General features: G+C 42.1%; 5 protein-coding genes across 6 annotated transcripts; 3 read left to right on the plus strand and 2 right to left on the minus strand.

The window, feature by feature from the left end:
- Positions 1-436: 436 nt before the first annotated feature.
- On the minus strand, positions 437-9,394 carry IFT27 (intraflagellar transport 27). 2 transcript variants are annotated; one of them, XM_050898380.1, is made up of 7 exons: positions 9,342-9,394; positions 5,850-5,929; positions 4,729-4,788; positions 3,995-4,054; positions 2,930-3,047; positions 2,508-2,617; positions 437-2,296 (listed from the first exon to the last, which is right to left on the minus strand). In XM_050898380.1, exons 1-7 carry the CDS (start codon positions 9,373-9,375, stop codon positions 2,198-2,200), a joined length of 561 nt encoding a protein of 186 aa, XP_050754337.1. In that variant the 5' UTR covers positions 9,376-9,394; the 3' UTR covers positions 437-2,197. The 2 variants fall into 2 exon arrangements, with proteins under 2 accessions (XP_050754337.1, XP_050754344.1); XM_050898387.1 differs by having other exon boundaries at positions 5,850-5,926; positions 9,342-9,375.
- A 12,022-nt stretch (positions 9,395-21,416) lies between these two features.
- On the minus strand, positions 21,417-29,817 carry PVALB (parvalbumin). The gene is made up of 4 exons (XM_050905911.1): positions 29,742-29,817; positions 27,668-27,800; positions 27,148-27,257; positions 21,417-21,716 (listed from the first exon to the last, which is right to left on the minus strand). Exons 1-4 carry the CDS (start codon positions 29,800-29,802, stop codon positions 21,688-21,690), a joined length of 333 nt encoding a protein of 110 aa, XP_050761868.1. The 5' UTR covers positions 29,803-29,817; the 3' UTR covers positions 21,417-21,687.
- A 26,268-nt stretch (positions 29,818-56,085) lies between these two features.
- NCF4 (neutrophil cytosolic factor 4) lies at positions 56,086-66,302 on the plus strand. The gene is made up of 10 exons (XM_050907203.1): positions 56,086-56,164; positions 57,940-58,024; positions 59,236-59,389; positions 59,689-59,759; positions 60,562-60,689; positions 61,693-61,750; positions 63,377-63,475; positions 64,215-64,345; positions 64,439-64,504; positions 65,294-66,302. The coding sequence occupies exons 1-10, from the start codon at positions 56,133-56,135 to the stop codon at positions 65,535-65,537; spliced, it is 1,068 nt and encodes a 355-aa protein (XP_050763160.1). The 5' UTR covers positions 56,086-56,132; the 3' UTR covers positions 65,538-66,302.
- A 3,709-nt stretch (positions 66,303-70,011) lies between these two features.
- Positions 70,012-85,227, plus strand: LOC127019034 (cytokine receptor common subunit beta-like). The gene is given in 15 exon segments (XM_050900918.1): positions 70,012-70,075; positions 72,223-72,356; positions 72,650-72,664; positions 74,327-74,531; positions 74,853-75,001; positions 76,395-76,566; positions 76,663-76,795; positions 76,898-77,058; positions 77,947-78,092; positions 78,196-78,370; positions 80,003-80,093; positions 80,384-80,453; positions 82,413-82,516; positions 82,802-82,856; positions 82,858-85,227. Coding segments are annotated over 15 exon segments (2,817 nt in total). The 3' UTR covers positions 84,001-85,227.
- Positions 85,228-96,189: 10,962 nt separating this feature from the next.
- On the plus strand, positions 96,190-110,104 carry LOC127018480 (cytokine receptor common subunit beta-like). The gene is made up of 13 exons (XM_050900192.1): positions 96,190-96,253; positions 98,878-99,007; positions 100,762-100,928; positions 102,437-102,585; positions 103,058-103,229; positions 103,326-103,458; positions 103,561-103,721; positions 104,611-104,756; positions 104,860-105,034; positions 106,670-106,760; positions 107,050-107,119; positions 108,857-108,960; positions 109,246-110,104. Exons 1-13 carry the CDS (start codon positions 96,190-96,192, stop codon positions 110,102-110,104), a joined length of 2,421 nt encoding a protein of 806 aa, XP_050756149.1.
- Positions 110,105-114,727: the final 4,623 nt, after the last annotated feature.

Raw genomic sequence — 114,727 nt, forward strand, 5'->3', positions numbered from 1 at the left:
GGTCCTTCTGGTGCAGAGAGCTTGAACTCCCTGGTTAAAGATTGCATAGGATTCATTTTATCACCCATTCCCAAGGCGTTCATCCCCCCTATATACCATGTCACAGGTGGCATACACACCTGGCATGCTATTTTCAATATGAAAAAATATCTGTCTTGCGTTATAATCACATCATCAGTAGAACCAGGGGGAAATGAGCTACCAAATCAAAACAAACCTTCTTTAGTTCTTTAACTAGATCAGCACAGCATCCAAAATAACTTTTATTCTTAATAGTCAGAGGTACTAGCACCTGCAGGCAAGACTCAGCCTATGTAAATCAACAGACACCCCCCAGGATTAACAAGACAACCCATGTAAGATACAAATGTCAGTAACGCTAATCCAATTTAAAAAAGAGTGAGTCTTCTAGTTACCCTAAGCCCATGGAGGCGTCCTTCCTTCTTTGGAGGAAGCAAGAGCTTTCCCAGCTGGTTCTGTCATTTTTTTGAGGTGGCTTCTAGCAAAAGAACCTATTCATTTTCTTTTCTTGTGGGCTGAGCTCCTACTTAACCTCTTTAGCTGGTATTCATGCTCCTTAGCTAATTGCCAGCATCAACACACTGTTGCCAGTGAAATGAGCCCAGCTGCTTCCCCAGATTCTTGAAGTGCTTCATAAACTCTGCTACAACATCTGCAGCCATATTTCTTATGTTCAATCCAATGTACTTTTCCTAGCACTAGGCATAAAAATGGTTATAAAATGCACATATAAAAGTCTTGAAACACAGATTCCTGAAAAGCCTGCCTGAAATATCACTCAGTGCTTACTCTCTACAAAATTCAGCTTCCCTTGTCCAAGGGAGGCTAACATAATCTGGGAGAAGAGAAAGGTTAGTTTTGAACTTCTCAGTGTTAGGCTCAGTTACAAGGCAGTACCTTACCACAGATGCTTTCACATACTGCATTAGCAAATAGACTCTTACACATGCAACATCAGTACTCCACACAAAAGAGCAGTTCTCTCTAGGCTTTTACCTTTTCTGATACGAAACTTCTAGCCAGACACAGCTGAGTCAGAGTAACTTAGCCAGGCTGCCTTTCATTTCCTTAGTCCTGTTTCCACTAGCAACATCAGAATCGTGGCCTTTAATCTAAAATTCAAGGACAAGCAGGGAAAGTTTAACAACAAAGAGGTCTCTGATTCTAGTAAGGGATTGAGAACTGAACCTAATGAGAACATGGCATTGCCAAGTTCAACTGGCAAAAAAGAAAAATGACACAAAAACATAAGATGACAAAGACATGAAGAAGAAAAGATAATTTGTTTTAAAGTTTGGACTCATCTTTAGAATAAAAGAGGTATTCTTGCTATCTGACCCCATTTTGCAGATAAGCCAATTTGGATGTGCCTGTAGGAAGTCCTGCTTGCTTCAAGAGAGGTAGCTTCTTGAGAAATCTTGTGACCTGGGACCAGCAGAGGGCACTGCGTTACCAAGTGAAAGCAGTACAGATGCAAGACAGTTCCTACCAGGCAGTGAAAGTGAGCTACGTTGAAGAAAAGAACCAGATTCCAGAAGTCAGAAACACATATTAGTCATCAGCATATCAGTCCTACAACTGATAAGTGTAACATTGTTAAAACAAGCCTCAAACTCTGGGCACTCCTAGAAACACACCTAAATCCATGCTCGGTCCCCACACATCTCAGTCTCCATGTGTTGATTTTAGGGCATAGGCCTCCTACTGAAAATGCTTTTCAAGCAGCAGGGCCAAACCAGTCCTGCCCTGCAACCTGTGTATCAAGGTTGGGTTGCTTAAGTTGAAAAACATCCTGTCAGCTTCCTCGCTCCTTCTCCAAACCTGTAAATCATTGCTTGTAGCAGCGGGAAGTCTGTTCAGACAAGAGACAAGACAATATCAAAGCAAAGAGCTGGCAATTTCCATTCTGCCCTCCGCTTTTACTCCCCGCCTCCTCCCACCTAGCAGATTTTCAGTGAGCGGAGAACCAAGTTAGAGGACATGAAAGGAATGCTGAGGTAGCAACTTCAGAAGAGTGTCTTTCCACTTGCTTATTTCTAGTTTATTTTGAATTACCAGAAGATGACCATGAAGAAGCAAATAGCTCATCTTTTTTCTTCTCTCTGTATTCCATCCTGCAGGATTCTGGGCACTAGAAGAAGCTTAGAGGATAAATAAGTCATGTCAGTCATGGCCCTCAAGCTAACGAGTGAAAAGTTTCCACTTTCTCTTTGTACAGTTGGTGGAATGACTTTGCCAGGATGTAGAAAGGGGTCTCAAAATTTTTCATCTCCTTCTGTAAAGAAATAAGAAAGTTGTGAATGACAGATGGAATAAGCATTTGACTATTTCTGCACTAACTGCTTCACAGAAGACAGATTAAAACTGAAGGTGAGTTAGATGACAAATAAGTGGAAGAGAGCCCCCAATTATCTTTCTTTACCTGAACGAGAAGATAACTTTACAAACACCCACTTCCACAGACGGTGAAAGGAGCAGATACTCACCACTGACATCTCACAGTATTCCAGGCCATGTTTCTCAGCCCACTCCTGTGCTTGTTTCTGCTCCACAACTCGACGACCAACCAAGTCTGTTTTATTCCCCACTAAGACACCTACAGAAAAAAGACATGAAATAAAGAAAAAACAACAACCCAGAAATGCTGACTTGTTAGCAATAAATGCTGGAACATTTGTAGAAGTAGCTGAAAAAGTTGGAGGCGTGGAGAACAGTCTACAACTACCTAGGAAAGGTTCCACAAAGGAAACATATTCATGCCCTATCAGCTTTGTGATAAAAGCAAATGATTTGGAGGAAGCCATGCCTGCCCCTGGCTTAAAATAAATGCTCTATGCTACATCTCAACAGGAACAACTGCTATCATACAAGAGGGGAGCAGATAACAAGAATCTCACCCATTTCTTACCTGGGATGTGCACTCCAACTGCTTGAGCCCTCAGCTTCTCCAACCACTTGGCACAGTTGTTGAAAGATTGCTCATTAGTGACATCATACACAAGGCACAGGACGTTGGGTTGCTCCCACTGCACAGCAAGAAAGGAACATTGTCAGCTCTAATGAAACTGATGTGGTCAACAGCCAGTCTGTAAACACGGCAAACACCGATGCTAAGACAAAAATAGAAAGCCTAACATACAGGAATCCTATGCCCTGGCTGAGGTTTGACATTTCAGTTGAGCTGACTAAATGGATAGCTGGTACTGGGAGAGGTGGTCTTGCTCTCTTTCCCCATTCCTGTCTGCACAGTCCTGCTCTTTTACTTGTATCAGCTCTGGCACTCACCTGATCCCTGGGGAAGCTGATTCTTCATGCTGAATAAGCGCAAAATTAATCCTAGAGAAAAACTAGAAAGGTTTTCTTCCAGTTTGAGAAGCTGAGCCAGCTTCTAGAGGGATCCCTTGCAAACTAGACCTAGTGCAAGGGCAAAAGTGGAATTGCCTCTTGTAGAGCAATGAACCATTAAGTTGACTTAGCCACCTTATGAAACCTCACATCAATTAATTGATCCTACGTCTCAAAATGAGATAACACAATGGAGAACAGTACAGGTAAGGACACAAATACGTGAAGGAAAAAATCAAGGGCAATATTATTCTCAAGGACAAGAATGAGTCCTGTTGGATCAAACACATCACTATACACAAAAAACCCCACTGTTGAGTAGCAGCAAAATAAATGTTTTTCTAAGAAAGAAAAATAACTTTAACCAACAGCACAGCAACTCTCAGTCAAACATCCCTATTTCTTTTGTAAGAAAACTGAATAACTGTCTGCTTTCCTTCCTCTGGAAAGTATTTCTTCTAGTACTTCTACAGATTTTAGAGAGGTAGAACAGGATGCATTGGCAACTGAGGCAATTGCTCCCATTTACACTGAAGACAAAGTTTGCTACATCTGCCAGACTGGGGAGTTCAGATCTTCAGAGCAAAAGTGCTTCTTTGGAAGAAGAGGACTGTTACATAAGACTTACCAGCTTCTCCAGCATTTCAGAAAATAGATCTTTTCCTGCAGAGTCAAAAATGAAGAATTCCTGAAAGTGGAAGCAGAAAGAAGGCTCTTGCCAGGAAAAATGCAGTGTAGGGAAAGGTTTTGAAAGTAAATACTGGAAATTGTAAATCCTGCATTTTGTTCAGTACAGCAGTGTCGTGTCCCTAAGGGACAAGTTCCCTGCATGGAGAATACTCCAGTTCAGATAGTATGAGAAAAGAAATAGCTATTTTTCATGTATAACCAATAAAAGGGTTACCTCCACGGCCCCAGGTCTGGTTTCCATCCCTACTGGAAATAGAATATGTGGAGTGGGACAGTAACCTGCAGTATTTATACAAAATTATACATGTGGTCCACATTCCACTAGTGGGAGTATAGGGCATTAAGGAAAAATAACAGGTAAGTTCCAGCTTCTGTAGTTCTAAGAAACATGAACTAAACTCGAGTCCCCTGAAGGACAGAACAGAATCCTAACAAAGCTGGCAACAGCTTTGGTTTAAGATGTCATGTTAGATACAAGTATGTAAAACTTACATTTTTAAGATTAAACTAACCCTGGAGTATCAGCAATTGTACATGATCAGCCTCATTTCCTTAATGCAACTTAATGGTCTTATGAGCATGCAGAGCGATCTTCCACCAGAATGAGACTGAAGTGAGGTTTGAGCTCTGGGTGTCTCTTTCTGACCCAATTTATGTCACAGAAAAACTCACCACACTATCACTTGTCTCTGGAACTGATACAGCCTTCACCAACAGTTCTATGCCCGTTGTCTGTCAAGAAAAATCAGGAAAACAAGGATCAGAAGAGTTTTTAAGAGCCTGTCTGACTGCATACCAACGATGCATTGGATTGAGGCAATTCTTGTGAATCATTACAATCCCATCAAACATCGGCTGCTGGGAACTCCTCATAGCTCTGGTAACACGCTCCCACCTACATGTTAAAGCCACGTAGATTCGCTCTGATGGGGGAAAAAGACGGAGAAGAACCAACGTCCAGAGATTTGCTTATATACAACTAAGGGTATTAGCTGAAATCTGCAGGGCTACGTTCACTATCACATTGCTGCTCTAAAGCACGCCTTAGAACGTTTTGCACCAACCATGTGACCAGCTAACATATGGCACTGAGGTTATTTGTGCCTCTTCCACCTTTTATCTCATTCTGCTTTGTAGCTTGTTTGTTTGTTCTATTTCTATCCTTAACTTCTGGTTTCCATCTTTATTTCAATGAATAAACATATTTTAGAGTTTTTTCTCCACACTCATATTTTCCTTTTTTTACTTACTTATATTTACTTTTATTTTTATCCTGCTTCTGATTAGTCATCACCATTGATTCTCACACTGAAAGACTGCAAACTGTATCCTCTTCATCTGGGAACAGTTTCTGTAGATTATAATTATCTTGGGGCTATGCAGCACATCTTCATGTTTGCATAGTGATAAGTGCACTGTCCACATGCACATTTAATAGTTGGAATTAAAAGCTTTCTCCTTCAGCAATGCTTTTTCACAGAGCATTCCCTAAAGGGGAAAGCTCTCTAACACCACAAAAGCTTGTGAAAACATTGGTTCAGCAGGAAAATTATAAAATTAACTAAATTACTCTGCATTAAGTTTCAAAACCAGCACCCACATAATGTAAAGACTTACAGAATAGTAAATGGTTTCTCTTCAGAATCTAGGGTGTAAGAGCAAGAAAACCCTTAGGACCCCACCTTGAATGCCTCAACTTAAAACCATATTATTTATTTTGTTCTAGACTTCTTAGTTTTCTCATGCAACTTAAAAAAATGTTGGATAGCAGTTTGAGCCTGTTGTATGCTTACTAGCGTGTAGTTCTTCTGAAAATGAGCCCCATCATTGCGGAACATCTGGGCTAAAGCACTCTTCCCCACAGCTGGATCTCCTGCAAAACCATAAGCATAAAAGATTTTTGTTTCATCTTAGACAATCTTATTTTCCCTCAGTTCTGTTACTATCATATGGCATAAGAGCTTGGGTGCTGTAACTCTGAATACAGGCAAGATAACTGTCACAAAACAATCTAAAAGGTAATACCCATGTGAAGAAATGAATATTGCCATTATGTATACTGGTGCTGACATCAGATTTCTGCTCTACAAATGACAGTAAAGGGCCCCCAGATCAAGGCAGAACTGCTGTTTGTTCTAAAATTCATGCCTACCCTATAGCCTTTACCTAAGAATTAAAATTTCCCAGGTATGTTGTCATGTAGAGAAAAACACAATGTGATAAGGGAGACTGGGCTGCACAGGAGGCTATTTCCTCTCCTTAGATTACCCATTTCCCCAGAATCAAATCCTTGTTACACACTAAGTTTAGGGAATAGACAGGTTATTTATATACTACAAAGCTGCTTAAGCTGGTAACATTCCTTGATGAACTCTTCTTGCTGACCCTGCTAAGAGAGCAACTCTTGCTGACCCAATGCTCCTGGTGGCTCATTAGTTGCATCCTGGGCATAACAGAAGCAAATGTCACTTGGCTGGAGAGAAAGAGCCTGCTTATTCATCCCTATATGGAAGGAAAACCAAGGGGCTTTAGTTTCTCCTCTTTTAGAGCCAAGGCTTTCTGGTATGGCTGGTACAACACTTTGGGCAAACCTGGCAGCTGCCTGCTTTGGCCTGCTGTTACAAAATTCCATAAGATCCAAAGCAATGGGCAGAGAACTGCAGAATTCACATATGCCCATATCACTCCATGAAAAATATCATAATCCTTGCAAAACAAAGACTTAATGTTCCCAAAGGGCTTATCCTCTCTTTATATACTGTCTTAGTAGCCTGGATAGTTCCAAGGACAGAAACCAGGAATTAAATACCTCAGTGGTTCTAGCTTTACCCTTAAAGGAACACTCATGGCAGCCAAGCCTGCAATACAAGTCTTTTATGTTATGTTGTTAATAAATAAACCCAGAAAGGGGTATATTTTGACCCTATTACAGCTTCCTAGCTGGTGTTTTGAAGGAAATCGGTAAAGCTATCTGCTCACATAATATTACAGAGGAGGAAGGGTGTTTCGGATAGCGACAATTGCTCCTAGATGCATTAACCAAATGTAGTTCTTGTTTAAAAATTTTTAGCATGCTTGCTTACTTTGAGCTGAGTTGGGCTCATAATATTTAGACAGGAAAATCTGGTAAGTCAGCTTGTTTGTTCCCTGATCAGTTCAAGCTTGTGCTGAAGACAACACTGTTCTGAGTGGAAGCTATTATGTATTTCAATAGACAATTAGATCTGTCTTTGTAAAATGAGATAGAGAAGCATACATTGCTCCAAACTGCGCAGGCATCATCCAGTGCAAATTCTTAACTAATGCGCTGCCTTTCTTCAATTTGACAGCCCCAGTTGTTCTTTCCCTCTTCTTACTCTTTGCCACCCTCTTAGCCCATTACATCACTACACTTTCTCAAAATGTTTCCTTGCCCTTTTCATTTAGTTTGGTCTCATCTGCCAGTACGGCATCCCACAGTATTTATTCCATCCATATCGCTGTTATTCTGCCAGAATCTGTAGTGTGTCTCTAAAATGCCTGCCAACTGTCTTCCTACAATGAAAACCTTTTTGTAGTGTCTCCGTAGTAAGCTCAAACAACAATATCTTTTACTGTGTGTCTGTAAATTACCCTTGAGATCACACAGGAATCGCTTTCTATTGTCAAGTTAATAGTCTCTCTTTTGCTAATAAAAGCCGTTTTCCCCTGTTGTTCTCTTTGACCTTGGTGCAGCTCCCAATACTGTGAGCCACTCTATTCTTCATAACCATTTCCTTAGGTACACAGGGGTTCCCTGTTCCATCTCTGATGTTTTTGCTCCTACCTATATAATTGCATTTTCTTGTTCCCTTTAGGTTGTTGTGGTTACTCATCTCTTATGTCTCTTTCACTATATTGGTCTCTTCTGCAAGAGAGAAGTTATTTTGCCCCGTCTGCTTCATTAATTTATTATTTTTAATAATACATGGATATTATTGTAGCACTTAGGAGAACTACATATGGGACAGAAACTTCCTGTTGTTTGTGTTGTGAACAGAATTGAAAAGGCAGCTCCAGACCCAATTAGGATTAAGCACATAACTAGGTCATCCAAAGAAAACCTATGTGAATTTAAAACGGTCATGGAATTGGCCTTTGGTAACACTAAACAACAAAACTTGAAAGACTTAAGCAAAGCCTACATATTGGGACCTGGAAACTTCCAAATTGGAAACGATGTGTAAGTTTCAAATCTAGAAGACAGGCAAGATACTCATGCTGTCCACAGTAACTGTCAACAGAGGCATGAGGGAGATCAATTCTTTTGCATTTGCCAAAGATCACACCTGGCTTTGTGTGAGTTGATGGTTAGCTGCTTCTGAGGTTAAGAAAAAGGCAAACATTTTATTCTGGATGAAAGAAAACTCTGGAGCAAAGAGTTAAACCTGGGAGTTGTCTGCACACAAAGGTTTTATGGATTTGTGCTTCTGGCTGAGGCTGCACGGGGCTTCAATGTAGATGGATGGAAAAAAAAAAGAAAAAGTTTTCTTCCCGCAGCATTAACAGTCAGCTGTACTTACTTTCAGCACCTCCATAATCCACCCTGACTAAACAGACTGGTGTCTTCACCTCACTTTTTTTCAGGTTAACCTCCAGTTTGCTTGGGGAAAAAGACGCCTCTGTGAAGTGCACACGCTTTATCCTTCTACTCTTTGCTAAGACTCTACCTTTCCATCACACTCTCAGAACCACCCCAATTTCTGACGTGAATTTTTCCTCCAGCACAAAGGGAGCCTCCCATATGAGGCAGGACTCGGCTGTCTGCCCTGCTCCCTTCACACCTTCCCCATACTCAGCCCACCTTTCCACACTGTAGAAATACTCTTTCTTTCTTTTCTTTCTCTCGTTCTCTCTCTCTTTTTTCCAGATCCTGTCCTTGCATTTCAGCTGGTCGGACTACGCTGCACACCCTCCCTGAACACAGCTCTTGATTGTCCACATGTCGTAGGAGGGAGAGGGTACGGGGTAGGTAACAACAAACGTGATTGCCACCGTTCCCGTCCCGAGGGAGCTGAGGTCCCCACCTCTCTCCTGTCGCCTCTTTCCCCACCTCTTCGCCGTCGCGGCGACCCCTCGACGAAGGGCTGAGAGAAGCCAGGCCGCCTCCCGGCGCGGCCCGCCACCACCCGCCCGGGGCTTCCTCCTCGCTGAGGGGGCCCGGGCGTCCCAGCGCCGCCCCGCCGCTGGCCTCGCCCCACCCCACGGAGCCCGCTCTAGGCCCCTATAGCCAGCGGGGCGGATGGGACCGGACGAGCCGGACTCACCTGCCAGGAGGCACTTGGCAGCGAGCTTCACCATCGCCCCGGCCCGGGGAAGGCGGCGGCGGGCCAGGGGGCCGCAGCAGAGCGCGGTGGCGGCAGCCGCTGCCGTGGCCGCAGCCGCGGCCCTAGCAACAGAGCGGCCCTAGCAACCGAGCGCCCCCGCCTCCTTGAGGAGGCGACCGACCGCCCGCCCAGCTCGGTTGGCTGTGAACTCTGCTCATCAATGCTACCCGGAGTTGTTATTGGTTCTCTTGTCTTTTCCCGCCCACTAAACGTCCCGTCATTCAAACCCGACCCCCCGCCCCTTCTGGTAGCTAAGGCGGGGCAGCGTGCTCCGCGGATGGTGCCGTGGTGTTACGGGGACAACGGAGTAGTTTCTGCCTAGCAACTAAGTACGTTGTCAGGAGCCGGTTTGTTATTGGGTAGAACACAGGCAACCGTACCACGGAGCCGAAATTAACCCACTGGGGACAGGGCAGAAAATAATAAAGTTACGGGCAAAGAGCTATGTAATAGGGGTGCGGCAGCACCAAGGAGGAAAAAGACGGGTGAGGGAGAGAAGCCTCCATTGCCTGCCTACCATCCCACGGAATGCGATCTTCCGTGCAGAGGAGTCCTCACGCCCGCGCCTGCCTGAGTGCCTTCCTGCGCATGCGCGCCTTCGGGCGCTCATCTTTCTCCCCGCCCCGTGCCCCTCCCGTCCGCTGGAGCGGGAACGTGCTGTTCCCCTCACCCGCCCCGCGCGGGCTGCTCTGCGCGTGCGCGGACGGTTAACGGCGGGGGGAGGGTCGCGCGCGCACTCGGCTGTTGGGGGCGGGCGGGTGTCCGTCGTGCAGGCTGAGGAGGGCGGCCGGCTGTGGGGCAGGGGTGTGGGGTCCAGACAAGGAGAGGGCAGGGGGCTGTGTCCTGGCACCGGCTGCGGGAGTTCCGTGATTTGGGTCACTTTTCCCCCAAGGACTACAGCTGGAGTCAAATCGGAGCGGGAGTCGGAACTGCACCCCGTTTTGTTCTTTGCTGCGGCTGTTTCTAAGTCGGCCACCAGTCTCCTGAATTTCACAGTGTCGGTTGGGTCAGCATGTTTAAAATAGCCAGTTTATGAGGCCTGTATGTCAAATGTGGAAGTTGAGCAACGTTTCTTCTCAGCCTGGGTCAACATTTAATCTGTTATCCTGCCCTCCAGTTCATACTTTTTGTTGATTTTGACTATGTTACCGTTCTCCTGGAGAGCGTTCTCTTCTTGCTCACCAATTTTTTAGTTGCTTCTTAGTATCTGAGAATTTTGCTCCTTTTCTTTCTTTTTTTTGGTAGTCTTTCACACTGCGGTAGGTTGGTGCTTTTAATTGTTTTTTTTCTTTTTCAAATATTTGTACTAAGATCTCCCTTGACTACTCTTAAACTATTTTATGCTTTATTCTTAATCTTTAAACTGATCTTCTGTCTTCCTTAAGCAGCCCAAGTCAAACTTAATGGGTTTGGGTTAGAGCTGAAAAAGCTGACTGAAGCTTCCTAGTTTTTCCCCTCCTTCCAATCTCTTTGAAAGATCTTACGCTGTTAGAAAACATGTCATTAGTAACAAACAATACTTTTTCAGTGTATAGACTTTGCTTGGCTACTCTTTAGGTTGTTTACTGTGGAGCACAGAATCTGCTTACTATGAAAAGCAGTAAGTAAGCTTGGGAAGAAGAGAATAACCAATAATGCACCTGTATTTGGGTTATAAGATTGGACATTCCAAGAGTAGAGTTGGTTGAAAATAAATTCTTCCAAGTTTTATTTGAACCTCAAGGTAGTGCCTGCTTAGAAGGCAGCTTTTTTGGTCTTTTCTAGTATGAATGACCCATTTTACCTGTTTGGGACTACATGACGTATCTGCCAGACATCTAGCCAGGCAAGCAAATAACATAAAAATAATAAGTACCTATAGCAAAATCAAAGGAGTCTTTTATATGCACAGTAAAAAACATTGTTTCTGTGATAAAAATATGAAAGGGACTTCACTAGCCTGAGAGGGCAGAGACTTTAATCGTAGATGATGACTGTAGCAAAGTATAGTGATGGATTCACTACTAGGGGTTCCTTTAAAAAGGAAAAGAAAAATTAATCCCAGGTCTTATTATTGCTTTCACTGTTTTCTCTTCCATTCCTGGATCCTCTATCACATAAAACAGGTGTGCGGTTATTGATGTTCTCCATCACTTATGTTTAAATAGCTTACCTCCTTTTTCATCTTTTCTGCCTTCCACTCCATCCTCCAAGAAATTCACTTGCCTCTGTGGTGTTCTGTTTTTGCAATCTTTGCATTATCCTTTGTTGTCTATTTGTAATACTGTCCCAGTTTACTGACAGGTCTGTATGCGAAGGCTTTGAGGCTCCATTATAATGTACTTGAGATTTATTGATCGTGGCTGTAATGTAGTGGTATCCATCAGCATTTACTGAGGTTGCAAACATCTCTACCATTTTACACTGGGATCAGTGTAATAGAAGGCATAGATTATGTTGGAAGTGAGATTTTCATTGCTATTGAAAAATTCTGCTTGGAATCTGGCTATCTCCTTTCTGTTTGCTACTTTCTTATTAGCACTCGGGTCCTTCATCCCGTTCCCTCATTTCCTACTTACCTCTGCATTCACTTGCGCATAGAGCTCTTAATGGACTTGTGTCGTCTCTATTTCTGCTGTCCTTTTGCCCCACACTTTTTTTTTTCCAATCTCAATCTTTTCTTCTGCCTGACTTCTCACAGGTGAAAGGTGTTCCCTTACCGACATTGACAGTGATAGATTAAGGATGGAATTACTTATCTACACCTTGTAATCCAAGCAGAATTGCAGTCCGCTGTTAGCAGTCCACAGGGGTTGCTGCTGAATAAATTGGAATACTGGTAGCTGTGCTCACTGAAGCTTCTCTCATCCTGAATATGTGAGAAAGAGAGGGGAAGAGAAACACTGTGGATTTAAACAAAAAAAACCCAACAACAGAGGATGATGTCCTTACCCTAGAGAAGTGTTTATTAGCTTAAATCCTGTATTTACCAGCTAAGGAGAAACAGAGCACTCTTTTTATTCACATATTTCATTTCTTCCTCAAATAAAGCAAGATTCCTACGAGTGGGAAGCGCCCCTTCTCTAATGTGAGCAGGATAAGTTGCCCTGACAGCCACAAGACCCTGAGATTTGAAGTCACATTCCTTTAGGCAACAGTCACAAAAGAGCAGATAAACTGCACGTGTCTATGTGCAGCTTGCATTTCATCGGGCTACAGAAGGCAGCGATGGTGGAACTGCAGCTCCAGTAGGGGTGGCAAGGAATTTCAGAAGCAAGGTAAGGCTTTACAATGAGGATTAAATTGAGGTCATACAGTCTTTTAGTTTGATGTATGGCTTGTGCTTCAGATTCTGTCGGGCACTGCGCAGGTCACTTCATTGTCTCCTTCACAACATATACCTGTTAAGAAGTGATTTTTCTGAGGCAGAATTCACTAATATTCCTAGGACTTGTTTTTATAGTTATTCATGTATAGATGCAAACATTCTGGATATATATTCAGAGTTGAGCAGGTTACAACCTGTAACTTGAATGTGCTGCCTAATAAAAGCTACTGAGGAAGTAATGTAGCTTCCTTGGAGTAAGCAGTGTTTCTCAGGAGGGCATTAATGTTGAGAAAAGGAATGAGTAGATCTTTCTGTAAGAAATCTCTTAAATACAAAGCGTTTCATCAGTTCTTTTTTAAATCTTATGTTACTAAAAGGAAACAGTGTGACAAAACATCAGAAATATCTTGCAAATGGATGAATATTCAGAGTTCATGCAGCTTTTTAAATCTGTATAGATTCTTACAGAATTGACTACGAGTGTTTACTGATATGTCTGGAGAGCTTTGAAAACTGCAAGAATGGATGTGTAAATTTCATTGTAGATTTCCGTTCTTTACACTTTCCCCAAGCAGCAGAATAAATAGAAACTTCATCTATTTTGAGGGCTACTTCATTTGGCATCCCCCAAAATTGCCTTTTGTTTCTCTTCAGAGTGGGGCTATTAGCACAGAAGTATGAATTTGGATGCTTTCTATATCACTGTTGATAACGGCATTATAGCTCCAGGTCTTCAGATTTTGCTCTTTTGTGGTAGGGACTGAGACATGGATATGAAGGCTTTTTGGCTGAGACTCAGTGCACCGAAATGTAAGGTGATTATGAAATGGTTGAATCAGCCAAAGGATTTGTTGGCAGTTAAACAGCGCTTCTGACTGATCTGGCATATCTGTGATTTGTTTCTGATCTACTACATCGGGAAAGTGGAAGTCAGAAATGAATGGCAGTTGTGGCATTAATGAAAAGTGGTAAATTATTAGATGTAGGGTAGGTACCTCTACAAGGCTGAAAACTTGGTTCGAGTATGCTAATTGTAACTGTTATGTCCTCTCTTCCGATGAATATGGAACAGATTTCTCAAGGATGCATTCGACTCCACAAGGATAAAGATAAGGAGAATTTTGGGGGAATAATTATTCTGCCTATGTCTGGAAAAATTCCAGCTTGAATCTTTATTTGTTTGTTCTTGCATATGGAAGCTAGGTAAAGTGCTGGGAACAAAACCTAAATGTTTAGTTTTTAACAATATACCTTGAGGCATTAGACATGGATAGTTGATCAGGGATCTGGAACTTCATACAGAAAGTCTTACGGTTGTATAGATCTCTCCATGGGAGAGTATCTGTGACAGACTGAGGACTTGCTGTGGCTTTGTGTGTGGCCTGAACCTTTCTCAGCTGTGAGTACGCTATTATTGGAGCAATCATTGTCATGCTCTTTTGCACAGAGTCATGCATAGGGTGATTGGATGTGGTAAGTGAGCGTTGAGTATGCTTCTGCATCATGGGGAAGGGGTTAATCTGTCAAATACAGAATATATGAATACATGACATCTTTAAATGAGCTACCCGTAATTCCAGCATGACAGTCATTATGTGGTGATGATGACTACGATGTCAGCTGGGAATCTTTTTTTGGATCTCTAGCTGCTGTCTGCTTAGAAAGCAGCTGCTAGGTTTACACTAATGCTATGTCTTATGTTAAAAACTGTAAGACTACATTCAAATAATGAGATTTATTAAAAAATAAAAGGTTATGTTTTGGTTTATATTCTGTTTATGTTTTTAGGGTTTGAATGTTCAAGGTTTTCTCTGCAGGCATGACAGCTAGGATTTTTTTCCCCTTGCTGAAAACTGAGAGTCAGCCATATAACTCCAGGACCTGGAGGTTTAATGGAGGAAGGAGAAGAGAAATATTTGAGACTCCTAATTAAATTTTAAAAAGTTTACAACACTCCGTTTTCTATCATCTCCACTTTTCTAACAGGTTAATTTTTAGGCACAAACTTTTCCACCTTATCCATGTCCTTTCTTTTCAAGGTCAATTTATTATAATGTATTTATATTATAATAAAACCTCTTCTGCTCTAAGCTTTTCAAATCCTCCCACTAATCATCTCCAATCCTTCCTGCTCTGGATTTCCTTTTCCCCAAGTCCCAGACCCTGAATTTCTGTGTTGTTCACCCTCCGGCCCCTGTCTCAGAGGTCTCTGTCCATGTATTGTTGCTTTCTCCTACTTCAATAGCAAGGCTTCCCCTCCTGTGTTCCCAGTAGCTGTTCACACCAGCTACTTCCTTCCCATTCGCTGCTGAGCCTTGCTGGTCAAAGTCTTTGTGGCTTTCTTCCTACAGACATAGGGCCTTGGTTCCTGCTTCTGATGAAGTCTTAAACATATGGGCTACACAGTGAACTTATAAAAATTCTAAACGAGAAGGATCCTGAGCTTGTAAAAATAGGATACACCCAGGAAAAAAATTACATGGGACCCCTTCATTGTTCCGTGTTCTGTGTTTTATATTCAATAGACTAGATGAAATTTCAGGTTAATTTTGACCTATCAGGCCTTCAGTGAGAAATAATTCAAGTTCTGTTGTATCAGTTATCTTCCTTTGGAGCATTTGAAATGAAGATACATTTGAACACTAGGATCCTCAACAGGCCAAAAAAGAAGTAGACTCATTAAATCTATGGGCAAATGCCTCTTAAGACTCCTCTGCTTTGCTAAGAAGGCTATCACAGGTGAACAAGAAAGTTAATACATGCAGAGAGGAACAGAAAACCACTGGCTCTAGTAATGGAGATTGTTACAGAACATAATTGAACACTGACTGCAGCAAAGCTAAAAGGAGACTTGCATTACAATGACATAAAATCTTTATTTTTTCCCCTAACCTCTGATTTCAGCTGTCTGACTAAGAGCAGGTGCTGGGCAATAGCTCAATTTCAACAACCCATTGCAGCTGAAAGAGTAGACGCAATTGTGCTGTATGCAGCAAAATTGAAAATTACTTTAAGGGAGGGGGAATGCAAATGTTTTAAGACAGAAAATCTTCATTCATCTGCAGAAGGAAGCATAAAATTAGCACAGCCGCGTAATTCTTATTCCTCTTTATATTAAAGCAGTAATAAGTGCTTGTTAATTTGCTTTTACCTATATATTTTAGTATCTTTCTAGTGATACATTTTTTTTAAACTGCATTGCATTGTGAAAATACAGGAAGTGGAGTTTGTTAACAATTAAAATGTTAAGAATTTAAAAAAATCCTTCCAGGCAACGTTTCCAAAACCTGAAAATGTCTCTGAACCATTTGTCTTTTCAGCAACGCATGGACCTTCCTCCAGTAATCAATGGTTAAGCATTTGACCTCTGGTCCTGTGCCTCTTATGACCTGTCTAGAAGCTCTAGTGGCAAAGTTGGGAGAGTTACCGTGTTTTTACCACCTGAAGGCCTAAGTATCCATTTGTTAATGCCAGGGTTGTGCCACTGTAGCACCGGTGAAACCAACTGTATTTTTGTACATAAACCATTAATTGCTCAGACGAGCAGCTTCTAGAATTAAAAACTGTTGTTGCAATAAGAGTTGGACATTCTGATTCAGACACTGACAGGATCCTTTCACTGAGATTTTCCTAGGTGGAAGACCTAGGAGTGTATGAAAAAAAACCATCTTTGCTAGCTGCATGTTCCATAGGGTTATTAAGTGCCTTCCAGTATTTTTATTTGGATCTTCAGATCCATTTATTGTTGTAACTCATGCAGTCCCTTCTATTTTTCTGGTGGCTGGAGAAGGACTCTAGTATTTGTATTCATATTAACTTCTGTCTTTAAAAGTGTATCGACCTTCGTTAAGCTTTGTTACTGTATTAAGCAGAAGAGCACTAATCAGAAATGGACTTCCTCCCTTGTGAAGTAATTATCCCACATTAAGAGATCCTACAGTCTGGGAAAGTTTTGACGATTGATCTCTCATGCACACAGCTAACCCCCTTTAGACACATTTGGCTTCACTCTCTCTTGTTTAGGAGAAAAGTTGTTTTAAATGTTGGAGCTCTGGAGAGTGTTGGTATTTCTAAAGAGTGTGTCTCTTTGGAAAAGAGAATCTGCTGAAATACTCTCTCAGAATGAAGGTACAGCAGCTTGGGTTCAAGCACATGTTAGCAATGAGAGAATCCAGGACCTAGAGGAGGTATTTTCATCACTGGCATGTGCTAAAGCTTGTGCTCTTGTGTCTGTGTTACCCATGGTTCCTGGGTGGTGTTAGAACAAGAATGTCAGCACATGCTTTAACCACAGCTGAATTTTGGTGTGTTAATGCATGCCATATAATTTCTTTTTCGTTTGCAATTGACTTATAAATAAAAGAACGTGTTCCCTATCCACTGACCACTTAAATCTCAATCTGGGATTTTAGAGTCAAATGAAGTTCTTTTGTGCTTTATGCTCATTAATAAAAATTTTGTGGGCTAATTTGTGTCTTCAGTGAATCTTGCATAAATTCATAATCTTTGATGTTATTTTGTTGAGGCTGAACTTGTTGCAAATATTGTGCAATGCTGCAGTTTTAAATTCAGTAACAATATTAACTCTGTTTTGGACGGAATATTGTTAATGTTTAGATACTATAGCACAGAGGCTTTGATAAAACTATGTGTGCGCTGCTGGAAAGGAGAACGTGAACTGCATTTCCAGTCTTTGAAAGTATTTAGAAACTAGGGAAAAGTTACTTCCCCACAAAAGATGCAAAGTCAGAAAAGGCAAAATAAGCAAACAAGCAAGCTTTGCTTTGATGAAGTGAACAAAGTGTGGAACCAATCATAGGACATTAGGCAGTGTTGAGCTCAGGACTGGTGGATAGACTGTAAATATAAATCCTAGCTCAGCTTCTGCAAAGTGAACAGGTGTTATGGCCTCCAGTCCATTGATTCCCAAAATAAGACATGTGGAAAATTGCTGATCCATGAAACTCCATTAAGAGCTTGGCAGGACCCTTAAAGCATAAACAATTATGAATTGTTGGTTAAGGGTTTGGTAATGATAAATGGTGATCGGAGAAGTTTTAAGAGTTGGTGATGGTCTGTCGATACAAATCTTTTTTGTTAAATGGTAATGTCATTTGTCAGGAAATGATGGTTTGTCTATGACTTGAGGATTTGGCTCTTCTTTCTTTTGAGTTGTAGCTGAGAGGGAGCTGTATTTCTTTCCTAGCAATATATAATACCAATGTGAACAAGTAGTGTCTTTTTTTGTATGTGTAAACATAATTTACATATCTTAAATCATCCAGTTGTGTCTCATTACAAACCATTGGCTATGAATCCAAGGAAAGGATGTGTACTGATTATTTAAAATTTGTCTTCAACCTGATGGCTGGAGTTGGTTTTTTTCATAACTTCTGCTGTATTACAACAGGGGAGAAAATTATGGAACACTTACTGTTCAGGACAAAGAAGAAGATGTAAGATGCCAATTAAGAAAATGAAGGTAAATGTTTCTTGGAGAAACTTGATTTTGCTCCTGTCGTGGTTTAACCCCAGCCAGCAACTAAGCACCATGCAGCTGCTCGCTCACTCCCCCCCACCCAGTAGGATGGAGGAGGGAATCGGGGGGAAAAAAAAAAACAACCAAAAAAACCTCATGGGTTGAGATAAAGACCGTTTAATAGGACAGAAAGGAAGGAAAATAATAATAAAATGACAATAATACTACTAAAAGAATTAGAATATACAAACAAGTGATACACAATGCAGTTGCTCACCACTTGCTGACTGATGCCCAGTCAGTTCCCGAGCAGCAATCCGCCCCTCCCAGCCAACTCCCCCCAGTTTATATACTGGGCATGGCATCATATGGTATGGAATATTCCTTTGGCCAGTTTGGGTCAGCTGTGCTGGCTGTGTCCCCTCCCAGCTTCTTGTGCCCCTCCAGCCTTCTTGCTGGCTGGGCATGAGAAGCTGCAAAATCCTTGACTTATAAACCCTACTTAGCAACAACTAAAAACATCAGTGTGTTATCAACATTATTCTCCTACTAAATCCAAACCATAGCACTATACCAGCTACTAGGAAGAAAATTAACTCTATCCCAGCTGAAACCAGGACAGCTCCTTTGCTTATGCATGTGAAAATTAAAACATCTTTCTTCATGAAATAATACATTGCAGGGTAATGTGGATTTTTTGTATTTGTCAGGCATACTATAATCCACACTCTGCTGAAAGCCTGATTAAATTTTGTAGCAAATTCTTTCTTCACTCTTTACAGTAGTTTCTGTGATAGTCTTAAAGACATTAAAATGAGCTATATGAAAATGAATCATTTAATATATTGTATGCATAAGGTTTTGTTTTATATTTTATTGTAACTTAAAATTTTGCATTTGTTTGCTGCGTTTTGAGCCATGACTAGATAACTTCCACCTAACAGGAAAATTCTGAGAATTTTTGTTAGTTGGAAATGGAACAATTCAAGATTTGGGGAAGGTTTGGAAGGAATTTGGGTGGGAAAAGTAAGAATCTAAGATAAACATTGAAGAGCCAGCAGTGAAAAAAAGTAATAGTTTGATGATAATTGATAAAACAGTCATTTTATGTTTGGGCAAAGATTTATTTATATTACACACGTTTGATTTTTTTTTTTTTTTTTTTTTTTGCTTCAGTGATAGAGGCATGAAATATTGAAATTTGAACTTTGAATTTAAAATACCGTTAGGGAAAAAAGTGGTTTAAAACAGATTTTATGAGAATTCTGATTACATAGGTTCTGAGTATACCAGTTGCATATTTGAATAAACTGACCAAACGCACGTTTAGAATGTCAGGTACTGTCACCATGAAAAGTAAAGATGGTATTTTGGAGGTCTCTCTACCCATTGTAACTTTTTCAGTTTGAGAGTGAAGGATATTTCTTTTCATCTTATCCATTACTACGTAGCTGAAAAATTTCAGGCCGAATTAGGCAGTGTTGCTTGTTCAGGAGTGATTGAGGGAATAATGTGAAGAAAGAATGATATAGGAATCTTTGGGGTCTTCAGACTTTTATGCCAGTAAAATATCCCCATTAATGTTGCTGTAAATTACTTTTTCACATAATGTACTATAAATAATTTTTTAGACTCATTAATGGCTGTGGTTTTTTGCTATTTGTTCTATTGTGCTATTTTTTTTGTTAAAGCCCTGGATAAAATTTCAGCTTTTATGCCATCCAGTGAAGCATTAAAATATAAATCCTTGCAGGTTCAAAGAATAGAAAGAGACTATAAAGGGCTTTGTTTATATAGCGATTTTTATGTCGATTCTCTGATTCCATGGATCTTCATTCAGGACACTTCAATAGCTGCGTTCCTAATGTTTTTTCTGTAGCCCTGTATACTCTTGTAATTACGCTTTATTGCCACTTGAGGTCAGCAGCTGCCGAGAAAAAGAATTAAACTATCGCTTCATTGCAATCCGTTTTCATTTGCTTTATTTAGAATACTTAAAAATCAATACATTCTTCAGATCCGTATATACATTGTGCAAAACCAAACGATTTCTTTTGAACGCACAGCAGCTTCAGCAACAAGTATTCCTTGTAAGTTACTACAGAGTGAAAATCTAGAATGGCTTTAGGGAGTGTTTGTTGGCTTCCCAAGTAGCATTGGGTAATCGTTGTGGCAGAGAATAGTATTCTGTACAATGTGATGGTGAGAGGGTTTCAGCCTTATCTTTTTGTTTATACTAAATTAGTGATAATAAATCTGAATGGAATAAGGTATTATTGCTGCAGGGAATAGTTTGGAATCCAGAAATGGCAAATATCCTTCCTTTTTATTGCAGTAGTAATCAATGTTCTGTCAAGATGTGGGGAAGATGTTGCCTAAAAGGATTCCTCCCCCCGCTTTAATCTTTGCTTTAAAAAAAAAAAAAAAAAAAGATAAAAAGCATGAGCTTGGTGCCAAAGTTACTGAACAGGATTTGGGAAACAAGTGTTTACCTCTTGGCTCTGTCATAGGCTTACTGTTGGCTGGTCATTTCCTTAGCTTGAGTCTCAGTTTCCTATATGTAACTCAAAAAAAGACATTCACTTCTCTGGTGAAGTTTTAGAAGAAATGTTTTTTGATGGGATTTTTCGATATACTATTTTAACAGTGGGAGTGTCAACAGCAGCATCACACCTGAATCTTGGTGTCCCCTTTCCTGAAATTCATACTGTTGTTTCTTGTGAGTATGCGGTTCTTCCTGTCCTAGATAGTTGTGTAACATTGCTAGTAAACATATCCTGTGTTTCAGAAGTGACCGCTTTTTAATAGTTTACGAAGTTATCTCCATGCATGATTGGCACTAGCTGATATTCCTGTCAAACCTTTTATCCAAAAATCCCCCTGCACCAGGCAAATTTAACAAATGATACAGACAAGGATCAATTTACTGATCACCAAAATGCAGCAGGGGAGATGTAGGTTAAATATTAGGAAATACTTTTTAGCTATAACACTGATTAAGTCGAATGAACAAACTGCCAAATGAAGTTGGGTAATTGCCATCACTAGAGATTTTCCAGGCTATGAGTATGCATCCATTTAGCAGGGATGGCTTAAAAATAATGCTGTCAGTTTTGCCACAGTTCAGAACTTGGACTGAATGACTCATTATATGCATGTTTTATCCCAAATAATTTTTTAAGTTTGTTCCCACTTTACCCTAGCTAAGGATAAAGCAGCAGGGATGTCAGCAAAAAAGAGTAAAATTTTCTCTCAGCGTGTGCCAAGCCTACATGAAATAAGAAACAAGTTATAGTGAGAGAGAATAAAGCCCAGATTGATGTGACCTTTATTATTTTAACAGTGTCTTTCAGCACAATTACAGAGTTGCAGGATTGCAGAGAACAGAGCTGGAGTATAAAATAACATAAATAAATAGAACAGGAGCCAAAGCGGTCGGCAGGAGGTGGTTGGAATTGGGCAGTGAAGGATGGGTGAAAGGTTTGCATTGGTCAAAGCCTTTATGATTCAGCCACCATAGTTGCAAATTCTGGAGAGGGGAAAAATTTTTTAAAAATATTAAAAAAAGAAAAAGTAAAGAAGGAGGAAGCATATTACAATGATTACAGAGTCACTGGTGTAGCAGAAACATCACAATAACAGAAGAACAAAGAAATCCCAGTTAATTAAAGGGAAAGTATGACTTGGGAAATCTTACAGTGAAATGAAAGGATTTTCTGAGGGTAAGGGAGAAATGCTATACATGCCAGACTGTCAAGACTGTCCACCGCTATTCATCTGAAGAACTTGATTAGTTCCCTGTTATTCCTTTGTAAATCTCAATGGGATGAAGGCAAGAACTAGAAATTTAATTTTGCAGTGAGATAAATTTCCTTTATATCAGAGTTTGGCAAAGAGACTATTAATGAGTCTTTCAGAGTATTCATGTCCCTATATTATAAATATATTACATTTAAACTCAATTTTGTAATGGCAAATTGACTGAAAATGACAGATTACAAAACCAGAAGGCTGGCACCAACCTACATAGCAATCTTGACCACATTGTTGATAACAAGAAAAATTCCTGTAATCTCAGAGGGCCAGGATTTTACCCTGTGGCTTTTATTAGTGTTACATCCATAATATTTACATAAATGTATCTATCTGCAGTTTGGGGTTATTTTATGCTTTGGTATATATAATGCCTTTCAGCAGGGTGATAACGCATGGAAAAGGCACATTTGTATCCTGGTGAATAGCTGCCTGGCATACTGCACTCTGAATACTGTATTACCCAAGGAGGTTATAATTCCTAACTCCATCTAACCTTGGAGCAGTTACACATGAGAATACCTTGCACAGTTGTGTGTGCCTCAGAGCATTAAAAATGACAGACTGGAGGGAATCCCAAGATAGGGCAACAAAAATGATAAAGGGATTAGAGGGTATACAGAGAGAGTGGTTTATGGGTTTAACATAATGAGCTGAGAGGAAAATGACAAATAGGGGAGGCAGTCATCTGTAAAGGCTCAAGAGAAAATTATTGAAGTTTGACATAATGAAGAGTAATGTCTTGCAACTAAAAAAGATAGAAGATGAAAATCAGGCATTTTTAAAGAACATTCTAATGTTTCGTTGAAAAATGCTAAACTCTAAACAAGTGAAATCTTTACTAACTGGTGTGTGCAAACAGAGAGCATTTTTGATGATGTGTCCAAAAAACATGTTGCCAAATGCTGACAAACCAGACTGAGAAATAAAAGTGTCAGAGAGTTTAAATTAAATCCAAATTTATCCATCATTTTGAAAGATGTAAATCCAAATTAGGATTAGTCATGCAGATTACTTAACACAAAACGTGTATAAATCCTGTACACGGTGGGTACATAGATCGAAAGTGTTGCAAACTGAATTTAAGAGATAATATAAAGTGCTTGTGATAGAAACCCAGGCTATTCTGGGCAGACAAGGAAAAGGGCTATGATTATTAAATCACTGTGTGAATAAATCCTGCAGAGAGAAACATGAACTGCAATGGATGAAACCTTTCCAAGAGGGAAAACTAACTATGCATATTCTGTTAGAACAAGTTGTCATACTGGCTACAGCTAAATTAAATCCTTTTTATAATAATTTGTATCTATGGAATATATTTGGAAAAGGTTATTCAGACTTGCAGCCAAATATTTTCTATAATACATTATCATAGTGATATTATCACTTAATGGCATTATATTTCACGGGTACTTTCTGATAGCTATTCTGATAAAATACTCCTTCATGAATAACTGCTGTATGCTTTATACTTTTTCCAGGATTTTCAATATACTTAAAATATTTCAAAGATGTTCCAGTTGAATAGTCTTGTACACTAGTTCACTATTTATTTTCATATGAAGGTTAGCCCAACCACAGGTGGCTTGTGGAGGCATTGTTACAAAGTGTATTCATATATGCAAAATTTCTGAGATAAGGCACTGTATATTGGCCCCTGCCTGTTGGTCATTCTTATAAATGTTTATTGCCTCTGACTGGCCTGTTAGTGAGAGAATCCTTGTGATTGACTACCTCCTCTTTTCCAGTTGTAATTCTCCTTCCAAACAAAATAAAGTTCTATCTTTCTTTGCACAAATGATAGTTTTAAATTACAAGGATTTAGACTATTTTGTCATGTAAAATAATTTACTAGCTGTCTTGTGTCAAAGCTCTGATTTCAAAGGAGAGGATTGTTTCACTGTGTTCAGTATAGTTTAGTAGTATATACCAGCCTAATGCATACCCTATAGTATTTTACTGAAATGACAGATATAATTACAGAGAACATGTTGTAGGCTAATGATTTCTCTCATCAGATTGTGTTTTTTACATTATCTGTACAATAGCAAATCTGTTTAGGAAACTTCATAAGTAATGGCTTACAGTAGTTTATTTTAGAAGGTACAGGAGCACAAAGAGGGATAAGAAAAGGAGGACTTCCAAAAGATTTTTTCTTTTTTGTTATGACTTTTACCTGTGGCAAGGTCATGACTTACCAGTTGTAATTTTGAATGCTTGACGTCTCATTTTTACAACATTTACAGAAAATAATTGAAACATTTTAAAATAATTGCAGAAGTTGAGCTGTATCAAGGAAAAGACTTTGACTTACTGGGATAAAAATTTGGATTTATTCTGTCTACAGTGCATGATCTTTGAAAATTCTCTATGTACTTTCTCAAGTCTACTAATATCAAGAAACTGAAAGGCATGATGTGCATGTCCAGTGCTAATACACAAAATAGATTAAAAAAACATTGTGAGCAGAAATCTTCATTTTCTTTTCTCCTCTTTCTTATAAATGTTCTCCTGAAGCTGACAGAGCTGCTTCAGCATCACTTCCCAATCCAATCTGGAAGCTAATGTTTGTAGTTTTATTAGGTAACTTGGCCTTGACCTGCAATTTTTTTCAGATTCGTCATCTTTTGTTCACATCAGTGGAAGATGGAGGGGGCTTGACATCACACAGAAAATTATTATGTCTTGCATGAACAGGCTGCAAGTTTTCAATTGTTTGAAACTGGCAGTTCAGCCACAAATTACAAATCTTGATTGGACAAGAGGTAAACTGGTGAAACTATTTCTGACCTGAACAGTCTTGCAGGAATGATAAAGGTTTAAAGCAGAAGACCTAAGAGAAAATTTGTAATGTGAGACCCTAACTGGAAAAAGGCTGATTAGGTTGGGATTAACGTTTGTGATGATACATCTAAGAAAGATGGCTCTGTGGTGTTAAAAATCCATGAAGATCGGTTCTTACAGCTGCTACGGGCTCCTGAGCGACAGCATTCAAGGGCCATCTAGTGAATTAACATTAACCCCTGTGAAAGGCTACATGTTTGTGATTATTTAGTGATGTACGAAGCTGATGTTTGAAACAAGGGGTAAAAGTGATGCCTGACAATTCAGTTACAAGGAAACAAACAAATGGTTTGCAACAGAAATACAGCATTGCAATACTGAATATGAATGTGAAGTACATTCGTCACTTTACATTTTATTTACATAGGCAGTTATAATCTGGAATTGGATTTATGAACCAAAGGAAAAGCTGGAAAGTATCTGTCATCCTCATCCTTTGGCCACAGTCCCAGCTGTTAACTTTGCATGTATTTCAAGCCTTTCCGGTGTAACTATTTGCTGTTGGAGTCAAATTTAAGAAATGGAAAAGAAACCGATAAATGTTGTACAGTAGGGATATGGCCAGAAGAAGCAAAAGAAAAAAGCCCTTCATTCTCTTCTCATTATCGAGTATCGATTCAGAGTAATTCCAGTTCAAAGTCAAGGAAGGGTAAAAGTTGCAGAAGAAAGAGATAAGGAGAAGAGGTGTTTCATATTGCTTTATTACAATGTACTGGCTTTCAGGCATTGTTTCAACTTGAAAAAAAAAGTTACGGTCAATCTTAAATAAAAAAGTTAATGCTGTATTCTCTTGTCTAAGCCAAAATCATTCTGCAATATAGTTCTTTTATTCTAGTTTATACTGCTTTTGTTTTGCAGCCTTCTGGCAATAACTGAAAATGTATCTGATGTGAGGTTAGTGGATCAGCTGTAAGCTTACTTACATCAATCAAGTTTTCTTCTGAAAATCTTGCCCACTGATTTTAGTACCACTGCCACTGATTTTAATAGGAATAAGGAGGACCCATATAATAAAGCATATGAAATTTCAAATAATGACATACTCATTGGGTTCAGTAGTGCTGCTAAAGTTTAGCAGGAACTTCCCCTAGATGCTTCACAATTGCTTCTCTGCAACCGTAATATAATAATGATCTGAGAAATTAAGAGGCTTTAGTCTAGAAATAGGGTCATAGTCACTGATATGCCAGTGTGCTATGAACAGGCAGTTTAGCTAATATATCACCTGACTAATATGTCAGTGACTGATTTTGTGTGTCATTTTTTCAGCTTCTAAATTAGAAGACTATGTTAGTTAACAGTATTTTGCTTTTTATTCCTTTTCTAATTGCCTTTTTTTTTTTTTTGAGACAACATTTTTTACAAATCCCAGAGATCAGGTAACACAGAGAGTTATGAGGGTTTTTAGATATTTTTTAGATTTCAACCTATCATATGGCATATCAATATGGTGAAAACTTAGCAATTCCCTGCTGTCTAGGTGATTTAGTACTCTGGCTACAAACTTCTGCTACTATCTCCTGCAATGAGGAAAGATTTAATTCATAAATGCATCTCTTCATGTCTCTTCCAGTGTGTCTCAGGGGTACAGAAAGAGGAAAAAGGAGAAATTTTGTGTGTGGGCTAATTTGATTCATCCCAAGGGGGAATAGAAAACAGCAGTAATTTTTTAAGCAATGCTGTGAGAGGAAAAGTTGTTCTTTTCTTGTAGTTCTCATATTTAGTAAAAGGGAGTGACAAGCTTTCTTAGCTGTGAAGACCCACATAAACACTAGCAAAAGCTGGATAGACAGTTATTGTATAGAAATTCTGTAGCAGACTGGCTGTACTTCGAATTTTAAGAGCATTGCTTTGCTAAGTCATGCATTACTTTCCTATTTACTAATCATCAAGCAGAAATGCTGGTCCTCAGCTTTTTTTCTTTCTCTTTTCTAAGTTTTATAGTCAAGCCTGGGTCTTTGAACTCTGTGTCCTGATCCTCACTCCACTGAAATCAACAGAAAAATTAAACTAATTGAAGTAGTGTCTGGATCGGTCCTCAGTCCTGTGCTGTAGCGTGCCTTAACTACATCTCGGTTTCTGTAAACTCTTACCCCCTCTAGCGTCAGAACTCGGCTTCTGTTTCGCCTAAAGCCTGCAAGAAAGGTACGGCAAGTGTAGCAGGACTTGGCATTTCATTAAATCCAAATTGTGCCCTTCAGAAGGTCACAGCCCCCAGTGATTCCTAGATTGCTTCAATTCTTATATGTAAGAGTAATATTCGATTGTTACTGTCAAAGTTTACTCCTGTAATCACATACCATCAGCGCCAATTTTACCATCACCGTCCTTATCTCCAGCAGCCAGAAGAGCCTTCGTTTCTTTGTCTGATAGGTCTCTTCCATCTGGGGTAAAGCCCTTCAGTACAAACCTAAAGAGGAGGCACGGAAAAAAGGAAAGTTTTTTTCCAGAACAGTTTCACTTCGTATTTATTTGTACCACTGATTTGATATGTGAATTGGAATCCGGGGTTGTATCTTCTGTTGTTGACCTTCTTCAACATTCAGGAGGAGCGCTTTACTCTGAAACTGCATTTGACTGAAGAACTATCTGTAAGATGTAAGATCATTCATGTGTTTCAGGGATCTTGCAATAAAAGTTACAACTAGCTACCTCCAACACACTTTAGATCATAGAATCAGCAAACAACTCATTATTGCACACAAATACTAGTCAAGAGATTGAATTGTATGCTATTATCTAGAGTCTTGTAAAAAAAAACAACCAGGAAATTAGACTCTTAAGGCGAGGTTATTTGAGAAAGGACCTGTCTTTACTTACTTTAATTCTTCCTCTTCAATGAAGCCACTTCGATCTTTATCAAGAATATGGAAAACCTTCTTCACATCTTCTGGGCTCTTCTTTTTCAATCCTACCATCTCGAAAAACTTCTTGTAGTTAAAAGATTCAGCCGCTATAGGAGATGAAAAGCCAGAGAACTGCTTAGAAAAATCATTAAAACATGCACCAACACATACCGGTGGTTTTCTTCCATACTGCTGCGTGTCCTACCCTGGGAGGCACAGTCGAGCCCAGCTGTGGTAGGAGCTAGATGTACGCACTGTAATCGTCCGTGCTTCACAGACACTAACTGAAATAAACAAAGGGGGAGAGGGGCAGTGTCTCCGTTTTGCAGATCAAGAGCTGAGCTACAGAGGGATGGGGACTTGCCCAAGGTCACACAGGAAGTCTGTGATAGAGTTGGGAGCTGGAATCTAATCTGCTTGGTCTCATTTCTGTGCCTTTAACCCTTTTTTTGCTAAGTTTTACGCTAAAACAGTCATCTGAGAGCGGACTCTCTGACTATTAGATTGCTGTCACTTTTTGACATTTCCAGCCCTGGGAAAAAAAACCGCTCTTGCTCAACCATGGAGCCTAGCATTGACGAGAAGTGTTTCGGAGCACATGGCTATTTCGGTTCTGTTTCGTTTTTCCTGAAGACTTACTAGAAATTAGCGTTGCATTTCGGCCGCTAAAGGTATGTGCAATCGTGGTTTGTAAGATCAGACTCTGCAAGGGAGCGCTGTACTGTATGCTGCCTGCAAGACCTTGTGAGGCACGATCGCCGGGGAGGGAAAAAAAAACCCCAGAGCCCTTGTAATCGGAGCCGAGATAAATGAGTTTACCTGCTCCACCTCTCCTGTCCTTTAACCGCACCCGCCTTTGTCCCACCCATGTAGCCTAACGACTGTGGTGTGGATTAGAAAGGCGGGGATTAGAAATCCAATACAGTGACCTCCAAAACGTGCTGTGGACTTTTTTTTTTTTCCTTCCCCATGCATCCTTATTCCCGCCGCAGCTTTTCCTATTACATAAAATTAAGGAGGCTGTCTTTCGGGATCTGCTTGACTGAGATCTGTCATTAGTTGCTGCTAATTGCATCTGCTCCGGGACTTGGAGATGGCCCTAGAACAATGGAAGCTAATGGGAAAAGCAGCTGCCGGATCGAGCAAAGCAGTTTGTTGGTCCCTTCGACTCTCCGGCTGCTGAGTTTAGTCGGGCTCAGCGGGTTTTGGGCTTCTGTCTGTTTGGGAAGGTCATCGCACAGAGCAGGACAGAAGGAGGCTCCTCTCCTGGGTGGTGCGATCAGCCAGGTAGTTTGGGGGGAGGGGGGAGATAACGTGCGTCCCGGAGCACGATTTCTGGCGTTTCTTTGAGAGCAACCTTAACTGCCTGAATCTCTGTAAGCACGAAGAGGGTTTGCTGTCAGTTTAGGGGTCGCGATGAATTAGAGGGGTAGGGAATATCTGAAACCCGGAGGAGTCTGAGAGGGAAGTATGGACCGCTGCAGCCATTCGTCCTGCAGAAAGCTTCTGCAGTCGAGCAGTGCATCCGCTTGCTCTACTGTTGCCTTCTGCTCCATCCTGAAAAGCAAAGCCCACCCGGGGATTCCGCATAGGAAGTGAGAAAAGAGCGGTTTGTTATCTCCTTGAGACGAGAAACAGCAGTTCTGTAATACCTGAAACTGAATTTCGGGGGTGAGTGGGAAGCTGCCGACATCCACGGCTGACTTCCCTATCCCGCATCGAGCTATAATCCACCCTGGTTCGCCGAGGGTTTTGTTCCCTTTGAAAGTATCCTCTCGGTAGAAGCAAAGTCTGTCCGCAGTTACTGCTTGCCTTCCTTTAAAGTAAATATTTCACCTCCATAACGTGCAGGGCAACTTTGCTGAGGATGCAGCCCTGTACTTGATAAACCTGTCAGGCTTTCACTGCACTTCTGAAAACACATCCTCATTCGATATTTTGTCTAGCCGGATCCTCTAATCTTCCCCGAGCTTGAATAAATGCACTGCTATCCTAAGCTGAAGAGACGAAAGGGGGGAAAAGAGGAGGAAAAAAAAAAGCGCACTCACCTGAAAAGGCTCCCACAGCCTTCTTGATATCCTCAGCGCTGAGCACGTCAGTCATAGCCATCCTGCAACTGTTTGAACAGGGAAGCAAGTGCGAAAAGATTAAAAAGTGCTTTTCTCATCATTTCTGCTCATATGACCAAAGCTGCAGTGCTGTGTGGGGATGGCACACCGGGAGAGGCTGGACCCGTGCCAGCTCTATAGCTCTGCGTGGATAAGTGCCATGGGCTGTCGCTCTCCAGTTTGCAGAGCACCAAGTAGTCCACAGACGCGAGGGTTCGGCTAAAGAGAGGGTACGGGGATGCCTTTGCGGGGACCGGGGTGGGGGAAGACGCGAGTGGGGGTCGCTCCCTGGGAGGCTGGAGCCTAAGCCTTACTGGAGCAGTGGCAGAGTCTGTCGTGATACCGGCTGGAGAAAGAGTTGTGCCAAGGTCAAGTTCTCGGGTGCGGTGGAAGAGCTAGTGGTGCAGAGCAGAGCCTTTTCCTTTACTAAGTCGGGACGAGCTTTACCAGTTAGATTCGGTGGTGAGTAAGGGACTGCAGCATATGCCAAGCTTCAAGCTGCTCTTGAGGTCGGGAAGCAAATGTAATGTAGCTTTTGAACATTTGCCTTATCGTTCAAACACTTTAAACATCTCCCCCTTCTCCCTTCCCCCTCCCCTTCACACACATATTCCTTTTAGACCTCGTTTCTTTCGGGCCAGTCCATATTAAGCATCATCCTCGCTGAATTAATTATCACATCCCCGCGAATCCTACAGATCCCGTTTGTAATGCACAATATGCTGCAGAATCTTCCGCGATACGATATGGTGAAACGGGAGGCGAGGTGACAACATGCTCGTGCGGAGCTCCTGTGCAGTGGTGGGCTTCTCAGGCGGGACCGGGCACTTCCCGACATGGTCAAAAAAGATCTGGGAATTGTAGTGTATTTTCTAGGGTGGTTTTTTCCTCCAAGAAACTGTGCCCATTTCTCACATGAAATATGGCAAGCGGTCCAACTCGTTCTCAGAGTTTGGGCAGGAGCCATTAGGCTGAGATAGCCAAAGTTAGGGCCCAGTAGTAGGGCAGATCTCTGCAGGAGGATTGGCATCTCTGCCTCAGGAAAGACGGGGGAGGGCAGAGCGGTGGCAGCGACATCCCCACGCTGCGATCGGCGGGTACAGCCCGATCCCGCTGACGCAATTGCACCCTTGTCCTGAACGGGACCGGGAGAGAGCGGCCTTACAAAGGAGGCGGCTGCTGCAAAAACTCGGGTCGTTCTGTCAGGAATTCCTCGGCGCTTTTAAAAGCACGAGCCCCCATCCTTTTCTCCGCAGCCCAAGTTGAGCTATAACGGGTGAGTCATTGGCATGTCACTGAGCGCAGAAGGACGGAGGAGGAGGTGACATTGGGGTCCCCCTCTTTCCTCCCTCCCCCCTTTTCTTTTTTAAACAGCGAGTCTGCGTTGTGGGAGGGACTGTCGTTTTTCTGTCGTTGGAACTCCCCCCCCCCCCCCCCATTTCTGTGTATTTCCTGAGATACAAGAGAGGCTTAGTTTTCTCCAAGGACAAACAAGGAGGCGGATGGGGGAGCCGAGTCCCTCTCCCTAGGTTGAACGAAAGAGGAGCTGTGCGCTAGGATGCTGACCCGAGATAAACTGCAGCCCCACAGAAGGGCTCCGCGCACCTTCCCGCATGGGTAGTTCTCGCTCAGCTGCCCCCGTTGTTTCCGAGCTGGAAGGTGAAAGGGTGCAGTCAAGGCAGTACTCGGGTTACTCGGGTCTCTTGCTTTAGCGGAGCTCAGCTTGGAGAACGGAGTTGAAAAAGCCTCGTGTAGCACAGGTTAAAATCCAATCGTTAGTCTGTTTTACGCCTAGGTTAAATGTAGACCCAGCAATATACAGCTATTTCCAAGAGAAATCATGTGCGTGATGTTATGTAATTGGCGTCCCTTTACTTTTCCTTAACTGGCGGAAGGGAGAAGAGTCCCTTCTTGTTTCCAGTGCAGACGCCTCCGGCCTCATAGGACATCGCCGTCCGCTTCCCTGCTTTGCTAAGTTCAGCATCGGTGCAGTCTGCAAAGGAGCTGGGCCTCAGTCTCCACAGTTTCCTTTTCTCTCTTACGAACCTTCTGCAAACCCGTTGCTGAGGTATCCTCGTTCTTGGAGCCGCAGAGCCTCCCTTTAGGCCCCTACAAACAGGAACGCTCCTGACCATCCGCCAGTGAAGATGCTCTCGTTGCGGGTGACTCGCGTTTCGGTGTCAGCCCCGCTCTGCTGACAACGCAGAGCACATTTGGAAGGCTGCCCTCGGAGGCAACTCAAGCCGGTAGCTGGCGGAGGCGATGCGCAGCGCTGCCTGCTGTGCTGGCAGACGCCAGTCAGGTTAACTACCCTCACGCCAAGCAAACCGGCCAGAGGCGCGTAGCTACCCGGCGTCTGAGGCGCATTCCGTGCCCGTGTCCCGGGGGTGGGAGCCCGGCAGCTCCCTCTGCATCGCTAACGATGCGCGAACCGCCCCGCTTTCCCTCGTCATCGGATCTGTCAGGCCGCTACGGCCTAATCATGCTGTGAAGGCGAAAAGTGAGAGGTGGCAGAAAAATGAGGCTTCAGATCAGGTGGAGCCGTTCGTATAGCGTAAATAACATTTCCCCCAGCTTCCCATCCCCTGCTCAGAAGTCGAGAGGCCGTACCGTCCATGGCCAGAAAGGTGAAAGCAGCGACACACAGGTTTATGAAGCAGACAGTTGGGGATCAAACATGGAGGAGTGGCTGAGGCCCGTCGCTAATCTCAGCAGTGCATCCGTTTTAAGGACAGCTAGCAAACTTCTAGAAGCTTTTAACCACCAAGCTTTAGTCAAAACTGTTATGTTATTCTAATATAAAAGGCGTTTCACGAATTGGCAGTTTCACACTCGACCCTTCACCTTTTTCTCATCATCCCTGTGAGATGAATGACGCGTTTTTCTTTATTTCTGAGATTTTGCCAATTTTCCTGCCCGAACTATTTGCAAAATCCACACTGTGGATTTCCAAGTTGTCTGCACAGAAGCTTTTGTATAGATCAACTCCCCCTTCCACCAGCGCCAGAATGATGATATTCTTACTAAGTAAACTATCAAGTAAATTAAGTAGAAATCAACCCGCCCTTGTCAAAAGCAAACAATTCAGGGAGAATTTCATGAACAGCAAGAAGCCCCCGCGCCAAAACTTGAAGCAGAAAGCCGCGGGTCCTTTGCAAAAAGGGTGACACGTTTCCTTTGTTTTCCTAATGACCGCACCAAAGAGAGCAACTTCATCCCATCGCTTACGGTCGTCTGTGCGTAAAGAGAGATGTCATTTCTCTCGTGTTTTGGAGGAGGGTTTTTTGCCTTTGGTTCACGACTGAGCATTTCAGTAGATTCTGTTCACCCAGTCCTTGCTCGTGTTCTCGTTCACTTTCTCCCCTCCTCTTCCCTGTTCTGTTATTTCCATTTTCTCACTTTCTCCCCTCTTTTTCTCCTCCTTCCCCCTCAATGTGTTCACCTATTTCCTCCTTTTAATGGCCCTTTCTTCCCGTTTGGAGTCTTCTCTGCGGGAAGCCATTCCTCAGTGTTTGGGAGATTTGCACCTCTTTGTCTCTGGGCTTTTGTTTGTGGGAGGGGGGGCTAGGGTCGGAGCGATGGAAGAGATCCTTATCTGCTTTCCTTCGGGCGAGGGTCCTGGGTTCTTGCCGGGAGCGGGTGAATCCACGTTGGCTGTGGAAGTTTGAACATTTTCTTGCTACTTACCTTTTGGATCTCTCCTAGCCACGCTTGAAAAGGGTGTTAGATATGGAGGTGGTCAAAAAGAGGTGCAACTCGGGGTGGGAACCCCACTTATATAATCTCTCTTGCTCTTTCTATTTTTGGCAGGTGATACCCACTCCTCACTGGTATCAGATATTCAGGGATTTTGTTGGCGGTGTCACATTTATCTTTCCCTTAACTAATCAAGGAACACTATTAATAATCCTTGGCACTCACCTTCCCCTGGCTGTGAAAACCTATTACCTCGGCAAACTGACGGTCCGCTTGAAACATTATTGTTAGGGGGAGAGGCAGGCGGTATGAACGAGCTATTTGGGGGCAAATAGGCGCTTCGTCTTCCATCAGATGAAGGTGGCGTCGGAGAGATCACGATGAATCAGGAGGTTCGGTTCGAGAGATGGGACTGTGCTCAGAAGGAGGGGAGTAGGAAGATGCAACCTCCTCATCAGAGTGAGGGAAAGCGAAGACACGCTCAGGAGTTTGTCCCTTTCTCTCTTTAGCCCTGGCAGATACTACTCGAAACAAGAGAGAACAGCCCTAAACTGCCTCCTGCACCTAAAGCTGCAACATTCAGCTTTACCTCTTGGCCTTCAAGGAAGGTAGAAACAATTTTTCCTGCAGGCCACAGGAACTCAATTGTGTAATTCTGGTTGCTCATACTTACAGGGGCATCCAAAATCTCCATTCTGGGCCCCATTGGGCAATATGCTGTAGAAGTCTAAAAAATTTACAACCTGAGCTTTCTTAGCAGAGGCGGGGCATTGTAAATGAAGAGATACTATATATACAGTCATAATGCATTGACTGTAACCTTTTCAGCATATAAATTCTCTTTATGCTGAGTAGCTCATTCCAGGGAAAAACACCTTTCAAGACACCTCTATTTTTACTCTGTCAAGCAATAATAACAACCATAAAAATGCCATTGAGACCTATTTGCCATTCTGTAATCCATCTGGGGACACTTTTCCTGATATTTAATGTTTTTCTGGCAAGGGGAAATATTTTATAAGGGACTATGAATCACATTTATCTGGAGTATATTTGTGAGTAAAAAAAAATCTTTTCTGTTTCAGGACTCAAACCCAACAGTTCTTAGATTAAAAAGCAACCAAGGTTGTTGTAATACAACTTAAATTATCTTTTGGGAAAGGCAGGTGCTGCAAAAGTGAGATTTGATTTTTCTAGCTTGATTAATTGATCCTAGAAGGGAGGAAAGATAATTGAGGTATGTATGGGATAAGAATATTTAAAAATATTTCTCTACTGCCAGTATCATTTTGATGCTGAGTTCTGTGATAAATTGGAAATTCTCCAGCAGCTTTAGATAATTTCGGAAGAGGAAGCTTTCTTGAATGAAACATGACAAAGCTTAATTCAATCAGTTTAATGTTCTCTCATTTATTTTTATTACACTTCCTGTAGTGGTTTTTGAATTTTCAGTGTGCCACAGTAGTAGGGGAAGTAATACTGCTTTTCAGGCAGCCTCCTTTATTTCTCACAAACACTGTGTCTGTGCCCTAGCTCAGAGCAGGTGAGACTTTGTATTTAATGACAATGTGAGATAGCTGACTCTTGTGGGTCCAAATGTTTCAACCAACTGGTGTGTTGCCTTTGAAACAGTATGATTCATAGTATGCTGTTTGCTAAATTCAGTGATGTGGGGTTTTCATTACACTTTCACATATTGTATACTCTTGATGTAGTGCCAAGATTAGACTCTGGTTTAGAGATACCAGTATCTTGTGGTTGTTAGCTGGATGCTCTATTTCCATTTGGTAGCTGGCAGAACAGCTTTTCTCTTTTACCTTCTTTTGGCAGCTTAGAGAGGATGAGGATTGTAGGACTGTCTTTTTGGCTACTGGAGTGTGACTTCCATTTCTGTCTGCTCCATTGGAATGACTGCATTTGTCCACTGGTGAAAGGAGAGCAAGTGCAGAGCTAGTCATTGTGATTCCTCTGAGTAATTAAGCTATGTGAAAGCAATCCTGATTAGTGGAAATCCTTTCTTATCCTGTTAGTTCCTGCTAAGGCTTATTTACAAAGAGAGAAGCAGATTTATGACCTCATCGGGCATATAGTGAGGTCTTTGTTACATGTCAAGTATTTCATCACTTAAAAGGGGTTTGGTTGTTGGGATTTTTTTTTGTAGTAAGAAGAATACAATCAAAATCTGACACTTCTAGGTTATTCGTACAAATCTGCCTGAAGCTGAAAGACATGGAGTGTTGTGGTAACAAGATCACTGAAACTTCACCTATGTGAAATGATAGAATTTAGGGGGGAAGTTTGTGTTACTGCACTCATCAGTTTCAGTAATGTGGTTACATATTTACTGTCATCTCAATCAGGTTCGTTCAGGAAAAGATTAGGACAGGGCTTCCCCCTTAGGATACATATACACTGCAGAGTTAATTGGGACGCTCATCCATTATAATTTCTTTTTCTCTTTCCCACCACACATAAATAACTGTAATCTGAATAATAAGGTGCTCCAGGTTCATATCAGCCAACGTACCAGAAATTTTTGATGTTATCATTGTAGGGCTAGCATAGCACTTTAAAAAGGAAGCTCGTCCTGCTGCTATCTCCCATGTCTAGTACATGTGTTGTGACAAGCAACTTCAGTCTTCAGGGATACCAGTCAGCCATCTTTCACTCGCCCTGCATTTCTCTTCCTACTTAGTTGTTAAAGAAGCCATATGACTTCCTTTATTTGAAAGCATATTCTAAAATTTAGAGGTTTCATTGATAAGAAATGTTTCTTGGTTGCCAGTTAAAATTTCTCCTATATATTTTTATCTCATCAATATCTCATAGAAGTCTCTGGATCAGCCTTCTTTTTCACTGTCTTCTTGGTGCTTACGTCTTTCATTTGATTTTACAAACAGTTATAATATCCTTCAGTCCTTGGGTTAGCCAAGCTATTCAGAATTATTTATTTTACATCTTTTCTCCTCAATCAGCCTCTCTAGACCTGTAATCATTTTTCCTTACTTGTTTTTGGTATTCCTCCGTTTTGTTGGCATCTTCTTGGTATTGTTGTGCCCAGCATAATATGGAGTTACTTTGCTGTCTGAGCTTGTAGAGTATTCTAAAGTATCTGTTATAGTCTCCAACCTGTTATATAAGACAAGAATGATAAATTGGGTTGAATTTGCTGCAGTCCAAGATGTATATACAATCCAGTACCCATCCACATTGCATTTGGATTTGGAAAGAATTCACACAACAATTTAAAATCTTTTAAAAAATATTTTGTATGCCTGCAGCATATTTTGGTTAAAAAGATTTTGAAGCATTTTATAGCCAACATTCATTATATAGGAACCCCTTCATTTTCCTCAAAGGCAAAGCTCAGTGCTGGTCTCACCTATGTTTAGAGGCAGGATAGGAATCCTTACAATGGCAGTATTTTCTTTGGTGTTTTCCCTGTAAGTTATGACATAAGTGTATGTGTATATTTCTTCCTCCTGCTCTTGCTATCAAACTTGCCCCTTCTCACGAGGTCCTAGGTATATTGTCCTCTTTCATCTTACTTCTAAAAAAAGGAAGAAATATCATATTGCTATCCTTCTTAGCTGAAATGAGATGTCTTAGGTGCTCCGTATAACCATAAACCCTACAATATGGTGATTCAGGATTCCAGAAACCCTCTATCGAAAGTCTTTTGGAGAAGTAGGAGTAAATATGAGTTTTAATTAATATAACACAATTGGGAATTATTAGGAAGATGAAATATCAATACCCACATTAGAATTTGTCCAGAATTTTAGGACAAACCTCTCCTGGCAAAAGTACCACTAAACCTTTCATGTTGGTGAGTACAACTTGTAGCTTTTTCAAAAGATACATTTACTTAGTAAAGAATGTAGCACCTATTAAATTTAGTCTGCCAAGGATGTTGTGATGTTGAGAGCTTTTATGTGTTGGAGAGGAGAATGGGCAAATTCATCAAGAGATCCATTGAAGGTTACCAAACTCATACAGGCCACATCCAGCTTGTGAAGTTCCTGAGGTAAAGTGGTTGGGATTTGGGATAGGATTAGGGGAGAGTGTCATAATGTGATTGCCCCGTGGTTACATTCCTCCAAAGGCCTTTGTCTATGTCCACTGTTGGGGCTGGGATACCGGGTTAGAGGACTAGAGGAAACTTATTGTGATCCAGTATGGTGGTTCTTAACTTATTTTCGTCAGTGTAGTTTATAATACCACACACGTGTGAAAAGTGGAAGGATCAGGTGGACAGAATGTACATGAAAAATAAATCAGTTAAAAGAATGACTCACAGTACCCATAGAAAAAAATATTTTTCTTCGCTAATATAAAATAGGAAACTTCAGTCCATGTTTCCTGTGACTGTTTGCTTATATGCTGCTCTTGAGTTCACATATGCCCTTGTTAGGCTGCATATGAGCATATTTGTTCATATATATATATTTTACACTACTACCCTGTGACTGAAAATGTCAGTTGTTTTGTATATACTAATTATCATTTCCTTCTGCCAGATGGAGTATATCAGACTCATTCAGGCTTTTCAGGTTCCATCACTTCTTCATAGTCCATGCAATGGACTATTCTTTGGTTTGCCTGAGAGAAGTCTGTATTCCTAGGATCAAAGCTTAGTGGTTCCATTTTTACGTACGACTCCTCTGATAATTGACTCAAAAACTGGAAATAGCAAATGGCTACAAGAGATACCCCAGAGGCTAGAAGTAGGTCAGTAATAGTCCATGCTACCCATGGGCTTTGGGGACTCTCCAGCTTGTATTGCAAATGGTGTGGAAAAGAAAGTGAAATGTCTTGAACAGTATCACCCAAAGGAGATAATACAAATGAAAAACAGCGATAGGTGTTTCTGTGTAAACCCCTGGTGAGAGTTAGGCTCAGATTACCAAACAAGAAAAAAGCTAGTGCTGAAAGAGTAGGTCTGTATATCATAACACCTCCTAGCAACTCTCAAATGGATACTTAGAGCAGGAAAAAAAGCTGTTAGTCCCAGTGGGAAACCCTGACCCCAAGGTTAAGAGAATGGAAACAGCTGGTTTTCTTTACAACAGACACTTGTGGGTACCAGACATTTGTCATAATTGACACTCTGGTGTTGTTCACACTGGGATGGATATGCCCATGTAATTATTACCACAGGGGTTATATTCCAGAAAAACTAGCACAGCAGAAAGATGGCTTCATTACTTATTCCCATTTATACTAGGCTGCTGGTAGGAGAGCAGTCAAAGCATTTAGATCAGGGTAAACAGCTTTTGGGGAAATTTGACTTCAGTTTTAGCAGTTGGAATCGTGTGGTAAACCAAATTTTGATAGTTATTCTTTAATGAATCTGTGGGGTTTTTTTCTTACGCTCTTATAATTTGTTTCAGAGCTGTTAGTGCACAGCGAGATGAATTTAAAAGTCAGAGGTTTGTAAAGGATTCATATCTTTCTGGGTAAACAGCGAGTGGGAAGAATTTTATAGCAGTGATGCTCAGATGGCAAGTTGGGGCTTTTCCTGCCAACCTCCCAAGTGGAAATTGCTGGCTAAGAAAGTCTATAACTAGCAGCAGAAAAGGAGCAGGGTTGTGTCAGCTGTTTATTTATTGTCAATATTTCATTAGAAAACAATTCTTCCATTTACACAATTGGTAAATGAGTGTCATGGTTTAACCCCAGCTAGCAACTAAGCACCACACAGACACTCGCTCACTCCCCCCCACCCAGTGGGATGGAGGAGAGAATCCAGGGAAAAAAAACCCAACCAAAAAAACCTTGTGGGTTGAGATAAAGACAGTTTAATAGGACAGAAAGTAAGGAAAATAATGATAATGATAATGACAATAATAATAAAATTACAATAACAATACTAAAAGAATTAGAATATACAAAACAAGCAATGCACAATGCAATTGCTCACCACTCGCTGACCGATGCCCAGTTAGTTCCCGAGCAGTGATCTGCCCCTCCTGGCTGACTCCCCCCCAGTTTATATAGTGGACATGATATCATATGGTATGGAATATCCCTTTGGCCAGTTTGGGTCAGCTGTCCTGGCTGTGTCCCCTCCCAGCTTCTTGTGCCCCTCCAGCCTTCCTGCTGGCTGGGCATGAGAAGCTGCAAAATCCTTGACTTAGTATAAACCCTACTTAGCAACAGCTAAAAACATCAGTGTGTTATCAACATTGTTCTCCTACTAAATCCAAACCATAGCACTATACCAGCTACTAGGAAGAAAATTAACTCTATCCCAGCTGAAACCAGGACAATGAGATATCTTCTCAGGTTTAGGTCATGATTTGAATCCAGCCAAGGAGAATACCAGTAAATAAAAGTCATTATTCTGTAGTACTGTTTAAGTCACCCTGATGAAATGAGTTGAACGGCCCCAGTCCAGTTGTTAATAAACAGATACACACAGAACAAACTTATTGGCACTAAAAGAATATCTCCATGTAGTTCACGGCCTGAATCAAACCCAAACACTGAATTCTTCTGTACTTTCTCTTCTTTATCTCTTTAGGTTGCCTAAAGGGAGGGCTGCAGGAAGGAAATCTCTACTCTTGTTACCTATGCTAAACTTCTTAAGAGAATGGACAGACGTTGAAGTGTTAGCTTGTCCAGCAGCATTCACTTCTGCTTCATCTGGGATTCCTTCAGGTAAATGTCAAATTGAAAATTTGAGTTTATCTTTTGTAACATCCTTATCCTCTGTCTTCTGGAGAGAATTTTATTAAAGAAAGACTCACTGGCGTATTCCTAAGGGAAGTATATTTTCCCTGCCATTCCCAGTGTACCACAACTTCTTACAATTCCCTTTTAGATATTCCTTCTGATAATCATCTTATCACCTTGTTCATAATCTTATGTATGGGGATTTCTTTTTTTTCCTAGGCAATATGAAAAAGTTTATTCCTACAATTTAAAACATTATTTGCAAAAAAAGAAATAATTTTATTGGACTAACCCATTTTACAGAAACTTACATTATGTTTTTTATATTCTGCATATCTGAATTGATGCTCATTATGGGTATACTTTTTTTTCTTGGATGTTTGTATTGTTTCTCCTTCCTAAAAAGGTTCATGGTGGCGATATCTTACATAAATCACCTTATTGCAGGACCTTTTTGCACTCCTTCTTTCAAAACTTTGTGAATATTCCTTGTGTAGGTAAAAGAAATGTTGTAATCTAGAAGTGGAGCATCAGTGTAGCATGTGGTACAGATCTGAATGATATGCAACAGCACTTTTAGCTCATGCTATGGTACTTTGACAGTTATTTGTAAGAGGCACTAGCTCTGAGGCCCTTTGAGTTTTGATCTCAGTGGGACACAGAAGCTGCTCTATTGAAGAAGAATGAGATATTTCAGTAAATTGATCATTAATGTCTTGCTTTTGGATGAAGCAGAGACTCACAAGATACAAGTGATGTGCTGATTGGCAGCATTTTGCCTCTTTGAAATGTATCATCTCTGTTATGTTTCTGCACTTCTGTTGACATTTCTATCCTCTAATGTAGGAAAGAAAAAACAAGTAGTAGGGCATACTAAAAACCTCGTTGATCTGTGAGGTAGTGTACCTCCATGTCTTGCATTACTATCGTCTGACTGTCTTGGGATTTATTTTTCCAACACCACTTTCTCCTGTTAAAGGGCAGACAACTGAAACACCAACAAATCAACTGTTTGCATGAGACCACACAATATAGTGGCACAAGAAATTCCATGTTGCATCCTGTCCTGGGATAGTATCTTCCAAAATGGACCATCCTTTTTTGTTGTTGTTACTCTAGATCTTGATTGTGAGAAGTACAGCTTGTGATAGCAGTTTCACTTGGGTGAAGCAAAGGGATCATCCCTTTCACAGAGAGGATCTGTTTGTTACTTGACCTCTTCTTTGCTACCAGGTTCACCCTGTGTATTGCACAGAATGTTGTCTCTTTTCTATTGGGCTTCTCTTACCCTTTCTTAATAGAGCTAGATTTTTTCTAATTATTAATATTATTCATAAGCTTGTATATTATAATAATGCTTAAAGCTGTAATCACAAGAGGCAGGGGTAGGACAGTGGCTCTTCCTTCTCCCAGGAGAGGGAAAGTTTGCTAATGCCCTGTGAGGGAATGACAGATGATTTCTCTCTCAGGTTACACATGCTCTAAATCCTCTTCACCATTTCTCCCTAGCAATGAGGAGACAGATGCTACTGTAACAGCACAGAACTTGTGCGAATCCCTTACAAGGACCCTTTATTACTGCTATGAGTAAAAACAAGTGACTTGCTTAGCATTTCATCCTATTTTTAGAGAGGTTTACATTTCTGAAGGACATATTTGATTCCCTTACATGGCTTTGGCTAATTTTCTGTTGTTGACTTTTTTTTTCCTTTTCTTTTAGTGTGATATGGGAGGATGAAGGTGGGAGAAAGCAAGCATCTGTTTCTCTGAGCTGTTGTGTTGGAATTTGTTAACCTGACATTTTGTGTGCTGTGATGTGCCCAATTCCCTTTCTAGGTGTTTCTAGTAGCCATGGGGATACAGACAGCAGAAATCACACTTCTCACACACACTTTCTCTCCTGAAAAAAAAGCTGGTGAAAATGATAGACAAATTATTTTGGAAACAAATCTTTGATGTGTCCACAGAGTAAATGCTATAAAGTCTTTGGAGAGGAAGTTTGTTTTTATTTCACCAGTTTACTGTAATCTGGTTTGCAAGAATTGCTTTTACATCCAGAGAGCTGTAGTCTCAACTCAGTTGTCTTTTTAGGACCTGAGCTATCTTCCACAGTTGTCATTGGGACTCTTTCTGGTGTTTTTAATGGAGATTTCACCAGGCCACTCTTCTAGAGCTTTTTACAGAAATTGCAAAGAGAGAGGGATCAATTAGTACCACTGAATAATTACTTTGTAGAGAGAAGGCCAATCTGTTAGAAATTTGATTGACACCATCAATCTATGTGGGTATTGATCTCTTGTTAGATATCAGTGACTTCTGAAAACTACTGATGGTTTAGATTGCAATTACTGGCCCACAGGTAAAAAATCTGTATCTTATGCCATTTCCTCTTAAGCATCCATATTTTTTCAATGTGCTTTTTTCTTTTTAAGAAAGAGTACATACTGGACTGACCTTTTCACCACATATGTGTCAGTTGGAACAGATGTCTCAAGCATGCATGCAGCCATAACCTAAGTGTGTGTGTACACATACCTCCTCCATATATAATATACACACTTGTAGAGGAAAGTAGGTACCTGTGTGCAAATTTATGCACATGTATGCATGCACATACATGATATGGAGTGAAATGACAAGTTGTTTCAATAGTTGAGTTCTTGCCGTTATAAAATCAGGGAAATTGTGGTGATCTTGAAAAATGTGTGAAAGCTTTGAGAAACCTTTAGAGAAACGCGTGGTTCTTCTGCCTCTTGGTAAGTGGTACATTTGGAGCTTTCTGCTCCACCTCCCCTACCAGAAGTGCATCTGATACACTGTACAGGGATTTCCAAGTTTAATTTAGCTTAACTCTTGGCTGCAATCAACTGCTGATAAATTTAGTTGGGGGATTAGGGAACCTTAAGGACTAATAGGTCCTTAAAAGGAGCCTGAAGATGAGACAGCAAAACAAAAACATCTGCTAAAGTCTCCCTTAGAATGGTAGCACACCATACAGTCATAGTTTAGAGAAATAAATAGGTTGTTTTGGGCGAGAAGGGATTTTTGTAGATATAGACACTTGGAGAAAGAAAACCAAATGTGTAAGTATTTAATAGAGTTATTCCCTTTAAAAAGTGAAGGAAAGGATATCCTGACTGGAATCAATAGCAAACACCTTTCTCCTGTAGTTCTAGATAGTTTGCTAGCCCATAAAAAATAGCTATTGTTAACTCCTTTTCCCCATTACATATTTTTTATAGACTGTCATGTTTAGATAAAGTCTTTGCACTTCTGTGGCAGCATTAATTCAAGTGTGAATTCTTAAGCATGGCTACCGCATCTTCTTAACACTGTCTGTGGATAGGAAAGTAGACGTGTTGACCAGTACTTCATATGTGCAGTCAAAAATGGAGACTCAAACCAAATCAGTACGAGAAAACTCAGTCAGATATTTATTTGGAGAATAGACTTATTAGAAATTACTATACGTTTCTTTTCCTAGATGCTTCTTTCTCACTTATTTTTATACTGCATCAAATTTTGTAGATCCTACTGTAACTAGAGCCTTTCATAAGTATTGTACTTATATGTCTCATAGCAAGAAACAATTCTTGTGCCAAAGGCACTGTGATCTTGCATAGCCTTCTGCTTTATGCTTAACTTTTAAACTATGAATAGTCCCTCTGAAGCCAGATTTGGAGCCTAAATGAGAATCCAGTAACTATTTCATGCCTTTTTTTCCCCTTGCCTTCTTCACGCCTTCTTCTGCTATCCCACGGTTACATTTTTAGTTTTTCTGTTGCCCTAGGGCCCAAGAAAGGACTTAGGTGAGAAAAGGTTAAACAGAAAAAAGTATTTGAGTAATTATTATTCAAATTAAGATGGAGTAATAATTTGATAAAATTTAAATCTGCTTAAAAAAAAAGGTCCTTTCACACTGTTTAATTATCTTCTGGGTTTAGCAGCTGGATGGCTATTATTTCAGCAAAGAGGTTATTGAGATTTGAAGAAGGATTATACGTAAAAGTAGAGTATCTGCTGTTAGCCTAGCTATAATCTGATAGACTTTGAAAGCATAAGACAATCATCAGTAGGAGTAAGAATGTGAACTATATTGCCAAGGCAAGCGTGTTTTGTATTCAAATTTTTTTTCTGCAACATATGGAATAAAGCACTATTGGAAAGAAAGTATTCAGGGTAGGAATACAGGTCTGCTCTGATGAATCAAAATATGGATTCAAGAGTGAGAAAAACTAACAATTTTTCTAGTACAAAAAATTTCTGATGTTCATAAACTCTTTGTATAGTTACATCATGACACAGGTGGACTGGTAAGCATTATGTCTGGCATTCAAACATACATGAACAGTGACTTTTCTGTAACTGAGAGTAAAATTACACTGAATTTTCAAATTATATCTCTGAAATACCAATTGGACTTATGTAGTTATGTGGTGAAAGTGTTATCTTCTGTGATTCTTGTTCTCTGAACCAGGTATGTTTGTAAAACTCTGCAGCCTTTCTGATTGCTCACTAGTTAACGGTCTTAAGAGTCCAATTTCAAGTTGTGTAAATTTTTCTTCATCCTTTTTTTCACTGTGCCAGACATATAGCCAGGCATGTTAAGTTTCTATAACCATTTTATTTCTTACAGTAAGACTCTTGGTGTCTAAAGGCCGCAGCACTAACAAGAATAAAGAGACTGAGGGTAACAGGAGCCAAGCTACTAAGGCAAAAGAAAACCTGAAGAACTATATTTATTGCTAATAAAATTAGTGCAGGTCTAGTGCTTGTGTGGTTCGTAAGTTTAGTCTCTCTATTATTTTTCATTGTGGCCATATTCTCCTCCTCCCCCCATTTCAAGCACTGAGTACTTGATGTGTCAGGCAACATTTGAGGAAGGCTGCTCTAACGTACTTTAGGCATCAAACTCTCTTGTTTATTTTACAAGAATCATTAATGCAGACCAGGCTTTCCCTGGGATTACCGGGTCAGTTTATGGGTTTCTTGGTCATTCCAAAGCTTCCCCACACACTTGATAGACCTGTTGACAAGAGAGAGCTGACAAAGCAGGAGCAGGCCCGAAGCCAAATAATTAGCTGCTCTTTAGGGGAGGTGCCTTGAAGTGTTCTTTTCCAACTCAGGATCAGAGATTTAGGACTAGAAGAATAAAGGGTGAGATAGGGGTCAAAAAAAGACAAAAAAAGGTGACGTGGAGAGGAAAGTAGGTTGAGGAGGAAGATGGGCTTGGAGAGGGATGAGTGCCACAAGGGGAAAATGGTGAAGAGGGAAAAGTTGGTGTTCAAAGAGAAAAGAATTTGCAGATGGATGAGGCAGGTAATATAAGCAAGGCACAGAGGTCAGCTGACTGCTTCTTACTGGCAATCTAATCCAAGAATATCCATCAATATGTTTTACTATGAAGTTATTAAAGGTAATGTTTTTAGAAGTCTTGTTTTTAGGAGAACTTGTGTTTCCTCCCATTCCTTTTTTTCTTTTTATACAGGAAATTTAATTTTATAGCACTGTACCATAGACTGTCTGAAATGTTCATGGTTGCCAAATGCATGTGAGATTTTAATTTAGGTCAAGCAGATTGTCTTCGATAAGGTGACCAGTAACTCCGATGGAGACTTTGATTAGCTGAAGATAGCATCTGGTCTCTGAACATAGAATAAATAAGGTTAGAAGGGGCCACTGGATGTCATCTATGCAATGCCTTGCTCAAAGCTGGGCTAATATAAAAGATAGATCAAGCTTGTCTAGTCAAAGTTTGCAAATCTCCCCAGATGGAGATCCCATAGCCTTTCTGGGCCCTTGTTCCAGTGTCATGTTGAATTATTTTTTCTTACGTCCAATGAGATTTTTCCCTTGTTGCAACTTGTGATTCTTGTCTCCTGTCCTTTCATTGTCCACCTAGGAGAAGAGTCTAGCTATGTCTCCTCTTTAATCCCACTTTGTTTAGTTGGATTAGCGATTAGATCTCCCTCGCAGTCTTCTCTTCTCTAAGCTAAACAAACCCATTTACTTCAGCCTTTCCTTGTATATCATATGCTCCAGCCTTATTTGTCCTCTGTTGAACTCTATCCACGTTGTCAATTTTTCTCTTATTTTGGGGGCTCCAAGACTAGTGACAGTATTCCAGATACAGCCTTATAAGCATTTAGTAGAGAAGAAAAATAATTTCTCTTGATCTACTGGCTACTGTTTTGCTAATGCAAAAAAAAAAAAAAAAAGAGGTGCATATATAGAGAGAAATAAAGGAGATAAACAATGAAGACATATGAAAGAAGAGGAAAAAGCAAGGATTTGAGCAAAGCTTGGTCAGCAAAATTGCAAGTATCGTGGATCTGAAAGTGTAGTTGTGCTAGGCAGCCATGCTGTCAGGCAGTGCAAAAAAGGCTCTGATATTAGCTTTTATAATGGAGAGGTCTTGGCAAGGAATACTGCCACCTCAGGACACCTGCAGATTTTTAGGTGCCAAGAGAGTATATCCCAGGCAGTGCCCTGGAGGGCAAGGGCAAGATTCTTATTCGTCAGTTTTCCCTTCCTCTTTCCTAATGTAAATCATCTTGGCTTATCTAAGAGAGATAATTTATGGCCAGCTTGCTGGCTGGTCAGGTTCACGTCTCTCATAAATTAGATAGCCAGACACATGTGGGTCAAGTTTGGAAATGCAATGCATTAGAGGAGGGATGGATTCTTCCCAGTCCTTCTTTACATTTTATTGTTTCCACACATCCCTATTTTTTCCTTTTATGTTCCTCTTTTTGTCAACTGTGCGTTGTCCCTATTTTTCCTCTCATTCTCTTCTTTTTCTCCAGGTGAGCATGCTGATGGCTGTACCAGATCAGTATATGAACTTATCTGACTTTTATGCCTAATCTTTTGTTTATCCCACACCCCATGGGACTATGTTCCTCTTCCCAGACTTTCCTCCCTTGTTCTCTCTAGATAGGCACATTATTTCATGATGAGAGGAACTGCAAAGAAAGTTCTCTGGATGTCAAAGCTCATGATGTTCTGTTGCAGCTGAACAGCAGTAAAAGTCCCAGCTCTTCTCAAATTCTCAAGAAAGACTTTATTTAGTCTCAGATAGGTCTGTGGACTATAAAAACACTTGCTTGTGCAGCAAGGCCTGAGATCCATTTTTTTTTAAGACCAGGTCTGTACTTAATACTGCTGGTCAACATAATTATAAGAGAAGAAGCATTAATGAAGAGGATGCTGTACCATCCAAAGAAGTCTTTAGGCAGTGCAGTTTATTTTGTTCTGGCGTAAAGTGTTTGCAGTAGGAGAAGTTATTGATACAATTCTGTTATAAAAATTCTTTTTTTCTTTTTAACCTGTAGTTCCCTCACTGTCTATTGGTTGATACAGTCAAGAGAAAGAAAAGTTGGAGTTGGGAGAACACAGTGGTATGGGGTGTTCTCCTTCTGGCATTATCAGCACCAGGGTAGAAGTAAGTAGTATCGAAAATGGGTCTAATTCAATACTATCTCTACTGTGGAAAGTGATGATTCCACTAAAAGGCTTCAGCAAAAATTGGTCCAGTTAGCTGGAAGCAAAGAGGGGTGTCTGGCACAAAGGCTTTTCTAGTCAATTAATGGGGATACATCCAGTTCAATCCTCTTTTGAGTATGATCAGGCCAGGTTTTGAAGATTACTTGTCAATTCTCACTTTAGTGGAATATATTACAGTGCAGACTATCTCTGTGAGATGCAAAGATGTTAACCAAGGTGGGGAAAAAAAGAGACACCAGTTTATCTTTTAAATCCTTGATTATAATCTTGCAGCAATCACTTCTTTTTCTGTCTTAGGGGAGTATTAGAAGAGCCTTGTGGCCAACAGCCTGATTTAGTATTAGAGCAGCCAGACAGAATCTAATAGGGGGCAAAAACGGGAAAAGTGAGTGCCTTAAGTTGACCGAGTCTTTGTAATTGCTGGCAAATCCACTGAACCAGTTTGTTGACAAACAGGACAGGGAGAGCTGAGGATAGATCCCTGGTAGATCTGAGCGCCAAAAATCAGCCAAACATCTTGGACAACTTTGGAGGCTTGTTTCTTGTTTGGCTCATTTCCTTCTCCCTTCCCCCATTTCTCTGCAGCAGAAGCAGTGTTGAAGGGTGTGTACTCTGTCTGGCAGGCTGTTGCAGGAGTCTCTGGCCTCAAATTACACAGCATGAGAACTCTGTGCATAAAATTAGCAGCAGAGTTCTGTGTATTAGGCGCCAGGGAAAAATGTCACATTCAGCAGAACTCAGAGGCGAGAGGTGGAACAGAAAGAACTGGAACAGGACGTCAATCCCCCTCTACCTTTACTGCTTTGCAGCAGATGTATCTGAAGAGTGTCATAACCAGCTGGCTTGGAGCAAAGATTATTTGAGTAATAAATAGATTTTATTGCATGTCTTAGTAACAGGGATGTTTGATTTTTCTTCCTTTCTTTCCCCCCTTCACTTGCTCTTTTTCCTTTATTCTGAAGATTTCTTACTTTTTGTCTTTTCACAAGGAAATCGCTTTTCACTCATGAAGTGCTGTTGACATATAGTTTTCTGCCCTCCTTTCCACCTTCCCGTGGTCTTGATTCCTGGTGAGAAACCCACTGTAATGGCATTCAGATTGTGCAACAGCTTATACAAGTTGTTTGTAATGAAATCTGGAAAACTAAATAAAGTGCTGGCAAACAGGGCAAAGGCACTAAAGCAGAGAGAAGCAGCTGTTCAAGGACTGGATTCTTTAGATACTATCTCAGCAGCAGCTATCTCATTGAGAAAAACTATTACAGAAAAGTTCATGGTTTGAGGGTGTTCATTTATTTTGAGGGTGTGTTTTGGCTCCTTCCTTACATCATAAAAGCAGTAAAATCCTTGCCACACCAGTGTTAGCTTGCCCTGAAGCATATGCATGAGAGAGGCTGCATTAGCATATGTATGTGGAGACGGATTGCCAAGAGACATAAATCTACACTTGCCTGAATTGTTTGGGGGTGTGCATTACTGGCACATTTTTAAAGAGCTACATTTTTATATTGTTTTCAATTTGCACTGTAGGTGATCTTGAGTGCAGGTGGGTTGCTAAGGATAATGGTTGTAGTTTCTCGCTTCTCACCTGACTTTCCCAAAGAATTATACCTCTGTTGAGCATTTTTCCTCTCACTCTCCCCCCATGAGAAAAGTATTACTGTCAGCCCCATTTTACAGATGGCAAAGCTGAGGCATAAGGAATCACATAGCAAGGCAGTGGCTGAACTGAATGCAGTCAATTGAGAGGTCACTTATTTAGACCCAGCTTCACCTAACAAGGCAGCCTTCTGCCTATTGAGGTATGGGAGCCACAAACTCCAGCCTTCCACACTTGAAATGGACAGACTGGCAGCTGGCTAGGGATCAGATTGCTTATCGGTACGGTAATTGGTGGACTCATTCCACAAGTTTATCTTTCAAGGGATAAAGGCTGAAGTAATAAAAGGCCAGTAGGTGAGGCAGCAGATGAGACAGGCTATAAGTATACAGTGTGAGGAATACTGACAGAACAGAACTTTGAAGATTACAGGATCTTGATACTTATTGCCTTTATATTTGCCACTTGCCTGCCTATCCTAATCGCTAGCCCCCTTGCCCCTCAATTTTATTAGGCAATATTGTCCCAATTTATGAACCATTAGAAAATGAGCCATAAACTCTCTATCATGAGCAGACTGGATATGTCTGCACCAGAAAATTGTGCTTCTTTGACTATATCAGTGTAGCTTAAGTAGTACAACTCCCCTAGGGTAAAGACAATTACACCAGTGTAAAAGTGCATATCCAAATATAGCTGAGTCCCGAATGGGAAGGTACCTTTATATCAGTAATAATTAGGTCCACAGTAAGGCACAGATTTATTTCCTTAACTTTAGGAACCTGAAGTGACAAAATTGGGAGTATAGTTGCTTTATAATTCATGTATATTCCAAGGAGACAGATAAAACCTTCAGCGGGGGAGTTGGCCCACTTGAGGTCTGATTTACTGGCCAGTGAATCTCTTCACTGTCTGTTCAGAGAACTTCCACTTACCTAAAGGCACTTATCTAAAGTTTCTAAATTAAGTAAAGGGAATTTAGTCACAGGATTTCATCAAATGGATAGGAAAAGTAAACTATTAGGAACAGTGTAGGATGGTTTGAATGCAGCACCGCACGAATTTTAGCAAACCCCAACCCTATTTTGAGATTTGGGAAAGTTCAGTGAAAATTTTTTTTTTTTTTAAATTAGTTTTGACAGGTCTTTTGAACTTGTGAAACAGATGAAGTAGGATTTTCTTTGTCTTGAGTAGCAACAACTCCGACAGATTTTTGACTCTCAAGATCATTAGGAGACTAAAACACAGAGACTCTCCTGCCACAAAGGGTCACTGCTGCTATGCACTTAAAACTAGGTTTTAAGCTTCTGGAGGAATGGTTGTAGGCATAGCTCTCTCAGGAGTTCTTGAATGGAGCTATCTTACTTTTTTGTCTGCAATGGCCAGTTACCAGATTGTGACATTGGTAGTTGACTGGAGCATGCGAGTCCACCTCCAGCCCACATCTGTCATACACAGTAGCAGTGGCAAGCTCTGCCCTGTTTCTTACCTATTATTTGCCTCTTTTATTCTGGAAGCTATATGCTATCTGGATGAAGAAATGTTCTGTTGCTGTTTCTGAGCTTCCATTTTTTCTCACTTAGCCTAGTCTTGGGCATCAGTATCCATCTGAGCTCTGCAAGAACAAAAATCCCCATTGCTCATCAAGGAGAAGTTACTACTGTTCTGGTAAGACTTCCTCTAACTCTTCCAATCTTAAGTGATCCTACTATATCAGAGAGAAATCCTATTTCTTTTTAAAAGATTTTAAAAGGAAGCAGTTTTAATGTAAAGGAAGAATTGTTTTCCACAGAGAGGAAGATCATAATACTGCTTGTGATATTGCTCTGCATAAGAAAAGCTGGCAAGATCTGGCTATGGCATCATGAACTAACAAAACACAGAATGATACTGTTGAATGCATATTTCCAAAATAGCTAATAATGACTAAAGACAAACCTCACTTTTGGGGGTATTTTTTCCTGCAGTACTTATTCCTTGTTTTGCTCAAGCAATTGAGGTGCAAAAGCCAAGATTCAGTTATGGGATTTAGTTTGACGTTCCAAGAAAAATGTCATTAAAAAAAAAGGCTGCTGTTTCTTTAATGTTTGGTTCTGGAAAGCCCTTTCATGTTGAGTAGTAATTTATTCTAGAAATGACACCATCAAATTCACTGTCAGGAACAGTGGTAGATGCTGACCTTTAAATTTCTTTAGTTCACAATGGATTGTTTATTCGTGTTTATATCACCAGGGCATGATCATAGTCCTTTTCTGCAAATGCCTACTAGTTACTTCTCACCCTAAACAAGCAGTCATGGAAACTGTGTCCAGATTTAAATCAAAGCAAATTTCCAAAGTTCTGTTTATCTATACCTCTATGCCTTTTTTCCTCCCAACACAATGTGTGACAGGGAGAGTATCCATGCACTCAGCTAATATGGATTGAGCCATTATCTAATGAAGAATATAAAACCAATCAGCTCAACTTATCTCCTCTTTGGTTTTTTTTTTGAGAAGTTCAGAAAGACAGGACAACTTCAACAACTTTTTTTTTTTTTTTTTGGATGGGTTTGTTTTGAGCTGTCCTGAAAGCATACATCGAAGAAAGAGGGTCTCATTATTTACCATTGGACCAACTGCCTTCTAAGGATTTTGTAGCACTACCTGCAAAAGAGCACTGAAGATTACAGGGCAGACATGAGTAGCTTATCTTATGTAACTTTTGTCCAAAAATTTTGCAGAGCTGTAATTCATTATTCATGTGCTATTATAATAATGATAAGGAGTTTAAACATGACTGTATTTGAAAATAAATATTGTAAAAGTGTGTTAAAGCATTCTGTAAAGCTGATGGTAACCATAAAAGCAAAATCTGTACAAGTATGTAATATGAAAGGAAAATGGAATATAGCCCCAAATCACTTTTCCCAAACCAGTGTTACCAGTTGCAGCTCAGTCTCAAACAACCACAGAAGAAAAGACACTCAGCTGCTAATAATGCATATGCTACAGAAACAAATATTCCACATATCCTTTGAAAACAATAGGTTGAATGAAAGTATGTTGCAAGCTAGCTCTGCTGTATTTGTTTCTATTTGATATTCAGCTTCCTTGCAGTGATTGTTAAAATGTTATTTCCTTTACAGATTAATCTGTGATGAGACCAGACATCTTTTAAGAATGTTATTCTCGTTCACTTTATTCTGTCACTTAACAAATTTATTCTATGGCTGGTGATTGAACATAACTACGCAGCACTTTTCTAACATCAGGCGCATCAAAGAGAAGCCATTATTCTAGAGCGTAGAGACATACACATCCAAAATGATACAGTAGCTGCTGCACTAGTAGACATAGTATATAGTGCTGTCATCAGAATTGATCCAGCTGAGTATTTTTGCTATGGTCCTTTGATTTACCTTTTATTAGTGGTTCATGTATCTTTAGTGACTTGGGACTACATTCCCATTTTCCATTAAAATTCCATGCTTGCTCTGGCTGTTTGGTTATAGCTGATACTCTCAGATTTCCAAGGTGCTGTGTATCCTCGTACAAGTGTTTTCTAACAACATGTGCATTAGACAGAAGGCCACAATTTCATAGCTCACAGGCATACACAGCCAAAATAATATAGTAGATTCTGAACTGCGAAAAGGTATGTAATGGTGTCAGCATATGGTCATGATTCAGTCATCTGAGGATTTTCTTAGTAGTCTCCTTTAATTAATTTGTTAGTATTTCTTGCACCTGGATGCCTGTTTTCTCTTGCACATGGATAAGGGTCAGTGCATAGTGCCATAATGACCATGCCGCCCATGGTGTATGGGTGGATTTTCTCAAAACTGAGAGCTGACCATGTCAGCTGATGAAATTGGATGCTTTCCTAGTGCAGCCATATCTCTTGACATGGGTACTGTCATTATGGTATCAATTTTGTAATGGACATTTATTTCATTCGTCAATAATAAAGTAATTATTTGAGTAGAGAGAGAATGTGGGTTTAACTAGACCCAGCCCATTTCCTCAGCCCAAATAGCAGAAATTGCTATTTCTACTATAGTAGCACAATAGTAGAAATTGAGAGAAAACACCTGGTAGTTGAGGCGCTGATTTGGCACAGAAGAACATGGCAAAGCAGTGTTTCAAATCTTGGTCTCTCACAGCCCTGGTGAGCCCTCTAACCAATCAGCTATCCACTCTTCGGAAGTAGGAATCTGCCTTTTCGTCAGAAAAGAAGGTCTTGGTTTTGGTTTAGTTCAGAACAAGAAAATATTGCAAAACTTTCTTGGCAGGTTGGCCTGGTTTCGGCTGGGACAGAGTTAACTCTCTTCTTGGTAGCTGGTACAGTGCTGTGTTTTGGATTTAGTGTGAGAATGATGTTGATAACACTCTGATGTTTTAGTTGTTGCTAAGTAGCACTTATCTTAAGCCAAGGACTTTTCAGTTTCCCATGCTCTGCCAGCAAGCAGGTGTGCAAGAAGCTGGGAGGGAGCATAGCCGGGGCAGCTGACCCGAACTAGCCAAAGGGTATTCCGTACCATGGAACATCATGCCCAGTGGGTGGTGAGCAATTGCATTGTGCATCACTGTTTTTTTTCCTTCCCCCCCCCCCCCCTTTTTTGTTATATTCCTTTTCATTACTATTATTATTATATTTCATTATTACTATTGTTAGTATTATATTTTACTTTGGTTATTAAACTGTTCTTATCTCAACCCACGAGTTTTACTTTTTTTTCCCTTTCCTCCTCCTCACCCCACTGGGAGGGGGGAGGGAGAGGCGGCTGCGTGGTGCTTGGTTGCTGACTGTGGTTAAACCACGACACAGGTTTAGCATTATTCTGTCAGATTAGTATTATTACTGGCTATAATCTCTAGTAGAGAGTAGTGGAACTGAGGAGCTGCTCTCAATTTGTTTGGCTCAGCTGACAGCAAAGCAGTTGCATAGACAATTTGTCTGTGAGGTTGTCTTTCAACTTGTTCTCGAAAAGCCATGTCTCCAAGTAAACAATGAGCAAGTATTTTTGCATTGTGTCGTATCATCTGTCTCTTAAAAGATGTACCTGCATTGTATCTAATTATCTTCCAAGAGATTGGAAAAGATTACAATATCCTTTTTATGATTTTCTTGTCAAAACTATGATATGCATCAAATATAAACAGTTACCTTAAAAGCACCCCTCCAGCCTTTCTCTTTCACTTCTATTAAAGTTTGCACAGTTCTTGTGCTTTCCACAATCTTTTTGCATGTGTCAGGAGGGCCCCTCTGAATTTTCATGTGTTGATAAATATTGATCTTGTGATTAAGAGTTCTGGTCAAGGTGATTTCTTCCTATTTCCTTCTGACTGTCAGGAGAAAGCAAGAGGATTGCAGTTAGAAAACTTGATTATTGTCTCTCTCACTCAAGGCAAAGGGAAGAGAATAATGAGCCTGACTTCAGGTTACATGAGGACTGCACATTAGCAGGCCTAATCAAGAAAATGGAATACACAGCAGAGTGTGAAGGTCTGGGGAAATACTTATATCCAACATCACCACTTAAAACTACTCTGCTAAGTCTGTGTGGGCAGCACAGAGTAGCAGATCACTCAGAAAATACAGTTCAGAATTTTGTAGCTTCTCCTGGTCCCTTCTGATCAAAAGACACTGTATCCCCTTTCAAATTCTATAATGGTGCCTTCAGTTATCCATAGGAGAGAGATGGTTGAAGAATTTACTTCATTAAAATGCAGTGAAATGTAGTTTACTCTCAAGGCTGATCATTACAGTTGTAAATAGTTTTATTTTCAAGGATGCTGGTTGACTTTTGCTCCATTCAGATGAGAATTTTTGTACTTGACAGTGGAAGGAGGAGAAGGAACCAAATATGTATTGAACATGAAAATGGAAGAGAGTCAAAGACTGAAATGGGGAGGCAGAGATACTACACATGATAGTTTTTGACTAAGGCAGATAAGCTATGCTGCAACTTATCCGCAGTGTTAGGAAATGATGGTTTCCTCATCACTTTCTTCCTTTTATTTTCTTCTTGAAAGATTGTCAACTGATGTTATGCAAATGCTATATCACTACCCTTTGTGTACAAGGCAGGGCAGTCAGGATTCTCTTTTGGTGAGCCATTACCCAATCTTTGTAGGTGGCAAATGTGGATAGTTTTGAGCACATGAAGCTGAAAAGATCTCTGATCTTTCAAGTACTCATGTCTTACTTGCATTGATCCATCCTTCAAAACTCATTTCCTAATCTCCTGTGCCTGATACCCCGATACCCATATGTTTGACAAGGTTGAATTTCCTGACCGTACTTTCTGCTCCCACTTGAAAATTTATTCTTTAGCTCTACCTCCTGGCTCTTGGTCCATGGAAAGGAGGATTCTTGGGAATCACAGAGCCTCAAGAAGGGATCAGAAGTATTCATCCTAGTTTACAAGCATTAGTGTAGAGGTGTACATGGGGACATTTTAGCTGAGGCAAATCAGAATTTGTTGAGTCCACTCATACTGGCTTTCCACAGAGGCAGATGTTTCGGCGAAGAGGTGGACAATGGAATATGTGGCTCATAGTTTCTGCTTTTTCTTGGGCTTTTGGTTTCTCAACTGTGGCAGTTTCGATACATGACAGACATCACAAAACAGTCTTTCTTTATGACTGTTTTTTCTCTAGTACTTCCTCAATCTCATGGGGGTGGGGAGGTACAGAAGAAATCGTCTGACACTGAAACATTAAAAAAAAGATCTCTGAGGCCTTGCAAAGGAGTCTTGATTCATGCAGGGAGCATTGCTTTGACTGTGTTCATCCTATTCAACCAGGAACTGCCCAAGAAGTGGAGGAATAGAGTTTAGCCATCTGGATTTAAGAAGCTGAAAACCCATGTCTCTTCCCCGACAGCTGCGAGAAAAGAGGTAATGTGTCTCTTCCTCCTCCCGCCTCCCCACAAGTCTCCATGTAACTGCTACGATCTGTTCATTTAATTTGATTGCAAGCTTCTTTGATGATTCTAAAAGGCTTCTTGTTATCGTAGCTTCCAAACTATTAGGCTGCTCAGTGTGGAGCAGACAATTTCCTAAGTTGGAGTGGACTTTCTTTTCATGGGGAGTATTCACCACCTAGGACAATAGTGGGTCATTGTCCTCTTCATAGCTGCAAACAGTTTCCCTTTTACTGGGGGTTGTGATATGAGTGTTTGTGATATGACTAGTTATATTTCTCGATCTCCATAACCACATCCCTCTTCACAGTAAGTGGTAGTATTTACAGTGTTGTGGGTGGTGCTGATTCATGTCATTCTCCTCGTACAGCAAGCTGTTGCAAGACTTTGCATCATTACTTCAGCCTTCCAGATGGGCTGTGCATTGTGGAAGCCCCTGCTTGGATATTCTCCTAGCAGAATAAACTGAGCCAACTGCCATTTTTTTTGTATTATCAGAATATTTAACATTACATCAGCTTGGCATTTCTTAGATGGTCCTTTTTAAAATTTCTCTTTCCTTCTACCTCATTTGTTATCCTTTCTTCCTCATTCTTGATCCTTTTTACTTAAGTGTTAATATAAATACCACTCTAACAACATTGAGTTGTAAGATTGAAGCAAAGGTGAATTTGTCTTCTGTTTGTCAAAGATGATGTACCAAGGAGAAGGTCCCAGAGGAAAAAGCATCTCCCAATCCATGCTCTTTTATTGTGTGGACAATATAGACAAGAAACATGAGAGTGTGGTCATATGGCTGCTCTTTAGGTGTTCCTGCAGGGATCCTTCCTTCTCTCTTGCTTCAAATCCAATACTTTCTAGGATCTGCAAAGCTTATTCTAACCTTGCCCACTATCATGTGTTCCTTCACACATTTTTGACATTTTCAAATGAGTATCTTTGTGCTTACTTCAGGTTATCTGCTGTGACTGGGAGGTCTCCCTGTAAATACTTGCTAGGCTACTCGTTCTTTTTTTCAAAGCCTCTTTAAGAGTCTGCTTTACTGTGATGTTTACAAGAAAACTTGACCACATTTTGATAGCTGGTGCAGGCACCACTAGTTATGATATAGAACAATACTATGTCTTTGTTTCTTTGCTTTTTTCTGTTTGTGCTTATCCTTCTGTTGTTTCTTACCTTATAAGGTACATTGTATGTATCTTACACATAGAGTGTAAGGTTTTTAGGAATTAGCTTTGTACTGTCAGTTTCTACAGCACCTAGCACAACAAGCTCTTTTCTGAGAACTGTTTCCTATTCCCTACAGTAATGCAGTAATAATAACAGCATAAATCATGGTATATAATGATCTCCTTAGAATAAGAGACACTGCTGCAGAGTTATTATTGTAAGTCTACTAGATGCTGTAGAAAGGATTAAGAATGCATCCACAGTTGATCACATTTCTCAGGAAAAGCTTACCAGGTCAAGTGTTTCTTTTGTAGTCCTGCTATTCTAGCAAGCCTAGGAACGATAAGGATGTTTTTCAGGCTTGATGAAATGGTCACTGACTTGTGCTGAACTTACAGAAACTTGACATCTCAAGATCAGACCTCCAGAGGAAGAGAATGACACCACGAGTTTCTAACTTCTTGGTTTTGACACTAGATAATGGGATGTTGCCTGACTATCTTTGTTCTGTATGGCATAGAGACCTCCGAAGGCTAATGCCAGTATGAGTAACCTAAATCTTTTGTTCTTGCTTCACAGTGATTTTGACCAGCTTCCAGATGATGTACCTGTTTCAGCTAACATTGCAGATATTGAAGAGAAGAAAGGCTTTACTAATTATTATGTAAGAAGGGAGATTTATCCAGTCTCTATATGCCCTCATCTGTGACTGGTTTGGTTGTGGGAAGCAAAATGCAGTTAATCTGGTGTAGTTGCTTTTTGGCATGAATAGTTCCGTGCGGAGAACTTCTCAGTGCTTCTTTTTTTCTGGAATGGAGGTTAGCCTATCACAGATTTAGTCTAAAAATCTATTGTCTGGGTGAAATGTGACAGAAGTATCCTCTAACATTGCTTGTTCTCTGAATTCTTACTTAATTTCTGGTTTATTTCTTGTTAGAGTGCTGTACCTTTGGTGAAGATAGTGGGAAAGGAATTCAAAGAGGGTAGAAGGGCAGGGTCTTGTCTTCATTATTCCATGGTACTGGCAAGTTAGGATGCTTCCATCTCCACAGAAGGTAGCATATTAATACATTATGAAAGAGCACACAGGAAGGGAATAGTAGGGAAAAGCACTATGAGATTTTCTGAAGAGGGGTTTTGGATAAGATCAGCTCCGTCTGACTTCTGCAGGGTGTGCTGCTTTTGCTGGAGACGTTGCTTATAAAACCTTTCCACTGCAGTACGCAGGTTTTACTCTGGAATATAGTGATGTTTGGTTGCTCTGTCTTTATGTTTTCTGAAGGATCTGGCTGCCACATGACTCAGAGGTCAGTGCATGGAAATCGTGGGCTCCTTTAGAGCAAAGCAATTTTGGCAAGAGATAAGAAATAAGATAGTGGTTGGGGGAGGTCAGACCATAATTTCTGAAATTGTGTACTTTAAAGTCAAAAAGAAGTATGAATGCCTTCAACTCTGAAAATCAATTCATTTAGATGTCTGTCTATAGATTTAGATGTCCAAGGCATCCTACTGTAAAATATTTGTATTTACCTCCCTAATATGGTTTGTTTGTCACTGAGGGAAGTTGTGTAAGCATAAAGTAGCATCTAGTAATTTCAGATTTCCTTTAAAGATTATGTAATAGAAAGCAGCCACAGGGACATGATCCATGGGAAAGCTGGACCCACACATATACCGCACTGTCTGGTGCTAACTTGGTATTTTCTAGTACTTGAGTCTGCAGATGCTTAACTGAAGGCTTGCTTTCCCCTCTGCCCCAAGACAATATTCCCACTACTGGAGCACTGATCTTATGTTCCTATTGTATGCCTCACTTTCATTTGGTAAGTATTTATAAGTATGAACATCGGCCTGAATCCCCCTTCTCTGTTTCAGATGTTTGTCATTGAAGTAAAGGTTAAAGGTGGTGGCAGATACCTGATTTTCCGACGCTATCGTCAGTTCTATGCCCTGCACACCAAACTAGAGGAGAGATATGGGGCAGAGAGCAAAAATAGCCCTTTTACCTGCACACTCCCAGTATTGCCAGGTAAGCTGTCAGTACCAAATCAGTGCATGATTAGCAGCTTTCTCAGCCCCAGGCTGTCCTAAGAGGAGTGCGTTGTAGGGAAGTAGTTGTGACAAGGAACTAGTTCCCAGCTGTGGAGGCTGGAGAAGTCAAGTTCCATTGGCAGTCCCTCCACTTGTGGTAAAGTTCATTTAGAAACCTAAAATCCTTTAGAAAATATGTATTTTCTTGGAGATCCTACTTTCTCCTGACAGCTTCATTTCTCTGACAGCCTCCATTTTTTTTTCTTCAATAACTGTCACAGGTTTTATATTTTCCAGGAAAAGTTTATGTTGGGGCCAAAAAGGAAATCGCTGAGAACAGGATTCCTATCCTAAATGTCTACATGAAGGTAAAACTTAATTTTAAGGTAGAGATTGCACTGAGCACTGCAGATACTTAACCCTGGAAATCAGCTAAGAGAGACAGTACTGTTGTAGTCCTAGGTATCTGCTTCTGTCTGTATTGTTTTTCCTGAAGACACAGAGTCCACACTGTGGGACAACCTGCAGTCCTATTCCCCAGATTGTTCAGACTGTAGGATCTGCTGGAGTACACAGTTCACAAAGGCTCACTCCCTGCCTTCGTATATAGATAGATATCCTTACACAAAAAACCCCGAGATGTATGAGGAAATGGTGAATCTCCAGGTGTTGCGTGAACATGGAGTTGGTATGTGCACCTAAGGGACTAGGAGAGCGGGGTGGGCTTCTGGGTGTACCAGCTCTACAGTGAAGACACAGCCAGTAACATTGAGGAGAGAAATTCTTTGTGTGCAGGTTAACTGAAGACCTGACTTTAAATCAGTAAAAGCCTGAAGCATTGGCCAAGGCTTCCAGTTCTTAAGATTGCCTTCTTTCCACAGTCATTCATGTTCTGAAGGGAAACACAAAGAGCAATTTACTCCTTCTGCAGTAAATCAGGCACAAAAAGAGTGACGCAATACACTGGCCAACTCCAGGAGTAAACAGGAGAAACTGTCAGCTGTTCAGCCGTGTCCTGCTGAGTGAGAAGGGAGAGGAGGGAGATTTCTGGCAGTAATGAATATCCTTCATGATCCTGTACGTCAGAGAGGCATATTTGTTACATGTAAATAAATAGAGAATTGGTCTCTCCCACTGTTACACTCTGCTTCCTACTTGCTCTTGGCACAGAACCTACTCTGCCTACCCGTTTGGGTGTTGATGGATGAAGAGGTACGGCTGTTCTTCTACCACTCAACCTTTGATAGTGAACAGGTGCCTCACAGACTGAGACGGCTTCGCCCACGGACACGCCGAGTGTAAGTGATTGACATGTTTTTTCAGCATTGCTTGATGTAAGAGATGCTGTCCCATTCTGGGGGGAGAGAGAGATGAGGATCACCACTGTGTTTCCCAAGTGAATCTATGAAGTCCTAATGTGATGATCTTTGTGGTAGAGTGAACACAGGGTATTTCTTGTTTTCAGTAATCTCAGATTTTTAAAGTGGATGTGGTACTTGCATTAAAGGAAAATTCCAAAATGAGAGTATAGCTTGCTTTTAAAAAAATGCTGCTCAGCTCTATCTGTTGACAATTCTTTAATGGTAATATCTATTATAATGTGCAGAATATACAGGCCAAGCTTAAGGACATTGGCTTGCACCGCTGAAGTCAGTGTGAGTTTTGGCACTGAATTCAGTGTGATCTGGTTCAGACACTAAATGAAATTGAATAATTACTTTGTTCCTGTCCTTTGTCTAAACAGAGGCCTGTCCTACATAGCAGCATTGACAGCCCTTTGGAGAACTGCTAAGTAGATGTCATACTTCGTTACCCTTCAGACAAATTAATTCTCCTTTCAACATAGCAAAGATGGACCTGCTTCCTTTTCACTTACCTCAAACAGTGTGAAAACTGCATGTGTGTATGCATTCCTGGATGTGTGTATGATGGCAGAGTTTGAACTGAATGCCATAAATGCTAGAAACAGGGATGCCCAGAAGGCAGAGTAGGGGGGCTGAACAGTACTGTGGAACAGAGGTCCAGGATACTGACTGTATTGAAAATTCCATCTGTTCTCAGCAGCAGACATCATCAGATTGCTGCTGCTCTGCACTGAAACTGAGAGAACTAGGGCAATGTTGTTGCGTCCATATTTGTTTACTTCAGTGCTGCACACAGATTCTCATGCAGTTTCTCCAGTGATCTATGGCTTGCCTGCCTCTTAAATAATGAAAATACAGACACTGTACTACTGATCGTGTAGTATTTTTGATGACTGGAAACACATACTTACCTCCCTGTTGTCTCCTTTCTTTGCAGTAAAAGCATTTCACCTCAAGTGCCTATTTTTGACCGCATGGCAACTCCACGGGCTGAGGTGAGTACTCTGCACAGTCTGTCATAGGATAGGAGATTAAACTCTGTTTTACTTTGGTATCTCATCGATCAAGTTGCCTTTCCAATTAGAGCTTGGGGAAAGAAGGGAAAGAAGGGAAAGTGAAATTGACACAGGAAGGCAATTGATTTTAACAACAGGGAATGAAACAAAGGATGGAAAGAAGTGTTCTGTTCCTCCTTAGTTGAGTAATAAGAAGGTCTGTTGTGAAGTCAGAATGACAGGAGGTTCAAAATTGAGAGACATGTACAGCTTACTGCCAAATGGTCCACATTTACATAGTGATACCCATAAATTAAATTTAAAACAAGCACAAGCTTCAGTCTCATTGACTTCAGCATATGTTTAAAAGCTTTGCAGGTGAGGCATCTTAGTATTTTCTGTAACATAAGTGTTTTACTGAAAAGTGCCTATACCCTTGTCTTTTGCTGTATATCGTCTTGGTATTAAGCACATGGAACTGCTTTGTAACCAGCACTTGTCTGAGCATGGTCTGGCTTCCTGGAACACGTGACTTTGCCATGTAAGAAAAAAAAAACATGCAAGTGCTTTGAGGCTTGTTGTTTTTGTTTTTTACACTGAGTATGGCAGGTCTTGGATCAGTCATATCTCTTAGGTTTTATCTATTAATTTATTGATATTGAATATGCCTACCAAAACTTTTCAAGAAATGAAAAAAGGCTTTTGAAAGAGCTATTAAGTAGACATATGAACTACTAGCACAACAGTAGCCATTGTCTTTTTTTTATTAGGAGAACTCTTGGCATTAACAAGACCAAAAGAACCATCTCAACACAGAATAAACAACACTTTTTCATTTTTGCTACTCTAAAAGCATTTAAATGGCTACCATGTTCTCTAAGGACAATGGGGGAGATGTGCATTTTTGATAAGTCATCCCCTTTAATTATTCAGGAACAGCTTGTTAGGGTGGTAGCATGTGCTTACCTCCTTTCCTGCCCGCGCCCCCGCCCCCCCCCCCCCCCCCCCCCCCCCCCCGCCCTGAAGAGGGCATCTAAGTTCCATTTTAACTACATGTCAATTTCCCAGACTTCCCCAAATCTCTCAGTTCAGCATACAGGCCTGAAAGCTAGATGTAAAAACAACAGTTAGTTACCCTTAAATTAGGACACAACACTTCTGCAATTTTTTAAGGCTCTTTGTGATATTTTGCAGCAAATCTGAAAGCTGTAAAACTGCAACCAGAAATAATATATTTTTCAATTCTCAAGATTTCAAGTTGTCAGTTGTCTTCAGCTCTGTTGACGTACTTGCTCTTAAGTGTTTTCAACTTCTTTATATTTATTTCTCTGGTGCACAGTGTCCTGCCACTTTAAGAATCCTAGCATGTAGCTCCCTCAGAGCTGTGTTTATCCTAGTGCTTTCACTACTTCTTCAAAGCATTTTTGTGTGTGCTGAGTAGGAGAAGAAATTGTGAGAACTGCAGACTACGGTCATATATATGACCTTACCCCAGAAGTACATCTGTGATGACAAAGTGCGTGCTATCGTGCTGCTTTATGCTCTCACCCCAAGAAGAGAACAGAAAGAAAGATTCACTTTTGTAATTCCATGAATTAATAATTTCAGTGTTATTGCTTTCCATAGGCACTGTTTGATTTTTCTGGAACCAACAAACTGGAACTCAGCTTCAAGAAGGGAGACTTGATCTATCTACTCAGCAGAGTAAACAAAGACTGGTTAGAGGTAAGACTGCAGTAGTGGTGCTGAATTATTAGCATAGCTTGAAATATTTGAGTCAAAAGGGCTCTCCTAGTCCTTGGGACCTGTCTCCTCCTTTCAAGGAGAGACTGTATCATAATCAGGTCTTACTGTCAAGAATAAATCCTTGACTCCAAATTTGAAATTGTTTCCTTCCTTGATGGTTTTTAGCTTATAAATTTTCTGCCCTCTAGACTTCAGTTTTCATTTGCATTTGCTTCTGCTGGAATGTTTTTAAATTCTTTGGAAGTGATTAGAACTCAAAAAGGCCACAGAAAGGAGATGGAAACTCCATTTCAGCAATTAATTGGTTTTGTGCCTCAGGGTGAGTTGCTATATACTTCATGCTTCATACCACAACACACATCAGCCTGATTAGAGAGAACTTGGGCAATGCAGCAGCGTTCTGAAAAAGGATGAGGAGAACATACTGTGTGTTTGCTGATATGATATCTTTGCTTGCTCAAACACCACAGCCTTCCTTGGTAACCATCTGACTTTCATTTTTTACACACCCTTTCACTCCCCTGCCTTGTATTTGACTACGCAATTGTATAATCTTTTTGTAGGATGCTATCAGGTCACTTCCATAGCCTTTCTTTTCTTGATTATAGTAGAAAAATTCTTACTGTTGTTTCCATGGAAATTAATTGAATTCCAGAACTTATTGTATGTGACCAAAATGGCATGGTTTTCTTCATTCTACCACTTCCTGTCATTCCAGGGAACAGCTGATGATGCCACTGGGATTTTCCCACGTGCTTTTGTGAAAATCATAAAAGATTTACCACAGCAGGAAGACACAGTTAATAAAGTTCGCTGTTATTACCATGATGAGACTATGAGCACTATCAGGTAATAAGAAAATAGTCTTCCAGTTTACTGCTGAAGAAATGCCGATAATTCTCTTTTCATGATATGTAATGATTAGATTTGTTCTTGTTACAGGGATATCTCAGTGGAAGAGGATCTGAGCAGCATTCCACCACTCAAAGATCTCATGGAATTGATGAGGTACAATGCAAACAGTTAGTTGTATGTTTAATATTATTTAAACATTTGTCAAGTTCCTTCCAGTCCTAGATTTTCCACATTCTACTTGGTCATCACCATGTTTTGGGTGTGAAATAATTTTCAAGTGTCCTGAAGAAGTTGTACTTTGTCTTGGCCCAGGGCCATCTGTGCCAAGTTAGTTAGTCTGCCTTGGGATTGTCACTAAGTATGGAATCCCACACACTTCTAACTCAATTACGCTGGGTAGAAGTTTCCATTTCTTGTTCTAAGATCAGAGCCATACCCCCATGCAAGGATCTTTTGTCTAATACAGTTCTTCAGGATGCAGGACACCGCCTTCTAACACCTGTTAAACTAGATTAATCTAGTGTTGAACATCAAAACGTTAGAACATCAAATATTAGTAATAGAACACCTGTGCTAATATTCTTCCATTCCTTAACCTGCCCTCCCCTCAAAAAAAGCAACCATAAGTAGGCAAAAGTGAGTAGTAACTACAGTCAACTCTTATGTATCGGAACTTTATCAGACTCACAGATTAATTGTGCCATGCATGTGGTGTTACTGGAAACGGTTCTTGGTTCTGACAGATTTCTTAGCTTAAACACAACACAGCATGAATGTGGCTGTATCATTTCTAGTAATAGCTGTATGAAGAATGCCAAGACACCCAAGGCTTTGTGTGGCTCTTAGTAGAATGAATTAGATATTGCCAGTATATTGTTCATCATGCAGCACCTCCCAGGCATTCCTTGATTTCTGGGGATCAATCCATTTCTTTTCTACCAGGCGGGAGTTTGACCAAGATGACATTGTTTTGAATTACCGGGACCTTGATGGTGATCTGATCCGGTTGCTCTCCGATCAGGATGTTGAACTCATGGTGTCTCAGAGCAGGAGAAGGCCCTCTGAGAAGCATTTCTTCCCTTGGAAGTTGCACATCACTCACAAAGATGACTTGGGTGTCTACAACACTAGTCCAGGAATAGGTGCTACTCAAACAGTAAGAAAGAGCAACATAAGTGCTATATAGAGATGTTCCAGTAGGTAGCTATACAGTCCTGTAATCCCTGTCTGCAGACAGTTTCCTTTAACAAGCCTTTGAAGTGAGCTTGAAAAGAGTAATATATTACCTTTCAATGTAAAATCTGTACTTAGTTAGCTTTTCAGCTTTTGAGCACTCCTCTGTAACAGACATGTACATAGAGACCAGAGAAAGTGAGGAACAGAGAAATAAAATCGCTAGCCATATTCACAAAGCAAGTCAGTGTTAGCTTGCAATAGAGGTTTAGTGTCCTGAGCCCCAAGACCTGCTCTAATCTCTCTTCTCATTCCCAGAGGTAATTATTTGTCCAGAATGTCTTCATAAGCTCTTTTTCTAGACTGCCATAATTTTCTCTTCACTTGCTGATATGAAGGTTTGTGTGCCAGTGCTTATGAATGCATAATTGTTTCTGTCACGTGGGAGTCTGACTGGGCATTCAGAGTTTGTTCTGGAAGCATCAAGAAAACTTTTTCATATTTCAGTGAAGAATTTGCAGCTCACCTTTGCTTTCTTCTTTCCACTGACCGATATTTTGAATTCTGTGAATCAAACCTAGTACACTTGTGGTGTTCCTCATAGACCTTTTTGTAATTGTACAGACTACTTATTTCCGCATTCTGGGAAACCTTGTGTGATGCCTATTCAAATAGCAATTTTTTCTCTGTCTATCTTCTGCTTTCTGACATCTCACTGCAAAGTAGAACCAACAAGAAACTACTGTATCAGATTCTTCAACAAATAAAGTTACATATGAGTTTATCAGTTTCTGTTCATAAAGGTTTTTTTGGGGGGATGAAATAATTATGCTCCTTTTTTTTTTTGCTTGAAAGTGAGATAATTTTGAAGAAGAGTTTGAATGTTACCTATTCAGCTTTCCTTAAGGAGGAGTTCATTATTGAAGAAAAATATATCTTGCAATAATTTCTTTAATGGTCATGCAATGAAAATATTTTCTTCTTGAACAAATTTACTGCTGCTTGTAAGAATTACAAGGTACGTATGTTTTACATAAATTGTTTGATACCTAAAATACTGTATTTTAAAAACACCATGCAGTCATGGTGTTAAAAAGATACCACCAAGTATAAATATAATCAGTAAAAAATAAGAAGTTAAAAGAGTTTTCAAACACCACGCTTTGGATTCGACTGTTAGTTTCTGTGTCATTAAGCTACAATTCCTCATTTTAAAAAATCTTTGTCCTTGACCTGCCGGTAAAATTTGTACAGACAAAAGGGAAGATTAACAAGTATCTGAAGGTACTAAGAAACACTTAACTAATGATGCATGAATAACTAACCTGCCCCTCCCAAAACTGGCAAAATAATGTTTTCTCTTTTTGTTAGATGTTACCTGTAATGCTATCAGGTAACAAGATCTTCAGCAACAACAGAAGTATTTAAGGTGACTTATCCTTTAAACTTGTTTTTTTTCTTCCTGATGTATATCCATAAACTGATTTATATACATAAGCTTTAATATTCTATTATCCATAGCCCTGCATTTATGCATATAAGTGTATTGGAAATAAAGGAAAGAGTTTATATTAAAGATAAGCATATTGTTTGCTATACTGGGATCCATAAATCATTTCTTACTTGACACTTTATTAAGTGCATAGTTCTAGCAGTATACCAATCCTGTACAGACTTGTGTAAGAAAATGCATTCTCCAAAGAGTTGTAAGATGTGCTACAGGCCATATTTGCTTTCCAGGTACAAAGGTTCCACCTGAAGAATCCATGCATATTAAATTTCAGAGGTAGAAAACATATATTCAGAAGAGACAGAGATTATGTCTTCCTTTTTTCCTATGATGGAAGGTTTTAGTTGACATTATTTTACTAAAATGTTACAAAATGTAACTTCCCACTTCAAAGGCACTGTAGCAATGTGGTTTAGGAAGGGGATGAAGCAATATACAATGATAATGTTAGTAATCTTACACCTTGTGACACATAATAGAATGCATTGTACGTTTGAAACCTAATTGGCATGCATGGCCTGCAAAGCTTCTGGTGCGCAGGATTACTTATTACTTGTTCCTGGAGTTCAACAGAACAAATAACATCTGAAGATTTTCACTGACGGCTAGATCCTGTGATGTAACCAGCAACTCAGCAAGTCTGTTTGAAGATGGAGGAGTTGTTTGAGTGAGGAAGGAAAGGGAGGGAAAATGTCTGCTGGGAAACAAGAAACCTCGTTTCTAAGGGTGGGGGAAGAACATACATAAACTTACTGGCCTCTGAAAATCAGAGCAGGAGATTTCTGTTCTGCCTTTATACTGTAATGCAAAGTAAATTCTGCCCATCCAGCAAAGCCGCACATTCCCCTCCTTGTCTGCAGGTTTTATATGCACACCTCCTGATAGTCCCAATGACACACAATTTCCTCAGGTACTCTCATATTCTCCTTCTTGCTCTGCATGTTTCCCTTATTCACAGTATACATTTTTTTCCTTGTATATTGGTGTAGTTCTTATGAGAGACTAACTGTGCTAACTATGGTTTTGGTCAGTACTACAGGGATTTAAAGAAGGTGTAGTAGCAGTGCAGGACAGACAGACTCTGACAGTTATATTCTGTATCTGGGGACTTATCTTAGTCCCCTGTAGTTTACCCCTGAGACCGCAAACCTGAGTGTGTCTTTCCCTTATGGCTACATAACTTTCCTATAGATCTTATTATTGAAGGCTACTGGGCTAAGTTTTAAAGCGGGATTTAAAACGGTATGGCTGCCTTGGTTGTAGGATAACTTCAGATCAACTCTTCTCACCAGTTTCTTTTGTTTCCTCTATGTACTATAATACTTATAATTTATTATTCATTGTTGTTGAAATTGGTAAAACTTACTTCTTCAAATGTTACTCAAATTAAAGGGTTACAGAGATAAAGGCAGTTCTCTCTCCTCACCCCCTCCAATATATATGTACAAATAAACATAAAGTACAGAATGATCCCTGCCTTGAAGATTTTCTAGCCTACAGTAAAGCAGGAAACAGCACTGGAGTAAAAACCAGAGAATTCTTTCTTAGTCTTTCTCACTTCTGCTGCAGTCAATCCTCTTTTTTCTGAAAATACATTAGTCCCATGATCTGGTAATTGTTAACATGCAGATTGGCAATGACAAACTTCATTCCCCTCCCTTCCCAGTTAAACAGTCCCATCGAAGTGTGTGCTTTGGGGGCTAAAATAGGAAGTACAGACTTCCTGTTTCACAGGCAATTACACAGACTTTCCTTGAAAGGGCGTGGTCTGCTTTTTGGAAGTGGCATGTGAGGTGCATAGAAGATATAGCAGTTATTTTGAAGACTTACTTGCAAGAAAATCCTGTGGTTGGTTTATACCTTCTGTCTCCAGTTCTAGGGAAGTGTGGTTTTGCTGGCTTCTGCATCAGAGGATTCTGACGCTGTGGGGGGAGGCTGGACAGGGAGAGTCACCTGTCGGGTTGAATTATCTGCCTCACAGAGAGCTCTGGATCCAGGTAAGGGAACTGCTTCCACTCTGGGGAAAGCAAAATGGCAGAGAGTCTGCTCTCATACAAGGGCTTGGGAGTCAGTAAGGGATTCCTTAGCTGTAATGATTATTCAAGGGCTCAGCCAGCTGTTTCTGGTGTAAGGAAGTGACATTCAGGAACCTGAAAGTCATAGGAATTTAAAAGGAGTTTTTTCCATGCTCCCCTAAAGTAGAAAAGAGTCTCAGCTCTGTAACATACTTGAGTAGGTGAATTTATTATACTTTTGAGAGAGCAATGAGAGATGGCCAAAATTCTTTGGCCAATCTTGGCCTTGAATGCCAGTATTGAACAATATGGTCTGTGGTCTTTGAACCACTCAATCTACTCCCAATCTCAATAATCACCAAAAAAAAAAAAAAGATAAATAGTTTCTTTGGTATTATTTCTACAATTTGCAACTTGTTTGGGGAGCAGCTGGAAAAGTGGCATGTTGAAGAGAAAACTGAAAGTGAATGGATATGGAAATTCAACCCCTACAGCTCCCAGGAGCTATGTGGTTGGGGATCACATTTTTAAGGAAAGGTAAAAAACAGAACACCATTGCGGTTCATTAGGAAGGCTTTGAGCATGAAGAGCAGAAGGATGAATGAATTTGAAGGCTGAGTTCTCTTCACAGATTAGGATTGTTTGTTGTTGCTACTCAGCTGAAAGAATCCCTGCACTTCCTTGGAAATGTGCATTTACTTCTTCATTCTTTGCTCGTATTGCAAGCTCACACAATAAGAAGACATGGATTTTGTCCTACAATAAATACTTGGTAGAAGTTCTTTCTGAATGTCACTCCAACACGAAGCCTAAAGAAGTTCCCTAATTTAGTTTTACTTCTCTTTATGTGAAATGAAAACAAGAAGTTCCACAATAAGAAGAGCAAGAGAGTAGCCAGTGGGCAATGAAAACAATTATCTTCTGAATTAGGATCCAGCTTGTGTGCAAAGGACGGTATAAACATGAAAGAGATTTTCATCCTTCTGCTGAATCTGTATTCGGTCCTCACTGTCCAAGCCATTCGAGGTGAGTTTCAAATTTATATTCTCTTTTATCCTTCCATTGTTGCCTTTCATTTTGTATCTGTCTCCTTCTTTCAGCTAATGCTCTTCCTCATTTTCTGCTTGCTTTTCTGCTTCCTTCTGCCACCATCTTCTATGCTGTAGGAGAACAGACATCTTGATCAGAACCAATGTGTAGCAGATGCATGTGCAGACAAATCAATATGTTGGTAGTATGGACAGGTGAAATACTGGACAAATGGATGAGATGAGCAAGCTGACTGGTTAATGAGTGAATAGGAAGGAGGAATAGACCCTGATAGTTAGTGAAAACATAGGAAAATGAAGAACTGTGTGATTCAGATGGTAGTGTACAGAAGTAGAGACAAGGGGACAGACACAAGACGGAGGTGTGGGGGCTACCAAGAGCAACATCCAGATGACCTGATTTTCTTTTTGTGGAATTGCTGACAGATAAAGAGACCATCTGCTATATCCATTGCTTGTGTTTCTGAGTTTAATGTCTTTCCTCTTCTGATGCAATGAGAGCTACTTTTCGCTCTTTCGCTCCTCTCCTCTCCTCTCCTCTCCTCTCCTCTCCTCTCCTCTCCTCTCCTCTCCTCTCCTCTCCTCTCCTCTCCTCTCCTCTCCTCTCCTCTCCTCTCCTCTCCTCTCCTCTCCTCTCTCTCCTCTCCTCTCCCTCCCTCTCCTCTCCTCTCCTCTCCTCTCCCTCCCTCCCCTCCCCTCCCCTCCCCTCCCCTCCCTCCCCTCCCCTCCCCTCCCCTTCCCTCCCCTCCCTTCCCTTCCCTTCCCTTCCCTTCCCTTCCCTTCCCTTCCCTTCCCTTCCCTTCCCTTCCCTTCCCTTCCCTTCCCTTCCCTTCCCTTCCCTTCCCTTCCCTTCCCTTCCCTTCCCTTCCCTTCTTTCATCTAATTTGATTTAGCAGAGCTGGGAATGGGAAGTATCTCCTTGGATCACCCAGTGCACCATGTCTGCATCAAGACTAAGCCTGTACCCATCTGAAACATATCAGAATAAAAGTGTTGTCAGAACGTGTGCCTCATGGACATCTACCTTTTCCAAGACAGATGCCAATGCCTGATGTCGGCAGTAGCTGAGGGAGTTATGCTGCCTCACCCAGCGTCAATTGCAGGACATCTCCCTTTGAGATCTCTGAGGGAAAATGTATTACAGCGTAGGTCAGACTGGTCTCTTGGCATTCCAAGGCTTAGCCTTAAATTCAGACCATCCCTTTCTATGTAGGATGCTCCATTTTCTGGTTATGCAAGGAATGCTGTAGAACTTACTTTGCACTGGTTTTCAGCAGAAGATCAAAGTAAGGTCCCTCTTATGCCTGCTAGCTAAGACACCATCATACTTTTCTGATGGTTTTTTGCCTGTAAAAAGCCCCTCAACCAAGCTGATAGTAGTTCTCATCAAGAAAAATTATTTGAGAGCGCACTCATGTTTGCACACTGACATCTCTGTCTTCTGAAGGTCATATCCCAATAGTGCAGCACAGATATTACCTTCAGAGAAAATAAAGAAGGAGAAGAAAGCACCTTGCTTCATAGTGCATGTACCAGGGGTGGCCTGTATTTTCCCACTTCACAGATGTGAGGTTTAAAAAAAAAAGAAGTTATCCCTGACGAGGGGTCTGGCCATTTCTGGGTCATAAATCCAGTTCCAACAAATTAATTTGGGCATTCTTCCGAGTCATAACAAGATTCTTCCCAGAGCATCTCACTTTTAAATACACCTTTCTAGTGTCATAACCTTTACTAGGAGGTTAGTGGCAAAGAAGTCCCATACAGCAACACACAAAGATGAAATAATCACCATGTGCCTGCTGACCATGGTATCTACTAATCCCTGGAAACAATCAGTGTTTGAAAAGTGATACCTTGGCTAGAATTATGTGCCTTGCAAGCACAAAGGTCTCACTTCATTGTTGTTACTTGTAGCTTGGTTTGGACACTTGCGTATTGTGGAGATGTGCAGAATGGCCACAATTCTGTACATATTTTCACCAAGAGTCATTTTCTGGTGCCACAAGGAGAGTACTGTTATCAGTGTCTTCCCCATTCTGCTGGCAGAATCACTGTACCTCCTGCTATCTCTCACTACTTATATTTGTAATCACTGCACCTTTTTTGCCTGAATTCCTTTCTCAGAGAGTATCCCTATGAAGAGCTTGAGCTGCTACAATGACTACAACTCACAGGTGACCTGTACATGGATGGAGCATTCAGAGGCTCATGCCCTCGTTGGTATGATTCTTTACCAAAGGGATAACATTATAATGTAAGTAGCTGAAATGTGCTGTGCTGGATAAAAGTCCAAAGCAAAATTGGCCACAACTTGGAATCCTGGGGACCAGCAGTCAGGTTTTCAGAAAGCATGGCCACCTCTTTCTGTCATTGGGTTAAAGTAAAAGTTGTGCCTGCTTCTGACACCTCTTCTAGGAAGGGAGGAATGAATAGGGTGTGCTAGTGGAGTTATTTTTATCACCTTTACAATTATTTTCCCATAATTTTGTTGTGGGATCATAGATATGAAATAAGATGGGGCATATAGGTTGCTATTAATGGGGTGGAGAAGATGATGTCAGAACAAGTGTGAGCCTGAGTGTTGTTTATAAACATAAAAGGGAGGATACATTCCCTCTGTTATTTTGCCCATTTAGGAGCATCACTGAGAGTATAGTTTTGATCACTTCTGAGAAACATGTGTAGGCTGTGTGTTTGTGAGATAGAGAAGACTAGTAAGTTCATCTGTGCTATCACTTTTCCTCCCAGAGATACTGGTCTGTTCATGACAGTATCTCTCTGTTACATCTGTTTCCTTATGAAAAGGGAACTGAATCATCAAACTGGATCAATTGTGAGAATAAGAAAGGACAGAGAGGGAGGAATAGTCAAGGGAGAGAGGAAGACAAAGATGGAAAGCTGAGAAGTCTGGGGATACAGGGAGGAAAGGAAAGAGAAAGAACTCTTGATTTCATTGTAGAGAAGAAAGAATTAATAGACCTAAAAGCAGTTGAAATCAGTGGAAGGTTTTGGAACAGGACCTTGAAGCTAATACTTCTGGGAAAAGATGGTATAAAATTATCTGGACCTTTGGAGGATTCTCTGGAACATTGTGACATGATGGAGTGTGTGGATCACACAGGAAACATGACTGAAGTGAGCTAATCAGACAAGCAGGTATTAAGTGTGGACAGTCACACAGCTGAAATCAAAATGGCCAATGATTAAACAAGGTCAGCTCATAGGAGAAGAATAGTTGACTAAATCCCAAACTGTAAGGTAATGCTGGTGAGTAGATAGAAGTATCTTCAGGACTTCACAATCCTTGCGCTGACTCTTTTATTTAAGGGTATGCACATGTATGGTCAGTCCCACCCATACTTCAGGAATATCCCTGGTTTCCTTGCTAATACCCAACTTTTAAAAATAGCAATAGTGCTGAATAATGCTTGCTGACATATAGTTGGCTAGGAGACTCCATCCTATCCTGGAAGACAGTATTTGGCCTTAGATATTCACAGCTTACTATTTCTCATCTGAACTGGAACAATATAATATACTGGGCATGAAGCCATAAGCATAAACAAAATTCCAGAGGGTACAAAAAGAAGCAACACATCTCTCCAGCAGCTCAGGCTACTGCAAGCACACAAAGCTTATCCTCTTCTGTCTAGTTTAAAATACTGTTTCTAATTTTCATGATGCTCCTTGGCCTGGAAAAGGCTATCTAAAAGGATGATTAACATTCTGGATGAAATCTTTAATGAATACATAAGGTCCCTTGGCAGAACAGAACTACTAAGGATACAGAAGTACATTTTGGTTGGAGAATTTTTTTTAAGTGTCTTTCTGGGACTGCAAAATGAATGTCTTCAAAAAACTAAGGATCATCAGAAACTTTACTGCCTTTCACTCTGAGTAAAAGGTGCATTTCCATGACATTATTCTTCATCATACTATTTCTCACATTAAAAAAATTAGATTACATAGAGTTAGGCTAAAACCTAACAAAAATAGACTGGTACCAAAATATGACATTTGGCTGCACAACTTTGAAATGGGAAGGCATTTGACAAAAATCCTGGTGTTAAAAATGTTTGTCATATTAACTGATGCAAAACAGGACTAATAGGTACAGTGAGAAGAGGATATAAGTGCCCAAGTAAATTATAACAACAGAATGGGATGGAATTGGTTTCAGGCATTTAATTTTGCATTAATTATAGGTCTCCAAGTCAGATCTTTATAGATCACTTTCTCTATACACAGGGAGAACAAGGAGATGCTTTGCAAACACCAAACAGAAAATGACTTACATGAGGCTCCAGACTCCTATGTGCACTGGGTTTGTCGCAACACTACAAACAATTTTGGAATAGGAGTAGATCATATTTACAGCTTCAAACCTAACAAGATGCTTCAAGCAGAACTAAATGTTGATCTTTTCCAAAATGGTAAGGATTAAACACCAAATTCTAATTTTCCAATGAATGTTAGGGATCTTTGAGAATGTATTTGCCGTTCAGTCAGGAAGTGAATTACACTTCCATTGTGAAAACTGCCAAAGAGTTCCACATTGAGAAGATGAGGCAGAGAGGGGAGAGGGCAAGTTTCTGGGAGCAGCTGGACCTGGAAGGGAGAGTCAAGCAGGAGCTACTTGGTGTGGCAGGGATAAGATACTCTGGAAATGGGGAAGCTTACCTAGGTGTTTTCTTCCCCTCTTCATGTCCCTGTCCTCACTACCTCCTCTCACGGGTTGTACCTTCACCTTCCAGTTCAGACCCTCCCACCTCAAAACCTCTCAGTCAGCTTGATGAGATCAGGAGACTTCTTACTGACCTGGAAAGCAGCTGATGGAAGCCAAGGGCTGGGCAACGTGCTGGAGTATGAAGTCACTTACAAGCGGGAGTGGGAGTCCTGGGAGGTAAGAGCGGAGGAGCTGGGCTGTCCTGGTTTGGGCTGCACCCTTTTGGGTGGTTGAGAGCCTGTGGTAAAAGTTGTGCAAATGAACAGCCTTTCCATTCTCAGGCACTGTGAGGAGATGCAACAGATGTTGTTTCAGGTCAGGTGGAAAGGGCTCTCTTTCTGTTTGCAAGTGACTTGCCCAGTGAAATGCCACTTGTCCTGAATTGAATGCAAAGATCTATTCTTCACTGAAAAAAACCCACTGTGCTTGGGTTTTGAGTTGGAATTGATTTTGCTCTGAATCCCTCCCAAATAGAATTAAATCATGTTGCGACAGGAGCCTGTGGGTTCATGTGGAAAATGGCAAAATACATTTGAAGCTGCTTCCCCTTCCAGGAGGATGGGCTCTTTGGTTTTTTTTTTTTTTTTTTAAATTTTTAAGTGTCCATATCCCCAACTCCTAAATTTCCTCTGTCCCCTCTCTCCCTCCTTTCCCCCAACAACAGAAAGCTGCCTCGCTCTTGCTCTCCAACACCACATGTTGCCATCTTAGGCAATATGTGAGGACCTAGTCCCGGGGAGCAGGTACGTTGCCCATGTGTGAGCCAGACCAGGGTGGGCCAGTGGCTTCTCTGGGCAGTACAGCGAGTGGAGCGTGGAGGCATCATGGGAGACCCCTGAAGGTAGCGTGGGACGGAGCAAGGCCGTGCAGGGGTGGAAGCGCTGTCTGAGAAGCCAGACCTTTCCTGTCACTTAGCTTGCTCTCATCTTCTCTGAAGGTGGCCTTCAGCCCAGGAACCTTTGCTGCCTCTTCAACGGTGCAGATCGTCTGACATTCCAACAGGAACCTGTGGGTTCATGTGGGAAAATGGCAGAATACATTTGAAGCTGCTTCCCCTTCCAGAAGGATATGTTTTGGGGTTATTTTTTTTCAGTTTTTAAGAGTCCATATCTTTTGCCCTATTGTTTCGCTAGATCTGCATGTGTTTCTGTTCTGTACCTGTCAGCCTGATCTTTAGTTTTTAAGAGAAGTATCTTGGCCAGATTCCCACAAAATTCTGCACTGAGCAGTGTTGTGAACTTGTGTAGCTGGTGCTGAAGACAACTGGGGCTCTGCAAGCTGCAGGAGCTGGCCCACTTGCTGGGGTAGATTGTGCCCGACAGTGCCTGTGCCTCACCCTTCCTGTGCTATGCTGGCAGCATGCATGCTGAAGCACCTCTAGTATGGGAGCAAGGAGAACTGCATGGCAGCATGTGCATGGACCATCATTGCATGTGTGGGACTGCTGGGAGATGCAGCCTGACAGTCACCTCCTCTCACTCTTTTCCTGTCTTCCCTCCACCCCTCTTCTCAATTCCCCAACTCCCCAATTTCCTCCCTCCCCTCCCTCCCTTCTTTCCCACAACAACAGAAAGCTGCCTCACTCTTGCTCTCCAGCACCACACGTTGCCATCTCAGCCGTGAGAACCTTGTCCCGGGGAGCAGGTACGTTGCCCGTGTGCGAGCCAGACCGGGGCAGGCCAGTGGCTTCTCTGGGCAGTACAGCGAGTGGAGCATGGAGGCATCATGGGAGACCCCTGAAGGTAGCGTGGGACGGAGCGAGGCCGTGCAGGGGTGGAAGCGCTGTCTGAGAAGCCAGACCTTTCCTGTCACTTAGCTTGCTCTCATCTTCTCTGAAGGTGGCCTTCAGCCCAGGAACCTTCGCTGCCTCTTCAACGGTGCAGATCGTCTGACGTGCAGCTGGGAAGTGAAGAAAGCGATCATCACCTCTGTCCTCTTTGGCTTGTTCTTCAGGGCCACTCCGGCATCAGTGTACGTGCTCTGCCCATGGCAGCGTGCCTGCGCCTCTCCCATGGAGTTTCTGCTGTGTTCTGTTCCCCCTAATCTCAGCACAACCTCTTTTTTTCCCCTCAGAGAAGAAGAGTGCTCTCCTGTGCACGAGAAGGCTTTGCCCCACATCCCATATGTGGTGCAGAGCTGTGAGATCCGTGTTAGCAGCTCCAGCAGTCAGAGCCAGTACCATGTGTCTGTCCGGGCCAAGACGGAGGAGAAACTGATTGAAGCCTACAAGAACAGTGAGTTGCTGTGTTGTTTCTCGCTTCTCCTGGGAGTTTCTTGGACAGATGCCTGGCTGGGCAAGTGGGGCTGAGGACAGCAGTGATGAGGAAAAGTGGGTGGGAAGAGGAAGAGACCAGGACTGATGAAGAAAGGAACTGGACGCTGTGTCAGGTCAGAGGTCTGGGAGAGGTGGCTTGAAGGTGTGGAGCTCCTCAGGGGCACTTGTTACTCTGAGGAAGGTGGCGGCGGTGGAAACTGCTGTGCAGAAATTCAGGTTGTGACCCAGAGTTCCTCAGTAAGTGACTGTCACCCTGCTGGCGTCTCTGTGATTGACCTTCATGGGTGTCCCAGGTGACAGGGAGCTGCGGTGAGAGGTGTGTGTGTCACTATGTGATTTCTCAAGAAGCCAGTGGAGCTCTTGCGGGTTTGTGCAGTGGCCCCTGGAGCACTGGATGAGGTAGGACTCCTCTGCTGAGCGAGATGGGCCAGGTGGATCATCTCCGCCTGCGTGTATCTGGAGGTACTGGTGCTACTTTTCACAGACTAAAGCTGGCAGGGCTCCTGCAGTGGGTGAAAGTAGCAGGTAGTAGCTGCAAGAGAGCTGGGAATCTCTGGAAATGTGGTGGACTAGTACAGATGTCCCAAATATTGCTTTACTGCTTTTCTGTACACAGGGAGTGCTGTCAATATTAATGGCTATGGATTTTCTGTTATTTAATGGTCTACTGGTTTATTGTATTTGACTAGAAAATGAAGATGCGGAGAATTAAGAAGTGTTAAAAAGCTGACTTCTTACATTGCATAAAACAACATTGTTTTCAGTCTCTGGAAACTGTTCACAGTGGTGAAAGGGAGTGCTGGACCAGTATGTTGATAGGTACTCTGAGACATTCCGTGTGTTGCAGTTAAGGTGCTGCCGCCTGCAAATGTGTCAGTAACAGTGACAGAGAACCAAGAGTATGAACTGAGGTGGATAAAACACGCTTTGGGATATAGCTTCATAACACAGAGATACCAAGTCGAGTACTGGAAAAACAACCAATACAAAAAGGTAAGTCTTAGAAAGTGCCGGAGTCCTGGACTTCTCTTTGCTGGGCAAATGGGAAGGACAGTTCCTCTCACCTCTGTCATTTGTACTTCTTTCTTCTCCCCAGACTCCCCAGAAGTTAAATATCAGCAACGATGAACCTCCCTTCATCTTCACCCTGCAGATGCTGGCATCATCTACAGAATATAGGGGGAAAATGCGTGCTAGGGTGAATACGCCTCTAGATTATGAGGGGCCTTGGAGTGAATGGAGTGAGGAGTTCACCTGGAAGACTGAGAATGGTACTTTCCTGCAGGCTACTTCTGTAAGGTTTTGTGGGCTGTTAATGGCTGAAATGCCTCTATAGGGAAAGAAAGACATTCCCTCAGCTGGGGTTGAAGTTAGGTCCAGCCATGAGCTAGCTGGGGTCGCTTAAGAAGTGTCGTGGTTTAACTCCAGCTGGCAACTAAGCACCACGCAGCCGCTTGCTCACTCCCCCCCACCCAGTGGGATGCGGGAGAGAATCGGAAAAAAAAAACCAACTTGTGGGTTGAGATAAAGACAGTTTAATAGGACAGAAAGGAAGAAAAATAATAATAAAATGACAATAATAATACTAAAAGAATTAGAATATACAAACAAGCGATGCACAATGAAATTGCTCACCACTTGCTGACCGATGGCCAGTTAGTTCCCAAGCAGCGATCCGCCCCTCCTGGCCAACTCCCCCCGTTTAGATACGGGGCATGGCATCATTTGGTATGGAATATTCCTTTGGCCAGTTTGGGTCAGCTGTCCTGGCTGTGTCCCCTCCCAGCTTCTTGTGCCCCTCCAGCCTTCCTGCTGGCTGGGCATGAGAAGCTGCAAAATCCTTGGCTTAGTATAAACACTACTCAGCAACAACTAAAAAGTTGTGTTACCAACATTATTCTCCTACTAAATCCAAACCATAACGCTATACCAGCTACTAGGAAGAAAATTAACTCTGTTCCAGCTGAAAGCAGGACAACAAGGTAGCTGTCCTGTCTGCATCCTTGCAGTACAGCAGCAATGCTAATGAAGGAGGTGAGCAGGAATTAAAAGAATCTTTTAAGCTTCTTTCCTACTTCCCTTCCCAAGGTGAGTACAACCAACCGTAAAGTTTTCCACACGGAGAATCGAGCAAAGATCCTGCCCAAAAGATCATCCTTGTTTCCTGATTCCAGTAGTCCATTCTGCTATCAGTGACTGAAGAGCCCGAGACTGCAAGAAGACAGAATATAAGCCATCCGTCTTTAATTTGCAGAGTGACTATAGGGTTGCATAAAACACACAGTAGAGTCTACTGGGGATAAAACCTTTACATGTTTTTGCTGTTTCTGGACTTAGAGGCAGAATATCTGCTATCATGTGGTCTTGTGCCCAAAGTAATACGATCTTAGATGATTTGCCCTGAGGAAGCTTGTAGTGGTAAGACAGTAGGCAATTTTTGATGAGTGTACTCAGGAAGAAATCGCTATGTTGTTGATGATCAGTTACGGCCATTAGCAGAGGAAGCTCGCTCTTAGAAAATCTCTGAGACCCCTTCTCTTCAGCACTGCGCAGAGTAAGGCAGACCTACGAAGCCTGAAGACATGCCTGTTGTTCATGGTGGAGTAAGGTACCTAACGACCTTTTTGTTAGCATAAATGGTTTGCTCTGATGTCAGTAAAAAATAAAAAAGAATCGGTAAAGGAAACGATGAACTCCTTTGGTCAGTAAGCTGTTCAGGCCACATTTGGTCTGTCCCACTTCGGAGGGTATCCCAACAGTTTGAAGGCCTCATGATGCTAGCCCTTGACAGGCCACCTACATTTCCCTCATCTGCTTGTATGAAGAGTGACCAGAATGAAAAACCTGTTACGGGAAGCAGCCACTCTGCAGGTGGATACCTATTTCTCTTTCCTCTCTTTTAGCTCTGCCACCAGTGATGCTTCCAGTGATGCTCCCCGCTCTCATCATCACTTTCCTAATAGTTGCCTATTGCAGCTATAAGTATTTCCTCAGGTAGGCTTGCGTTGTGACTAGGAGACCTGGCAGCGTGTTGGCCATGTGGGTGGCATAAAGGCTGAGGAACTTCTTGTCCCCCATGAGAGAGAGGTCTCCGTGGAGACGAGCCTTGGTGTGCAACGGGCAGCCTTGTGCGTGCCTGTGCAAGGGTGGGAGTTGGGTGGTGGCGTGCCAGGGCCTTGGTGGTGCCTGGCTGTGCAGAGCAGCACGGTGTACGGGGTGCAGTCTTTTCTGGTTGCAGCCAAGTTGAGAAGCAAATCTTGAAAACTGTGTGGTGTTGTTGCAAGGAAGAAGAAAATGTGGGAGGAGAAGATTCCGAACCCCAGCAAGAGTCTCCTGATCCAGAGCTACCTGGGGGTAAGAGGGAACTGTACCTGTATGAAGGGTTTGTTATTTCTCTCTCTTTTTCAGGACTTCCCATAATCTTAAGAGCTGTTCTTGTCTCCTAGTCCAGAACGAACAGATGTCTTCATTAGTCTGTGCCTTATTTTTAGGAGAAGTTGTGGTCATCTGCAACAGAACTGTGTTCTTATATTTACACTAGTAGACTTCTTTGTGTTGTGCTTGTCAGCATCAGTGTGATTTAAAATCAAGCTAGAAAATTTTCAGGACTTTCAAAGTTTAACTGACTGAAATAATCTAGTGTCATTAGCCCTTCCACCGGCTTTGTTGCCCTCCTCTGGACACATTCGAGTACCTTAAAATCCTTGTTAAATTGTGGGGCCCAGAACTGCACACAGTACTCAAGGTGAGGCCACACCATTGCTAAATACAGGGGGATAATCACCTCTTTTGATCAGCTGGTTATGCTGTCTTTGATGCGCCCCAGGATGCGGTTTGCTCTCTTGGCTGCCAGGGCACACTGCTGACTTGTATTGAGCCTGCTGTCGACCAGCACACCCAGATCCCTTTCTGCAGGGCTGCTCTCCAGCCACTCCTCTCCCAAATTGTACTTGTGCCCGGTGTTACTCTGTCCCAGGTGCAGAATCTGGCATTTGGACTTGTTAAATTTCATTCCATTGATGATTGCCCAATGCTCCAATCTATCTAGATCCCTCTGCAAGGCCTTTTGTCCTTGAGTCAACAGCACCTCCCCGTTTGGTATCGTCTGCAAACTTGCTAATGGTGCCTTCAACTCCTGCATCCAGATCATTCATCAGAAAATATTGAACTGGCCCTAGAATTGAGCCCTGAGGTACACCACTGGTGACTGGTCACCAGCCAGATGTAGCCCCATTCACTACAACCCTTTGAGCTCTGCCCTTCAGCCAGGTCTTCACCCAGCACACTGTGTACCTGCTCATCTCACAGTTGGACAGCTTGTCCAGAAGGATGCTGTGAGGGACAGTATCAAAAGCCGTACTAAAATAAAAAAACCCCTACATCCACTGCCTTCCCTTTGTCCACTAGGCGGGTGACCTTATCATAGAAGGATATCAACTTAGTTAAAGAGGACTTTCCCTTTGTGAACCCATGTTGACTGTGCCTGATGATTGCATTGTTCTTTAAATGCCTTGCAATAGCACCCAGTATGATCGTCTCCATAATTTTTCCAGGAACTGGGGTTAGACTAACAGGTCTGTAGTTCCCTGGGTCTTCCCTCATGCCCTTCTTGTCAATTGGAATCACATTGGCTAGCTTCCAGGTAGCAGGGACCTCCCCAGACTCCCAAGACCTTTGGTAGATGGTCAAGAGGGGTCCTGCCGTAACATCCACTAGCTTCTTCAGGACTCTGGGATGAATCGCATCAGGCCCCGTGGACTTATGAACATTCAGCTGATACAGCTGGTCCCTTACATTTCTGTGTCCACAAATGGAAAGTCACTGTTCCCGCACTCACGGCCCTCTGACTCAGAGGACCGGGCAGCCCAAGGTCTCTCAGTATTATTAAAGACTGAGGCAAAAAACGCATTGCATACCTCTGCTTCTTCTTCATCCCTATTAGTCAGGTGACCATCATCAACAAGTATTGGTCTAATGTTTTCTTTAGACCTCCTCTTGCTATTAACGTACTGAAAAAAGCCCTTCTTGTTGTCTGATACAACACTGGCCAGCTTCAACTCCAATTGAGCTTTGGCCTTTTGTGTCTTCTCCCTGCATATACGAACCACAGCTCTGTGATCTTCCTGCAAAGCTTGACCTTGCTTCCAGAGAGCATACAATTTCTTTTTCCTCTGGAGCTCCAGAAGGACTTCCCTGTTCAGCCAAGCTGGTCGTCCTCCTCTTTGTTTTCTTTGTCCATGAGGAATGTATGGTTCTTGATTGTACTGCCAGTGAGACGCTGCTCTTTTGTCATGTCTGCTTTTTCATTTTCAGAAAGTACGCTTAGGAAACTGGCCAACAAGCAGCCAGCTGGACTTCAACAAATACAACCTTTCAGAGAAGATGGAGCAGGCTAGCTTCCTTCAAGTTGTGGACAGGTGAGGGAACAGCACGTTATAGTGACACTGTGGACGATAGTCTCAAAGAGCTCCCTAAGTCATGGCAGGATATAATCAAATGTTCTGTCACTAAAAAGCCTATACAAGTTGCTTTTGAGGGAGGCATACAATCTTCTGCTATCATTGGGGTTAGCCTGCTTCTCCAAGAAAGATTTTTCCTAACCCTCTGTGTAGCTATGTGTGTTTTCAGCTAAGCTTCTTTTATATTTAAAGTTTACCACCATAATATCTCTCATGAGCAACTTTTAACTTCCCCATATTCAGACAGACGAAGACTTTGGCGGAGTTCCCTGAAGGGCAGGCTAAGAAGACAGAGGTTCTCCCCTGTTGCACTGGACCTACAGAACTCATACCAAGCTTTAAATGAGCCAGAGCATGCCCCAGTTGCCTGCTCAAGTCAGATTGCTGGTCATTCCTTTCCTGTTTCAAGGAGAAACAGTGCTGATGCAAGTATTGCTTCCAAGACAGCAATCCCTTGCTTTGCTTTCAATGGTCCATACTTGTACAGCCCCGTGATGTCCTCCCAGCCTGATATGCAGGCGACCCTGGAAGTGGACCCCGTGGGAGCGCGTGAGAAATCAGTTTCCCTTCAGTATGTGACCCTCCCAAAGGAAGACTGTCCCCAGGCTCCACAGAGGCAAGAACAGCCAGGAGCAGGTCCTCCACAACCTGTCCTGCTCCCAGATCAGAAGGAAACGATGCAGCGCCTCGACGACGAGAAAGAAGTCTCAACGGCCCCACCAGCCTGTGGGAAAGGCACGAACGTGAGAACAGAAGAGCAGAAATCTCCAGAGGCTCTTAGCTGTATCACATCTCCTCAGCAGTGCTCCTTGGAGTACCTCACCACAGAGAGCCTGTTACTGCCATCAGCCAGCGACTCCACCCGTCCGCCACTTGTCACTGCTGGGGAGTTACCTTGTGACTCACAGGAGCCCCAGCCCTGCAGCGACCACCCTTGCCATGAGTTTTCTCCTGGGAAAACTGGTGTCATGGTCCCAGTTTCAGGTCAAGCACCAACCTCTTCTCCTGAATTGCACCTGGATACATTTGGAGACTATCTTACTGTCCCTTTAGGTCTCCATGGACATTCAGAACCCACAAAGATTTCTTTGCCTGTCTTACAGAAGGGAAACGATCTTCCTAGAAAGCAGCCTTTGTCAGAGGGTAACTTGGTGGTGTTAAACCCTGACAGCACTGAACCAGTTTTCCTTTGCCAGGTTGGTGATTATTGCTTCCACAGCCTAAAATCCAGTGTGAAGATGGATATTAGTCAGGAAGACCACCAAGTCAAGAAACCTTCCGAAGGGAAGACAAGACCTGGGAAGCCTGTATCTGATGATGAATCCATCACTGGCGAGGAAAAGGATGTACCAAAAATGCAGGCTATTCAGCTTTTTAAAAACCTGAAATCAGATGATTACTTTTCCTGGCAGCAATCTTTGAGGATCACAGAAATCTGTTAAATGGGCAAATATTAATGAATACCAAAGCTACAGGTAACTGAAAGAGGTTGCAACTATCTGATGAAAATGAGCCCTCAAACCTAGGAACAAATAAACACCAGTTCCCTTTTCCAGCTTCCAGTCCAACATATTGAAAGACTTGAAATAGCTCAACATCCTTCTCAATGGCCTTCACAGATTTGGCATGAAAGACAATCCAAGTAATGCCCTTTGGTGTTTTTCAAACTTTTTGGCTTATCCACAATGAACAGCTTAGCGTCCTGATGATCCTGTGACAGATCGCGGTTATCTTGCAATAATACCAGATTGCCTGAGGCAAAACTTGTGGCAGGAAATGCAGGCTTAACAGCACAAAATGCTATCAGAAGAAGACAGGCTTGGAAACCTTGGAAAGAAAACTTATGTTCTTAAGAGCAATTTTGTTGAACTTTTGTGTGTGTGTAAAATAGATCTACGAGTCACCAAGGAGCTTTCATATCTCTACCTTTGCACTACTGGCATGAAATAGGTATTGTCTAAGGTGAAAAAAACCCAGACAGTAATAGAAGGGTAAATAAAAAATGAGAAAAAATTGTTGAAGTCCAGGAGACCTTTCTTAATGTTAAGGTGCAGTGCATCACAGCATATTCTAAGGGTAAGAAGGAAACATTACTGGGATACATAAAGTAGGCTGTAGAGAACCATGGTGAAGAAGATACATTACTGAAAGAAAACCCAAGGACTCGTAAGGTGCAGTGAGAGGAAGGGATTGGGGCAGGTAACAGAAAATGACAGGCAAGAAATATTGTGAAGGTGCAGAAGCCTGTATATCTGCTGGGGTTTTTCTATTTCTAAGCGTTAAAGTACTATATGATTTTCTTTTAAGTTCATTGGCTGTTTATGCATGATGCAATTAATCTTATGTCCTGGTTTCGGCTGGGACAGAGTTAACTTTCTTTTTAGTAGCTGGTACAGTGCTGTGTTTTGGATTTAGTGTGAGAATAATGTTGATAACTCTCTGAGGTTTTAGTTGTTGCTAAGTAGCACTTATCTTAAGCCAAGGACTTTTCAGTTTCCCATGCTCTGCCAGCAAGCAAGTGTGCAAGAAGCTGGGAGGGAGCATAGCCGGGGCAGCTGACCTGAACTAGCCAAAGGGGTATTCCATACCATGGAACATCATGCCCAGTATATAAAAGGGGAGAGTTGGCCGGGAGGCGCAGCTTGCGGCTCGGGAATTAACTGGGCATCGGTCAGCGGGTGGTGAGCAATTGCATTGTGCATCACTGTTTTTTTTTTCTCCCCCCCCCCCCCCTTTTTTTTGTTGTATTCCTTTTCATTACTATTATTATATTTCATTATTACTATTGTTAGTATTATATTTTACTTTAGTTATTAAACTGTTCTTATCTCAACCCACAAGTTTTACTTTTTTTTTTTCCTTTCCTCCTCCTCACCCCACTGGGAGGGGGAGGGGGAAACGGCTGTGTGGTGCTTAGTTGCTGACTGGGGTTAAACCACGACATCTTAACTATGTAATTATTCTTAGGTTTTTTTCTGAGTAACAAGCTGTGTTGAGAAAGAGGAGCCATTTTTTCCCAGTTCTGCTGTAAAGAAAGTGGTGCAAGGTAAGAGCATTTGTTCAAAGCTGCCACTCTGTGATCAGTAAAAGGCTTTGGTTTCAGACCTGAAGGTGGGCTTGCAATCCAAAAAACCATGTTTCTTTTTTCAAATAAAAAATTTGTACTAATAAAAAATATTATTTCTTCCTATAAATCTTTCCTTTCATATGTTAAGAGCATTGTGGTTACAATAACATTACTGTTAGCTCATCTGATCAGGCCTCAAAAGATTCTGTAGGTTCAGCTATGTCACCTGTGAGGTAGGATGTTTTCTCCTGAATTTGCTATATTATTTGACAAAGATAATGAGAAGGAGTTTTGTGTTTGTGCCAGCTGATTCCTTCTGCTGGGTTAACGAGACAGTGCTGATTCAGAAATTGTAGTGAAATGCATTTTTTTTTCAGAATTTAAATCCTTATAAATACCATTTTAAACCTGAAAGGTGTGCAAATTCAGTTTGGTGTTCTTGACAGCAAAAGGCAGGCAGTTGCAGCCTCTGATAGAGAATAGTGATGAACACTTTAAGGGATTTTCAATTTAGTCCTTTCCTAATCAATGGATTTTTTGTTAATCTCTCCTTTGTCCTTTTATGAGCAGCAAAAACAATTTCTTCCAGGCTTGTGCTCTGTCTAGGCATGTACTAAAAGGAGATGTTCGAATCCATATGCAAATTTGGTATCTGGATTCACATCTTAGAGATGCATCACCTTGCTGGGCCTTGAATTGCTGTGGTTTTAATAGCCAAGAAGAACAGTGAGTGGGAGAACTTTTATTCAGCTCAGTGGCTTTTGGATGAAGCCCATTTGCATTGTGATCAGTACTCGTAAGAGCTATCTGTTCCTCCTGTCCTTCTGCACTTCACTGGGCATTTGCAGAGGTCACTTTTGGAGACAGGATTTATAGATACAAGAACATTTGATGTGACCCCACAGAGCAGATATTATGATCTGAAGATCACTTCAGGAGCCTGGAACTTGCAGAGTAACATGCCATTGTCAGGCTAGGGGAGCTGAACGGTGGTTTTCTTTTGCAACTATAACGATTGTTTTAGGGCAGAATGAGTTTCTGCTCTGGGGACTTGTTGTTCAATATCCACCTAAGCATCATTAAATAAAATATGTAATGAACATTGGAAGCAGAGGTCACAACCTATGGCTCTGCTGTGCCAGAGGAATCCACTTCTTACTGGGTTACAGAATCAAAGCTTCCATAATCTTAGTCTGTTGCTGATCCTGTGAATCTTCCATTCTCTTCTGCATGAGGTCCAGCTGCAGTGGGGATGGGAAAAAGCATTTTACAATCCTGTAGCCTGGTGATTCAAGACTTAGGAGCTGTTGTGAGTCCCACGTCTTCAACTTCCTGATCATTAGCCTGAGCCACAAAGTTACTGTGCAAAAGGAGGTTGCTGCTGCCTTCCTCAGTGCTAGGTACTGATATGCAGGAGAGGAATCATCATTCTGATGATTCAGGAGCCAATTATGACATGCTCCTCTCTCTAGGGCTTCCCACTAAGTAGTTCCAGCCCCTCAGCCTGTATATCTGAGTGATGATTCACCAATGTTTCCTATATAGTCAAAAAAGGAGAGGTAGGCATCTCAGTTAATGCTGTAAATCACATTTTACAACTTTCTATTTACATTGAATATACAGTTATGAAATAATTGTAACCCTTTCCTTACTGTATGCTCAAACATCAAAGATTCTGCCTGTGTTTTAACAGCAGGCATTTTTCTGTTCGTTGCTCTGAGGTGATCAGTTTATTATTCCCTTATCATAATCTTCCTTAACCAGAAATATATTGCCTGAATTTGCATGAGATTAGGGTAGTAAGTATATTGTGACCTCAATAGTTCTAATTAAGATCCATGCTGAACTAGTCTGTTGTTCTGTTTCTGCTAGCCTGGGGGTTGTCTTGTATGTAAGGAAGGAAAATGAGGCTGATTGGTTTGCTAGGAAAGGAAGGCTGCAGTGGAAAGCCCTCCAAGGCCTCAAGGAACAATAGCTGGAGAATTTCTGAGAATCCTGTATCTCTGCAGGGTTATGGAAAACAAACCCAACCCATCCTGCTAGTCCCTGTGTAGTTTCTTGTTCATTCAGTCAAACACATTTGTACACACAATCTTATTCCCATACAACTCCAATGAATGACCTCTGCCTCTTCTCCTCACTCCCTACATGCTCCCTCTGCTCTCACTACAGAGCTGAAATTTCCATGAAAAGAAACCCCGCATGTTATGTTCTGTACGTGGGGAATAAGTAGCACAATGACTTCACGCCTGTTTTGGCCCTTTTTAAGTCCTTCCAAGTGGCTGCCAGGATTCCGCATGCTCCAGCCTTGATCCTAACAACTCCTCATATTACACAATGGATGTTTCACCATGGCATTAGGTGGGTGGACCCAGACTCCTCTGCAAACTTGCTCAACATGAGCCAGCTTTAGGTCAAAAGCTTTGTAGGTTCATTGTGTCCTTTCCAGTTTGTTGGTGGAGGAGCATATGGTCCTCGTTGCTGAAGGCTAATTTGTTTGTCTAGAAAAGTAGATATAAAGCTATCTGAAACAATTGGATGGCTCTTTTTAAAAATTTTCCAGCTCCTTGTTCACAGCGTGCACACACATTGCAAACTTTTGAGATGAGTACTTTTGCATCTGCTGTAGCCTTGCAGTGTACTTCTAATTTGTTTGTCCTTCTGCTGCATTCAGAGGTACATATGATGTTGATGCACATTTTTTAGTTTATTATTTCATTCACTGCAGATTCATGGTGGATTCATGATGCTGTTTCAGTGTCTAAAGACACCCTTTTCTTCCCTTCTACTTGTAGCAGAGACTGTAATATAGGAACATAAGACTAACACACTGGGTCTAAACAGTCATTCTGTCTTGCCCAGTATTCTGTCTCTGCCAATATTTGCAGTGGATACTTAAAGCCAGAGTGTAGCAAACATGGAAAAGTATACAGTAAATAATTAAATCCTTAACTGATATATTTACCTGGTATCTGGCCCAGAGCCTTCCTGAGTTGGAGGTTACATCTAAGCTGTTGTAGACAATATGTACTTAACAGCTCTGGCCTTTAGAGATTCAACTAATCCCTTTCTAAAACCACTTAATTTTTGGCTTCATAATGTCCGATAGTAAAGCATTAATCAATTTGTTTATAAATAAAAACATTCAAACAAAAAAATGCCCACATTTTCCTGGACTCATTTTGTGCCAGTTGCATGGTAAGTTGCTCCTTTGTTCTTGTTCTAGAAGAACTGATAAACCATCATTCCTTATTCACCATCTCCTGTTTGAGATGCTACAAACTTCTGTCAAATCATCTCTCAGTTGTTGTGACTCTCCCATTACTGTTATTATTTGTCTGCTCTCACAGGTTCTTTGATCTTGTATAGTTAGAATTATTTTTTTGTCACATGAATGTCTATGTATTTATTAACACTGAATTGATTAATTGATTGAGAGCAGCCCTGCAGAGAAGGACTTGGGGGATAATGGTGGATGAAAAATTAGATATGAGCCAGCAACGTGAGCTTGCAGCCCAGAAAGCCAACTGTATCCTGGGCTGCATAAAAAGAAGTGTGGCCAGGAGGTTGAGGGAGGTGATTCTACCCTTCTACTCCACTCTTCTGAGACCTCATCTGGAGTACTGTGTCCAGCTCTGGGGTTCCCAGTACAATAAAGACATGGACCTGTTAGAGTGGGTCCAGAGGAGGGCCATGAAAATGCTCAGAGGGCTGGAACACCTCTGCTGTGAAGAAAGGCTGAGAGAGTTGGCGTTGTTCAGCCTGTAGAAGAGAAGGCTCCGGGGAGACTGTATTGTGGCCTTTCAATATATAAAGGGGGCTTATAAGAAGGATGGAGAAAGACTTTTTACCAAGGCCTGTAGTAACAGGACAAGGGGCAATAGTTTTAAACTGAAAGAGGATAGATTTAGATTGGATATAAGGAAGAAATTTTTTACAATGAGGTTGGTGAGACATGGAAACTGGTTGCCCAGAGAAGTTGTGGATGCCCCATCATTGGAAGTATTCAAAGTCAGATTGGAGAGGGCTTGGAGTAAGCTGATCTAGTGAAAGGTGTCCCTGCCCATGGCAGAGGGTTTGGACCCTTCCAACCCAAACCATTCTATGAATCTATGGTTCTATGATTCTAATTTCATACCCCATTTATACCTAATAACAGCGCTTTCTCCATCGTTGTTAGATTGGAGTACCCTAGATAAAATTTTGTCTTTCTTAGTCACCCACATCTCTCAGGTGAGAGATTTCTCATCACTGTGTCTTCCAGATCATTTATAATTATGTTGAAGATTACAAATTCCTGGGAGAACTCACTTAAAGCTTTCCTCCAATATGAAAACTAACCATTAATTTCTCTAATTTGTTTTCTGTCTTTAACTGACTTTAATCTACATGAGAACCTTCCTTTTATCTCTTAGTTTCTTGGAACCACATTTTTGAGGGACTTCATCAAGCTTTTTAGACATCTAGGTATAATACAGTAATTGGATAACCCTGTATCTCTTTGCTTCTGGAGTTCTTCCAAGAACTTTACTAGTTTTATGAGGCATGACTACTGTCTACAAAAGCTATGCTAACTCTTCCCCAGAACATTTCTCTCTACTATTTCTTTTTTTCATTATAGTTTGTATCACCCATCCTGTACAAAAGCCAGCCTGATTGGTCAGTAGTTCCCTGGATTCTTCTCTGAGTACTCCTCAAAAACTTGCATTTGGTACTTCTTTTTCTCTGATACTGAGGCCTGTTAAAGCCTTTATTTACTACAATTACTTGTTCGGCAATTGAATTTTTAAGTTCCTTTACAGATTTTATTACAAGAAAGCAATTGAGTAAGAATGTAGGTTATGCAAGGCTTGTAAAGAAAGTAATTACGTTTTATTAAACTGAAAGATTTAGTTGGAAAAGATCATTATAAGTTATCGTTTTTCTCTATACGTTTTGCCTCATTTACTCTTTCAGAACATTAAGGCTATAATAACCCTACCTTTATACTGTGGGTAGACTTACAAAAGGCCTAAGTTCACTTTTGAGATTTTAAATGATTCTTTAAACAACCCCTTTGGCACTGCAAACATTTGACCCTCTTAACAGCTTCTTGGGCTTATTTTTGCCAGTCTTGTTATTTTTATGTACGCCCTTAAAACATTATTGTAGTAAACTTGTGTCTTTTGTTGTTTCAACTTGTACTAGGTCTTGTACATTATTCAGGACTCAACCAGTTTGTTTCATTTCTTGTGAGTGCTTTCACAAATAGCTCCAAGAAGCAATCATTTGTAGTGGCTAAAAAAGTAGAATCTGTGACTAGATCCATACTAGCAAATAAAGTAGACCAAGGTCCATTTCTGGCTGTAAGAGCAATTGACATGGAGCAGTCATGGAAGATTCGTGTATCCAAGCTCTTTCCCCAACAGTAGAAGGTGGCCTCTTCCACACTGCATGTTGGAAACTGTCCCTGGCTTGCTCATTGACATAGACAAAAGCCATGTCAAAGCATTCGCTAACAATTGAGTGGAGTCTATGATCTCATTCCAGAGCTCAAACCTTTGCCTTGTCCTGGTTTAGTCTACCAGTGCAGACATAGCCTCATCACAGTTCACTGTGATGTTTACCTAGTCTAGTATGATTGGACTGTTCCATTGTTACTGTTTGTCTGCCCTTCAGGGTCTCTGGTCGTCTCTAGCATTTCACTCACCTCCTTTTGGTCAGATGATTGATAGCATAGCACTAACAGTATACCGTTCCTTTCAGTGTGGAATGAAATTCTGCAGCCATTGAAATTCTGTAGTACAACACAACTGTTGACACATACTCTGTTTGACACTATACTTTCTTTAGCATTAATGTGTAAATGCAAACTACTCTTCTTGTACAAAATGTATATTTATGTATGAGTGTTCCACTGAATATCTTCTTTTCATCAAACTTCCATAATGCCTATTATATTTTGGTTTTTTTTAACAAAGGCATTTGCCAATGATTCTGCCATTTAAACCATATTTCAAAAGGGAAGTATTTGTATAGACATATTTCGGCATTTGTCTTGATTTTGTTGCATAGTTTTATATGCTCTGCTTACCTGGGTTAGTGTTTTTCTTTGTTTTTTTCTTACCTGCTATTCTATCCATTTTTTAAGTCATAGGCTTTCTGTGATTTCAGACCACACAGATATATCAATCTTAACAATTTACTTTCCACATCTGGCATGATTTCCTTGGTTTTCATTTTAAAATTGCCTCATAGTGTTTTTAATCTTGAATGTCAGCAGCACTGATTCTGTTTTGATTAGGTGGAACTCATCTTATATAAACTTAATCTGCTTCAAAAATTTACCAGATACTAGTAAATATAATCCCCTTTTCCCTACACAGTTTAATCAATCATGCGCTGAGCCTCTGTTATCTGACACAGTGTATAAAATCATGACCATTGAAGAATGCTACTATGTAGGACCGCATTTTTAGCCTCCTGGTTTAAATTTTGCTTTCAGGACCTCTTGCCTGCTGTTTCTTTGTTGGTGGTGTGCATATGGGCCATAACCATTGGGTCTTTCTTAGCACTTACTAAGAGAATGTCTAGATTCCTTGTGGTATGTGCCATCTTTCAACTGCATGCATCTTTTCTAGTAAAATGTTTGTCCATGTTTTTATTTACTTGGTCATGATCTTAATTTTATTAGAAATGAAGGAGATAGATACTTTCCTTTTTCTGCTCCTGAAGGGAGCCCATCCTAATTAAGACACCTATCAACCTTTGCTGCACATGGTATCTGTTGAGTGACTCATGGCACAGTGTTGGCTAGCGTTCATGTCACCCAGGACCACTATTTGGGAGGTGACCTCCTCCTGGAGGTGAAGACCAGATCTAGCAGATGAGGTCCACTCAGCCCACCCAGGGATACCTGGCTACTGTGATATGAACCTATGACATTACATGCCAGACAGAACTTCCACTGAGTGCAAAAGAGGCTATGGATGGCCTATACAGATATGACAAGACCCACACAATGTCTAAAGGATGATTTGGTTTCATCCTCATGTCTTGGAGCTGAAAGGCTTGACTTGTCCATCTGTCGTGGTTTAACCCCAGCCAGCAACTGAGCACCACACAGCCGCTCCCTCACTCCTCCCCCCCCCCAGGTGGGATGGGGAGGAGAATCAGGAAAAAAGGTAAAACTCGTGGGTTGAGATAAGAACAGTTTAATAACTAAAGTAAAATATAATACTAACAATAATAATACTAATAATGAAATATAATAATAATAATAATAGTAATGAAAAGGAATATAACAAAAAAAAAGGGAAATAAAAAAAATAAAAATAAAAATAAATAAGACTCAAGTTAAAAAAAACAGTGATGCACAATGCAATTGCTCACTACCTGCTGACCGATGCCTGAGCAGCGATCCGCCCCTCCCAGCCAGCTCCCCCCAGTTTATATACTGAGCATGACATTCTACAGTATGGAATATCCCTTTGGCTAGTTCGGGTCAGCTGCCCCGGCTGTGCTCCCTCACAGCTTCTTGCACACCTGCTTGCTGGCAGAGCATGGGAAACTGAAAAGTCCTTGGCTTAGGATAAGCACTACTTAGCAACAACTAAAACATCAGTGTGTTATCAACATTATTCTCACACTAAATCCAAAACACAGCACTATACCAGCTACTAAGAAGAAAATTAACTCTGTCCCTGCTGAAACCAGGACACCACCCATTCAGTCAAGTTATATCTCACTTTGGGATAAAAGATTTTAACTGACTAACAAATGGCCTTTTGGTGCCTTGTCAATTCACGATTATGTGTTTTCTGAAAGGATTAATTAAAGTCTTTCTGGTCAAAGAGCCCTTCCCAGTAGTCCCAAAGAGGTTACCACTGAATTTATGGCTGTCTGCTCACTGCTTTTCATATATACCCATGAAAGTTGCTTTCACTATGGCTCAGCAAACAGAGCAGGAGAAATCCAGGGATTTAGACTCATCCCTCCTACCTGGTCTTTGAATCAGAAGAGTTTTCTTGAACCCCTACCCTAAGCTGCTGCTAAAGGTTGTCACTGGATTTCACTTTAGATAGGGAATTAACGTGCCAGTTAACTCCCTTTGTGAGGCCTTTAAAAAGAAAGGCATCACTTCACAGCCTGATTATATGGAGGAAGTTGCCTTTCAACTTTCCGAAGCCAAAGCTCTTCAGGCCTTTGAAGCATAGGTATGTCTTGGCACAGTGATTTCTGTGCAAACTAACAAGGTAACTGATGGTGTCAGACTCTGCTATGAGACTAGCACGGTGAATTTGCTATCACTCATCTGGTCACACTCCATGCAAGCTCAAGTTACTGTAGCAGCTTCGCTGAAGAGGCATGCCTCAGTTCCATCCAAGGGAACTGTAATCTCACGTTCACCAAGCATTGCTCTATTGCCGAAGCACTCCATCTGATAGGTAGATCCTTTGTGTCTAGGGATGCCAAAACCTAATTGGAGTAAATTAAGTGAGAAGAGTAACAGAGTACTGCTTGGAATCACACGCGGTGTGAGTGTGCTTAACAAGCATGAAAAGAAGAGAAAGCAATTACTTATGAATGACTGAAGTTTCAAGAGACATAGTACATGGGTATTCACTACCAATCCTCATTTTTCTCCACTGAGGTCTCTGCATGTAAGTGGGATAATTCTTCTGCCTGTTAAGAAGAAAATGAAGGGATAAGCTTACACCTCTTTTTTATCTGTGAAAGACATGAAGAGAAGGAGAGTGCAAGTGTGCCCTTTGGGGACTGCGAAGACAAAAAGTTTCCATTCTCAAGCTCATGTCCATACGCTGTGTGCAACGTTCACTTTTACAGCATAACCTGAAAATTATTGCCAAGTAGCTTTCCCTTCTTTTTCCTCTTTTTGGCTTACTCTGCTTTTTTTTTAGCTTTTTAAAAATTTTTCTAATGCACTTCCAGCTGCCACTGATTCATAAGAAATTGTGTATGCTGCAAAAGATGTAATCCAAATTTTCCTGGACTCCGGTACTTCCAATTGATAAAGGTACTGCCCAAACCTATAGTAGTCTCTTCACAGAGACTGCAGTCTAGGTTAGAGAAAGCAGTAAGAAACTTCACCGCCTCTCACTTCTTTAGATGTCACCACTCCCCTTCCTTTTTTTCCTAAGATTAAAAAGCAGATCTAAATATATGTTAAATTACACTGTCTCCATCTGAGTGTATATTTCCCTCACTTCTACTGATGCAGAGTGATATTATCACTTAAATTAAAATACGTAATCAGAGTGTGGCTTGAATTTTAATCCCTTAAGAGTGTGGGTTTGGTTTAAGTAGAATCCACAATTCTAGTGCTACTATTTGGATGGAGACAGTTTTATACAGCTCAGGCTTAGCAACAGCAATGTGTCTTCAAGACAACATTCACAATGTAAACTAATGTTTTATTTAATGACCGTTTAACTTTATGGCAATTAATTTTCCTTTCAGAAAACATTGCACACAAGGAGAACGATGATATAAAGGACAGATTTTGAGTGCAGATCAGCAGAAAAGAGAACAAGCAGCAAAGTTCAGCCTCTGTTAAGATATCATTACATCTTATTTGTGGAAAAATTAGTCGCATTTCTTGGAAATGGTTTAAGCAAAATATAACAGTGAAAAGTACTTCCTTCCCTCTTCCTCTTAACTGTATGACATCTGACCAGGAACCTAGTTGCTGGACCTATGCTATAAACAGAAAGATCAGAGAGAACAAATCAAACGTGCCTCTGGTGCTGAAGGCTACAACAACACAACTGAAAGGGAGACAGAGCACAGGCTCATTTGAAGGGGTAGGGCTGTGGGTGTCCCACTGGCAGTTGCATTTGCACCAGCTCCTTGGAAGTGATAAATGGGAGAGTCAAATAACCACTTGCTGTGAAGCACCTGCCTTGAAGACCACTCAGCATTCAGGTAAGGCAAACGTGTCGTTACTGTGGGGAAGGAATTGGCAAGTAGCCCTCTCTCTTCAAACAAACAAGGACTTAACAGCCCTGTGAATCAGGTCTTAAAATGAAGAAATAGGAGGGCTGGATCTCTCAATTCACCAGAAGTACATTTTTGTGAGTAGGAGTGGTAAGAGAGGCAAGGAAGTGTTTCTTTTTGGGCAGGTTCGTGATTCAGTGGAACAGCAGTGTGAACTTTGTATGGATCAGATGGGTGAATCAACACGGATAATTAATTCCTTCTCATAACTTAGGGGTTATTTCTTACTCTCAAAGTGAAGGAAGGAGGTGGAAAATCCTATCATTAGTTCCAAACAGCAAGCTTTGTCCTTGTCCTCGGTGAAGAGGCAGAAAGTTTTCCCATTAATAAATTATCTTCATATGAAGCTACTCTGAGAGATCATGTTAGTGTTGATGGAAGAGGTGGTTTGGGGCCAACAAAAGGCCCAAGGCTCTCCCAGCTAACCACATGAATTTTGGTTTCAGCTACAACCGGTGACAAAGAAGGAAGAACAGTGGCTATTGAGCATGCATTTGAGGAAGAACAGCCAGTGATGCAGGGAGTTGTTGCCTGATATAAGATCATGCTTGTGTGCAAAGGTCTAAAAATGAGAGAGCTCATCAGTCTTCTTCTGGCTCTATGCTTGGGTTTGGGGATTGGAACTATTCGAGGTGAGTTTCAAATTCTTTGCTGCTATTTTTTCCTCCTTTCTTTTCTATTATTGTTCCTTTTCTTTTAGCCTGATATTTCTCCATCCTCCCTTTATTTTCTGCTTTCATCTTGGTGACAGAAAGAGAAGGACACTCTGTGAGTGTACACATATGTAATTACCAGGGCTATACCAAACACTCCAGATTTATGTCAATGGGAGTTGTGAATGGTATTTAGGCAAGACCTCAAACTTCATGGGCTAGACAATGTTCAAAGCCTGTTAGTATATTTACTTAAATTGACTAGTCACGAAGTTTCACATCTGAGTAGGCCTGACTATTACCAGTATGAGCTGTGACTTTGCCTGTCCCATTGTTAGGTATCGTTTTGGTTTATATCAAAAGAAAATTTTTTTCCCAACCTGCCTTTTTTCCTCAACAATAGGTGTCTCTTTGTTATGTCTGTTGACTTGTCCTGCCTCCAAGTGATACTTTCCTTTTCTTTAGAGTTGGAGTGAGAGCTAGCTGCTTCCTAAGAGACAGGGAGCTGGTAGCTGGTTGATAATACAGCTGGCAGAGCAGAGGCACAGCACCTGTGCGAGTGAGGAACTTAGTCATCACTCATAAGTGTTGGAGGCTCTAAGGTATTGAATAAAAGGTATTGAAATAAAAGGTATTGAAAAACATACCCATTGCACACCTGTCTTTCCAGAGATAGAAATGTATCTCTGGTACTTGGCAGAATTATGCTCCCTTGCCTAACATGTGATTTGCAGTACTGAATGCCATGGACTCTGTGGTCTCTCAAGCAATAACCCTACGATGACTGAAACAACCTTGTCTTTGCAGCATATTTCACTTTTTGGACCTGAAAGTGACTTGGCTTGGGCACAGGTGTTTCTTGCAAGATTAGGCATCAGCTGTCCTAGGGCTGCTAGGAATGGCAAAATCATTCCTCACCATCTCTTGGCTGCTGTTTCTGAAAAACAGAGGTCTCAACCAAGCTGACCCTGGGTCAGTAGTTTCCATCATAGCAGAGACAACTCCAGTGCCTGTTCTTGGAGTTTGAATTCTCAGGGAAGGGCACATTCATTTTCCCAGGTTAACAGTCACCTTTCCTCAACACAGACACAGCTCCTCATTGCAAAGAGCTTTTTCACAAAAGAAAAAGGAAAAGCAGGTTCTCTGCAAATCCACCTATGAGATATGTTTGTTTACTGATAGAGGGACACAAATTTTTCAGCCGCTAGATTTTTGAAATATGTTTTCCTTGTCAGGAAGCTTTCTCCTTTCTGTGACTTAAATGTCATTGTAGCTAACCAGAGTGGGTGTCTCTCATCTTTGCATATGACTTCCTACAGGCATAACTCTTGCTAAGGCAAGTGGGCTTATTGGGTGGGCACATGAATGTATTCACTGCGATAACAACTCACAAAGGCAAAGACGAATGTCCTGCTTAATGAGGCATCTGTTTTTTTGCCTTAAACAATAAATCACTCACTCATATCTTGCACTTACTGCCTTTCTACTGAGACATCTCTTGACTGCTAGAAGAGCAGTGAATTTGTTTGGCTTTTTTAAAACCTATAATTTTATGTTCTGAGAAGTTATTTTTCTAAATGTCTCTCAGATTCTTTCTGTCGTTAAGGGGTACAAAAGTCAACACTACACTGCCTAGGTCCTGGGGGTCCTCCCATTTGGCTTGGACCCTTGTTTATTGCAAAACTATGCAGAGATTTACCAGGACTCAGAATTATGCTGATCCTAGGACACTGATGCTGATGTGAGTGCTCAGCTAAATAAATCCCCATTCAGCATTGCCCAGTTGGTCTTGGTGCTCTCATTTCCTCCTGCTGGGAATATCAAAAGATCATTCATAGGAGACAACAGGCTTCTCGTTGGGGAGAGCTGCTCTTTTAGGCTTTCTGTGCTTGACCAACTTTCCATCTGTGTTGGAGTTTCATGGCACATCAGGCCTCTGCAGTTCAGGAAGAGAAACAGAGGTAGAGTCTGAAGTCTTAGATCATAGTTCACTGTATCAGAATGGCTGTGATTCCTGTCGGGGGTGGGGAACAGAAAGGGGAAGATGTGGTTGAGGTTTTAGCCAGTGTTATGAGGCCCTTTTGCTTCAAAGGCATGAAGTCCAATGAGGCTTAAAAACACCAAGCTTAACCCTTTGGACTTATCTTTTGAATTAGAATATTTCTTGAAAATTAATTTTACCTATTACAGAACAATTCCAGCTTTTCTTCACAGGTTGTAGACCAGAATCCTATTTTTCTTGCATGACCATTTTGATTTACAAACAAGGAGAGTCAAAAAGTTGAGGCTTTCTAAGTCCTAAGATTCACAATAAAATTCTGATAAATGGCAACATAATGACAGTCCAGCCTACTCTAAGAGCAGCGGCTGCTGTTGGAGACTTCTTGCCTTCAGGCTTTCCCTTGAAGGGCCAAATTTTGTTTGTGAAATCCATGCAGTATGAGCTGAACAACAGCGGGGAGATTCCCAGCAGATCTCATCACCCAGCTCCTCACTTCTCTGTCTCTGCCTTCTCCAGTACAGTAGCAGAGCTTGTGTTCATTTTACCATTTCCCACTACCTCCTTTAGCCCCATCTGTCTTCTGATTGTTTCCTCTTTTCAGAGAGCATCCCAATGCAGACCCTGCAGTGTTATAACGACTACATATCTCTTACAACTTGCACATGGATGGAGTGTTCAGAGGCTCATCAATTCGTGAATGTGACTCTGAACTTGAACAACTGCTGTGAAGAGTAAGTGCCTGGCTGGTGTTGTGTGAAGGGTCTGAAGGGGCTTGGCTGCTGAACCTAAGAGATGGAGCTGGGCAAAAGGACAGTGGACTGGGCTTGCAGCCCGCATAGTATCCAGCCTGCAGACACCAGTGTTACGTCCAGGCTAGGGAGAAAGTTGGATCTGTACAGGATGAGGAAGAACAGGAAGCAGAGCATGCTAATCAAGTTGTTTTCATTCTCTTTTCAATCACTCTCCCCTGCTTTTGCTATGAGAGCACACACACAGAATATGGCAGGACATGTTAATTATTGCACCCGAGTGGAGAAGGATGTGTTACACTAGATGCAGTGGTGATAATAACTAATCAGAATGGCAAAGAACGCTTCTTCTTCCTTATGCCAGTAAGAGCATAGCTATGTTGAAATAATTTCTACAGAACAAACTGTGAGAAAAACAGAAGTTGTACATGTTTGTTAGACTCATCGGGTTTCCTCTCAGAGATACTAGGCTACGTCTTGCACTATCTTTTTGCTACTTCTGCTTCCTTTCAAGAGGAAGACAGAACAGTCAAACTGGAGAGTATGAGGGAGAGGAAGGGACAGAGAAGAACTAAGAGATAGGGGAAGGAGAAAAAGAATAATAGTAGAAGCAGGAGATGGAAGGGTAAACAGCAGAGAGATTGGAGGGTGGGAGGAAAACATGTGAAACAAGAATAGGAAGAAGTTATCTTGGTTTTATTTTTGAGAAAGAGCTGTAGGATTCAATAATGAGTTGACCTGGCAGCTGTTGAAGTCAATGGAGAAGGTGCCCCTTACAGTCCCTAGAGTATTGAATCACATTCCAAATGTTAGCAGTTTGCTGTGGATTGAAGTCTGCAAACCACAGAAGTGTTCCTGTGGCACAAAGGACTCCACAGTCTCAATGGAAAGAATTTTTTTTTGCAGGAGGACTGCAGTCCCATAGTCCTGACAAAACTTCTGTCCCAACTGCTAGCTGCATTTCTTTGGCTTACCTTCTTTGACTTCTCTAGTGTAAGCATAGCATAACACAACACACACATGTACACATGTAAACTGCCAACCCTACTGTTATAGAAGCAACAAGCTTTGCTTGCTAGGGGAAGGTGAGCTAGGAGCTGAGGGTGACAGCAAGGCATTGACCTCATTGACAATGGTGTAATCCCACAGTAACAAGAAAAGCAGAACAGTGAGAGTGACCAGGATCAGCCATCACTCCAGATCCCCAAGGAAGTCCTTATCCAGTAGCCAGGCTTAAGGTCAAGCTCGGAAGTCAATTCCATGGATCACAATCAGCAATGTGTATCACCATCACAGATAGGGCTGCGTCATAGCTCAGGCAAGGACCAAAGGCAAGGGCCTGAAATTAAAAGCAGCTTCTGAGTGAAGGTGGGGAGGCTCTCAGTCAGGCTGATTCCAGCTTAAACAGCCTTGAGCATGGGTAGCCAAACCCCTTGCAGGGGGGTGTGTGTGTGAAAGAGGTTGTGCTCAGGGCCCAGACACCTACCAACCCAAGATAGTTATTGTGAGTGCATCTTCCTTTGAGGAAAGGAAGAGAGAATAAAGCAGACGTGCTTGACATTAGAGAATCTATTCATGTCACTTAATGAACTACAGGAGTACGCCAACATAATGCAGTGATAAACATTGATTTAGAAACAGAATAAAATAGGATGTGGGGAAGGTTTCAGAAACCACACTTTGGGCCATCTAGCAGCATCCTATTCAGATAGTCATGCTTTTTTCTGTGTAATCAGGAACAAAGAAATGACCTGCAAGTCCCACAAAGGTGAAAACCACGCTGACTGCCAGAACTTCACAATGCACTGGGTGTGTCACATCCATGAATATGATCAAGAAAACTACAGCTTCAAATTTGACCTGACACTACACGCAGAGCTAACTGTCTACTTGTTTCAGAATGGTAAAGATGAACCACTAAGTCTTGTCTCTACTCTTGAGTATTTAAAAGTTTTTCAGATTAATGTATTGAATATCTAATCCTAAAAAGATACTTACATCAGCCCTTAACCTGAAACGTAAGCAAGAGTGAAGTTAAATGGCTATAAGGCCACACTACCACCTTCAAATTCAGTGCATTCAGGATAGACAAAAATGAGTCTACCTTTATTGTGGTTTAGGCCCAGTTGGCAACAAAGCACCATGCGGCCGCTCACTCACTCCTCCGCCCCAGTGGGATGGGGAGGAGAAAATACAACAAAAGGCTCATGAGTTGAGACAAGGACAGGGAGGGATCACTCACCAATTATGGTCATGGGCAAAAAAGACTCAACTTGGGGAAAAAGAAATCAATTTAATTTGTTACCAATCAAATCAGAGTAGGATAATGAGAAATAGAACCATATCTTAAAAACACACCTTGCCCCCTACCCTGCCTTCTTCCCAGGCTCAGCTTTGCTCCCGATTCCTCTACCTCCTCCCCCCCGAGTGGCACAGGGGGGTGGGAAGGGGGGTTGCAGTCAGTTCATCACATGTTGTTTCTGCTGCTCCTTCCTCCTCGGGGGGAGGACTCCTCGCACTCTTCCCCTGCTCCAGCGTGGGGTCCCTCCCACAGGGGTCAGCCCTCCATGAGCTTCTCCAAGGCAAGTCCTTTCCATGGGCTGCAGTCCTCCACGAACTGCTCCAGCGTGGGCTTTCCCACAGAGTCACGGCCTTCTCCAGGCCCAGCCACCTGCTCCCGCGTGGGGTCCTCCATGGGCTGCAGGGGAGCTTCTGCTCCGGCACACCTCCTCCCTCTCCTTCTTCACTGACCTCGGTGTCTGCATGGCTGTTTCTCTCACGTCCCACTCCTCTCTCCACTGCAGGTTTTTCAGCAGTCTTTTCCCCTTCTTAAATATGCTATCACAGAGGCAATACTGCTGTTGCTGATGGGCTCGGCCTTGGCCAGAGGTGGGTCCCACTTGGAGCCGGGGAAGCTTCTAGCAGCTTCGGACAGGAGCCACCCCTGTAGCTCCTCCCCCGCTACCAAAAGCCCACCACACAAACCCAACACAACCTTCAATGACTACAATGGAAAAAATGGGGGTAGACCTGCCACGTAACCAGTGTCTTGATGGGACTGGGGGAAGACACCAAAAAAGCCTTCTGTTTCAGCACCATGCTCTACATGCATTACAGCATATTCTTTCATGAAGTTGCTATAAAGCTGCACAGCAGCACTGCTCTCCCTACTTTACTCTTTTGTTCATGAATATATTTCCCAGGTCTTTGGGAAGGGTCTGTTCATGAATACCCTTCCCAGGAGTTTGCACTATGTGGTGAAAAAGAATCATGGATTATTTGTAGCAATCCAGGGAAATTGTTAAATATCCAGATTCTGTCACTCAGAGAACATCAGCTAGGCATTTTCTTCCCCACTTCATGTCCCTGTCCTCACTATCTCCTCTCATGGGTTGTACCTTCACCTTCCAGTTCAGACCCTCCCACCTCAAAACCTCTCAGTCAGCTTGATGAGATCAGGAGACTTCTTACTGACCTGGAAAGCAGCTGATGGAAGCCAAGGGCTGGGCAACGTGCTGGAGTATGAAGTCACTTACAAGCGGGAGTGGGAGTCCTGGGAGGTAAGAGCGGAGGAGCTGGGCTGTCCTGGTTTGGGCTGCACCCTTTTGGGTGGTTGAGAGCCTGTGGTAAAAGTTGTGCAAATGAACAGCCTTTCCATTCTCAGGCACTGTGAGGAGATGCAACAGATGTTGTTTCAGGTCAGGTGGAAGGGGCTCTCTTTCTGTTTGCAAATACCATTTGTCCTGAATTGAATGCAAAGATCTGTTCTTCACTGAAAAAAAAACCCACTGTGCTTGGGTTTTGAGTTGGAATTGATTTTGCTCTGAATCCCTCCCAAATAGAATTAAATCACGTTGCGACAGGAGCCTGTGGGTTCATGTGGAAAATGGCAAAATACATTTGAAGCTGCTTCCCCTTCCAGGAGGATGGGCTCTTTGGTTTTTTTTTTTTTTTTTTTAGTTTTTAAGCATCCATATCCCCGACTCCCGAATTTCCTCCCTCCCCTCTCTCCCTCCTTTCCCCCAACAACAGAAAGCTGCCTCGCTCTTGCTCTCCAACACCACACGTTGCCATCTCAGCCGCGAGGACCTAGTCCCGGGGAGCAGGTACGTTGCCCGTGTGCGAGCCAGACCGGGGCAGGCCAGTGGCTTCTCTGGGCAGTACAGCGAGTGGAGCGTGGAGGCGTCATGGGAGACCCCTGAAGGTAGCGTGGGACGGAGCGAGGCCGTGCAGGGGTGGAAGCGCTGTCTGAGAAGCCAGACCTTTCCTGTCACTTAGCTTGCTCTTGTCTTCTCTGAAGGTGGCCTTCAGCCCAGGAACCTTCGCTGCCTCTTCAATGGTGCAGATCGTCTGACGTGCAGCTGGGAAGTGAAGAAAGCGATCATCACCTCTGTCCTCTTTGGCTTGTTCTTCAGGGCCACTCCGGCATCAGTGTACGTGCTCTGCCCATGGCAGTGTGCCTGCGCCTCTCCCATGGAGTTTCTGCTCTGTTCTGTTCCCCCTAATCTCAGCACAACCTCTTTTTTTCCCCTCAGAGAAGAAGAGTGCTCTCCTGTGCACGAGAAGGCTTTGCCCCACATCCCGTATGTGGTGCAGAGCTGTGAGATCCGTGTTAGCAACTCCAGCAGTCAGAGCCAGTACCATGTGTCTGTCCGGGCCAAGACGGAGGAGAAACTGATTGAAGCCTACAAGAACAGTGAGTTGCTGTGTTGTTTCTCGCTTCTCCTGGGAGTTTCTTGGACAGATGCCTGGCTGGGCAAGTAGGGCTGAGGACAGCAGTGATGAGGAAAAGTGGGTGGGAAGAGGAAGGGACCAGGACTGATGAAGAAAGGAACTGGACGCTGTGTCAGGTCAGAGGTCTGGGAGAGGTGGCTTGAAGGTGTGGAGCTCCTCAGGGGCACTTGTTACTCTGAGGAAGGTGGCGGCGGTGGAAACTGCTGTGCAGAAATTCAGGTTGTGACCCAGAGTTCCTCAGTAAGTGACTGTCACCCTGCTGGCGTCTCTGTGATTGACCTTCATGGGTGTCCCAGGTGACAGGGAGCTGCGGTGAGAGGTGTGTGTGTCACTATGTGATTTCTCAAGAAGCCAGTGGAGCTCTTGCGGGTTGTGTGCAGTGGCCCCTGGAGCACTGGATGAGGTAGGACTCCTCTGCTGAGCGAGATGGGCCAGGTGGATCATCTCCGCCTGCGTGTATCTGGAGGTACTGGTGCTACTTTTCACAGACTAAAGCTGGCAGGGCTCCTGCAGTGGGTGAAAGTAGCAGGTAGTAGCTGCAAGAGAGCTGGGAATCTCTGGAAATGTGGTGGACTAGTACAGATGTCCCAAATATTGCTTTACTGCTTTTCTGTACACAGGGAGTGCTGTCAATATTAATGGATATGGATTTTCTGTTATTTAATGGTCTACTGGTTTATTGTATTTGACTAGAAAATGAAGATGTGGAGAATTAAGAAGTGTTAAAAAGCTGACTTCTTACATTGCATAAAACAACATTGTTTTCAGTCTCTGGAAACTGTTCACAGTGGTGAAAGGGAGTGCTGGACCAGTATGTTGATAGGTACTCTGAGACATTCTGTGTGTTGCAGTTAAGGTGCTGCCGCCTGCAAATGTGTCAGTAACAGTGACAGAGAACCAAGAGTATGAACTGAGGTGGATAAAACACGCTTTGGGATATAGCTCCATAAAACAGAGATACCAAGTCGAGTACTGGAAAAACAACCAATACAAAAAGGTAAGTCTTAGAAAGTGCCGGAGTCCTGGACTTCTCTTTGCTGGGCAAATGGGAAGGACGGTTCCTCTCACCTCTGTCATTTGTACTTCTTTCTTCTCCCCAGACTCCCCAGAAGTTAAATATCAGCAACGATGAACCTCCCTTCATCTTCACCCTGCAGATGCTGGCATCATCTACAGAATATAGGGGGAAAATGCGTGCTAGGGTGAATACGCCTCTAGATTATGAGGGGCCTTGGAGTGAATGGAGTGAGGAGTTCACCTGGAAGACTGAGAATGGTACTTTCCTGCAGGCTACTTCTGTAAGGTTTTGTGGGCTGTTAATGGCTGAAATGCCTCTATAGGGAAAGAAAGACATTCCCTCAGCTGGGGTTGAAGTTAGGTCCAGCCATGAGCTAGCTGGGGTCGCTTAAGAAGTGTCGTGGTTTAACCCCAGCTGGCAACTAAGCACCACGCAGCCGCTTGCTCACTCCCCCCCCACCCAGTGGGATGCGGGAGAGAATCGGAAAAAAACCCCCCAACTTGTGGGTTGAGATAAAGACAGTTTAATAGGACAGAAAGGAAGAAAAATAATAATAAAATGACAATAATAATACTAAAAGAATTAGAATATACAAACAAGCGATGCACAATGAAATTGCTCACCACTTGCTGACCGATGGCCAGTTAGTTCCCAAGCAGCGATCCGCCCCTCCTGGCCAACTCCCCCCTGTTTAGATACTGGGCATGGCATCATTTGGCATGGAATATTCCTTTGGCCAGTTTGGGTCAGCTGTCCTGGCTGTGTCCCCTCCCAGCTTCTTGTGCCCCTCCAGCCTTCCTGCTGGCTGGGCATGAGAAGCTGCAAAATCCTTGGCTTAGTATAAACACTACTCAGCAACAACTAAAAAGTTGTGTTACCAACATTATTCTCCTACTAAATCCAAACCATAACACTATACCAGCTACTAGGAAGAAAATTAACTCTGTTCCAGCTGAAAGCAGGACAACAAGGTAGCTGTCCTGTCTGCATCCTTGCAGTACAGCAGCAATGCTAATGAAGGAGGTGAGCAGGAATTAAAAGAACCTTTTAAGCTTCTTTCCTACTTCCCTTCCCAAGGTGAGTACAACCAACCGTAAAGTTTTCCACATGGAGAATTGAGCAAAGATCCTGCCCAAAAGATCATCCTTGTTTCCTGATTCCAGTAGTCCATTCTGCTATCAGTGACTGAAGAGCCCGAGACTGCAAGAAGACAGAATATAAGCCATCCGTCTTTAATTTGCAGAGTGACTATAGGGTTGCATAAAACACACAGTAGAGTCTACTGGGGATAAAACCTTTACATGTTTTTGCTGTTTCTGGACTTAGAGGCAGAATATCTGCTATCATGTGGTCTTGTGCCCAAAGTAATACGATCTTAGATGATTTGCCCTGAGGAAGCTTGTAGTGGTAAGACAGTAGGCAATTTTTGATGAGTGTACTCAGGAAGAAATCGCTATGTTGTTGATGATCAGTTACGGCCATTAGCAGAGGAAGCTCGCTCTTAGAAAATCTCTGAGACCCCTTCTCTTCAGCACTGCGCAGAGTAAGGCAGACCTACGAAGCCTGAAGACATGCCTGTTGTTCATGGTGGAGTAAGGTACCTAACGACCTTTTTGTTAGCATAAATGGTTTGCTCTGATGTCAGTAAAAAATAAAAAAGAATCGGTAAAGGAAACGATGAACTCCTTTGGTCAGTAAGCTGTTCAGGCCACATTTGGTCTGTCCCACTTCGGAGGGTATCCCAACAGTTTGAAGGCCTCATGATGCTAGCCCTTGACAGGCCACCTACATTTCCCTCATCTGCTTGTATGAAGAGTGACCAGAATGAAAAACCTGTTACGGGAAGCAGCCACTCTGCAGGTGGATACCTATTTCTCTTTCCTCTCTTTCAGTTCTGCCACCAGTGATGCTCCCAGTGATGCTCCCTGCTCTCATCATCACTTTCCTAATAGTTGCTTATTGCAGCTATAAGTATTTCCTCAGGTAGGCTTGCGTTGTGACTAGGAGACCTGGCAGCGTGTTGGCCATGTGGGTGGCATAAAGGCTGAGGAACTTCTTGTCCCCCATGAGAGAGAGGTCTCCGTGGAGACGAGCCTTGGTGTGCAACGGGCAGCCTTGTGCGTGCCTGTGCAAGGGTGGGAGTTGGGTGGTGGCGTGCCAGGGCCTTGGTGGTGCCTGGCTGTGCAGAGCAGCACGGTGTACGGGGTGCAGTCTTTTCTGGTTGCAGCCAAGTTGAGAAGCAAATCTTGAAAACTGTGTGGTGTTGTTGCAGGAAGAAGAAAATGTGGGAGGAGAAGATTCCGAACCCCAGCAAGAGTCTCCTGATCCAGAGCTACCTGGGGGTAAGAGGGAACTGTACCTGTATGAAGGGTTTGTTATTTCTCTCTCTTTTTCAGGACTTCCCATAATCTTAAGAGCTCTTCTTGTCTCCTAGTCCAGAACGAACAGATGTCTTCATTAGTCTGTGCCTTATTTTTAGGAGAAGTTGTGGTCATCTGCAACAGAACTGTGTTCTTATATTTACACTAGTAGACTTCTTTGTGTTGTGCTTGTCAGCATCAGTGTGATTTAAAATCAAGCTAGAAAATTTTCAGGACTTTCAAAGTTTAACTGACTGAAATAATCTAGTGTCATTAGCCCTTCCACCGGCTTTGTTGCCCTCCTCTGGACACATTCGAGTACCTTAAAATCCTTGTTAAATTGTGGGGACAGAACTGCACACAGTACTCAAGGTGAGGCCACACCATTGCTAAATACAGGGGGATAATCACCTCTTTTGACCAGCTGGTTACACACTCTGTACCTGCCTTGCAATAGCACCCAGTATGATCGTCTCCATAATCTTTCCAGGAACTGGGGTTAGACTAACAAACAGGTCTGTAGTTCCCTGGGTCTTCCCTCATGCCCTTCTTGTCAATTGGAATCACATTGGCTAGCTTCCAGGTAGCAGGGACCTCCCCAGACTCCCAAGACCTTTGGTAGATGGTCAAGAGGGGTCCTGCCGTAACATCCACTAGCTTCTTCAGGATTCTGGGATGAATCGCATCAGGCCCTGTGGACTTATGAACATTCAGCTGATACAGCTGGTCCCTTACCATTTCTGTGTCCACAAATGGAAAGTCACTGTTCCCGCACTCACGGCCCTCTGACTCAGAGGACCGGGCAGCCCAAGGTCTCTCAGTATTATTAAAGACTGAGGCAAAAAACGCATTGCATGCCTCTGCTTCTTCTTCATCCCTATTAGTCAGGTGACCGTCATCAACAAGTATTGGTCTAATGTTTTCTTTAGACCTCCTGTTGCTATTAACGTACTGAAAAAAGCCCTTCTTGTTGTCTGATACAACACTGGCCAGCTTCAACTCTAATTGAGCTTTGGCCTTTTGTGTCTTCTCCCTGCATATACGAACCACAGCTCTGTGATCTTCCTGCAAAGCCTGACCTTGCTTCCAGAGAACGTACAATTTCTTTTTCCTCTGGAGCTCCAGAAGGAGTTCCCTGTTCAGCCAAGCTGGTCGTCTGCCCCGCTTGCTTGACTTACAACACACTGGAATTGCCTGCTCCTGTGCTTTTAAAAGGTGGTTCTTAAAAACTGACCAGCAGTCGTGGACTCCCAAGCCCTCCAAAGCAGATTCCCAAGGGACACTGCTAAGTGGCTCCCTGAAGAGCTTTAAAGTTTGCTCTCCCACAATCCAGGGTAGCAACTCTGCTGTCCTTTTTTCTCATTACTCTGAAAATTTTAGACTCAATCCTTTCATGGTCACTGTGGCCAAGACAGCCACCTACCATCACATCTCCCACGAGTCCTTCTCTATTCACAAATAACAAGTCTAGGAGGGCATCTTTCCTAGTTGGCTCACTGAGTACTTGTAGTTAGGTCAGTGGTAAGGCAATACGGGTTTGAAGTAACCGTCTTCTGGAGAACAGAACACGCTTCTAGTCATCTTAGTGAAGTTGTGTCCCTATTGCCAGATGCGGTAGGCTCTCCTCTTTGTTTTCTTTGTCCATGAGGAATGTACGGTTCTTGATTGTACTGCCAGTGAGATGCTGCTCTTTTGTCATGTCTGTTTTTTCATTTTCAGAAAGTACGCTTAGGAAACTGGCCAACAAGCAGCCAGCTGGACTTCAACAAATACAACCTTTCAGAGAAGATGGAGCAGGCTAGCTTCCTTCAAGTTGTGGACAGGTGAGGGAACAGCACGTTATAGTGACACTGTGGACGATAGTCTCAAAGAGCTCCCTAAGTCATGGCAGGATATAATCAAATGTTCTGTCACTAAAAAGCCTATACAAGTTGCTTTTGAGGGAGGCATACAATCTTCTGCTATCATCGGGGTTAGCCTGCTTCTCCAAGAAAGATTTTTCCTAACCCTCTGTGTAGCTATGTGTGTTTTCAGCTAAGCTTCTTTTATATTTAAAGTTTACCACCATAATATCTCTCATGAGCAACTTTTAACTTCCCCACATTCAGGCAGACGAAGACTTTGGCGGAGTTCCCTGAAGGGCAGGCTAAGAAGACAGAGGTTTCTCCTGTTGCACTGGACCTACAGAACTCATACCAAGCTTTAAATGAGCCAGAGCATGCCCCAGTTGCCTGCTCAAGTCAGATTGCTGGTCATTCCTTTCCTGTTTCAAGGAGAAACAGTGCTGATGCAAGTATTGCTTCCAAGACAGCAATCCCTTGCTTTGCTTTCAATGGTCCATACTTGTACAGCCCCGTGATGTCCTCCCAGCCTGATATGCAGGCGACCCTGGAAGTGGACCCCGTGGGAGCGCGTGAGAAATCAGTTTCCCTTCAGTATGTGACCCTCCCAAAGGAAGACTGTCCCCAGGCTCCACAGAGGCAAGAACAGCCAGGAGCAGGTCCTCCACAGCCCCTCCTGCTCCCAGATCAGAAGGAAACGATGCAGCGCCTCGACGACGAGAAAGAAGTCTCACCGGCCCCACCAGCCTGTGGGAAAGGCACGAACGTGAGAACAGAAGAGCAGAAATCTCCAAAGGCTCTTAGCTGTATCACATCTCCTCAGCAGTGCTCCTTGGAGTACCTCACCACAGAGAGCCTGTTACTGCCATCAGCCAGCGACTCCACCCGTCCGCCACTTGTCACTGCTGGGGAGTTACCTTGTGACTCACAGGAGCCCCAGCCCTGCAGCGACCACCCTTGCCATGAGTTTTCTCCTGGGAAAACTGGTGTCATGGTCCCAGTTTCAGGTCAAGCACCAACCTCTTCTCCTGAATTGCACCTGGATACATTTGGAGACTATCTTACTGTCCCTTTAGGTCTCCATGGACATTCAGAACCTGCAAAAATGTCTTTACATATTTTTTGAAAAGGAGTTTTTTTTTCCTGAAGAACCAGTGTTGGAGAACTATGTAGTCATATTTAACTATGCAGGTACTGGCAGCACCATAACAGTTTTCGTCCACTATGGGCAATTGCTACCCTGTCCCCAACCTAAAAACCAGTAAGAAGGCGCAGATGAGTCAGAAAGATCCCCAAGAGTACTTGCCACTTGCATGGCAAGGTTTTGGTAGTGGGGAAGCTACAGAGGTGGCTTCTGTGAGAAGATGCCACAAGCTTCCCCTGTGTCCGACAGAGCCAATTCCAGCTAGCTCCAAGGCAGACCCACTGCTGGCCAAAGCTGAGCCAATCAATCAATGACATTGGTAGCACCTCTGTGATAACATATTTAAGAAAGGGTAAAAATTGCTGCACAACAGCAGCTGGGAGAGAGGAGTGAGAATATGTGAGAGAAACAACTCTGCAGACACCAAGGTCAGTGAAGAAGGAGGGGGAGGAGGTGCTCCAGGCGCCGGAGCAGAGATTCCCCTGCAGCCTGGGGTGAAGACCATGGTGAGGCAGGCTGTCCCCCTGAAGCCCATGGAGGTCCACAGGGGAGCAGATATCCACCCTGCAGCCCGTGGAGGACCCCACGCCAGAACAGGTGGATGTGCTCCAAAGGAGGCTGTGACCCCATGGAGATCCCACACTGGAGCAGGCTCCTGGCAGGACCTGTGAACCCATGAGAGGACCCACGCTGGAGCAGGTCTCTGGCAGGACCTGTGACCCCATGGGGAACCCACGCTGGAGCAGTCTGTTCCTGAAGGGCTGCGCCCCATGGAAAGGACTCATGCTGGAGCAGTTTGTGAAGAACTGCAGCCTGTGGGAAGGACCCATATTGGAGAAGTTCGTGGAGGACTGTCTCCCGTTGGTGAGATCCCACACTGGAGCAGGGGAAGAACGTGAAGAGGAAGGAGCAGCAGAGACAACACATGATGAACTGACTGCAACCCCCATTCCCCATCCCCCTGCTACTGCTCAGGGGGAGGAAGTAGAGAACTCAGGAGTGAAGCTGAGCCCAGGAAGAAGGGAGGGGTGGGGGGAAGGTGTTTTAAGATTTGTTTTTTATGTCTCATTATCCTACTCTGATTTGATTGGCAGTAAATGAAATTAATTTCCCCAAGTCGAGTCTTTTTTGCCCGTGACAGTAATTGCTGAGTGATCTCCCTGTCCTCATCTCAAGCCACGAGCCTTTCATCATATTTTTCTCTCCTGTCCCTTTGAGGAGGAGGAGTGATAGAGTGGCTTGGTGGGCACCTGGTGGCCAGCCAAGGTCAACCCACCACACCAAGTAAATAAGTTTTGGAAATCCATTAAAATGATCAGATAGCCTGCATCTGATGGTGGATCCATCAGTGGCAAGGAAGACAATGCACAGAATATTGAGGTCATTCAGGTCTTCAGAATACTAAAGAAAGCTGTTGTGGAAAGGAAAATAGCCAGCTTTGAGATTCCGAAAAGCCTGCTGGAGTTGTAGGGGTCTTAGATAACCAATACAAAAATTTGAAAAATGACACTGTTATAATCCCATTTTCTTTCCACAAATGCTACCTCTCCTCTCCGGCTTCTAGTCCAACATGGCGAAAGATCTCAAGCAACCCTACCCCTTGCTTAGTTATATTAGTGTATTTGCTAAAAGGGACAGGCCATAATTCCCATGTACCTGCATTTAGATAGGCTTGCTTCGCATTCCCCTGATAGGTGTGATTGGCAGAGGAAGAAGCCAGATTTAGCTAGGGCTCCTTTCTAAAAATAGGTAATCAATTTCAGTTCAAGCCTCTCAGGTTATAGGAAAAGAAAATTATTTTGCTTGGGCACATAATGAGCTTGGATAATCAGGTTTCCTGCTCAAAAGCAATGAAACCAAGGGTCTAAAAGAAAAGGAATTTTATTAAAAGGGATAAAATGGCAACTCGGCATAAACACTGGTAGGCCTGTTTACTAAAATCAGCAATAGAACCTGAAAGCTTCTTGGTAATGTAGTCCACTCCCCTGTTTTGCCCAGAGCTGAGAGAGTCCATTGTCCATCTGTAAGGAGATGTTCCTCTTAAACCTCTCTTACTGTTTCCAGGTGCAGAGATCACACCTCTGATACTGGGTCGCTGCTCTTGGCAGCTTCAGCCCATGAAGCCTTGGTTCTGCCCGCAGTCCCAGGCTGCCTCCTCAACATTTCAGATCCTCAGAGAGGAGTCTGTGGCAAACAAAACCCAAAGAGAACCCTGAGGAACATACCATTTGGGTTTGGTTTTTTTTTTTTTTTTTTTTTACTTTCTTGCTCCATGGCTCCTTTGCTCTACCACTATCAAGAGGAACACCACAGGTAATTCCTAACCCTCAAAACACCATTCTCTCTTGATGGATAAGTGTTTTAAATACCTTTAAACTTAAGACACAATTGTATTTCAACCCCAGTGCCCGAGAGTGAAATCCACTGAAGTCAATTCACTTGCTCCCTCTTTGTTGTGATCTCTAGTCACTTCAAGCAGTGCTGGATTTCTCTTTTATCCCATTATAGGCAGGATCAGCAGTAAGTACTCCATTCTTTTAGGAATACTGGGCTTACCTCAGGAAAGATGTAGCTCTGAATTTAAGTTTTATTTCAGTGCAAGCTTTACAGCATAAAGGATTGAATTTAACAGCAGGTAGCAGACTCTGATAAGAGTTCTTGCAGTGACCATCTCCTGTTCTTACAGTTGTTACCATTTCTTTAATAAGCCATTCAAAATCATTTGCAGTGGAGATACCAAAGGTTGGAATCATTCAGGATAGCATGAGATAGGCAGAAGTCAGAGGGTTGAGTGAAAAGAAAAAAAAGATTGGCTGGAGAACAGGAAATCTTTATTAAAACTGATATCCTGCAAAATAACCTGTGCCTCAACTGCAGGGATGCATAAGCCTAAACTGGGAAATACCCATTACTGCAAGAAAAAACAGAAGGTACGAGGAGAGTGCTGCAGAAGCTTGGATGCAACTGGTCTCTTCTGTTTCAAATTGCTGTGGTATGATTATCTATATTTCAAGTGCATTGACTGTTTATAGATGACTGAAACAGTTCTTAAATAGCTATTTTGGTGAATGGTTTAGCTAAACCAGAGAAGAACCCATTTTTTTTTCCCCAAGTTCTGCCCTGTCAGATAAAAACATTGGCTCAGAGCTGCCACCCAATGATCAGACCTTGTAAAATCACTTAAATACAGGCTGTCTACGTTGCAGGGTGCTGAGTTCAGTGAGGCAATATAGCGGAGGCCAACTAATTTCTCACTGCATAAAAAAGGCAGTGAAAGGCCATTTCCCCATCCACTCCCTTTCCACTCCTCTTCCCCAACATCTGCATACCCCATCACTCATTGCCTTGCCTGCAAAAAGGTCCTTTGCTTAGAAAATTTAATTTGTTAACCTGTTAACTTTGCTTTTTTCTTCTGTATTGATTTTCTGCTGGTTTATCAAGTTGAATCAGTTCAGAGTGTGGGCAGGGGAGTGTCAGCACCAGCACAAAACAAGCAAGAAGGAATGAACTGCTGAGAGCAGAGGAATGGGTAGAAGGGAGATTTCAGCTGCAGTGAGCACTTATTTCAGCCCTGTTCTTGTCTAACTGCCTCTGACATGCTACTTGGAGAATCCAAAGCTGGCTTTAAATACTCATGTTTGGGTACCCAAAGCACTCTAGTCAACACAGTGCCACACAGGGTAATGCTCCTTGCCAGGGTTCTGGCTAAATTAGTCTTCAGCACTCAGAGACTTCAGGTATTGATTGCTCCCAGTAGCTGCGCTGTCTCACTGAAAGCTATCATCTCAGTTACCTGTGCAGCTTTCAGTGTGTCATGTATCAGAAAGTGTTTGCCCCTGGCTGAGCTGTAACATTTGGCAAAGCAAAGAAGATGAAGGGGGATTACTACATGTATGCATCAAACAGCTGTCACCCATCTGACTGCATTATACAATGCCAACTATTTCGTACTATTTAAGTACTTATAAAAATTTTTTAATTTGTAAACAGTGTACAAAGTGACTTTACTCCACTGCAGGAGGCAAACAACACAGTTTGTGGTAGAGTGTAGTGGTGCACCAACAAGACCTTTCAGTCCGTTTCCCTTCTGATCTAGTCTCTTCATGAGCCTTTCATGGGTAGCAAAGGGCATTTGCTCCAAGCTGTACCATAATCCTGCAGTCTGCCTGCCCTAATGTCTATTTCTAATGTCTATTAGAAATAGATCTGTAAATCTATGTGCTGATTCAGCCCACGTTATGTTTTGTGTATTAGCTAACTGTGCCCTGAACCGCCTGCTTCCAGTACGCCAAACGATGTCAGCAGATTTCTGTTCAGCTCCATGTTTTCTGGATTAGGACCTGCTGCAGTCTCAGAAAACAGCATTTATTATGTACCTGGAGTCGTGTGGGTCATCAGTGCTGGATGCAACACAGAGAACAGGGTGTTCCTACAGAGCTGCGCTGTTCGGCTGAAGCTCGAGTGGTGTGTGCTCAGATAGGAGCCACTTGGTACTGACGTACAAGGAAAACCCACAGGGAGGCTTCTACAAGCTGCCATTTGGCCAGTCTCCTTAATTTGAAAGACTTGGACATGTGCCTGGAAACATCTGAATCCAAATGGTTA

Source organism: Gymnogyps californianus, chromosome 1 (assembly GCF_018139145.2).
Source record: "Gymnogyps californianus isolate 813 chromosome 1, ASM1813914v2, whole genome shotgun sequence".
NCBI classification, from domain to species: domain Eukaryota; kingdom Metazoa; phylum Chordata; class Aves; order Accipitriformes; family Cathartidae; genus Gymnogyps; species Gymnogyps californianus.

What these genes read in the sequence shown, in the direction of transcription:
- IFT27 (XM_050898380.1), bottom strand. Translation starts at nt 9,375, where the DNA reads ATGGTGAAGCTCGCTGCCAAGTGCCTCCTGGCAG. An exon ending in TGCCAAGTGCCTCCTGGCAG is followed by an intron (nt 5,930 to 9,341) that starts GTGAGTCCGGCT and finishes ATGGTTTTGCAG; the next exon opens with GAGATCCAGCTGTGGGGAAG. An exon ending in AGTTGGAGTGCACATCCCAG is followed by an intron (nt 2,618 to 2,929) that starts GTAAGAAATGGG and finishes TTTTTTCTGTAG; the next exon opens with GTGTCTTAGTGGGGAATAAA.
- PVALB (XM_050905911.1), bottom strand. Translation starts at nt 29,802, where the DNA reads ATGGCTATGACTGACGTGCTCAGCGCTGAGGATATCAAGAAGGCTGTG. An exon ending in ATTGAAGAGGAAGAATTAAA is followed by an intron (nt 27,258 to 27,667) that starts GTAAGTAAAGAC and finishes CCTCCTCTTTAG; the next exon opens with GTTTGTACTGAAGGGCTTTA. An exon ending in TGGTAAAATTGGCGCTGATG is followed by an intron (nt 21,717 to 27,147) that starts GTATGTGATTAC and finishes TCCCCTCTCCAG; the next exon opens with AATTTGCAACTATGGTGGCT.
- NCF4 (XM_050907203.1), top strand. Translation starts at nt 56,133, where the DNA reads ATGTCTCTTCCCCGACAGCTGCGAGAAAAGAG. An exon ending in AAGGCTTTACTAATTATTAT is followed by an intron (nt 58,025 to 59,235) that starts GTAAGAAGGGAG and finishes TCTCTGTTTCAG; the next exon opens with ATGTTTGTCATTGAAGTAAA. An exon ending in CGCCCACGGACACGCCGAGT is followed by an intron (nt 60,690 to 61,692) that starts GTAAGTGATTGA and finishes CTTTCTTTGCAG; the next exon opens with TAAAAGCATTTCACCTCAAG.
- LOC127018480 (XM_050900192.1), top strand. Translation starts at nt 96,190, where the DNA reads ATGAGAGAGCTCATCAGTCTTCTTCTGGCTCTATGCTTGGGTTTGGGG. An exon ending in TTGAACAACTGCTGTGAAGA is followed by an intron (nt 99,008 to 100,761) that starts GTAAGTGCCTGG and finishes CTGTGTAATCAG; the next exon opens with GAACAAAGAAATGACCTGCA. An exon ending in TTCCTTCAAGTTGTGGACAG is followed by an intron (nt 108,961 to 109,245) that starts GTGAGGGAACAG and finishes CCCCACATTCAG; the next exon opens with GCAGACGAAGACTTTGGCGG.